The following is a 144,179-nucleotide window of genomic DNA, read 5'->3' on the forward strand; positions in this document are numbered from 1 at the left end:
TCCACATGATTGCTGTTCTTTTGACTTGTATACCACCCCATAGTGCTAGAGCATTCTCTGGGTGGTTTCCAGTATAATTATGCAAACAAAACTTTGCCCCCTGCCCCAGCAAGCTGGGTACTCATTTTACCAACCTCAGAAAGATGAAAGGCTTCAGCCAGCTATCTGAACGTATTGGGATTAAACTCAGGTTGTGGGCAGAGGCTTGACTGCAGTACTGCAGTTTAACCACTGTGCCATGGAGCTCTTAGGAAGGTTCAGGAAGGTACTTCACATGGTTACTGATTTAAAAGGAAATCAAGTAAGAGCTATTAGCTGTAACAAATGAAAGTGTCACACCTGCTTTGTCTTGGATTCCTGCACTGAGCAGGGGGTTGGACTCAATGGTCTTATTGACCATTGAGTCAGCTCAAATATTCTGATTCTATGTAACCTTAATCTGATCTAACAAAACGTACCTTAACACATATACAGCTATAATACCACAATGTGCCTAACAGACAGAAGCCGCTATGACTCCTTAGTAATCGCTGGTGCAAATTTGTTAGCTGGAAAAAACACCCTCAAGCAATATTTAAATATTGTTTATTAAAATATCTATTTTATAGACAGGTAGAAGATTACAAAAGATTTCCATTAATGCATATAGTTATAAGTTAATCATCTGATTCTATAGCACTGTACATAATGCAGTCACAAGTATAATGTGAATTTTGAAAATAAGAAGCTTTTTGCTGAAAATGACATAGCTACTGAACAGATTTAGGCTACCATCTTGCAAGACAACTGAGGCCTGTGCAATTAGGCCTGCATTATAGAATATTGGCAGGGCAAGGAAGGAGAAATGATGTATTATTTCTCCATATTTGTTAAATAAAACTGATCATCAAAGAATGCTTGGTCCCGATTTTAGGAATTTCCAACTAAAATCAATCCCTTACACTTTAGACAATTTGCTAGCTTACTATTTGGCAAAAACAATGTCCCTGCTTTAGAAATCAACTTTTGAACTAGGCACTCATCTTGTACGGGGGAGGGAGGAACAAAAAATATTCCACATGAAATCCCACGTTAAGTTCCTGTGATACTTTTTGGTCCCTAAAGATCCATACAGACATCTTGATCTCTTCTACCCATGCTACTACCAATCAAGTGATCAATGTCATCAGCAGCTTGGATCTCAGTAGTCTTATGAAGGTGCTTCATAAAAAGTCATGTCTTTTTGATGAAGGGGAAGCACTTGTATTTTACCACTGTTCCAATACAAAGTTAACGGGTTGGAATTAAAGAACAAGACAGAAAAATTGAAATGAAATAGCATACAGCTGCCATAGCCTCAGTGTCATATCTAGTTCCACCCTGCAGCCTCCATTTTCCAGTTTCTAAAATGTTTCTCCATTTCATTTCTTAATTTCCAATTGCCCACATTTACAGTAGGGATAATTTTCTGAGGCTTCAGCCACTGGACAAATCGTTTCATTTCAAGGAAGCTGCTGTGCTCACTGTAAGGTATCCCTGCAGATGAAACAGCATAAAAGAAATTTAATCAAGGTCCATAGCCAGAACTCTTTACAAGATATTTGAAACAAATATTTGAATTAAATAATGTCTTGATCTTCATGTGAAGCATCAAATTAAACATGGTGGAGAGAAGTCTCTAGCATTTATCTTTACTGTTACTCCTTTTAATCTTGCTGAAACTGAACTCTGTGAGTGGACTCTATCAAGCCTGTATCCACCAGTATCCACATATATACCTAGCTGTAATGGAGAAACCTTTCTGAAAAGCAACATCCTAGTGAATGTGTAAACATCTGAACATATAGCTGCCTTAAACATGGTGAATTACACTTCAGGAAGTCTTATTCTTACATCAATCACATAACCCTCCCTATATGTCTTGCTTTGCTAAGAAAAATGTCAAAACTTCACAAGCAATGGGTTTTCAGAATGCAAAATTATCCTAGTAATTCCAGTGATGACCAATGATCATCCCTACATTATGTGAAAAGCTGTCATGGGAGAACTATACATATTGAACTATTTGAAATTACTGTACCATATATGGTGATTTTTCCTCTGGTCTGAGGTTGGATATCATTCAGAGAGCAACACCCTTCTGAATAAGTCCATCCAGTGGGTTTAAAAGCCAGAATCTGATCAAATCTTTCACCGAATTTATTCAAGTGACTCTGCAAATTCTGTTGACAGAAAGGGACACCAGGTTATTGAGAATCTGCAAAAAGGCTTCCAATAAAAATGACATACACAAAATGATGGTGATCAGCTTTGTGGGTATGGGAATGGGTCCTCAGACCTTTTAAGAATATACAGCACCTGCTGCAGTTTTATGCATTCTCATTGTCTGTGCTCTTTACACAGAATTCCAAGGACTCCCTACTGTTGATCATATTCTTTTTCTCAATTTACACTGTCCCAAAGCCTGTTGCTTAGCATAATGAACTGCATTAGCATAGGCCCAGTGAGTCAGTTGGCATTTTGTGAGTCAACTCCTTCATAGCACTGTAAGTCTCAGTTAAAGAAGGATTGTTTGAATCAATGGAACTTACAGACGAGTTGACTTACTAAATTCCTGCTGATTTAATGGACCTACTCTAGTATGACTTACTACACTAAGCAACAGGATTTTGGCCAATGAAAGTTATGGAAGAGTTTAACTCACCAAATGCCCATTGATTCAATGAGCCTACTCTATCGCAATTTACTATGCTGAGCAACAGCATGTTGGCTACTGATTCTTTAATCTTTATAATGCACGGTCAACAGAAGATTTTTGTAGGATCTGTTTTTAAAAAATAATTTGGTTTAGAATTTTAAGAGATCTTACTGTTGTTGCCAGAGGATCAGCAGATGCCTTCTGTTAGTATTACCACTAAACAGTTTTTTGTGAAACAGTTTCTAAACAGTTTGCAGACTTTGCTCTACTATGAGATTAATATAAATGTTGTTAAGGTACAAGCCTGTTCCTATTTTCCTTCTGATGCACAAAAAACATTCATTTGTAAACACGACAAGAGTACAATGTTCTCTATTGAAATAGAAGCTGGGGTATTAATATTAAAAATAACAGAGGGAGCAGGAAAGGGAGAGCACTGATATTATTAGGTGGTTTGTCCTTTACAACAGAACCATTAGGTGCTGAAAATATGAAGCAAAGAAAGCGGGGGGGGGGGGCGGGGAGCATTAGTGACACAGACAAATCGACCAGTATAAGCTATTATGTCAGAAGCAGCTATAAAAAGAACAAATGGAAAAATGGAAAATGTAAGCTCTTTAGCAAAGCAACAGAAATTACAGCCACTTGAAAGACCCTTTCTGCAGTTGGATGGCTCTGTTCATTACCTTAATTGCACAATTTGCTTTTACTATATGATCTTATGTAACACTATAACCTGTGGGTGTAACTGTATGACCAATAATTCTAGCTATATCAATGGCAACCCTCAAAAAGTAAGGAGCCTTGTGGCATAGTGGTTAAACTGCAGAACTGCAGTCAAAACTCTGCTCACAACCCAGGTTCAATCTCCAGTTGATGTTGACTTAGCCTTCCATTCTCCCAAGGTTGGTAAATTAAGTATCCAACTCGTGGGGGGGGCAATGTGCAGTCAGTATAATTAAATTGTAAACTGTTTAGAGAGTGCTTTATGTACTATGGGGCAATATATAAGCATAGCAGCATGATTTGCTTTTTTCTTTTTGCTTTTATACTGCCCAAATAGATAAAGGTGAACTATTATATAAACATATCTGGGAATCTTCACATATTAACAAGGCTTTGTGTAAGGAAAAGTGATTACAGGGTACCAGTTCTGAAGAGATGTGTAAATACTTAAATGGAACCATTAGCAAAAGCATCATACCAGCATTGTCATTGTTTCTGACAAGGATCTTTCTGGTAATTTTTTGTCAATTACACTGGACCACAAGAAATGTCTGAAAGCAAAATGTCAATTCTCTGCACAGCACAGAAGCAAGATTAGATAAATTCTCTTTCTTGGCTCAAACCCAAACACGAACTAAAGATACTAGTCCAAAACTGATGCAAGTGAGTTTTCTTTCTGAACAATTTTGGAAATGACGTTTTATCCAATTCTAAAACAGTTCATAAGTACATATTTGTAATCACTACCTTCACTGTGTCCAGGGAGGTCTGGTTTGTACTCTAAATGTTTTGGAAACACAGCACCTAGATTGGCCTCAAAACCATTCTCTGGGACTATTTTGAGCTGAAATCACTGCATTTTGGCTCTTTTATTAGGTTTAGGCCAACAACTAAACTTCCCCCAACCCAAATTAAGTTTTAAAACTTTGAACTAATTGATATGACAAAAGAAAAGAAGAATGAGCATTGCATTTGAAAATCTGAATAGTTTAGAACTGTAAGAGAAATGTTTTGTTTCATGAACCTGCATTAAAGAGAAAATCTGTACATTCTGTGAATTAGATTGTTGGATATCAATTTTCAATTGTTTGTTGTCCTGGAAAAATGGCTAGTTATTGAAAAAAATCACTAAATGTGAAGAACAAGGCACTAAGCTTCTGTCGCTCTTCGCAAGCTATATAAGATTAGCTGGAAAAGGACAAATGATAACTTTTACACACTTACCCTAAAATTAATTTGCATCATAGGTAGAAGATGAAGCAAAGTATTATTCCAGTCCAAGGTGATGAGGGAATTAATTGCAGCTGATTCCAGGCACTGCAATGTTTTGTATTTTTCTTTGGACATGCTCACTTTTGAGCCTAGAACATCAGCAATGGCTGCAAAATCAATGAGAGGTGGGAGGTTATGGCATGATGAAAATGCAACTGGACAAGTAAAATACAGTAAAAATTGCTTCAGGTATATGTTTCATTGACAATGTCATCCCAGGTACACTTCTGATTTGGGGAGGCAAAGTCCTTACTGAACTTTGTCCATGACAGACTAAAAGCTGCAAGAGACAAGCCAAGCCAACAGCCTTGTTTTAGATAAAGAGGATTCAGATGGTGTTGACCTCAGATGGCAGAACATGCCTCCAACTGTACCATTCTCTTCCATTCAAGTCATCTGTGTGAGGACCTGGAGCAAGATCTCTAATTAAACATCAACCAAATTTGATTTCTTTAGTGCTTAGGACTAACAATTTATGTTCAGGTTTTCTCTAGCTGAAATAACAGCCACAGTGAAACAATTTTTCCACTCCAGGAAGCAAATGAAAATGAAGAGACTAGCAGCTTGCATGGGTTATTTTAGAGGAATGTGGTCGAGGTTTCCTAATGGCCCTACTGCAGAGTGACCTGCAGTGGTACTGACTAATAACATCTTGAAAAACCTATTTAAAAACTTATCTCCTTGCATGATTGAAAGAAACATTCAGTAGACAGGACTGCTGCATTCAGCAGTGCAGTGGTTTAAATTTAGGCCACAAAAGCTTTCAAGAAGCATCTGAAAGATTCATTTAGTTAGAAAATAATTTTCAGAAAACACTGACATACACATTTCAGCTGTTTCCAACTTGGCATAGAAATAAATTACATGCCATTTGGAAACTTAACGTGCATACCAAGAAGCTGAGGTTAAATGTTAAAAAATGTGTTACATTTGCAGGGCTATTAATACCATGAGTGTTTTTAAATTGTGGCATTACTAAAAGAGGGCAACAATGAGCAATCAGTTAACGTCACCCACTTTTTCATCTCTGCACCCAGCACCAAGGAGACTAAGTACTTTCCATTTTTAAGTACTTTTACAAAAATGCTGTCTAAAAAAAGTTAAGTGAAAGCGTTTTGAATGTTTGCGCATAGAAATGTATGGCATGAATTATGTTAACACTTCAGATGCAGTGTTGCTATAAGTTTTACTCAAAGACTCACTTACATACCTAAAAAGACCTTTTCTTTTCCAACGGAATACGTGCCACAAACAACTAAAGTTCGGGGATTTAAGGTTACTGTCTCAAAGGCAGTATTGACAGCAAACTGGATGACTTCTTGCTGGGAGGGGAAAGTGTATTCAGGGTTACAGTACCTAAGAAGCGAGAATGGAAAAGATATTAAAAGGACTGCTTTAAAGTTACAAACTAGCGCTGTCAAAGATTCAACAAAAAACAATATACAGTATTGAAGTTGCAACCACATGCTAAAACAGCAGCATCTAGGCCAGTGGAGGCGAACCTTTTTGGGCCCAATTGCCCAAACTGAAAAAGAAAAGAACCAAGTGGCAGAACCAGAAGTGGTGGTAGAAGGGGGAATCCCGGGCACGGAGGTGCCTCAAGAACCCACTGTGGATCCGCCACCAGCACTAGTTACTCTGGATCCTGGTCTGCCGCCCATCGAAGTGCCAGCACAGCAGCTGCAGCCGCCTCCTGCGGTTTGGCTGCAGTGGGGGGAGTAGCGATCTGGTGACTTACGGCTCACGTGCCTGCAAAAAGAGCTCTGCGTGCCAGTTGTGGCATGCATGCCATAGGCTCGCTATTTTCTGATTCTAGACTATGTAACACAGCACAGTGTAAAGAGTAATTATTAGATTTGTTCCAAATGTGAGAACCCAGCTCTCAATAGAACAGAATACACAAAGTAGAATAGTCATACTGTAGCAGAAAACAGGATTAGGAAAAAGAGTGGAAGTCCTTTGCAATCTTCTTCTGTTCTACTGTATTCCATTTTATATCCTTGTGAGTAAAAATGAGTGTTCAAGGCTAGTGCAAAGGTGTTCATCTCTTCAGGTTAGGTGTGGTGACTCTAGTAGGGCTGAGAGTCTGTTAAGAAGGAGTCAAGCTTTTGTGTTGTAGAAAGTGATCTGTCTGTGTGTGTGTGTATGTGTGTGTGTGTGTGTGTGTGTGTGTGTGTGTGTGTGTGGTGTGAAGGAATAATAAAGTTTATTTCTGATCCAAATAGCATGTCCAGAAACGTACCTTTACCTTCTCTTTACTTTCTTGTTATCTCAAAATAAATCCTTTTCATCTTGTCCAAAATAAACACTCTTCTTCTTGTCATTTCTAATTACCATATTTTTCTGTGTATAAAACAACACCTTTTCCTTAAATAATTTCCTTAAATAAGGAAAAATTGAGGGTTGTTCTATACTCGGAAGCAATGGGGGGAGGGATCAAAGTGCTTTGATCCCTGTTTCCCCCTCCACGCTTTGCAAAGAAAATCGAGGTGGAAAGCAATTCCTACTTTCCCTCTACATTTTCATTGCAAAAAGCAGCTTTCCCTCCACGTTTTGCGAAGAAAATGGAGGGGGAAAGCAATTCCTACTTTCCACCTGCATTTTCTTTGCAAAATGTGTAGGGGAAAGTTGCTTTTTGCAACGAAAATATAGGGGGAAAGCAGAAATCACTTTCCACTTCCACTTTCTTGCAAAGAAAGAAATTTTGATTTAGAAAAGTGGGTGTCTTATACATGGAAAAATATGGTAGTTCTGATTTGAATCACAGTGGTCAATCAAGGCATTGCACCAATGTGATAGCAGGCAATGCTGTAGTTTCATCAAGATGGTTCTTTTCATTCACAAAATATCAACTCAATCCATGGTTAAGAGATTTTATAGTATTTTAAAGAAAACCAGCAGGGTCAAGGTCACACTGGCTGGAAGGCAGAATTAATAAAGGTAAAGGTTCCCCTTGACAATTTTTGTCCAGTCGTGTTCGACTCTAGGGGGCGGTGCTCATCCCCGTTTCCAAGCCGTAGAGCCAGCGTTTTTGTCCGAAGACAATCTTCCGTGGTCACATGGCTAGTGCGACTTAGACACGGAACGCTGTTACCTTCCCACCGAGGTGGTCCCTATTTATCTGCTTGCATTTGCATGCTTTCGAACCGCTAGGTTGGCGGGAGAATTAATAAAGGCAACTGCAAATGCTGGAAAAGGTTTGAAGATGGTTGTCTCTGGTAGCACAACAGAACCAGCAACACAAGTATAGGTGGTTCGGTGTGTGGTGGTTGTGCAAAGTGTGATTGACAAACTGGGGGAAAGCAGAAGAAGTGAGTCTCCCTAAAGTGTAATAGCAAGTAGGGATGCCTCATGTACATTAGGAAACAACCACTGAGCACTTACTTGAACTTTAATGGAAGTGACATAAAGCTACTTCTTTCAATGCTGGCTGTAAAATCAGTCCACAGGATAAAGCTAGTAATCTTTTGAAAATTATCGCAGATTTTTTTTGTGCTGATTACAGTGAAACACAGTAGTACATTACTATATAAAGTATGATAAAGTAAGCAGATTTTTTTAAAAAGGATACTGATCAAGGACAAGAATGTTTTACTAACAGAATCAACTTACGTTGTATCCAAATATAGACTATGAACCTTCTGATCAGTGAGAAAAGTATAGCGTTCCATAGAAGGATCTGCTCTGAAGTCTCCTGTGTGTAATATAACTGTTCCATTTGGAAGGGAAAAAAGAATCATTGCAGCACCAGGACAACTGCCAAAAGCAGAGAACAAAGAATAAAATGGCAAGAGGTCTGTATTTAAGAACATCATTTAGCTATGATGCATTGAATCTTTGGTTTAGCACTATCTACTGATACTTACTGATTAGCATCAAGTAACACCACTTTGATGCCATTTATTATGCATTCTGTATCCATTGGCAGAATGTGGATGTATTGCTCTGGCACCTGTAGTTTGCACTTCACCAGATTTCCAGTAATCTGAAAAACAGCAAGTTGTTTAGCATCAATATACACTGTACCCATTTAATCAATTTGACTAGTTCTTTATGATTTCACTTGCAGCTGATGCCAAAAATACTAGGCAAACCATGCAATATTTTAGGGATGATTTTAAAAAATCTTTCCTATGTTCTAATAATGGGTTTTTTAATCATCTCCTTGTTGATGGAGAGAGTTTGATGCAAGACAAAGATTATATTAATCAAACTTTGAAAGAACAGTAAAAGAACAGTATAGAAACACTGTTATCAGAATTCAGTTGAGATCAGAAATCTTAAGATTTCTTCTAGTTCTTTTATAGATGTCCTGCAAGATTAGCACAAACCTGATTACCCAAGCACTTTTGTGATGTACTTATCAGACAATCAGCTAAATCTATACATTTATATTTGTTGAAGGCATATTTGGGTCTCACTTAAATATCTTTTCCAATTTAGAAGCAGCTCCATATGGTTAAATCATTGCGCAGACTAGAATTTCTCTACTTCACTGATGTCTCACAAATAAGTCAGGCAATGCCATTATTAATATAGAAAAGCTTCACTTTAAAACATTTTAACAATACATATTTATTATAACATGTTACATTTAAAGGATAGATGCATTCGAAAAATTATATTTTATCATAAAGCTGAAGTGGCAGGTACTGCTTTCTTAAATCTAAAGCTATGTACAACTATGGAACCTGAATTTTATTTCTTTAATTATTTTCTATCTCTCTTACAGGGACTCAAGGCAGCTTATGATGAAAGCAAGCCACAAAGGATTCTACTTTTACAGTTGGAAGTTGAGTGCAGGTATAGACATTCAAAGCTGACTTTAAAAAAAGTGGTCATACTAATCAACAGAAACGAGTGCCCAAAGAGAATGTTCATAACAGAGCTCTATAGAGCTTTTATTCCCCCATTATATTACAAATAACTAAGAAATTTCATCTATTTGTGAACCTGGAAGCACTCGGTAGAAACATAGGAACTTAATGCTTTCAAAGCAAATTCTGGGTATAGGCTTACACTGAAGCAGATAATTCCTACTGATTCATAAGATCTATAGGTAAAAAAAGAGACCTTTTAGATCTCATATCTCATCAAAAAGTATTTTTTTAATGAAAAGGAAAGAAGATAGGTCTCAGAATCCCTGAATTTTTGTTTTACTTTGCTTTTACATAGCATCCCACTACACTGTGGTTTCTTTCATCTGCTTATCTTGCCCTTTTTCCCTTCATTATCTTTATATACTCTGAGAGTAGGCAAACAAGTGTATGTATAAGCCAGAATGGAAAATCTTTATTATATCATTTTCAAGACAGAGAACATAGAACACATTGGTGATTTGGGAAAAGGGACAAGGATGTCACTGTGGGAAATGCAGAGTTATTTGGAATTGTTATCCAGTTCAGTTTTGTAATTCGGAGGATTTTTTTGGTAAAATCCTTAAAAATCTTTCAGCAAATAATAATTAACAATGAAATTCCAATTATGTGTCCCAAGGGCTTGCTGCATTTATATTAACCTGCTTTTTGCCACTCAAGAATAACATTAACAAATAAACAGACAAGGCCTAAGTAATGTATGAAATTCTAATATCTCCTAGCCCCCCACTTTGAATTGACTCAGTTACAAAAATCAATAGGACACAAAATCAGTTATCCAGTTCAATTTTGTGCACCGTTTATATTGCAGTATAACATGGACAAATGGTATAAATCTCATTTGCTTTATACCTTTCACATGACTGCACAACACACATACCTGATTGCAATATATTGGGAATGTAAACTTTTTAGTTAGGCCACCATAATGGTCAGAATGGAAATGTGTGAGGAAATAAGCTTTGCATCCTTCAATTTCTCCGTACTGGAATGCATCTACTACAAAATCTGTTCCTATAACAAAACATTAAAGAACAGCCAGTCAGCTAACAAGCAGTAGAACTGCCAGCAGTAATTTGTTGTACATCACAGCAGAGGAAAAGACAATAAATATGGCTTTCTGAGACTCAAAGGGAAACAGCAGTAGCAAATACAATCTGCTACCAGCTTTCTCACTCTGCAAGACCAACAGGAGCAATGCTTCTGTGGAGACCTTTCTGTATTTATTTATTTATTTATTTATTTATTTATTTGATTGATTGATTGATTGATTGATTGATTGATTGATTGATTGATTGATTGATTGATTTATATCCCGCCCATCTGGTATATTCTACCACTCTGTGAGGCCTACAGAATGTCAAAACAATTAAAAAACATAAAAACATTAGCATACAACAATAACAAATAATGCAGGAATAAATAAATAATAAATAGCAAAGCAAAAGAAATCAGTAGCTGACAGGAGGGAAGGCCTGGATGTACATCCATGTTTTCAGCTGGCATTTGAAAGTACCCAACGTAGGGGCCTCGCGAATCTCTGGAGGAAGGTTGTTCCAAAGGCGAGGAGCCACTGCCAAGAAGGCCCAGCTTCGAGTCTTTTCCCTCTGGGCCTCCCTTGGCCTCAGGCTCCTCAGCCTCACCTCCTGACTCGTGCGGGTGATCCGAGTAGACCTTGATGGGAGTAGGTGCTCCGCCAAGTTTCGAGGTCCTAAACTGTTTAGGGCCTTATAGGTAAGCATTAGAACTTCGAATTCAATGCAGAAACAGATGGGCAGCCAGTGCAGCATGGCCAGAACAGGAGAAATATGTTGGTGTTTTCTCACTCCAGTAAGGAGTCTGGCCGCTGCATTCTGCACCACTTGAAGTTTCCACATCAGCCTCAAAGGCAGCCCCACCTAGAGCACGTTACAGTGGTCTACTCTTGAGATTACGAGTGCATGTACCAAGGTAGTGAGCGCCCCCATGTCAAGGTAGGGTCGCAGCCGGGCAATCCGCCAAAGGTGGAAAAAGGCGGTGAGAACTACCGACGCCACCTGGGTTTCCATGGTGAGCGTCGGGTCCAAGTGTACCCCCAGGCTGCGAACCCCACTCTTAGCAGCCAGGGTCACACACACCCCAAATGTGAGAGAGCCACCCAGGCCACCAACCCCAAGGGCATCCACCCTCAGAACATCCATCTTGTCCGGGTTCAGCCTCAGCCCATTTTCCTGCATCCACTGCAGTACGGCCCCTAGGCAGTGCTGGAGGGACAGGACGGCATCACCTGCAGTTGGTGAAAAGGAGATGTGGAGCTGGGTGTCATCAGCATACTGATGACACGAGGCTCCACAACCCCTCATGACCCAACCCAGCTGTCTCATATAGATGTTAAACAGCATTGGGGAGATAATCAACCCCTGTGGGACCCCACAACTGAGATTCCATGGGGCCGAGACATTCTCCCCAAGCTGTACTCTCTGGGGTCGGTCCTCCAGGAAGGAATGGAGCCAAGCTAACGCCAAGCCACCTATTCCCAACTCGGAGAGCCTCCCCAGGAGGATACCGCGGTCGACGGTATCAAAGGCCGCCGAGATGTCGAGAAGAACCAACAGAGACACTTTGCCCCCGTCAGCCTCCCTCAACAGGTCATCGTACAGGGCAACCAATGCCATCTCTGTACCGTGGTACGGCCTGAAGCCCAACTGGAATGGATCCAGAGCATCTGTCTCATCCAAGTGGGCCTGAAGCTGGTCGGTCACCACCCTCTCGATCACTTTGCTCATGAAAGGAACATTGGCGACGGGCCTATAATTGCCAATCTCATCCGCTGCCATATTAAGTTTCTTTCTAATGGGCCTAATGAGTGTCTCCTTAAGGGCAGATGGAAACCTGCCCTCAAGGAAAGACCCATTTATTATTGCTGTGGCCCATTCTGTTGTTTTCGGCCTGGCTGCTTTGATTAGCCAGGCCGGGCAAGGGAGGAGGTGATGGCTCGACAGCGATCAAGCACCTTGTCCACAGAGTCAGGCGTTACAGACTGAAAGGAGTCAAAAATCACCGGGCAAGACGGAGCGCTGGACATCTCTGTTCGACTCATTGTATTTAAAAGATAGAGTAGTCCACCACGACTAGATAGGCGGGATATAAATTAAATAAATAATAATAAATAATAATAAAAGAGAGTTCCCGGCGGATGGCTTCCACTTTAGATTTTTAAAAGGCTGCTAACTGGTCAGGTGAGAAACTAGGGGGAGGCCTATCATCTGAACCAGTTCCGGATAGGTCGCACACTATACGGAATAACTCCGCCTGCTGGTTGGACGCTTCGCTTATCTGGTTAGCGAAGAATGATCGACATGCAGCCTTTACCTTATTCAGGTAAAGGTTAGTTGCGACCTTAACAGCTATCCAGTTATGGTCTGTCGGGTTCTTCCTCCATCTACGCTCTAGCCTTCTCCTTATTCGCTTCATCACTCGAAGCTCCTGGTTAAACCAGGGCGCCGGGCTGGCCGAGCTCTACGACGGAGAGGGCGTTTAGGCGTGATCGTGTCTACGGCAGCGGCAGACCAGTTGTCAACCAGAGCGTCGACAGGAGCGCTAGCCAGGTCAGCCGTCACCCCTCTCATGACGTCCTGGAATCCGAACGGATCCAGTAGTCTTCAACATAAATACTGTATGCTGTTAGCAATCCGTTTTAGCTTCTTTTACTTCCCTGGAAATCCTCAACTCTCTTTGCTATCCACCCACAAAATTCCACAATTTAAAGTGGAAAGAATATTGTTAAACAAATGCATTAAACCCAGCAAAATTAGAAACACTCTTTAAGACACCGGGATTTTTAGCACAGTCTTAGACTCCCTTTTCCATGGAGCTCAAAAGCCAGAGAGGATTTCCTGCATAATGGATAGTGGATATCAGTTTACAAGAATGTGAAAGGAAAGGAAAAGAACTCTCCTGACTTATGCAGAGATGGGAGATTGTTTCCAATTATGGGAACAGTTCTCAAGATATGTTTGTATGGCTCAATATGAAACATATCTGATATAGTTCAAGTGAGTGATAATAAACTTCTGAGTTGTTACATTCTTTTATAAATCTATGCAATTCAGTATCCCTAAGAGTACAATAATATGCATGATTTATGCATTTTCTGATACATGCAGAAGAAAATGCATTCCAATAAAATGTATTGCATCATCTACAGCAACCACCTGCAAAACTTTGTAAGACTCCAATCCTATGCACACTTACTTGTGAACAAGTCCCACTGCATTCTGCAGGGCTTATTTTTTTTAGCATTTATGTCTAAGATTATACTGTAAAGCTGCATATCATGAATGGGTACAGTAAGGCCCTCCTGCTGTATTGCAACTCCCACCAGCCCAGGACAGCATAAGAGAAGGCAAGGAATGCCCAAAATTGCAATCCAACAACATCTTAGAGGGCCACATTTTGCCCAGCCTTACTGTAGATCAGTGGTTCTTAACCATGGGTTACTCAGGTGTTTTTGGACTGCAACTCCCAGAAGCCTTCACCACCAGCTGTGCTGGCCGGGGTTTCTGGGAGTTGCAGTTCAAAAACACCTGAGTAACCCAAGGTTAAGAACCACTGCTGTAGATGATGACTAAGAATAACTCCTTGAGAGCTTACAGTCCTGTGCTGTGTAAGTATGTCTGCTCACAAATAAGTCATACTAATTTACGTGGGGCTTAATCACATTTAAATGTATGTAGGAATGCATAGTTAGGGTGCTTTCTAATAAAAGCATAATGTAATTTTATAGCACTCTAAATCCTTTTATATTCCCTTTAGTTCTACTGTTTCAGAAAATAAAATAACTGCTCTTAGATCTTACTATAAAACTACACATCTCTATAAAATTTGATTTACACTGGACTGTCATTAATTAAAAACTGAAACACCATCACACACTTTAATTGCTGATTAATACAGAAGAGCTATGTGCTTTAGTGGGGACAAAGAATACAGGAGGCAGCACTTCAGAAAGGCATTTCACAGTGCAAATGGAAACATCCTTTTCAGTTACGAGGAAAATTTAGCTGCACAAGAATGAGATCACTCTATACAGAACTAAATTAAGATATTAAGAAAACCTGCTACCTGGAATCTTCTTATAGAAGGGACACAGTTTTTTCCTCGTTTCTTCCTCACCAGGACATGATTCTTTAAATCTCTTTCTCCACCTTCTTTGTGGACCTGATGCTGGATATGCAGGCATGGTATTATTACTTGAACTTTCGGTGACCACATCTGAGTCTTCCACAGATCCTTTAGCTTTCCTTTTCTGAGATCTGGGCCTCCTTCCTGTTGTAGCTGTTGGACCTAGCAGCTTTGTACTTCCCTGAAGATTTTTCTTTTGGTCATCCTCCAGTTTTGCTTTCGCTTGTAACCCAAAGAAAACACCAATGTCCATTTGTTTCAGTTCCTTGGCAGAAGTGCTTTGGACTTGAGGGTTTGCACCAGAAACACAAGGTAGCATTTCAGAATCTGGACTGTGAGTAATCGGCATAGTAGTGTTATTAGAAAACCCTCCTTCTTTTTCTGTTAATGAGCAGAAACTGTTAAAAGCCAAACTATTTTTATATGTGCCAGTAACAGTTTTATCTTCACTGTTTAAGCAACTACTTGACTTCTTTAGAATATCACGTTGGCAGGGTAAAAAAGGTTTAACACCTTCTTTCAATTCTGAAGTTATCAAGGCGAATATAGCAGCTGAATCTGCAGAGTCCAAATTACAATCATTACTGCTGCCCCACCCACATTCACCTATATTAAGGCTAGAAGAGCTCAATTTAAGGCTCTCAAACGCCTCCTTGGGGCTTTTATATTTAACAGGGAAAGAGTGTTTTTCTGTGGACTCTTTCAATGGATCAAAAATGTTTGTTAAATTGAGAATTCTAGCCTCAGTATCTTGGGAGACAGAATTAGAAATTCCATCTGCACTTTCAATTGTATGTAGTGTCTTACATGATTCATTGTTTATTGTGCAAGTTTGCATTTTTTTAACATTCCCAGGCTCAAACTGATTTGGTTTTGAGGCACCAAGTGGCTTATGAGATAAGAAACTTAGAACTTCTCTACTCTTGTCCTCTGTGTTTCTAATATCAAATAGCTTTTTCTTCAACTGGTTTGTTTTCCCTGCTACCAACTCCTCCTCTTTTACTACCACATCTTCCTCTTCTTCCCTTACTATAGTCTCTTCCCCATCTGTGTTAAGTGGAGAATAAGAAATGTAAGAGTCACTTAAGTCATTTTCTGATACAAGTGCATTCAGTTGATAAGAGTCTTGCTGACTCTTTAGATTCCGAAGAGGGCTATGACACCATAATTGCCCTGCACCATTCACAGAATGTATTCTGAGTTCAGTTTCTTCAGTATTTTCTAAACAGTAGGCTTCTTTACTGGTTACATCTAAAGCACTTGCAACTGTTGAACTCTGTTTTGGAAACAGAAGACACTCTTTTGGAAGTTTTCCCATGTTCTGTGAATCATTCGGATCCTGTGACACTCCAAAATTGTAAGCACTACAACTGATTGATGGACTAGCACCATGTTTGAAGAAATTGTTATCTGTGTTAGCTGGGGAAAATTCAGGGAGATTTTCCCCTGCTCTGCTTGTTGCCAGAAGGAAATGACTGTATCGTTTGTAATGAGAAGGAATGATAGAAGTACAGAGAAGACCATCAAGGCACTCTAAAGACAACAAAGAAAAAAAAAGGGGGGGGAAGTGTTAGTAGGCAAGGGGGAAATACAACTTTACACCTACAGAATATCAACATTTTTGAAAGGTTTATATAAACATTATGTGAAAGTCCTAGAAGCACCAGTAATTATATACAATTAATCATGCAAAAATGTATGACATCATCTTTCAGTACCATGTGGCCTTACATACTCAGGCTGAACATGTTTCGAAGTAAGCTTCAGTGGTTTCAGTCTATGCTTCATCGAAGCCTCAAAATACAACTTGTAAGAAGACAACATCCAATTCTGTACAGAACTATACAACATGTGTAAATATGCACAAGGAAATCATGTTTACTATGCAAAAGACAAAGCTGCTTCCTAATTCTCTTATCGGGGAAATATCAGTTGCATACAAGTATCTGTTATTTAGACCAGGGTTATTACACTTTTAACTGGCAGGTAGGATGCACAATAACATTTTCATCCGAAGCCTTCCAATGGTCCCTCAAGAATAAAAGGTCACTCTGCAGCTTGGCAGTCCTTTCTTTTAGACAAAAATAAGTGCGACGTATGCCTTTAACGGACTTCAGGGGAACTGGATTACATTTTAGCTTCACAGTTAAACAGGTAGAATTCGGCAAATAAAGCATTCTGGCTTAAATTCTGTTCAACCTGGTATAACGTAAAGTTAAATCCACAGAAGAATGTCAGGCCTTAAGCCAAGGCAGCCAGTATCGCGCAACTGATTGGTAGGTTCATATTGTTGTTGCACAGTTGATTGTGTGGTTAACATTGTGGCTGCACATGTCTGTGAAAGCACTTTGTGGACATAATTTCTGTCCTGCCCCAGTTTTCTCCACCAATTCTACAGCTTCACATTATGCACAAACAACTGTACAACTGGATTTCCGGCAATATTTGAGACTTGGTTTGCAATTTGCAATTAAGGCCTACCTCTTGTCATGAGTCCAGAACTGCAGAATTTTGTGTTCTGAAATCTGATAGACATTTATATTTTATACATTAATCTTCCAGTTCTGGTTTTTAGGTTGCTCCAAGTTTCTGAAAACTATTCTAAGAAAATTTAAATAATTTCTTTACAAGTAGGGCTACCACATCTTTTTCACTGATCAAGATCCCATGTTTCATCAGCTGCCTGACACAGATATTTAACAGGTGAATGTTATCCTGTTATGGAAACAGTGAAGGAAGAAGCACTGCCTTATCAGCCTCTTACTGTGGAGCTGCTATTAAAGATACAAGAACACAGCCTCTTTGGAAAGAAAGGAAAATAGTGTACAGAATTTGAAAGAGCCCCTCTCTCTCCCTCTCATCACTGTACCTTGTTCAGCAGTCTTTGAGCTTTCCAAACATTCAGTAACATGCCACTGAGGTGTCTCAATTAATAATAAAGAGAATGGCATCTGGCAACTTGGGCAGTATCCTTCATAAACCGGCCGTGGTTTTGAAGGGCTTTGCATCTTCTTGTTTTTCTTTTGTTTTGCAGAAGATGGCAATAAGCTTTCTTGTGAGGACACCACAGGGTCATCACTGGAAACACTGTAGCACTGCTCGGATTTTAAGGGTGTTTGGCTACCTCTACGTCTGGATCCCTGCTTTGCCTTAGGGGTCTCTTTTTCTTTGGGTGGTTTCCTATTGCCACTTTGTGACTTCCCCTTTTCATCATTTGTTTTCTGTACATTTTCTGAAATGGATTCTGAGTAGTGGTTTACTGATATCAACTTCCTTATAGATTTGTACTCCCAAATGTCTTCCTCCAATGGGCTGTCTTCCGACATAATAATCCAACAAAAAGTAAAATACTCTTTTCAGGCGTAGCAGTCTGAGATTTTCAAATGTATGTATTGATGCCTTTTTTCCTTTACTGGTTTCTATTTCCTTGAAGTGTATGATAAAGATAACCAAATGCCATTTTAAAAATCAGATTGGGTCTTGAACATAAATACTATGAGCACATATATAGCTCATACATCATAATATATATTTATATTTTTAGTTCAATAAATTACATTTTAAAAAAGATAAGGTGCATGCAGAAGGGATACATCTTCTTTATGTGCTCTTCTGCCCATGAGTTAGCTATTTATAATGGCAGCATACAGGACATTTGGATGGAGCATGTTAGAAATGCTCCACTGACTCCTTCGATTTGTTGATGCTCCTGAAATATAAAATAATAAAAAGCATAATTAATTTTTTACCAATTAAATCTTAGTTAACTGTTATTTTAATCTTGTACTTAGACACATCATAAAATATCAAGAGGAATATCATTGTTCTATCTGGAACTGCAAAAACACCGTGCCTAAAAGGCTATACAATGTACATTTCACACATGTATACGCACATCTGTTGGACAACCAAAGATAATGTTTCATGCATCTAATGAAATATTACATCATAATTTTAAAATAAAATATTATTAAATGAGCAACTCCATATGTACATTGCTGCACTGGTACAGTGGTGCCTCGCTTAACGAGTGCATCGTTTAACGACAAATCCGTATAGCGACGTGTTTTTTGTGATCGCATTGCGGTTTTAGGTGGCAAAACCTTTGCATTGCGATGTTTAGGAAACAGCTGTTCAGCGGTTCCAAAATGGCCACCGGATCAAGAAAGTGGCCGCCCGCAGCGTTTTCGCGCCGATTCCTCGCTTACCGAGGCGGCGAAAATGGCGGCCCTATGGAGGATTCCCGCTTAGCGGTGAGTTATCCCCCAATAGGAACGCATTAAACAGAGTTTAATGCGTTCCTACGGGCTCCCCCCCGCATAGCGACGAATCCGGATAGCGACGTTAATCCTGGAATGGATTAACGTCGCTATGCGGGGCACCACTGTATTTGTAATATTTGTGTTTTCAAAAAGAATAGCAGAAACTTAATCAGATACAGTACTTAAATCACCTAATGGCATATATCTGAATGGGCTTGCATGCCATTAAATCATAATGATTGCTGACATTAGCCTCCATATAATCCATCAATTCAGGCTAATTGAAGTTCATAACATTCATACTGATCAACCTCAAACAGGTATAAGACTAATTTAAAGCACACTTTCTGCAGGAATTTACTCATTCATTACAATAAACCTTCATCTAAAATGATAAGCTATGGATGTAAATTTAATTGAACTAAAATAATCCCTTATCTTGGGCAGCATGTTTATAAATACAACGGTTCAGAAAACAGTTCAGGGATTAATTTATGAAGTACAAAAAAGAAAACAAAAATACTGTTGTACTTTTAAGACTGACAGATTTATTTCAGTGTGACATTTAGGCACCCCAATACACTTCCATAAACAGGCCAGAATCCTATTGAAAACTTACATTTGTGTAAGTGAAATGGTGTTAAGTTGTAGCAGCAAATTTCTGCCAAATAAGGAAGTGCTAATAGTTTCCTGTGCCCAATCATGCAAGCAGGAACATGACTGGCATCTCATTAATAGTAATTAGCTGCTGAAACATTTAGCTTAAACATGTGTAAATCTCCAACAAGATGCAGGTCATGGAGTACAATGTTTAAGCTGCTGGTTTACATAATGATGTACAGCCTTGGGTCTTTTTTAGGAGAAAGGCAGGGTAAAAATATTTTTAAAAAATGAATCATGTATAGGAAGGGAAAAAAGGTTGAATACAGAAAATGACAACTGCACAAAATTATCATTACAGTAATAAAGTATCACTATAATACCCTGTTTCCCCGGGAATTATATAAGACAGGGTGTTGTATTAATTTTTGCTCCAAAAAACGCATTATGGCTTATTTTCAGGGGATTTTTTTTCATGTACAGTGGTACCTCGCTAGACAGTTACCCCGCATGACAGTTTTTTCGCTAGACACTGGCTTTTTGCAATCGCTATAGGGGAATTCCTATGGGGGAATTTTGCTGGACAATGTTTGGTCCCTGCTTTGCAAACCGATTTTCGCTAGACGATGATTTTGACAGCTCCCTCAACACTCGCAAGCAGGTGTTTTCGGGACCTAAGCTTCGCAAGACAGCGATTTAAACAGCTGATTGGCGGTTCGCAAAGCGGCTTTCCTATGGCCGATCTTCGCTAGACAACGACGATTCTGCCCCATTGGAACGCTTTAAACAGGTTCCAATGCATTCCAATGGGGAAATGCTTTTCGCTAGACAATGATTTCGCTAAACAGCGATTTCAGTGGAATGGATTATCATCGTCTAGCGAGGCACTACTGTACACCAATCTATGTTTATTGAAATACAATCATGTCATCTTATTCTGCATAGTGGTAGAGGGCGGGGTTTCACTTAACTGAGACTTATTTTTGGGGTAGGGCTTATATTACGAGCATCCTGAAAAATCACACTAGGACTTACTTTCAGGCTAGGTCTTATTTTGGGAGAAATGATATAATATTAATTATAGCTATAATTATATTAATTTTAATTAATTATTAATTTAGGATGTGTGTTCATTTATGCAATTTTGGGAGAAATGATATAATATTAATTATAGTTATAATTATATTAATTTTAATTAATTATTAATTTGGGATGTGTGTTCATTTATGCAATGTGTACAATCAAGAGATATTTTCTACCCCTCTGGGTAGAAGCCCATAGCCAAATCTATATCCATGCCAATTTCTAAGTATTGGTATGTTCACATTCTACCGGATTTTGGAGGCAGAAGCTTGTTTTAAGTATAGCTTGCTAATTTGGAGGGAAGGGCTTATTTACACTTTTTAACATCTAACTCCATGGCTAAAATCATGTGGTTTTGCACAGTACATTACATTAGAATAGGCCCAGTGAGTCAGCTCCTCTATATCATTAATTCACATGAACCCACAAATAAAATAGGCCTATTTAAATCAATGGCACTCAGAGGTGTTGACTCACTAAATCCACAACGGGCCTACTCTAGTGTAATTTTCTATGCAAAGCAACAGGTCTTCAGCCCACAACTCCCTGCTCAACACCAAAGTTGGTGTCTGTATCAAATAAGTAGATAAGCTAGCAGCCAACAGAAAATACGATTCTTCCCCTTTCCAGCTGCGTCTCCTGTTCTCCGGTTGCATAATCTCTCGCTAAGAGTAATGCCATATATTAAGAATGGCACGGCAGCATAATTAGGAAAGAAGAAAAACCAAGTCTCTTTTGTGTGGCAGCCTGCCAATTCTGTGCTTCTTTGGGAGCAAGTCCCACTGAGTTCATGTCAAAGCTTACTTCCAAGCAAAAGTGGAAAGAATTGTAGGCTGAAGACGAAACCGGGAGATTGCAAGACGCAGTCAATTCCCGGCCACTTGCCATTCTGGCGAGGTCTGCAGGAGGAGGAAACCTGCTGCAACCCGCGGCCACGTGCTGTCAGATTAGTTTCCGTCAATGGCTATGGGAGTTGTAGTTATGGGGGCGGGCGGGGAAGGGGACATCCATACAGTACCCTCACAGGCATCAACTTAGTAGAAGGTAGCAGAAAGAGTGTGCGTTGTTGCCACCCCACCCTTTCCGACAGACAAGAAGCAAACCCTGGCTCAGCTTTCACTCACAATCTTAACATTAGCAGCCATTCCAAGTCTTCCGTCCTCTTCCCGGCAGATGTTCCCTCCCTTCTCCTGTAACACCTTAAAACGCTCTGCGCTTTCGCTACTACCCATCTCCTCATTCTCCTTAGATTTGAAAAGAACCCAAAAATGCATTCTTAATTTTTATATAATTATAAGTTCATTTTCAATGCCTTTTCAATTTATTTTGCCAAATATGGCTAAATTTGTTTCTTCCGAAACTGCTGAGTTCAAATCGTTACTATTTGTTGTCGAATGTGCGATCCGGGTGTAATTAGAAAATCCTCTTCTGTTCGAACAATACGAATTGCAGAGCCCAAAACTCGTTTTGTTTTAAAAGTAAACAATATCGTACGATATTGCTGCGAGGGTGGGACTATTTTCAACTTTAAAAAAAACTAGATGGTACAGTTTCATCTGTCGAATGTGCTGAACTCGAAATAGCAGAGCGATCAACAGAGTCCGAACTAGAATTTCCTCACAGAAGGGGAGAAAAAATGGCGGCAACTGGCGGGTTGGGCAGCCTTTCCCAGGCGCAGAGCCAGTTGGACTATGCGCTTGAGGATGCGATGACGCCTCAGGAGAAGGAGAATCTGGTATATCAACACCTGCAAAAGGTGGATAGCTGGGAGCGGGATTTGAAAGTCCCTGAATTTGGAGCAGGTGAGCTGAGCTGCGAGTAGGGAGTCGGCTAAACCGCCGGGAGGAAAATTGGAAGCAACAGAAGCTGACATTAAAATCCACTCCTTTCCTTCTGCGCGTCCTGAGACGCGCTGAGCCGTTTTCTCTTTATCCTTATCAGGACGACGAAGCCTGTAAAAGGATGTTCGCGCGGCTGATACTTGAATAGGTTTTTGAGTTTGTATTAGCAATTCGAGTTCAGAATCGACTTCACAGAAGGTGCTTTAAACATGTAGAAGTCGCGATAGAACAGTATCCGTGATCACGGACTAAAACTCATATACAAAACAGTCACTTTTGAGATAACTTAGTTTGTTCTAATACTGTAAATCATGTTACCTTATATTTTAGCTCTTGTCCAGACAAGTTGCCTTTGCACGTTTGGGATCCACCTTTAATTTCAAACTGCAATGCAGGATCCTGTCACAATTGTCTCTGTATATGCCTGTTTTTCTTCTCTCTTTAGACTGACCAAATCTAGAAAGCACTGGTTTCCAACAACTTTAATAGTTGTATAGAAAAAAAGAGCCAAAGGGGGATTTGAGCTCAAATCCTCATTGACCCATGGAAACACACAGGGCAATTTAAGCCATTCCGGGCACATTCATATTTCAAAAACTTTTAGGAAGGGAGAACTGCATACAGGAGTGGGATAGTTATATTTAAAATATCTTAGTGTATACAACTATCACAGTTCTGCATACTCTGCCCTCTCTTGTGTGCTATATCATCCCATCCCTTCAATAGAAGAGTATCTTTTCCCAGAGACTGGCTCTCATTGTTGGACATCAGCTGTCATCTCCCCATAATAACTGCTGGCTGAAGAGTATGGAACTCCTGTCTAACGGCAGGGTAACTGAATATTTCTGTCTGTGGAGGCAGAGGTTGGGAGTTCTATTCCTCACCATGCTTCCTCAGAGAAGAGCAAGCTGCAAAGTAAAGGGTACCACCAGAAGAAGGGAATGGTGAACTATTGTATTCTCTACCTAGATAATCCTGGAAAGGGTCACCATCAAAGTTCCTTCTAAGGTGTGTGCACGACTATATTAGCCTGGCTGAAGCTAAGAATCACATTGCAACTGCAGTTGATAAACATCTGAGATGATCTTAGAACTGCAAAGCTGGAAGGGACCTTGTGGATCATCAAGTCCAGCCCCTGTCAAGGAGGCACAGTGGGAAATTGAACTCCCTACCTCTGCAGCCAGATACCTAAACAACTGAGCTGCAGCCTTAGAGCACAATCCTGGACGGCCAAGGAGTAGCTGGTAGGGATGTGCAGTTTCGACTATCTGGGGTACCACTCCCAAAATTCTTCAAGAATATTTGAGGCAGATTTCTCAAAGTTCCAGGCCACAGACCAGACCTACAGACACATTTTCCTCATGTGAATGGGACATAATTCTTCCAGATTGCTTGGCTTTTGGGGGCCTACTTCTTGTTGTCAATACAGTCAACCCTCAACTTACAAATGGCCCTTGTTACAGACATTTCGACTTACAAACCGTTCTGATAGAAAAATATTGACTTGACTTGAGTTATGAACAAAAAAAATGTGTGTGGGGTGGGGAAAGCGCGAAATTTGAACTTTCAGTTAACCGTTGGCCAGTGAAGAGGGTGCTTGTCTGCTTCCTCGCTCTTCCCAGTGTTTTGAGAGTGGATTTGGAGACAGTCTTCAGACTGCCTGGTATAGCCTGGTACAGTGCTGTACAGACTGTATTTTTATTTTTTTGCTTTTTAAAATTTTTGATCATTGGATTTTTAAAAAGTGTTCCCTCCCTCCTTTGCTGCCCCCCTTTCTCCCAAAAGGTGCTTGTATTGGCTTGCCTTGATTGAAAAGGTGCTTTTCAAGGTGATCTGTTGTCTGGAAGGTGCTTGGTTTTTCCCAGAAGGTGCTTGTCTTGGCTGAAAAGGTGCTTTTCAAGGTGTTCTGTTGAAAAGGTGTCTGTTTCCTCCTTCCCTCCCTCTTTTCTTTCCTTTTTTTTAACCTAAGTTATCTTAGGTTAAAAGGAGAAAAGAAAAAAAATTCTGCCCCTAGTGGTAGGAACGGATTAACTGGCTTTGCATTAGTTCCTATGGGAACTAATGATTCAAATTACAAACCACCCCTTGATCTAAGAACCAAAAACAGCTGGAACGGATTAATTGGTTTTCAGTACATTCCTATGGGAAATGCTGATTTGACTTACAAACTTTTTGACTTACAAACTTCCTTCCGGAACGGATTAAGTTTGTAAGTCGAGGGTTGACTGTATTTTTAAAAAGTGGTGGGGAGAGCTTCCACAGTGCTTTCTGGGAGTTGTTATCTCGTTGGCTTTTAAGCTATATAGGGAGTGTATCCCAAAGAACTGCAGTCTTGAGGAAGCATCGCAGCAGCTTCTTTTTTGTATATTTACAACAGGAAGTAGGCCTGAGGCAGCTGTGGAGCCTCCAAGATAAACTGTCCTCGACAAAGAACGTTGGAAATTCTTAGGACTACTCTTGTCCTGATATGATCTCTGCCAATATGTTGCCACGTCCAAGGGCTGAAAGAAGTTTGGTTTAAGTCAGATTTTCTTTCACCTGACTCACCCTTTCAATAGATTTTAGATAGCAGATCAGTTCTGCCAGCATATCAACTGGTGAAAGAAGGTTCCCATGAGGAAAAGAGAATTTTGCCTAATCTTATTGCTTGAACCTAGAAAATTTCTGTGTTAAAATTACATTATCCACTGGCGAGCTGTTACTGACTACCATTACAGACCCAGATAGTGTGGCTGCTGACCTTGAGCCAACCATTCTAGAGAGTGAAGGGGGCCTTAGAAAGCATGGCTAAGAACAAGGCCAGTGGAGGTGATGGCATTCCATTGGAATTATTTAAAATCTTAAAAGATGACGCTATTAAGGTGCTACACTCAATATGCCAGCAAGTTTGGAAAACTCAACAGTGGCCAGAGGATTGCAAGAAGAGAAGACTCCCTGGGAATGCCCCTGATGTTAGGAAAGTGTGAGGGCAAGAGGAGAAGGGGACGACAGCGGACGAGATGGCTGGACAGTGTCATCGAAGCTACCAACATGAATATGACCCAACACTGGGAGGCAGTGGAAGACAGGGGGGCCTGGTGTGCTCTGGTCCATGGGTTCACGAAGAGTCAGACACGACTTAACAACTAAACAACAACATACAGTGGTGCCTCGCATTACAATGTTAATTCGTTCCAGCGAAATTGCTGTAGAATGAAGACATCGATTTTTAAAAGCCCATACAAACGCATTAAAACCCGATTAATGCGTTCCTATGGGCTTGGAACTCACCGTCAAGTGAAGATCCTCCATAGTGCGGCCATTTTTGCTGCCCGTGCAGCGAGGAATCCGTCCCAGCAAACAGCGGGCAGCCATTTTGAAACCGCCGATCAGCTGTGCGAAAATCGTTGTGCGATGATCGGTTAGCGAAGCAGGGAAAATACCACATAGGAAACATTGTTTTGCGATCGCAAAAATCATTATGCAATTTTGACGTAAAACAAAGCGCTCGTCTTGCGAGGCACCACTGTACATATTTGCCATGTAGTCCCAATCTTATGTCGGAGGAAGTGGTCTTGTCCACAAAATCTCACATTAAAATATAGCAGTTAGTCTTTAAGGTGCCACAATGTTTTTGTTTTCTTTATTTTCTATTTTTCTTTTGTTTTTGTCTTTTTTGTTTTGTCTGATATGTTTCCACACTTTGATTCTGGTTATTTAACTATTGCCATTTAAAAATTATATTTATTTAATCATAAAACATTCTGATTTTTAAAATTTAAATTGTGATTTAAATCAAATCCAACCTGATCTTGGTGATGGTATTGTTTAATCTTAACAGTATTTGTTATGGTTCATTCAGATCAAGTTTTGCAGTGGATATACATTTCTGAGGATAGCTAAATAATGTGCTCTTTTAGAAAACAAATTTACTGTCCCCCAAACTCTGTACAGAAATGTACTTTTTTATTGGTCTAACTGTTTTTAAATTTGTAATGCCACCCAGGGTAGACCTTTGGTCTAGATGGGCGGGGTAAAAATCTAATAAAATAAAATGAATACTAATAAATAAATCTAATAAAATAAAATGCCTCCATTATTGTCCCAGCAGGGTAACTAACCTTCCCTCTTGTGGGATACAAGAGGGAGGGTTAGATAAACCATGGGTTATAGTAATATTGACTGTCACTTGTCTGTTTGATTAATTATACTGGCAGATCCTACTTGCCGGGTAGGTGGGGCTCGTCAGCCTTGGGAGGCAGCCCATTAGGAGAAGGAAAACTCTGATTTCAAACCTCCACTGCCTTGTGGCTGTATCCACTGATGGAAAAGGCTTCAGGAGTTAACCTTGAGGCAAAATCCGGAGCCGGAGTCCCAGAGGCAGTTCGTGTTGTTCTGCCAACTCCTGCAACGTCACTGGAACCAATTGTATTGGCTATTGCCTTTCCATTGGACTACTTCAGCGACGTGGAGAGGGGGGATTTGCTGATTGGGTTACAGCCTGTCCTCCATATTACCCAAGCTTCGTGCTCTGGAGAGGACACTCCAGCTTCACATACAGCGTCAAAACAACACGGAAAGGGATTGCCACTCTTGAATTGATTGGCCTTCTCAGCCACACTAGACGCTGTTCCAAGTCCTCCATACAGAGCATGTTGCCATAGTCTCTCTAGACTGAAGGATGCCTAACAACAACAACAGATCCTACTTAAAGCGATCATACAGTTTTGTTTTATCCTTTATTCTCAAGTGAATTCTTTAATAGAAAGGAAAATGGTTCCAATGATTTTAACTGATAGCCCTCATAGAGAAAATTTTAATGCTTTATAGTTATCAACCATTATTTCAGTATTAGTTTAGTTCTTTCATTTTTGGTTGTTGAAACTAAAATACTAATGTGCTCTCTGATTTCAGATTTACAGTGGTTGAATACTGAAGGTTCCCTTTCTCTCTACAAAGAACTTTGTGGGAAAATAGTAGTGTTAGATTTTTTCACGTACTGCTGCATCAATTGCATCCACCTGCTACCTGATCTCCATGAATTAGAGGAGAAGCACTCTATTAAAGGTATCAACCGTTCTGTTCCTTTTCTTAGAATATAATTTTTTTTAAGTTACCACTGGTAGAATTTTTGAGGGTTACAATTAAGTATTTGGCACAATATGTCTGAACATTTTTTAAATTAAATATGATGACTCAAGGATTACTGTATCTTAATCGTTATGTCTGAGGGTCCTTATTAGAGATGGGACCAAATTAATTTGGTCCCCCATAATGAAATTTGGAGAATGAATGCCCATCTTGCCTCCTTGTTGGAGTGGGTGGCTGCAGGAGGCAGGCCCGGGCTCCTGCCCAGATTAGAGCACCACCAGAGACAAAGGACCCTGGCAGTGTGTGACAAAAAATGAGTGGCTCAGCTGGCCCAGGGAAGTGATGGTGGGGAAAAGGGTATGAGCAGCACAAATTTCATCACTGGGGACTGAATTAATTCAATCTCATCTCTAGTCCTTATCTTAGTAAATGTAAAGGTTCCCCTTGACAATTTGTCCAGTTGTGTCCGACTCTAGGGGGCAGTGCTCATCTCCGTTTCCAACCCATAGAGCTAGCACTTGTCCGAAGACACTCGTGGTCACGTGGCCAGCATGACTAGACATGGAATGCCGTTACCATCTCATCATGGTGGTACCTATTTATCTACTCGCATTTTTGCATTTAGCATGTTTTTGAACCGCTAGGTTGGAGGGAGCTGGGACAAGCGACGGGGGGTCAGTCCTTATCTTAGGAAAGCATTTAATAGTAAAAGACTAGAATCTGCAATAGTTCAAGATTTTTTGCAGTAAATTTATTTAATGTAAGTATCAAAGTAAATCTTCATGTTAAATGTGGCCAGAATCCTGCTGTAGGATACCTTGGACATTCAGAATATAGTACAAGTGGTTGTTGCAGTTTTCTGGCTGGCTATCATGTGCCCAGGTGTGCTATCAAGGGTGTGACCTAGATATATCTGTGTGTAGCAGACATGCAAAATGATTGCACACATGAGTTGTGTAGTTTTGAATTTATACTGTGCTGACATGGAACCAATATTAACTCTTTTAAAAAGTGATAACCTGCTAGTTTTTTATTCTGTCCTTCCAAAGAACTCAGGCAGCATACATAGCTTCCTATTTATTCAGGACATAGATGCATGAAACAACCCTCCTACATATTTACATGTTCAAACATGTTCAAGCCAACCTTCATGTAATGAGTAACTATGCTTCTTATAGCTTCAAAACTATTTATAGCTTCTGTCCTAGTTTATGAAGGTGTCTTTGTTTTTATAACAATTAAAGCATTTCTTTATTAAGCATTTTAAGTCTATATAGGTTTCAGAAAGGAGTGCATTATCAGCATAAAGTAGTACTCTTGTGTCTGTGGTGTATAAAATTCAGATGGGATAAGTGAAGGAGCAAGATAATTAGTATATTCTAAAAATATATCCTTTATTGCTGAGGCATGTGTATCAGAGTTCCAGCCTAAACTCCATTACTATTCTGACAAAGATATTTTATATTCCTGTGTGTCGTCTTAATATATAATTGGTTCATATCAAAATTCCCTCATTATGTGAGCATGAAAAGAGATAGTTGAACAACAACAAAAATGTTACATTACAATGCAAAGGTCACTGTGTATTCTTTCATTAAACCATGAACATCTGGAATTTTGTAGGTGTACCTTAGAACAGGCATCAGTGTCCACAGTAACAAATTCCTTCTAGCATATTTAGCTGATATGTTCTTCTTATCATTGCTAGTGCTATTTCTGCTTTCAGAGTGGTGTGCACAAGGTTATTTTAAACCCTAATGCATTCATTCCACATCAAGAGTCAAGAAATGGCCAGTTGGATGACTGTATGAGGAAGTGTTTCTTGATAGAAATACTTTGGGACGGAGCTAGTTTACTGTTGTTGTATGATCTTTTCAGCACACAGTTGAATCCAGCTTTGTTCTCACAGTCTAGAATGTAACCTCTGAGATTTCTATTTGTCACTGAAAACAGTGGACATTTACTTTGTTTTTATTTACTTTCTCCTTAAAATACCAAGATTGTCATTTTAATCAAGTTGATTTGGAAATATAGCCATTGTAAATAAATGAAACTCAGATGATGATGATGACCTTGATATAAGCTGCCCAGAGACCTTTGGGTAGAGTGGGCGGCATATAAATTAAATAAATAAATAAAATAAGTAAATAAGGATGCTGCTGTATGTTTCTGCTTTGACCCCTATAGTATGTGAAGAAGATAATATGAAAATAAAGAAAATATGAAAGTGCATGACAAACATCTCAGGATGCCTAGTAACCAAAGCTCTTAGCACATTTTTACTTTGTGTTTTCAGACATGAACAATACAGTCTGCATGCCATCCTGAACAGGAACCTGTTTTTCCATTACTGTTTGATTGGTCTTAGTTACAGCTGCATCTAATCTTTTGTTCAAGTACTGTATGTTGTAGTTTCATTCATAGGATCCCTCTTAGATGTTTCTACTGCAGCTTTTTGCTGCATACTTTCTTTCTTTTATAAAATAAATCTGATGTATGAATACTGAGAACAAAGTCACATGGATCAGCATGCATGGCATTGCTGTCTTTTGTCTACTTAATAAAAAGGAGACAAATTAACTATAAAATATATCTCACTAGTATACTATATCCTTATATAGATTAGTTGGACTTTATTAAGGTCGAGCCACTGTGATATTACTCATCTGAGAAATCCATCTTCTACTTCCAAATTTACTCCCAATCCTGACTTCAGTGATGAATTGCAGCATATTATGCTTTTCATGCTGAATTATATGCACAGGATATGAGCATATGCGTTTCTGAATAATCATCTCTATTTCTTTTTGTTTTCCTATATGATGAAGTATCTCTCATTCTTTATCGGTCCATGGGATGCAAAGGATTTTTCTGTATATCTGCATTTCAAAAGCACTTATTCAAAAATACTGTGGAGCATGATTTAAATAAGTTTTTTTAAGCATATATACTGTGTGAGGGAAGATGCTTGAAACCAAATAGCTATCAACTTCCACAGTTCCTTGGATCTATTAACAAAGCAGAATGCTAGAATCTTATTTATGATAATGTTCTGGCAATAACAGAAGGGCAGAGAAGATTCCTGTGTGTTTTCTTTTTGTTTGTTTGTTTTAGGTGCTGGAAGTATAAGACTGCACATTTTCTTTTTATGAAAAAACATAAAAGTCGTGATAAAAATTGTATGTGTTCTTTGGGCTTTTTTTGCAATGGTTAATTGGTCTTTGCAACCATTGGCCGGAATCTTGTTGCATAAATTATACCTGCATAAGAGTGATTATGTCCAAGACAGGGCAGATTTTTTATAATTAGAGAGTTTCTACTTCTGCCCGTGTCTTGTCTGATTCACATATAAGCATTCTCATGGCATGCGAGCTGTGAGAGCCTTGAACAGACAGAGGAACTCTTTAATTACTGAAAATCTCCCTTGCTGATGACATCATCACCGTTCTGCAGGCCTAACATAAAACAGGGCCTTTCATATATTTGTATGTGCTTGTTCTGGCTGTTGTTTAAGTTTGCACTGCTATTTGCTGAACTGATTAGAAAACATTTATTGGTTCAATAATCTTTAGCAAGACAAATTGTTCCATACCATTGCCCAGTACTTGTGGGATTTGATGTTGGTAATTATAAATGGTAATGCTAATAAAATTACAGTATGTAAGATTTATAATAATGCATTTGACTCTGTAGTGTATATTTAGCCTGATCCATTTGTCTATCTTTAATAAGAAAAACTGTTATTGTAGTCTTTTGGTGCATGTGTGCATTACCTGTCACTTGGTATATTGCTGTGGTGTTTCAAATGCTGCCTGTCAGTGAGCATGGTGAGATGGAAGTAAAAGATTAATATGACAGAGCTGGAAAGTGATGACAGAACCAGGGCACTGTTCATTTTAAACCAGTGCTCATGGTGGTAACAGGTAGTACATATGCCTCAGCACTAGCTCATTACAGTCAGATCCCTCATTCAGGACTAGAGAATATAGGTCCCTGAAGGCTGAAGTCCTACCATTTTGAAATGTGATACTACAGTACTAAGTAGAGGATAGTTTTTGGTACATGAGGAGGTGGAGAAGCAGGGGACATTGAAGAAATATGGCCACAAGTTTGGGTATGAATCAATTGTAAGGTTGTGCTAAGGAAAAAATGTTACTCTCATAAGAGGATTGTGTGAGTCAGATAGCCCAGGGAATGAATAACAGAGGTGACAGGGAGAGCAAAGAAGGATGTCTGTATTTTATGTATTGACTTTGTATTGCAAGTGACAGGTTTTTAGTGATTTTTCCTCCCTAGGTTTTCGTGAATACATTTGTTGTCTTATCTTTATTTGTTTGTTCATGGTTTAATTAACAAAAAAAAATTCCATCAATGATTGCTAGGCACCCTGTGGAACAAATATTCTTTCATAAAGAATGCTTAGTGTTATTTGGAATATCTGGAAAGATCCCAAGCATTTGCTTGCCAGGATGAGAAATAAGTGTAGTCATGAAACTGAAATAGTAGAATATGTGTGTTTTGTTTCTTGGTTTTTAGACTTCCCTAAAAAATGCTAAGAAAACAATTTTTCAGGTTTTGCTTTTAAAAGGGCTGTGTGTATGTGCTGAACCACAGGACCCTGTTGACACCTAACCTTTCAAAAATTTACCTTTGAGATGGGGGAAAGGAGTAATAAATTGGGAGATAACAGTGCCTTGTGCAGTGATAATTCAGATAAGGAAAAGGCTTCCACAGAATTAAACCAGTTGCAACAAAACACAAAATGCAGTTGTGATGCATGGTTTTTTTGCTTCCTACAAGAGAAGGGGAGGGTATGTACAATCATTTGCTGTCTATCAGACTGCAAGCTCTACATTCTCTCTACCTCATAGAACAAACTCGTAACAGTCACTTAGAAGTGGTTTTGGAAAAAGGAAATAGTGCAGTAGGAAAGGATTAATCAGGAAATCATTTACATAATTATGATTTTCCCCCATCTTATTTTAAAAATTGCTGATATTTATCCATCCTGCTGAGAAATTTGCATTGGTATTAGATATTGGCATGATGTTATTTAACTCATAATATTTCAGTGTTATGAAATGGCAGTTTCAGGAAATGGATCTACATGTCGTGAATTCACCCCATGCTTTGAAAATATTCAGTGGGGCATTGACGTATGATGATAATGTACAGTTACTATAAACTTTGGCTGAGAACTTAACATTAATGTCAGGAGCAGAAGTAACATTTTGAGAGAGACCATCTGGACTTGAATTAGTAAACTTTATAATATATTCACAAAGGCTTTCACGGCCAAGATCTAATGGTTGTTGTGGGTTTTTCGGGCTCTTTGGACGTGTTCTGAAAGTTGTTCTTCCTAAAGTTTCACCAGTCTTTGTGGCCGGCATCTTCAGAGGATAGGAGTAGCTACTCCTGTCCTCCGAAGATGCCAGCCACAGAGACTGGCGAAACTTTAGGAAGAACAACCTTCAGAACACGTCCAAAGAGCCCGAAAAACCCACAACAAACTTTATACAGTAATATTGATTGTATAATCCTGCATGTATCCTATGAACTAAGTAAAATGGTGTTCTGTGGCATCTACTTCTAGATGCATAGAAGTGTAATCAGCCTTTGAAATGTTTCAGTTCTGTTTGTAAGAACAAAATATTTTAGAGATTGTTTCATGAGCATTTTTTTAAAATGACAATGAGTGGTTTTCATTGTTTCTTTTCTTCTCTTTTAAATCTGGGCTTTCAGATGGTCTCCTTGTTGTTGGTGTTCACTCAGCAAAATTTCCAAATGAAAAGGTTCTGGATAACATAAAAAGTGCTGTTCTTAGATATAACATCACTCATCCTGTGGTGAACGATGCTGATGCAACTCTTTGGCATGAACTAGAAGTATCCTGCTGGCCAACCTTGGTCATTGTTGGACCCCGTGGGAATATGCTGTTCACCCTGGTTGGTGAAGGACACAAGGACAAATTATTTCTATTTGTATCTATAGCACTGAAGTATTACAGGGAACAAGGGCAAATCAATGCTAATCCAATTAGAACCAAGCTCTATAGAGACTCTTTGCCACCATCACCATTGCTGTTTCCTGGCAAAGTTACAGCGGACTGCTCTGGGGACAGACTGGTAATAGCAGATACTGGGCACCATAGGATTTTGGTGGTCAGAAAAAATGGTCAGATTCTGCACACTGTTGGAGGTAAGGACCTTGCATTTTAAAATTTGTGTTGTTCACATAGCTCCTAGTGTTATACAGTACAAGGTGTTAAGAACTAATTTCCACACCTAGAAAATGTTGCTTTGGTTATTTTTAGCTGCCCATGATATTGGACAGACTTTCAAAGACGTGGTTTATTGTCAAACACCATGAGATACTTAATAGACGCAGTATAGACAAACCGCGAAAATGAAGTGACTGCAAACAAAAAGATGGATTAAGGAAGGTTTTTCAACTCAATCTGATATAATTAGTGCCACAGTATTTTTATTATAATTGGGCACTTAGTTATCAGCAATTCAAAACATTCTCTGATAAACACTATTTGTTTTTGAATATTCATTTTTCCAGAAGTCCTTCATCACAGTTACAGTGGACCCTCGACTTACAGACGGCTCGACTTACAGACTTTTCGAGTTACAGACTTCTCTAGCTGCAAAATTTAGGTTCGACTTGCAGCCAGAGAATTGACCTACAGACCAGAAAAAAACAAACAAAATGGGAAAAAAATGGCCGGTTACAGAATTAATCGGTTTTCAATGGAGACTCAACCTACAGACTTTTCAACCTGCAGCCACGTTCCAATACAGATTAATTCTGTAAGTAGAGGGTCCACTGTATTTTAGTTTGATCATATCTCAAAGCATATACAGTGGTGCCTTGACTTAAGAACTTAATCCATATTGGAACGGTGGCTATAAGTCAAAACGTTCGTAAGTCAAAGCACCATTTCCCATAGGAATGCATTGAAAACCGATTAATCCGTTCCGGCTGTTTTTTGTCCTTATGTCAAAGCATTAGTTCCCATAGGAACTAATGCAAAACCGGTTAAGCCATATTCTACCACTAGAGGGAGAATTTTTTCTTTTTTCTTCTTTTGACATAAGATGAACTTAGTTGGAAAAAAAGGGCAGGAAAGTTTTTTTTTTCTGTTCATAAGTCAAGACACTGTTCATAACGCAAAGCAATATTTCGCATCCAGAGCTGTTCGTAACTCAAAACGTTTGTATGTCAGATCATTCGTAAGTCAAGGCACCATTGTACCTTGTACATAGTTCAAACCTTATTGTGGAAATATAACTTACAATGCTAGTATCTTCTCCCTGTTCCACTTAACTTCATAAGAGATGTTTCCACAATAGTGATTATGCTTTTCTCTAATGTTGCCATCTTGTTGAGCTAGATGGCTCCTGCTGTTCCACCTTTATAGATTGTTATCATTCATCACTAGAAGCATTGAAATAATTATAAGTTAAGAAAAGTCTAAATTCCATATCAAGGTATAGCTCACATTAGGATAGCAAAGGCTTATGCACAGTTTTTTTGCCCTTTCAATAAATGTTGCACAGTTTTTGTCCTTTTAGTTAATATAGCTTAATTTTGTAATTTAAAATATTTTTACCCCATCTTTCTCCTAAAATGGACCCATGGTAGCTTACATCATTTAAAGATAATATTTAAAGCTAAGAACAATGAATATAAAAAGGCAGTTTACATCATTAAAATATGATATTAAAGCTAAAAACAATGTATACAAATATGAAAAAGGAACAAATACCACTCTGAGAAATGATAAACACAAGTAGTACTAAAAACACAATCAAAGCAATAAGAAGCATTGGAGCAATGGCTCCAATGTTGTGGAATCAGCTTCTGGAGGAGCTTTGCTTGGCCCTCTCCCTGTGGACATTCAGGAGGCAACTGAAGATGTGGCTTTTTAGGGAGGATTTCCACACCAACCTAAGTTGACCACTTTTTGCCGCTTTTTCACTTTATTGTTTTAGCTCCATTGTTTTTTATTGGTGCACTGTTACACTGGTTTTAAATAGTTTTAGCATTATTTCAGGTTTGTTTTGTTTTGTTTAGTATTGTAAACTGCCCAGGGTAGTGCCTTGGCACTAATGAGAAACAATAAACACATTTAAGTAGCAAAAGAAATGAATAAAAATTCCTATCAGGTAGCCAGTCACTGAGAGAAAGATCTTTGCCTGCTTGCAGAAGGACAGCAAAGATGGGGCTAGTCTGGCCTCTCGTGGAAGAGAATTCCATAGTTTGGTAGCACCAACAGAGAAGACCCTCTTTTGTGTCCCATCAAACACACTTGTAAATAACATTAACCTAAAAGGATTTTGGTATTTTTCTTATGGCCAACAGAATTACATCTGTGTATAAAAGTCAGAATCATTGTGTGCTAATTGTGGTATACTGGGGTAGCATATTGTTTTCTGGAAGACATTGGATTTTCTTTTATGTTTGCTGAATTGATGAGGGGAATTTTTGCTGAATCAAGGTGAATTTAAGTGCTATGCAATTCCCCTGAAATAAAACTGGATTTTACTTTGATCACCAGTATGTAAGTCTTGGAGATTTCCTAACAACCAAATCTAGTTGTTAGTCCCAGAAATGAACTGCTGGATGGCTCTGTGGTTTAGATATCTAGCTGCAGAGCCAGAGGTTGGAATTTCAATTCCTCACTGTGCCTCCCTGACAGGAGCTGGTCTTGATGATCCACAGGGTCCCTTCCAGTTCTGGAATTCTAAAATTATGACAGTGGTGCCTCGTATAACGAGTGCCCCGTTTAACGATGAATCCGCATAGCGAAGGGTTTTTTGTGATCGCTTTTGCGATCGCATTGCGATTTTTCCCCCATAGGCCCCATTTTCCCCCAGCTGAGCAGCGGGAGCCTCCGAAGGACCGCTCCCGCCGCTCAGCTGGGGGAAAATGCTGGCAGTAGCCACCGCCGGGATTCCCCTTCGCAGGGGGCATTTTCCCCGAGCTGAGCGGGAGCGCCGCTGCTCAGCTGGGGGGAAATGCCGGCGGTAGCCTCCGAAGGACCCTGGGGGAGCTGGGGGAGAAGGCAGGAGCCGATCTGTCATTTCTCCTCCACCGGGCACCTCTTCCGCTGCTGTAAGCAACATCAGGACAGCCCTTTGGGAGGAGCCGGGCTGTGGAGAAGGAAGGCTGAAGCCGATCCAATCCTTCCCCCCCCCCATCGGGCGCAGCTCTTTCGGAGAAGCCTCCCGGTGGGGGGGAAAGATTGGATCGGCTTCAGCCTTCTTTCCCCACAGCCCGGCTTCTCCCAAAGGGCTGCCCCGATTGTGCTTACAGCAGCGGAAGAGGTGCCCAGTGGGGGAGAGGGCAGGAGTCGATCTGTTATTTCTCCTCCACCGGGCACCTCTTCCGCTGCTGTAAGCACCATCGGGACAGCCCTTTGGGAGAAGCCGGGTGGTGGGGGAGAAGGCAGGAGCTGATCCCATCTTCCCCCCCCCCCCGAGGCTTCTCCCAAAGCGCTGCGCTCGATGGTGGGGGAGAAAACCGGATAATCCGTTCCTATTGGAACGGATTATCCGGTTTTCAATGCATCTCTATGGGAAAACGCGTTTCACTTAGCGATGTTTTCCCATAGCGATGTTTTTTTGGAACCAATTAAACTCGTTAAGCGAGGCACCACTGTATTACAGTATAAAGTAGATCCATTGTACTGAATTCTGTTGCACAGCTATGCATGCAGAAGGCACACTTGAGAATTCCATCAGGGAGTCTTTAATTGCCTGCTAAAAACAGGTGATTGTAATGCCATCTGTCTTCATCTTGTGTAAACAGGATTTCAGCCATTGAGACTTACATAAAAGTCCAGTTCATTGAATTGTCCCATTCATTCAACAGTTGTATATAACAATTGGTTTAGTTTCTTGTGAAAGTAGTTGCAAGGAGATTTTTTAAAAAAAACAAAATTAGAGAATATAAAAATAATATTCCAAGACCATACACATAGTGTAGTTTAAATATTGTGAAAGAGAAAATCTCTAATTTTCTGTGAAGAATATCATATACATTGAGGAGTATAATACAGATAAGCTTTTCTGAATTAGGCTACAAACTGATTTCTAAAACAGACACTTAAAAAGCTACAGCCCTCACAATGTTGTATATCTAATAAATCTATATATAGAAAACAAAAGTCCTGCTGCCCAGTTCTGAATCAGCTGCATATCTGTTATTGGTCTTTGATGTATTCTTATTCTGCTGATTCCATTGTTATTGTTTTGTTCTTCAAGGACCAAACAGTGGAAGAAGAGATGGAACATTTTCAGAGGCATTATTCAGTTCACCACAGGGGGTGGCCATAAAGAACAACGTTATTTACGTAGCAGATACAGAAAACCATCTGATTAGGAAGGTACATTTTTTAAATTTAAAAATATAGGATAATATTTCTTCTCCGACATGGAGAGAAAATTTTGTCAAAACAGTAATTTCAGAACTGTGCAGTGTAACTGAAAGTAGAGTATTGGCAAATATTTATAAATATATTTTAAATTTATAGATATATTTTAATATATCTGGAACAGACTCATTTTTCTCTTCCCATACGTTTTTAAGGCAAGTTATTAGATACAACAATGTAACACTTTCCTAAAGAGAAAGGAATGCAATAATAATATTGTTTGCTATGATTTCTATATTCCATTAAAAAAAATTTGAAAAATGGTATTTTGGCTCTACAGGATCATGTGTTTTGTCTCCCTGGGATACATCTAGGAATATAAACCAGATGACATCCAATTTATATTCATTTCTCATATTATAAGCCTAGCTGATCTTTGTGGAGTCAGTACATAACATATCCAATGTAAAGAATGCCAAACTACAAATCAATAAAGGTATAGTGTCATGAAGAAGAACTGCAACTGATAATCTAGCCCATCTCATATAATCATAGAATAATTGAGTTGGAACGGACCTATAAGGTCATCAAGTCCAATGCCCTTCTAAATGCATCTCACTTGGATGCCAGTATATAATGTAGTCCAGTTAACTGTAATGACAGATTTTTTGTATATGAAACCATATATAAATATTTCAAAGTTAAATCATTCAGCATGTAAAGAAAGGTAATAGTTCTCCAACAGATGCCTCTTCCTCTGCCATGAAGAATCGTAGAGAATAGCTTTCCTTTCCTATTTTTCATAGTATATTTAAAACGTTAATAAATGGAAGAGATTCTACCGAGCATGGTGCACAACTTAAAAAACACACACACCTGTGTCAATATTATGTATATATGATTGCAATAAATAAATAAATAAATCTTCATTTAATTCTAGATTGACCTACAGTCGAAAACAGTGAGTAGTGTTGCAGGAGTTGGAATACAAGGCACAGATAAAGAAGGAGGAGCCCAAGGCGATCAACAGTCTATTAGCTCTCCATGGGATATAACGTTTGGAACTTCAGGTATTTTAATAAATGTTGTACTTTAATCATTTTCTTTGAAACATTTTACAGCAGGCAAGAGCAGAACGATGAGCTGCAGATGTTAAATTTCAAATCCCAGTATTCCTCACAGTTGGCAATGGTGGCTGTTCCTGACAGAAATCACCCAGTTGTTGATTTCTTGAGTTAATTAATTCAACTTTTTAGAAGTAAACAGTGACCATATTAGTAGGTTCAAGCCATGATGTGGTTGAAGTTTTGTTGTGAAGTGCACACCTGCCTCTGTTAAGAAACCCAGGCACAAACTGTGATCTGAACATGTGGCTTCTTGTTGGCTTATGGACTCTGGCTTACTTAACGTGGATTGTCTTGGTGTCCAGACTTGCAATTATAGCTTATCTGCAGTTTGTCTCCCCAGCTGCCCAGCCTGAAAAAGGAAGTGATGAAAGGACAGGAGAGAAACAAACCAGAAATGGAAAAGATAAGCCAGCATATATTTGCTGTCCCACTAGTAGCTTAAACAAGCCACAACACGAACTATGACATATTCTGATGTAAAAACACACTCAGTGGCCATAATTCTGTTGCATAATGTAGTAAATTGCACTAGAGTAGGTCCATTGACTCAGTAGACATTTGATGAATCAAGTCCTCTGTAAATTCCGTTGATTCAAATGTGCCTACTCTAACTACTCCCTGTTCCAGGACTCCCTGGAAAAGACCTTAATGTTGGGAAAGTGTGAAGGCAAGAGGAGAAGGGGACGACAGAGGATGAGATGGTTAGACAGTGTCACCGAAGCAACCAACATGAATCTGACCCAACTCCGGGAGGCAGTGGAAGCTAGGAGGGCCTGGCGTACTCTGGTCCATGGGGTCACGAAGAGTCGGACATGACTAAACGACTAAACGAACGAACGAACGAACTCTAACTACAGTTTACTTTAGCATTAGTGGAACTTATGGAGGAGTTGACTGTCCAAATTCCTGTTGGTTCAGTGGGCCTACTATAGTGCTATTTACTGTGCAAGAGGATTTGGGCCATTGTGTTCTTTTACTTCTGTGTTTGATCATATGTGAGTAGTTTTGCTTGCACTTAGAACTCTCCCAAACTGCCAGATTAACTTTTTATGGGTACTAAAAATTCAGTGGACCTATGGGTTAGATATGTATGCCAAAACCATAAATCCTTTGCATACTGAAAAGGTATGTTTTTGTCTTATGCTGGCAGCATTGCAGAATTTATTATGAAGCATAGAAATATAACACAAGAAATATTCTTAAAATACTATTCCCTGACTTTTTAGTGCTGAGTATTCAAGACCAATTGTTCCACCTATATGTTTGGGACAGATATTCAATTAAGTTTTCTATGCTAGTTGTCTATATTTTTCAGTCTTCTTTTTTATGTCAGTTCTAAACAACCAGATATTTAGGCATGACATTAAGATGAAAAAGAGAGTGAAGCTAAAGTTTATACATACTTACCTAGAAGTAAGTTTGTTTAACTCATTGAGATTTACTTCTGAGTACATACATATGGGATTGTACTGGTTAAATGAATAATTCTTAAATGTTCCGTACAGACCACTTAGGCTGTAGTCCATATGAGAGAAACTCCTATATGGAGTTATTGAACTGATTAAAGCATCACACCAGGTGCAGTTGTTCTTAGAATGACAATCCATACATTTTTGTAGCTTCCAGGTGTGTTTTACCTTATTAATGACTATGTACTTTTCAACTTTTTGTAGCTTCCTCTTCTATTTTTGTACATTGTTGTTGAAAGCAAGCAGTGCTAAATGCACTTTGAAATGTGGACCAGGCCACGGACACTTAACTCCTACTTCCCCGCAAGCACCATCGCACACATGCCTGTGAGTGCAATCTGCCCCCGCAAGTGCGTATGCGCAAGCACGTTCCATCCCCTGCAAGTGTGGTGTGCACATGAGTGGGGGCCCCTAAGCACAATGTGCGCATGTGAGCTTTGCCCCCCCCGTGGGCGAGCCACACACACGCAAATGGTCTGTGGCTGGGAAAATGTTGGGGACCACTGACATAGAGCAACTGTTTGACGTGGTATACTGATTCCTATATTTCTTGGTATCTATGTCCTGTGGTTGATTCACTGTTGTTGCTGGTACAGCATTCTGACGGAGCTTTTAAAACATGATAATCTTTTGGATCCAGCTCTGGGGTTGTTCACCTTTGCTTAGGATCAGTATGAATAAGTGATTTTGAATTCACTGTTATTTTGTTAATCTTATTGTCCTCATTTACATGACTCCTGATTGTGCCAGTGCTTTCTGCTCTGCCTTTCTGCACTGTACAGTATCCTTAGACGGAAGGCTTATGTATGCCCAGAATGCAGTAGTTACATTTCTAATACCTCATGGGGGGGGGGGGGAAGAGTTATTATTTAACTGAAAGTCAGTGTGAGCCTCAAAACTAAAAGGATGTCTTTTGTGTTTTATCCTGATAGCAGAGTTGGAACAGTGTAGTGGTAAAAAGCAAGTAGAGCAGCCAGGAATAGTTTCTGTTTTGGAAAGATTTTGCAGTAAATGATTATCTTTACCATAAGTATATTGTCAGAAGTATATTGTAATAATTTTGCACTTTAACTAGTTTTTGTTAAAAAAATCACAAAGATGAGGCTGCATAAACATTGAAGGGAGATTTCCTGTAACTATTTTACCAGCATTTCTTATTATTACTCTTCTGTGATATGTTCTAATAATTCCTAAAAAGGCATATTCCTGGTATCTGTCATACAGAGGAAAAGTTAAGGCATAGATCATTAAACAACATATTACCATTGGCATATTATCTTCAGGCTTAAGATGAGAAGTGACTGCATTTTATATGATTTTTTATAGAAAAAAAATATAAGAATTTATACTCTGACCTTCAGTAAAATTCCTGGGGCAGCTTACAAAATATCAGAACTCAAAACAAATTAAGAACATAGAACAGCAAAATGCTATAAAAGCAGCATAGAAACAAAACGTCAACCACAATAAAATGATCAAGTTATATTAGATGAGCATGTAAGCTACTGAGTACTATGTGTACAGTGTGGGCATTTGCGTATAAATAAACACATCTAAAGTTTAAGTAGTTCTTTGGGTGCACTGCACTGCCCTCTGTGAGGAGGGTTCGAGCGCCCTCTCAGCAGTGTTGTCATGACATGGGAGAGCAATTCAAGCAGCAACTAAACAATCTTTGAGGCTGTCCATGCTGGCATATAGATTGATATATGGATCATTTTTGGTATAGTTTGTATTAGACCAAAGTACAGCATCCACACATGCTTCCTTTTGGAGCGATTCATCCTTCTCTTTCAAAAGCTGTTCCACATCTTTTTAGTGTAGCTGTCAAGAAAAAGAGTTCAGATGCTAGACCTTGGGGAGTCTACCCCATACCAGCAACATCCCCAGCATACTGAATGACAGCACCCCTATAACTCCTACCAGAAGTTCCATCAGGAACCTCAAAGGCAAACTTCTTATACAACTTACTTCAAACAGCAATCTTATTGGGACAAACCGCATCAAAAAATCACGACTAGGCGCAATGATTGCAAGGCTAAGCATCATGTTTGACATCCAACCAGCCAGGATCACAACATACCACATCAGGTGAAGAAACCCTCAACTAGGAGAGCTTATCATTATAAGTGGAAGAAATTCCATTCCTTTAATGAAGCCTCTACACTATCTTCAGTTAATCCCTCTGTCTCTACCATCCTTCATTTTCTGCTTCCATCTGAAAACCAAGGGCCTCTCCTTTCTTCTTTGAGGGCTTACCTGTCTGCAGTCGTTTCCTATCAACCATCAACCTCTCCAGCAGTTCAGTTCTTCAGACACCCTACACTGAAGCATTTCCGGAAGGGTTTATCACACATGTATCCAGATGTGCATCCACCTTCACCTCAATGGTCTTTAATGATAGTCTTGCAGCAGCTCACCAAGGCCCCATTTGATCCCTTAACTTTGGTTGATCTTTGAAATTTAAAACAGCGTTCCTTGTTGCTATCACATCCGCTCGTCAAGCCAGTGAACTTGCAGCCTTGCGTCATGATTATCCTTATCTCCAGTCTTATTGAGATAAGGTCAAGTTGTTTGTAGATATTTCCTTTCTCCCCAAAGGTGTTTCCCAGTTTCATATGTCCCAACCGTTGGTTCTCCCATCCTTTTTTCCATTTCCGTCTACTGTTCAATAAAGGATCCTCCAAACTCTGGATGTTAGACGGGCTCTAGCATTTTACTTAGCCCACACACAACCCTTCCGGCGTTCAGCTCAACTTTTCGTCAGCTACCAACTTCCTATGAAGGGTTTTCAGGTGACATCACAAAGAAAATCCAAGTGAGTTGCTTTTACCATCCACCTGGCGTACCAGCTTGCTCGAAGGCCAGCTCCCCAGGTGATTCGCCCTCATTCCACCAGGGCAGTGGCAGCTTCCCCGGTGTTTCTTCATGGCATTCCTCTTCCAGACATCTGCGCCTCTGCCACATGGTCACAGCCATCCACATTCATCAAGCACTGTAGATTGGATGTTCAGCAGAAATCTGATGTGGCCTTTGGATCTGCTGTGCTAGCTTCTACTTTGGTGTGACACCCTGCTCTGGGTAAGACAGCTTGTTAGTCATCCAGGGTGTGATTCACAGATGCCAGGAATAAGAACGACAGGTTACTCACCTATAACTGTAGTTCTTTGAGTGGACCTCTGTGATTCAAACATCTCGACCTGGCCTCCCCACTGTCACTCCATACAGCTCTAATATGCAGCAGTTGACATAACTGAAGGGAGAGCCTTGGCGTCAAAGTACATATATGGAGGGGAAGGGGTCTACACTGTTTTCTTTTGTTTGTTTTTTTGTGTTTTTTGCTACCGCAGAAACTCTAGAATCTTACAATGAATCACAGAGGTCCACTCAAAGAACTACAATTACAGGTGAGTAACCTGTTGTTTTCATGTGATGATGCAATAACAAGTAGACCACCAGACAGAAACTTAATTTATATTTAGATGGGACTGGGGTGAAGAAAAGAGTGGTAGGGTGTTAATAAACTATTTGTGCTAAGCTGGAAATTCATAATAAATAACTGTTTTCCAGGACACCATTATAATAGCTTGTTGGAACAGGGGTTTCTTTATTTTTAATAGGTAAAAACAAGAATAGGAAAGAGAAAAAATGTTTATTCTGTGCATTTGGAATTGGCTTGAAAGCACACAGAACATTTGTGAGATATTTGTGCTGTTTCTTATAGAACAGTTTCTTCCCCAGGAGCTCAGCAGTGATTGAACAATGATGAATATACCGAGTTTTTCAGCCAAGAGGTTCTTTTAGAATCAGTGTGTGTGACATCACAAGTGCAGTATCTAAGAAATCCAGTTTCAAAGTTCTGGTCAGCTATGGCTTTCAACTGGGTTGGCTTCGGACAGTTACTCTTTCTCAGGCTAAACTATGTACATCTTAGTTATGTGATAAAAGTAAATTATGACTGCCACCAAACCAGTTATCCCCCTCTGTATGATCCAGACCATGGGAGAGTGGGAAATTAAATTAGTGTGAATTTCTGGGTAGTTCTCACTGGGATGGCAGTCTTTGTCCCAACTGTACAAGATTTAAGGTGGAGTTCAACCTGCATTCCAACCATACAAGATTTTAGGCAAAGCTCATGTGATAGAATGTGTAGGAAAGGAAGATTTTGACAGATAAAACTAATATGTTGCACAGGCTCTTAGGCCAGAACCATTCTTATACAGATCCAGTTAGCTGTATTACATTTTTTTTGTTTCTTTTTTCTTATATTAAAACATTCCAATATATCTAATTCGTGTCTACAGTATGAACTAGTAAAGCCTAGGGACTGATTTGTTATTACAATGAAATCTAGTCCTCTGTTTCCTTTTATCCAAAATCCATGACCAGTTGCATTGACTCTTCTAGCAGAATGGAGACTGATTCCCTTTCACTAGTAGGTGGGATAGAATATTACCCCATATCACTGTGCAGAAAAGCTAGGATTCTAAGAGCTGAAGGAACAATCTTGCTGGGATGAATGTGACTTGTGAACCTTATACTGTTTACCAAAGTGTATTGTGGTGAAGCAATAATGTATTCCCAGATACAATAAAAAGAACCTTGCTTTTGGGATGGGTAAATAAAATGTGCTTATGAGCACTGATAATACATCAAAAGCTGTGTTTAATGTTAGTACATGTTTATACCATACTATCATTGCAAAGAAAAAAAAATGCTTTGATACTGCAAGCAGCACTGGAAGGAAAATATACATACCCTAATAAGGATAAGTGCATTGGTTTGAAACTACTCCCTAGTTGGAATGTGGAGTTTAATTACATAAAAGTGAAGGAATTTCTTTTTACTGGGGTAGTTAGTAAAAATACTTTAAGTAAATTCTTTCCATAGAAGAATTGTAAAATGTATGTATGCTTTCTAGCATCCTACTAAGAGGCATACATAAGTACAGTGTTTTGGTATTCTGTGGGATTTTTCAATAAGGCTCATCTGCTATATTTTTTTCAGCATTCTATAGTGCCCACTTTAGATTAAAAATGATATTCCTTGTTTGTGGAAACAGTTTTAAAATATAATCTTTCTTATTTAAAGATGTGTAAAATAGTTCCTTGGTAATTTCTTGTTCCGTTTGTATTGGTAGACTCTGAATGAAATCAACTGTTTCCAGCACTCTTCGACTTTAATGGCAATTATACTATACAGTACTAAGTCTTTAGTCATTGGCATGATCTTTAATCTGATAATAGAAAATTGTGCTCAGAATTGTGAAATATGTTAGGTGTATAAAATATTTTTGTAGATATATCTATACATGGCTATTCTTCTGTCATTTCTACTTTTTCTGAATAAAAAGAACTGTTTACCCAGCAGCCAGTTCATCTATTTGGCAGCTATATAAATTTGGCTATCACCATTTCTAATGTATTTATTTATTTATTTTAAAGATTGATTAGATTAACTGTAGTGAAATACATACAGTATTTTGAGCTCTAATAATTGGCTGCTTTCTCTTATTACACAATCCTGTTTCATGGGAAACTGCTGCATTTTCTTTAAAATGCTTTTTAATAAACTGGACACTTGCTGAAATCCCTTTGGTATTCACGTAAGGATTATTTAATTTGCTGCAGCTAGTTGTGGCTAACTGGTGAGGTGTCATGGTACATCTTGGTTGCATTCAAATGCATAATCAGACACACAGTAGATATGTGCCCCCAACACTTCATCAATTATCTGTAATTAGCCCTGACAAATTATGCTATAGCCTTCCATGAACACTAATAAGATTTTGGCCAATAATCCATTAATACTGATTTCCAAATATTTTTAGACTTCATATATGTGAAGTACATTATAATAAAGAAGTTTTCTCCATAATTTAAACTTTTATAGTGAAAAATTCAAAAAGAGAAATTTTAATATATGGAAAATGGATATTGATTTATACTTAAGATAACTTTTGGTAGATATAGACGCTGCAGCAAAGGCACAGTGGCCAGAATCCGGTTTGTCAAGGTCTAACAGTACACTGTTGTAAAAGTTTTTGGACACTCACCACAGGAACAAGGACTTCACAAGGTGATTGTGCATTTGGTCATGCAACTTCGTTTTGATTGATTACACTAATGAATAGCACTTCAACCTTGACACAATGTCATTGTCACCACAGCAGGCTTAACATCAAGTTATATCCCCTTAGCTACTGAACATGATTTTGGCCAATATATTCCTGGCCACTTGCCTGTTTCAAAATATATCTATTGTACATAGTACCGTTAACTATTTACATGGGTTTTAATGGTAGCCCCAAGCTGATTACACTGCAGTCACACATTTCCGGTTTGTAGATACTGATTGTCTGCCTGGATTGAATTTTAATGAAAAGGTATAGATGGTGTACACACATACAGTCTTTTGTTTGCATGTATGTGCAGTATATCGAGATTTCAAGTAAGGGGGAAAAACAGGAGAAAACACTACATATTCTGATTTTTTTATTTCAGAAGGAATGATACCGCAAGTCTTTCTATTGATAAAATATTGAATGACCAAACTATATCCAGTATTTTAACAATAGAATGATTTGCTCAAGAGGAAAAAAGTGTAATATACAGAAACCACATAAAGATGTGGAAAGGTTTTAGAAGAATTCACTATTCACATTTAGAAACCCCCATTTAAATATTTCAAACATTAAATTAAAGCATTCCATATTGTCAGTTATCATATAGTTATCAAGTCTAACATGGGTCCTTTTTATTGCCTAAATATACATGTTCTCTGGATTATTTTAAGTCAGAATATGGTACCTAGTAAACCAGTCAATCCCAGAACAATTAAAAAGGAAAGAGTTATATATTGGGTAGCTGCCAAGAATTCACAACCAAAAAAGAGCTTTTTAAATCTCTGGAGCAACCAGACAAACATGTTCCCATAATGATTTTTGCTAGCATCTGTTTGTGCTTCTTTCGAGATGACACATCATTTGAGGTAATCTAGTTGAAACTTTGATCAGCTGATGTCACTTTAAGCCTGATTAAGTGATAACTGAAGAAGAGAAAAGCATGTACAGCCGTGCCCCGCTTAACGATTACCCCGCATTATGACAAATCCACTTTACGACGATGTTTTAGTGATCGCAAAACAATGGTCTAAATGGGGGAATTTCGCTTTGCGATGATCGGTTCCCTGCTTTGGGAACCGATTTTCGCTTTACGACAATCAAAAACAGCTGATCGTCGGGTTTTCAAAATAGCCACCGGGTGCTTAAAATGGCTCCCCGCTGTGCTTAGGGATGGATTCCTTGCTATACAGGCACCGAAAATGGCCGCCATATGGAGGATCTTCGCTGGACGGTGAGTTTTTAGCCCATTGGAACGCATTGAACGGTTTTCAGTGTGTTTCAGTGGGCTTTTTAATTTCGCTTTACAATGTTTTCGCTTAACAGTGATTTTCCTGGAACGGATTGTCGTTGTTAAGCGAGGCACCACTGTATTTGATAGCATTACTGGTTATCAGAGAATAAAAGTATTGCTGCCCCCCTTTGGTTACATTTAGAAAGTTTCAGTCATCTGTATTTATAGAAAGTCCACTATCTACTTCCATGTTAGTGACAACACTAGATGAAATTCTCTTAGCATTTTTTACCATCAGAAGGCTTCTGTCAGCCCAACAGGGAGGACATGATTTTCCCCTTGCCCTCCCGCATGTACCTTACAGTCTGTTTTGGAGGGTCTGTCCAAACCGTGTGTGTTGAAGAGGAAAAAGTTTTAATTGTTTGTTGGAGTAATTGCTTAAACAACATTAGATGTCATCCAGACACTCAAGCTGAAAGAAAAATTAGCATGTAAGATTGTTGCTAAGAAACAAGGAAAAATACAATATATTGTCAGGCCAGTCACACACATTTTTAATTCCAGAGAAATTCTATTGATTTTAAATAAGATATATTTGCCAGTAAGAATGTGTATAAATGGCGTCATTTGAGTTATCAGACCCAAAAGTCAGTTCCTTTCAGTGCCCACCAGAATGCACTCTGTTTTCAAAGACTTTTCTTATTATGAATACATCTGTTAATCATTTTTGTGGGGAAATGATATGCTATTTTTCAGGAAAGGAAGAGTCCTTTGGGGAATACTGAATCTGTGTTTGATTGTTTTTAAGACCTGCTCATTATATAATACAGGTAAATATCAAAAGAGGAATAAATGCCTTCCTTTATACTTTTAGCTTATACATTTCACTTATATTATCCTGTTTTTCATTCAGGTTTTTACTATTTATTCATTTAAAGAGGTGAGGGAACCTTACCTCTTGATGAACAAGAAACTTTCAAGTGAACTATGATAGAACTAGCCTAGTACTAAGTATCTTTGTCATATACCTGATAACATGTTTCTGGCTCTGTCACAGTTTTCCTAGGCAACAGAGGTTATGGCAGTTCAGACCACTTCCATTGCGGAAATTATAATGACTTTCTCTCCCTTCCTTTTCCTGTACTTTGCACATGGGAAAAAGAAAGAGGAAATTGTGGTTTTAAGAAATGGAACATTTGCTTAGTTGTACTACTACTGAATGACACATAACTTCATCCTTGTTGTAAAAGCCAGGACTGATTTAATCTGGCATTGACAGATGGTTCAGTTTCAGTGTCAAACAGTGTTTGTTGTACTGTTTCTGAATCTTTCAGCCATGGTTAAATCTTTAGTTCTTAATAATAATAATTATTAAATAATAATTATTAGCAAAGGCTAATAGAGTTTTGTCAAGAGAACAAGCTGGTCATCACACTCTTTTCCAACAACACAAGAAACTACTCTATGCATGGAACTCACCAGATGGGCAATACCGAAATCAGATTGATTATGTTCTCTGCAGCCAAAGATGGAGAAGCTCTATACAGTCAGCAAAAACAAGACCTGGAGCTGATTGTGCCTCTGATCATCAGCTTCTCATAGCAGAATTCAAGCTTAAACTGAAGATAATAGGAAAAACCACTGGGCTAGTCAGGTATACTGTAATCTAAACCAAATTCCTTATGAATACACAGTGAAAGTGAAGAACAGATTTAAGGAACTAGATTTGGTGGACAGAGTGCCTGAAGAACTTTGGATAGAGGCTCGTAACATTGTACAGGAGGCAGCAACAAAAACCATCCCAAAGAAAAGGAAATGCAAGAAAGCAAAGTGGCTGTCCAACGAGGCCTTAGAAATAGCAGAGAGGAGAAGGGAAACAAAATGCAGGGGAATAGGGAAGGTTACGGAAAATTGAATGCAGACTTCCAAAGAATAGCAAGGAGAGACAAGAGGGCCTTCTTAAATGAACAATGCAAAGAAATAGAGGAAAATAACACAAAGGGAAAAACCAGAGATCTGTTCAGGAAAATTGGAGATATTAGAGGAACATTTTGTGCAAAGATGGACATGATAAAGGACAAAAATGGAAGGGACCTAACAGAGGCAGAAGACATCAAGAAGAGGTGGCAAGAATACACAGAGGAATTATACTAGAAAGATTTGGATATCCTGGACAACCCAGACAATGTAGTTGCTGACCTAGAGCCAGACATCCTGGAGAGTGAAGTCAAGTGGGCCTTAGAAAGCCTGGCTAACAACAAGGCCAGTGGAGCTGATGGCATTCCAGTTGAAGTATTTAAAAACTTGAAAGATGATGCTGTTAAGGTGCTACATTCAATATGCCAGCAAGTTTGGAAAACTCAACAGTAGCCAGAGGATTGGAAAAGATCAGTCTACATCCCAATCCCAAAGAAGGGCAGTGCCAAAGAATGCTCCAACTACTGTACAATTGCACTCATTTCACACGCTAGCAAGGTTATGCTCAAAATCCTACAAGGTAGGCTTCAGCAGTATGGAACTCCCAGAAGCACAAGCTGGATTCCAAACAGGAAGAGGAACTAGAGACCAAATTGCTAACATGCACTGGATTATGTAGAAAGCCAGAGAGTTCCAGAAAAATATCTACCTTTGCTTCATTGACTATGCAAAAGCCTTTGACTGTGTGGACCACAGCAAACTATGGCAAGTCCTTAAAGAAATGGGAGTGCCTGATCATCTTATCCCTGTCCTGAGAAATTTATATGTGGGACAGGAAGCAACAGTTAGAACTGGATATGGAACAACTGATTGGTTCAAAATTGGGAAAGGAGTATGACAAGGCTGTATATTGTCCCCCGGCTTATCATGCGGAAGGCTGGACTGGAGGAATCCCAAGCCAGAATTAAGATTGCCGGAAGAAATATCAACAACCTCCGATATGCAGATGATACTACTCTGATGACAGAAAGTGAGGAGGAACTAAAGAAACTTGTAATGAGGGTGAAAGAGGAGAGTGCAAAAAATGGTCTGAAACTCAACATCAAAAAAACTAAGATCATGGCCACTGGTCATCACCTCCTGGCAAATAGAAGAGGAAGATATGGAGGCAGTGACAGATTTTACTCTCTTGGGCTCCATGATCACTGCAGATGGTGACAGCAGCCCCGAAATTAAAAGACGCCTGCTTCTTGGGAGGAAAGCGATGACAAACCTCGACAGCATCTTAAAAAGCAGAGACATCACCTTGCCAACAAAAGTCCGAATAGTCAAAGCTATGGTTTTTCCTGTAGTGATGTATGGAAGTGAGAGCTGGACCATAAAGAAAGCTGACCGCCGAAGAATTGATGCCTTTGAATTGTGGTGTTGGAGGAGGCTCTTGAGAGTCCCCTGGACTGCAAGGAGAACAAACCTATCCATTCTAAAGGAAATCAACTCTGAGTGCTCACTGGAAGGACAGATCCTGAAGCTGAGGCTCTAGTACTTTGGCCATCTCATGAGAAGAGAAGACCCGTTGGAAAAGACTTTGGTGTTGGGAAAGTGTGAAGGCAAAAGGAGAAGGGGACAACAGAGGATGAGATGGTTGGACAATGTCATCGAAGCAACCAACATGAATTTGACCCAACTCTGGGAGGCAGTTGAAGATAGGGGGGCCTGGCGTGCTCTGGTCCATGGGGTCACGAAGAATCGGACACGACTAAACGACAACGATTATTAAATTATTATTATTTGTGCTTTTTAGGGTTTTCTAGGTAGAGAATACTCAGAGTGGTTTATTGTTCCCTTCTTCTTGGGGCATCTTGCCTGAGGCCACATAGGCTGGCTCTACTCACAGGAGGCTCATTGGAGAATTGAACTCCCAACCTCTGACTCTGCAGTCAGATGCCTATCCCACTGAGCTATCCAACTAGCTTAATTTTTAATGAGGTAAAATATGCTGGATGATTTCTGAAAAGGCACAGTGTTAATTGAATGCCACAGAAGTTTACAGATACATATATTTGGCAGAGGGAGGACAGCTGTAGGAAATACAGTATGGACACAGGTGGAAGAGGCAAAATCTGCCATTCATTTCAAATGCTGGTATTGCTAAAGGAAATGGGCAGGTTATCTTTCCCTATATCTGTAAAAAGTAATATGCTCCACTTGCAGACTATTGCTGGATGGCTCACCTTCTACTGTCAGGGATTCCATGTGCCTCTCTAGCACCCCACATTCTGAAAACAGTGCCAGGGTAGTTACTGCAAGGGATAACTTCCCCACACATACACTGGTAAGGAGCTGTTCTTTAAAAAGTTAGAGAAATCAAGGCATGGAAGATGTGGCTGCTTCTGTGGGACCTCGCCCCATCTCGGAAATATACCTTATCCTGTTCTTGTTCTTTCAATGATAACAGCAACATTGTTTATCTGCCATTGAAACCATCCTCATTTGGGACATTAGGAAAGTCCTATATATATTCAAATCTGCTTTTTGTTAGTTATGTTGAGTAGAGGAAGATGCATTAAAAGGAAAATTACTAAGAGTACTCATTATTTTCTATTTATTTAAATCTTGACAGTCTTTTAATCAAATATTATCAGTTGTCTACAGGAATTTTAAAAAAATAGCTTGGCTTTCTCACTGGCCAAGCCTCTTATTTATTCTCAATACTATTTCCATTCTCAACCCTCTAGCATGCAAAACTTCGGAACTGGCCAGGTTTCTTTAATGCAGCTATTCTCAACCTTTTTTCGGCTATGCCCCACCCCAGGAGCTCTTCTCAGGTACCAGGGGTGTCCTGTCAAACAAGGATACAGCATGAACAGATAAACAAAATCATTTATTCTTGAACATCAAGAAAACATGAGCATCCCAACATAGTTTACAATACCTTTAAAAAGAATGTGTGAAATTTAAATGTTAGACCTAATGAGATTCTTGAGTTTGGTGCTTTTCTGCAAGTTTCATGATATCAGGCTCCAAATTAGACAATGACAGTTGGAGGTCACCTCTTGTTGCAATATCAATTCTGTTCCTGGATGTTGTCAAGGAAACTACCTTGGTGAATCTCCACTCAACCAAATACATTGGGGGAAAGGCAATAAAAATAGTTGGGCTTTCTCCCACAGTGTTGGAAATGTATTCAACAGATCACTCTTGATGCCAAAATCTTTTTGAATCTGTACAAACCATTTTGAAGATCAATCAAACTCTCTTGAATTTCTACCTCAGCTTGAGTGAGTTGTACTTCAGCTGGATTCAGAGTTCAATCTGGAATACTCAGGTTTAACATGTCATTAATTTTTTCTTGCATTCCCTTGTGTATTTGCTTGAGATGCTTCATATAAATGGTAAGGTCATTGTCCTTCAGTGCCTCTGCGATCATCTTCAGGTATGGAAATTGTAAAAATCCTAACGTCCTATATTGTGCCAAAAGACTGAGCTTCTTAAGGAAAGAAATGATGGCTTCCTTACTGTGTACAAGGTTACTGTTTTTGCCCTGTAAGGTCTTGTTTTTAAGTTTGTGAAAAATATACGCCAGATAAAATATGTCTGCCTTAACATGAGCAAGCTTTCTCTGTACTCTTTGTTAGACACAAAGGAAACTTAGATGTAGCAAAACATTGAAGGCAGTTTCCCTTGGAAAGCCACCTCACCTGGGTATGCAGCACAAGCATCTGGGAGTGTTTGTTATATTCTTCACATGGCTGCCAGAAAAGATGATCCTGAAGAATGTGGGTTTTGATTAAGTTTACTGCCTTTGACAACTGAAAGCAAAATATTGAGGCTTATTCCCAAGTTCTTAGATACTAGGTGCTCCCTGGGAATGATGCAATGAATAGTAAAGACATTTACTTTTTTTAAATGGGCAACGAATCCTCTGTATCAGCCAACCATAGAAGCAGCACTATCAGTTGCACGAACAATTATATTCTCAATTGGAATACAGTGGGGTCTCGATTACGAACTTAATCCGTATTGGAAGGTGGTTCGCAGGTCGAAAAGTTCGTAGGTCGAATCTGCATTTCCCATAGGAATGTATTGAAAACCATTTAATCCGTATCTGCTCTTTTCCGTCCATAGAAACTAATGGGAAGCTGCTATTCCGCCTTCTGCCACTAGAGGGGGATATTTTTTCTTTTTTCCTTTTAACCTAAGATGCCTTAGATTTTCAAAAAAGAAAAAAGTTCGTAACTCGAATCTAAGTTCGCAAGTCGAGTCCATGTATTTCCTATGAGAGTGGTTCGTAAGTCAAAACGTTCGTATGTAGAACCGTTCGTAAGTCGAGACCCCACTATATTGTTCTCTCTTAAGTAACTTTTGACTTGTTCAAAAATAGACAGTCTCTTAGTCTTAGTTTTAACCCTCCTGGCAAACATCTCTTCCATCAGTTTGTTACTGTTCCTGAATATCACATAAGCCATGAGAACAGCGTTGTTATCTTATAAAGCAATATCAATAACTGTAAAGAATTTCTTGGATTGGACTGAACTGACCAATCTCTCTTCATTGTTATGTGCCATCTCATTGATTCTTCTGACAGCAGTAGAGTTACTCAAAGGAATTGGCTGAATTGTTTTTTTGGCACTCAAATTCATGACATCATATATTATTATGGACCCTGAGGACAGGATAAGCGACTGAGCAATGCTGTGAGCATTTCAGGTTTTAGCGATCGGTTTAATAATTTTGTATGATGCAGCAAGACCCGTGTCTAATTTTTGTGATATTTGAGTAAGAATTGTTGTCAGTGTTGGCCTTCTCTCAAAATTCTCTCAAAGGTTTTTGAAGAAACCCAAGGGTTTATCTTTCTTCTGTGGATGCAGGGTATCCAAATTTGCTTCGTCTCATGCTTTCATTTGACAATGTAGTCATGCAGTTCAAACACATAGGCAAAAATGGGTTTTGTCGAGATGCAGTGAAACCGTATGATAAGTATTCCACAGAATACTGCTACATTTTTCTTTTGCCAATGAACTCATGGGTAGAATTATTTCTGGAATTAATTTAAAAATAGAAAAATAATGAACAAATACGGTATACTGTCTACCTGTGTAGAAGTAAAGAAATAATTTAGGTCTTAAAATTGATCACTGCACTCTTGGCTGGCTACCAATAAAAACAGGCAGGGTACTGCATTCTCAGTTGCTATGGAGGCTGCCAGCAGAACTGCCTGAGCAGGTTAGGCTGCAATCACAGCTGGCTTACGATGAAAATCAAGCAGGGTGCCTGTGTCAGCAATTGCTGGGAGGCAGCAAGCAGAGATGCCTCAGATTGTAATCATGCCTGGCTTCCAATCAAAAACAAGCAGGTGACTGGCTTCCAAAGGGGGGGAAGGGTAGTGTGGTGCCCTGCATGACGATGATAATCCATCCCACTGAAATCGCTGTTTGGTGCAATCATCGTCTTGTGAAAACCATTTCCCCATTGGAATGCATTGAAACCCATTTAATGCGTTCCAATGGGGAAAAATCGTTATAATTTTGCGAAGATCGCCCATAGGGCAGCCATTTTGCGAAGCACCGATCAACTGTTAAAATGGCACTCCTGCAAAGCATCGGTCTCGAAAACATAGGGAAGCCATTTTGCGAAGCCGCTGATCAGCAGTAAAAATTGTTATCTTGCGAAAAAACGGTCCGCGAAGCACGGACCAAATCATCATCCAGCAAAAATCGCCCATTGGAATCACTGTTTTGCGAATCGCTATAACAATTGCAAAACCTCATCGTCATGCGGATTTGTCATTTTGTGAGGTCATCATCTAGCGAGGTACCACTGTATAGGCATCAGCAATAACTGGGCAGGTGGCATGCAGGATTGCCTTTTATTCTGTTCTAAGAAAGCCATGAGAACAGCAGGGAATCTGTGCAATGGGCCAGGCTCATGCTGCCTGGGTATTTCATTGATTCAATTACCAGGGCCCACCACAAACTCTTAGGGCTCTCCTTCTCACAGACTTCAGTCAATGGCACCCTTCAGATATGCCAACCCCTCTCCTGGAGGCCCAAGAGCCCCTGTTGTGAATGGCAGTTTTAATGTATGTAGCAGTATGGAATACAGTGGTGCCTCGCTTAGCGATCGCTCCATTTTATGACGAAATCGCTTAGTGACACATTTTTTGCAATCGCAAAAGCGATCGCTTTGCGATGTTTCTTATGAGGTTTTTTCGCTTTGCAATGATCGCAAGAAAGCGATCATCGCAAAGCCCCCATTTTCGCACAGCTGATCGGCAGTTTCAAAATGGCCGGCAGGTAAACAAAATGGCCACCCGCTGTTTTTTGGGACGGATTCCTCACTTTAGAGGCATTGAAAATGGTGGCGCTATGGAGGATCTTCACTCTACGGTGAGTTTTAAGCCCATAGGAACGCATTGAAGGAGTTTCAATGCGTTTCTATGGGCTTTTTAATATCGCATAGCGACGTTTTCATTCTGCAGCGATTTCTGCAGAATGGATTAACGTCGCTATGTGAGGCACCACTGTATCTAAAACTGTAAGTGATACAACTTTCTTTCAAGACCTTACCAAGTCAGAGGTCTTGGTAATAAGATAGAGTTCGGCTTGACTTGCATAGAGATGTAGGTAAGACTAAGAAATCCAGTGATTTTGTTTTGTTTTTGTTGTTTGGTTAGTCAAACAACCAGCTTACCATATTTGCTGAGGCAAAAGATTCAATCTTTTCACATTTGTAGAAACCACTGATAAGAAAGAATAAACAGTAGCTCTCTTGTTGCTCCCTTTCTCCTCCAAGTGAGATGATTTCTATCTTAGCTTCCAACCATCATTAAGCACAGAAAATTTAGAGGAGGAATGGGACTTTTCCTTGAATTGCAGGAAACTTTTGGGAAGGAAATAAATAGCTGGAGAGACGTCTGCTGTTCCTTTCTGTTGCAAAGCTTCCTGAAAGTTAAGCCAGATTCCACCCTTAATTTACTGTCATTTGTTTGTTAGAGGGTTTAAAAGGACAGACAGGTCACCTGTGGAAATCTTTGGCAAAGGAAATACATTAGTATTTCTTCTGTTTCTTTCTTTTCCTAAAGCTTCTGCAAGAGAAAAAAAAAGACACTGTCTACTGGACACAGCAACTGTCTAGGTCTATCCAGGCTTCCTGTGGGTGGTCACCCCTGGAGAGGCCCAGGAAACTACCACCAGGAACTGGGCTTTCTCAGTGGTGGCTGCAGTGGTATGGAATGCCCTGCCTGTTGATCTCTAGGCTCCCTTCTGACCTTCAGGAAATGGGTGAAATCTGAATTTTTCAAATAAGCCTTTGGTAATATCTTCCTGTCACACCCCCCACAGTTCCCCTGTTTGTTCTTCTACACATCCAGGTTCCTTTTTGGGCATGACATTTAATGTTCACACTTTTTCGCTGCCACCAGTGAATTTCTTTTACCCACAATGTAAATTATTTCACTCAAACACTGGCTACCAACAATTGAAAGTTTTTATTAAAGTTACAGATGTTCTTTATTTATTTACTCAGAATCACAATCATTGAAATGTCTTCTTTTGTTTACTTATTTACCATTTAAACAACTTGTGTATTTACTTGTTACTATTATCACTTCTAACTTTCACTATCTAGCTCTTTCTCTAACTCCTGGTTAACTGACATCCTAACTCTAACTCTTTAACTCATCTCTAACTAAAATCCCTAACTCTAACACAATCCTGGTCTTAACTCTAACTGATTCTTAACTGTCTTCCATTCTCTTCTTATATTCCCTCCTGCTCAACCATTGGTTGCAAAATCAGTGTTCCATTGTGATGGACAGGTGTGGTTCCTGGCCTGTCCGTTACATTTCCTCTTTTCATATTTTTGCAGACCTGTATGTTTTTAATTTGAATTTTGTCTACCATTGCGTCTAGAGGTTTTTCCCCATCTGGTTTTCTTAATTGGGTGTTTGTGTTTGCTGGGTGGGTTATTATTTCTTGTATTGCCCAGAATAGTGCTCTGTCACTACATGAGTAAGACAGGAAAGAAAGAAACATTTGCAGCATTTCATGTTTAGATGTGCAGTTACAGTAACAGTTTATATCTTAATCCATTTTTAAAAAAAAAACAGTGTTGTGTATATTTAGCAATAGTAACCACTCAGAGTGGTGCTTGCTGCAGTATTTCTAATTGCAAAGAGTGGTGTTGCTGAAAGATGTGGTATTCTAAAAACCTATTGTCATTTTTGCTGATTTTAATGTTCTTTGTAGTTTCAGGCACACATGATGATGACATTTTGTGGATTGCTATGGCAGGTATACATCAAATCTGGGCACTCATGCTGGAATGTGGAAAACTGCCAAAAGGGAGGTAAGCCAGAATGTTTGATCTGCCCTAGTCAAGGTTAATAGCTGATAAGTAGCATATTAAATCCTATTAAGCATCACTTCCTCCTATACATTTCTGTGTTTTCATTTCTGAGGAAGAAATCAAAGCTGGCCATTAATCAGCATGTGAATCATATCTGCTTCCATCACAGGAAGCATAGTTCTTAGTGTTGTTTTGCTTCTTATAATTTGAAAAGCAGGGTTGAAGAAAAGAGAGGACAAAACCTGCTTGTGTTTTTCCTGAAGTTGGTCTTCGGGGATAGAATTTGGATTATTCCTCAATTAAGGAAAAAGTAAAAAAGAAGAGTCCTTTTCAAGTTATATAATATGATTGTATGAAAAAACTGTATATAGGTTCAGATAATTAGGTAGGACCCATGGAAATACCTCCTTTTCCCCTTAGTGACTTAAAGAAAGGAACCTGCCTTCGGTTTGCTGGGAGTGGAAATGAGGAGAATCGAAACAATGCATATCCCCATAAAGCAGGTTTTGCCCAGCCTTCCGGTCTGTCTGTTGCTGCTGAAGAGCCATGGAACTGTCTTTTTGTAGCAGACAGCGAGAGCAGTACTGTGCGAACAATATCTCTGAAAGATGGAGCTGTGAAGCACCTTGTGGGAGGAGAGAGAGATCCAATGGTAAAATGCTTTTTTTGCATCAGACATAATTAGACATTCTGATAGGGATATGGGATAGAACCATATTTTGCACACCATTGATGCATTTTATTTATTGACTAGATATATTTCCCAGTTAATATAGTAATTGTTCATATAAATCTTAGTCACTCAGAGGGCATCCACACTGGCAACCTGTTTAGCAGGAGATAGCAGATTCCAGCAGCTTAGGTTTCCTACTGCCAAGGGAGAGAGAGAAAGTGGGAGAAAAATGGATGAAGGGAAGCAAGAAGGAAGGGAGAAAATGGAATGACTTTCACAGAGGGAGATAGGAGTAATGTAAAAAAAAAATTCACTTCCCCTGGTCCTTTGCAGATGATCAATGGAAGCACTTAATTGATAGCTGATCAGGCTACAAGGGGTTGTTTGCTCTTTGGGAGAAACACAACAGATGGCACATTGCTCCTCCGTCTGACTTCAAGAAACCCTTTGTAGCCCAGTCCACCCCACATCCAAAATGGCCAGTCTAAACAGGCCCTCACTCTAAAGTGCTGGTTCAGTTTTCCTGATTATTAAAAAAAATCTTAGCTTCCTCTCTCGTGGGCCTATAGATGTTAACAAAATCACGTACCCATGATGTTTGTGCAGTTTCTTTCAAAGCTACTGTGAAGAGTCAGAAAATGAGGATTTTTTTTCTCCATCCAGTTTAAAATTAGGAAAAGTGGCTGAATGTGTTAATGTACTAACTGATAAACTCATGGTCTATGGTGGTATAACAATATGCTTATTCCTAATTTAGTAGTGTAATAGACTATGTGTTTTGACAGGATTGATTTATTTTCTGATATCAAAGTTCTGGTAAGAGAGGACAGTGATCACCAACCTATTACAGTCCACTTTCCAGGTAGAACTGATACCAGAGCATACACATCATATGATAAAATGTTCACATCAAATGTTGAAGTGAAGCAGAATAAAAAGCTTAATTGGGCCAAGGTGGATACTAAGGCCTTAGCCAACTTTTAAAATTCAGAACAGGCTCAGGAATTCCAGCTTTGGAATTTTGCAATTTCATCCAGGTCTCAAAATACAGATACAACTCTGACTCTTTATACTGAATTATGCCATGCCCTAAAAGAACTGTTTTTAATAGCTAACTTACATACTAAAAACCCTAAGCTACAAAGGTCATACTGGTTTGATTCAGAGTGTTTATATAAAAGAAAACATTTGAGAGCAGCTATGCATCAGACCCTAGGACATTCTTCCCCAATTAAACAAGCTGAAATGTTAATTATTAGACGTGAATATAAGCTAATTACTCCAAAAAAAAAAGTGTTTTACAATGCCAAAATATGGGCGGATTTGGAGTCTTCAGCAAAGGGAACAAATTCAGTTTTTGTCTGGAATATTGTATCTGGACTTCTGAAGAAATGCATATTTCAACAGGATGCCCCTATCCCTGCTCCAGTCTGGGAGGACTTCTATAAAAAATTATTTTCTGTATCTAAGCAGGAGTGTATCCATAAACCTTTCCAGCATACAGTATCCTTAAATGGGCTTCCCTTTTGGCCACCTGTTATGGCTATGGAGATTGAATCAGAATCAGCCAAATAAAGCATCTGGAATAGATTTCCTACCCCCTGAACTCTTTAAATCTCATAGTGGCTGGTGGGCACTTCTTTTAGCAGGGTTGTTTATTTACATAAACAATACAGGCTGTATTCCAGCCAGATGGGCAGTTGCTATTATTGTCCCTTTGCATAAGAAAAGAGACAAAGACAATCCAAATAACTATAGGCCGATAAGTCTTACTCGAATTGTGGCTAAAATGTATGCTAAAGATTTGCTGAGCAAAATAGAAGATTGGATTTTTGAGAGAAATCTGCTAGTGGAAGAACAAGCAGGCTTCAGGCCTGAGAGATCCACAATAGATAAGTGTTTTGTCTTATATCATCTTATAACTAAACAATTATCTAATGGCAAGAAATTGTGTACTGCTTTTGTTGACCTCAGTGCGGCCTTTGACTCCATAAATAGAGAGATACTATGGAAAAAACTGACCACCCTAGGTATTGAACTCAGGCTCGTAACTCTGATCAAGATTCTCTACTCAGATATGCATCTTAAAGTCCATATAGGTGCAAATGGTTCACTTAGCAAGAAAATACCTACCCATAAGTGTTAGGGTTGTATTCTGGCCCCTATGCTTTTCAATCTCTATGTTAACAATTTGCCAGGATATCTGTTTGACAGCAATTCTCACATGCTTAAAATACATGAAAAATATCTGAATATCCTTCTATATGCTGATGACATGGTGTTGATGGCACACTCACAAATAAGTCTCAGAAAACTGGTACAAAAACTTAACAACTATTGCCCTAACAATTTTCTAAACATCAATAAAGCCAAATCCAAAGTGTTGGTTCTTATTTGTGGCCTCTGTGAATGCACACAAATAGGTTAGACTGCACCTGCGCAGGACTTCTCGGAAACCTCTAGAGCTTAAAAACATGTGATTAGTAGAACATTTCCCTGTGGTGCACATGCTGCACCCGCCCGTAATACCTCAGTTCCTTCTTGTCGCCGATGAGATCGGACTCTTTCGTGATGTCTAGAGCTGTTTTGAATTGTTACTTATTTCACAGTTTTTTGATTTTGGTCTGGCTTCCTGACTACCATTTGGGCTTCTGGAGTATTTTGTGGACTGGCTTTGTTTACAATTATGATTGTCGGATTTGGATTAACTACCTTTTTGTGATTTCTGGATTACTGACCTTTGGACTGATTACCATTTCTGATTTGGTTTACAGATTTTATCGTGATTTTCTGCTTCTAATCTATTTTCCCTTTAAGTGCTGTACATCGTGTGCTAATAAGTTCCCCTTCATGGACGGCCACAACTGCTGCTTATTTTGTTTAGTGGAGAGGCATCAGATCCACTCTTGTCCTTAGTATAAGAAGTTAACTAAGCCTCCCCTTAAGCTGTGCTTACAGCGTCTCCATTTATACTTGTGGGAGAAGACTTTAACACCCTCAAGCCCAGCAGACTTGGAGGCTACCTTGACTCCTGCTCCTCCTACTCCTTGTTCCGAGCCTGCTGCTTCGTTGACTTCTTTGAAAGCGCCTAAACAGAAAAAGTCTTCAGCATCAATATCAAGCTCGATACTGAAATCACCCACGGTAAAGGATCCTAAAAAAAAAGAAAGAGGTGGTTAAGCAGAAGAAGCCTAAACAATCTGCTAAATCTACTCATCCGTGGGAGCTCCCTCCAGTTCGAGTTTCTCTTCCATCACCAATACTCGAGGAATCATCCAGAGAGTTACCAGACTCTTTCTGAAGCGGGTGATTCTGCACCTCCACCACAGGCTCAGGCTTCAATATCGATACAGAGCCTATCTCCCACTCATTCTGAGGCTGATGCAATACCCAGCCTGACCTCGGCCCATTTGAGTCCTATGTCAATTCGGCAGGCGACACTAATTCAACTGTCGAACTCAGAGGTGTCGCCACAGCAGTCTCATCCTGGTAAACGGCTGGCTAAATGTCGACACATCTCTCCAGCACGACAGGATCCTCAGCATTGGGAGGTTATAGTTCTTCCTTATTTGTCTCAACATCGGGTGTTCTCGGATTATGAAGAGCCTTTGTATGTAGAGGTCAATCGAAGGGGTGATCGACATCGATATCATGGGGATGACCCCGACCTCGAGGCTGGGGCGCGCACTGTGGCACTCATGAGATCCTTGCACTTTGGCCCAGCACGCAGAAGTCATTGCACACCAACTATCTAGAGATGTTGGCGTTTATCAAGGCTTTCTGTGCTTTCTTTCCTCTCGTAGTTAGTTGCGGAGTACAGGTGGCCATGGACAACATGACCACTCTGTATTACATTAACAAACGGTGGCACACTCCTTGTCTCTTCTGTATTTAGCAATCCACCTTTGGGAATGGTGCTACGATCACCAGATTTTTTCCAGTCACCATCCATGTCTCTACAGAGGACAACAATGTGGCCAATTGTCTGAGTCATCTTACCACTCAGACTCACAAGTGGGTTCTTGACAACTCAGTATTCTCCCATATCTGCGATTGGTGAGGAACGCCAGCCATGGACATGTTTGCCACCCAGGCCAATTCGAAGTGCAGCAGGTATTGTTCTCGAGCAGGGAGAGGCACGGACTCTTTGGGCGATGGCTTCATGATGAGTTGGGATAATGTCCTCCTTTATCTTTTCCCTCCCACTCTGCTCATTCAATGAACAGTCGTCAGGATTCGTCAGTTACGAGCCAGTGCCATCTTGGTAGCTCCATGGTGGCCTCGTCAACTGTGGTTCACCACCCTCAGAACCATCGCCTCCGAGTTTTTGAGGCTACCATTCCAACCATTCCTCCTAACTCAGGACGGAAGCAATATCTGTCATCCTGACCTGCAGTCACTTCATCTGACGATGTGGAGGATTCTCCCAGCATAAAAGAAGTATTGGACAGTGCTAGAAAACCTTCTACAAAATTGCTATACTCACTCATAAATGGTCTGTTCTGACCAAATGTACTGATTCCAGAGGTCTTCTGGCTGTTCGGGTTTCGTTGGATACACTTCTCACTTTACTCCATTATCTGTTTGATCAAGGTCTGGCCCACGACTTTATATTTCTCCTGTTGTTTCTTATCAGCCTGTAGGTTCAGAAGCTTCCTGCTTATTTTCACACCCGACTTTAAAGAGGTTCCTGAGGGGTTTGAGTAACATTCGCCCAAGTGTCCGACCTCCACTCCCTCAGTGGTCTCTCCATGTCGTTTTACGGGCTCTTGCTCTCCCACAGTTTGAGCCTGTGGCTTCTGCTCATCTTAAACTTCTCTCAATTAAGACTTTGTTTCTCATAGCTATTACTTCTGCACGGAGAGCCAGCAAGTTGGCTGCCCTTCGGGCTGATGCCCCTTATATACAATTTCACCTGGACAAAGTTGTCTTATATCCTGATGTGTCTTTTCTCCCTAAAGTGATTTTGAGTTTCTATGTTAATCAACCTCTGATTCTCCCAACATTGTTTCCTAATCCTTCTTCTGATGTTGAACACATGCTCCATTTCTGGGATGTTTCACGTGCCTTGGCTTTTTACATTTCCAGAACTAAGGACTTCCATACTTCTTATAAACTATTTGTCTGCTTCCATGGCCCATGAAAAGGCGATCCGGTCTCTCCACACACTGTTTCCAAGTGGATCGTTTCTGCTATCACCTTGGCCTATGAACTGGCTGGCAAGGTGCCACCAGAGGCGTTGCAGGCACACTCTATGACAGCTATGGCTACTTCGACTGCCTGGTCACGTGGCATTGAAGTCCCTGACATTTGTTAAGCAGCCATATGGTCTACACCATCGACCTTTGTGATGCATTACCATCTGGACGTCAGGGGCAAAAAGGAAGCAAGTTTTGGAAGGGCTGTGCTGACTTCAATGTTGGCGTGACAGCCCTCCTTCCTTTCTAGTCACCCATTTGTATGCATTCACAGAGGCCACGAAGAAGAAACAGAGGTTGCTTACCTGTGACCATAGTTCTTTGAGTGGTCCTTGTGAATCCACACATCCTGCCCATCCTTCCCGCTGTCCACCACTTGGTGTCTTAAGCTTGATTACAATTAGAGCCTTGACAGCAGCAGACATTTTGGAACTGAGGTATTACAGGCAGGCGGAGCATGCGCACCATGCGGAAACGTCCTACTAATGACATGATTTTAAGCTCTAGAAGATTCCGAGGAGTCCTGTGCAGGTGCAGTCTAACCCATTTGTGTGGATTCACAGAGGACCACTTGAAGAACTACGGTTACAGGTAAGTAACCTCGCTTTTTCAGCAAGCGAAATAGGACACGTAATTGGCAAATAAATGGCAACCCCACTGAACACTGAACCTTTAATTACTTAGGAGTAGTTTTCAACTATACAGGGTCATGGGTAAATCACTATCATAAAGGCTGAATTGAGTACGAAACAGCTATACAAGTTATTTAATTACAATTATCCTGGTGCTTTACTCCCAATAATGAAAGTATTCATGGCCAAAATTATTCCAGTGCTGACCTACAGGGCAGAATTATGGTGTCTAAGTAAAGTTACCCCTTTGGAACAAGTTCAGACTCATTTTGTGAGAAGTATCTGAGGGACTGATAAAAATACTGTCACGTGTGCAGTTAGGTCAGAAACAGGTTCTCACTCTCTCTATAGTTACTCAGTGACTAAGGTTATCACCTATTGGATGAGAGTTCAGAGAATGGGTTCATATAGACTTCCCAAGCTCTGCTTAATAGAACAGATGGGTTTGGCTTTGACTAATTCTTGGGTTTGTCAAATTACCAAACTAATTGATCCATATGGATTCTCCACTCAATATTTATTTTCAAAAAGCCCTCAGGAAAAAGAACAATTCAGACAGAGAGTCCGGGATATTAGTGCTCAAATGGATATAGAACTGCTTTCTAAGAACAAGTCCTTGTTCTTAGAAATTGTTTTTCAAGCGAAGAAATATTTAGAAATAAACCTGTCTCAATCTCTTAGAAAGGCTTTTACCAGACTCAGATTCAAACTGCTGGACTCCATGACCAAACATGATCGCTTCCTTCAATTGCCTTACCATGAAAGAATGTGTATCTGTGGTGCCTCTGCTAGTGAAGATATTACACATATTTTATTTGATTTTGAGCTATATTCCACTGCTAGGCAAAACTATCCGTCGTGTTGGGGAAAACAGCCCACTGGAATGTGAACTCTAGACATTCATATTTTCTTCAAAGTGCCAATATGAAAGTTGTCTGCAATACAGCAAAATTCATATCTAAGGCAATGGGCGTAAGATCTCACTACATTGATCAAATAGGGGTCCCCTCTTGTTTTATGTTTTGCTATTGAAGTGTATTTTATCTCTTTTTAGCTGTTTACTTTGGATCTGTGTGATTTGTATGCTTTTTCATATGGTCGAAATGACTAATCAAATAAATAAATACTACAGTGCTGCCTCGCATAGCAATCGCTCCGTTTAGCAATGAAATCGCTTTGCGATGGACTTTTTGTGATCGCTTTGCGATGTTCCCTATGGGGTATTTTTGCTCCCCATTTTCGCATAGCTGATTGGCGGTTTCAAAATGGTCAGCGGGTAAACAAAATGGCCACCCACTGTTTTTTGGGACGGATTCCTTGTTTTAGAGGCATCGAAAATGGCAGCGCTATGGAGGATCTTCGCTCAGCTGTGAGTTTTAAGCCCATAGGAACGCATTGAAGGGGTTTCAATGCGTTTCTATGGGCTTTTTAATATCGCATAGCGATGTTTTCGTTCCGCAGCGATTTTTGCGGAATGAATTAACATCACTAAGCGAGGCACCACTGTATACTTATTCCTATCATTAGGCTTTCCATCACTTTTATTTTTAAGTAATTTTGATCATTTTTAATCAGGAAGGCATGCAGAAATAAGGGAGGGATGAAGAACCATCATCTCTTGTGATTGGAAACAGGTTTACGATGCTAATTCTATTTGGGTGCTAGAAAGGAGTATAGGATAAACATCCTTGGAACTATCATGGCTGCCTCCCTTCCCAAAAATCCTTGCAGTACTGCTTTACCTTTTTCATGCAGGTGAAAGAACTTTCACATGGCATTTAGGATTTATGGCTAAATTGGAACATTTCCTGATGCCCCAGCTTTCAAGCATTGGAAGATATTCCTGATGCCCCAGTTTTCAAACACTGGTAGATACATGGTACATGGAACAGTATTCCCACAGTTTCCCCACATAAACAAACCTATATGTTTAATTATTGATATGAAGTGGATATGAAAAGTGTTTCCCTAGTTAGGGGGAAGAGGTAACTTCAACAATGTGCCATCAAGTCATTTCCAGTTTTGTAATACCAATATTCAGAAATGTTTTACCAGTCCCTCCTTGTGGTAGCATTCGGGGACTGTACGGCTTGTCCAAGGTTGCATAGATAGTATGGCAAATAACTCCATCGGCCACACGTCTTGAATGATTTTGGCTGGCCCCTATCCTAGAAGGCACAGTGGATTAGAATTCCCAGTCTGTGGCTTCACAGTCAGGTGCTAAAACCCAGCTCTAAATGAGTATTGATTGATTTGGGATTACCAAATATTCATGTACGTATTGGCAACAGTTGTTCTATATGCAATGTGGATTCATGTTGATTGTTCAGTGATGGAACTGCTATATTTGATCCTATTTAATTGTGATTTTAGTAATTGAGCTAGAGGTGCAGCCACATTGTGCTGAATCACAATAATTTTAGTGGATATATAGTGCAATCCCATAATACCTGCTTAAAACACTTCCTATTCAGTGGGCCTTACTCCCTGGTAAGTGGATATATGGTTGCAGCTGAAATCATTGTACAATGCTTTAATTATTATTTTTTCTTTTGGGAAAAAAAGAATTTATTTGCTTTTGGTGATGTTGATGGATCTGGCATAAACGCAAAACTGCAGCATCCTTTAGGAGTAGCCTGGGACAAGAAACGAAACATCCTTTATGTTGCAGATTCCTATAACCATAAAGTGAGTTTCTATGTTGCATTATTTCAACCTATTTAGGCTTAGTGTTTTATTACTGCTACTACAATGTAAGAGTTTAAATGTTCAGTCATGTTTAATTATGTTTGAGGGGGTTAAGAAATAAATAACCCCTCTTTTGTACATTGTCACATTTGTTTGTTACTTTTATACATGGTTTGTGAAAGATAGCTTTCATTATGTATGTGATTACAGTAAAGTTACTAAGATTAAATTTCTACATGTGACACAGGGAGACTGACTACATGGTGCTACACAAGCTACCCCAGCCTAGATGCTCTGAGGTTTGATGTATCACATTTAAACATAGTACAGTGGTGCCTCGACTTACGACCATAATCCATTCCAGAAGATGGATGTAACTCAAAATGGTTGTAAGTTGAAGCACAATTTCCCATACGAATGCATTGAAATGCAATCAATCCATTCTGTCCGAAGAAAAAAATTACAAAAAAATTCACTGCAAGACTCATTGGAAACGTGAGTAATCCCTTCTGGCCGAAGGGGGGGGGGAGAAAAGCAATCAAGCATGCAAGACCCATTGGAAATGCACAGAAAACAAAGGGGGCATGTCAGAAATGCAAAGAAAACAAAGGAAAAAGCAAGGGAAGCATGCAGGACCCATCAGAAATTGAGGGGGGACCCAAAAAGCAACCAAACCCCAAGACCCATCGAAAATGGAGGGGGAAAGCCAAAAAACAAATAAACCCCCCAAGACCCATCGGAAATGGGGGAGCCAAAAAACAAAGCCCCCAACACCCACCGGAAATGGGGAAAAAACCAAAAAGCAGCCAAACCCTCCAAGACCCATCAGAAATGGGGGGAATCCCCAAAAACAAAGCCCCCAAGACCTATCAGAAATGGGGAAAACACTCCAAAAAGCAACAAAACCCCACAAGACCCATCGGAAATAGGGAGAAAAAACCAAAAAACAAACCCCCCAAGACCCATCACAGCACAGAAACGTAACCCCTCCATATCAAAACCACACTGCAAAAATACTCAGAACAGTTTATAAAAAGCAGAAAACAGCACCTTACCTTACAAGGCAGCCCAAAGCATCCCTGCAAACACACACACATACTCTCTCAGAAGCAGAAGGAGGCAGTCCCAAGCCTCCTCCTATGCACACTTGCACACTCTCTAACTGCTGGGGTGAAAGAGCTACAAAGTAGCAGCCTCATCACCACCTACAGTTAGAAATTTGAATTTCCTGCCTTTTTCCCTGCCTTTTTATGTTCATAAGTGGAAGCTCTGGTCGCAAGTAGAAGCAAAGTTTTGCAGCCAGAGTTGCTTGTAACCCGAAATGGTTGTAAGTACGGACGTTTGTAAGTCGAGGTATCACTGTAGAAATGGGGACAAAGTGGTAAAATGACAATAGTTAGTGGATCATTTTCTTTTTTATGTGCCCTAAGCATGCATTAATCCTTCCCTAAGTCTTTCTGATTTATGTAATACCTACTTTAATGGCTATGTACCAGCCATTTCCATAAATGGGAATCAGTTTGAATATGGGACAGTTATAGAGAACTTATAGATAAAAGAAGCATTTGAAGGTCCAATTAGGGAATGGAGATATTAGTTACTATAGTAATTCTGGTAAAACCTGTTAAGTTGTTCTTTTTTGTTATCTTTGTATTCTAGTATAATTGTATAAGTGGATGTAAAAGTACCCTCTTGCTCTCTGTAATTTTACCCTCCCCCTACCCATGTCCACTCCCCCAGCCCCCTATCCCTAATCCTATTGAAAATGAATTTTTAAAAATGGGACGATTATATATAGCTTGTAGAGTAATTGAAACTCTATATCACTGGTTCTTAACCTTGGGTTACTCAGGAGTTTTGGACTGCAACTCCCAGAAGCCTTCACCACCAACTGTGCTGACTGGGGTTTCTGGGAGTTGCAGTTCAAAAGCATCTGAGTAACAAAGGTTAAGAACCACTGCTCTATATGACTTGTTGATCAGAATCCTCTTGGTTACTTATGCTGATATAAGTGTGGTCACATAAATTGCACTGGCAAATTGCTACCAGTTAATGAGTCATAACTTGTATTGCTCATTGTGCAACAGTCATCTCACTGAGGCATGACATGGGATAATTTACACCATTGTACTTTAGAACAAATACACACAAATAGATTACAAAACATAAATAACCAGTAGAATTATCCATTAAGATACAGCAGGTATCTCTGTATTCATTGTGACACAAATAGACACCTATTTCTAAGTATAGAAGTGTTTTTATGAAACAACACGCCAATCCTTTCACTATTTCTTTCCCTGCAGAAATTTAGTCAGCCACTTGAAATTTATAACTCTATCTAAAATATTCAAGAAAATGACTTTCTTCTTTTCTTTAACAATCATTTATGTCACTGAAAGATGGACTGTTTAGACAACTCTTCTCAGTGTTTTTCTCAATGTTTCCTTATTTATTTTCTGTCAGTAAAATGTATTTATTGTTCATTTGTAAGATATCATTTATTATGGGGAAAGGTGCTAGAAATACATGATAATCCTCTTTGTGAGAGACATTTTCTCAATCATATCAGTACCCAAATGCTTACCTTATTCATAGTACAGTGGGGTCTTGACTTGAGAACTTAATCCGTATTGGAAGGCGGTTCTCAAATCAAAAAGTCTGTAAGTCAAGTCTCCATTGACCTACAGTGCATTGAAACCGATTAATCCCGTAACAGGCCGTTTTTGTTCCATTTTGGTTTTTTTTCTGGTCTATAAGTCAAATCTCAGTCTGCAAGTCAAACCTAAATTTTGCGGCCAGAGGAGTCTGTAACTCAAAAAGTCTGTAGGTCAAGCCGTCTGTAAGTCAAGGGTCCACTGTAGTTAATGGCTATCATTAATTTATACAGTAGGGGGAAAGGGGTTTACATACCAAAGCACTGAGAATAGAGCTGTTTGTCACTGAACAATGGTAGCAATCTGAAAATATAATACAAACCACACTCCTATGGCTGTTTTCAACCAGAAAAGTCTTTAAAACAACGACACAAATGGGAAATGATTGGCTAAATCAGTTCCTGTTATCAAAAAGGCCTTTTCTAGTGGAAAACAAGCCAGAGAAATCCCCCAAATTACACAGAAATCACAGAAGCTTCTAGGGGATGCCATCTACCATTTGGATGTCTAAAATTGAGGAGGCAAGACTAGAGTGAATGGGGTGGGGGGAACGATTGCTGGTCCTTCAGAATTTGCCTATAGACCCACTGATTCCTTTGTTGTCATTATGTGCTGCCAAGTCACTTTGATCTTATAGCGATCCAATAAATGGGTTGATCTCCAAAATGTCTTGTTAGCAATCCTACTCACAGCTGTTGTAAACTCAGGGCTGTGGTTTAATTTATGGAGTCTATACATTGTATATTTGGTCTTTTCCTGGCGTCATAATTTTTTCCAAACATGATTGTCTTGTACAGTGAGCCTTACCTTCTCATTATATGCCCCAGATATAACAGTTTCAGTTTCATCATTTTTGCTTCCAGAGAAAGATCTGATCTAAAACCTGCTTGTTTGTTTTTCTGTTAGTCCAAGGCATCCACAAAGCTTTCCTTCAATACAATATTTCAAATGAACCATTTTTTCCTGTCAGCTTTCTTCACTTGTCCAACTTTCTCATCCATGCATAATAACCTGGAATACAATGGTGTGAATGATCTTGGCCTTTGTCTCCAGTGACACATCCTTACATCTATTTTTAGTTCCGTCATTGTTGTCCTTCCTGGGCCCTGTCTCCTCCTGATTTCATTACTTCAAACTCTTAATTCTGGTTGTTGATCCTGCCAGTGTAAATATATACAATATAAAGTGTAAATGTAAATAATATTAAGCATATGATTAGCTCTTGAGTGCTATCCTTTTATTTTAGTCATAATCTTATATTTCACCTTTCTTCCAGGGAAGGAGCACAGAGTAGTTTACAAATATTAATAAGGCAAATCAAATGACAGGAAAACTATATTGCTATAATCACCAGTTAATTACAATAATAATTCTGCCAGAGAACTGCAGAATGAAGAAATTAGGAGTCAAATAATTGTAAAAAGCAGCTTGCATTTCAAAATATTCAAGTTAATTGGGGGACACAAGTGTGCTTATCATTCCATGAAGCAGGGAGTTTCCCCCATTTAATGTTGGGGGATCTACACATACCAGGCCTTTTGCTGGATGCACTGAAAATTTAGATGTTCTGTCTCATTTTAGTGATTCTTAAACTATAAACTCAAACTCAACTATTCCTTCTGAACACTCTTAATGGTAAGATTGTATAATAAAAACAACTGCAATATTCAGTTTTATGATTCACAGAATTATCTTTCTTTTTGTCTCCTCCAGATTAAATTTGTAGACCCTAAAATGAAGAATTGTGCTACTTTGGCAGGTACAGGAGAAGCAAGTAATGTCATAGGCTCCAGCTTCACCACCTCAACTTTTAATGAACCAGGAGGTCTGTGTGTTGAAGAGGGAGGGCGTTTGCTCTATGTTGCAGATACAAACAATCATCAAATTAAAGTGCTAGACATAGAAACCAAAATTGTTTCTCAGGTAAGGTACCTTTATAAAACTTAGTATAACACTGTGAATAGCATTTTCTACTCAGGATAAGTTATTGTAGTAGGGTCATATTTCATCAGATATCCTTAGCTGTTACCTAAATAGCATGAAACAGGGTAATACATTCTCATAGTGTTTTGTAATGATCTGGCAAACAGGCCAGCTTTTGTGTTAAGGATATCCTGTTAGGCTTAAAATAAATGTTCCATCTGTTTTAAGAGCCTGGAAAGGACACTAGTACAGTTAGTGTAGGCCAAGATACAAAAATCCTAGCTTTCAGGATGTCATTAAAGGTGGATGCAGGAGGTGTGATTTAAGTCTTCTATGAGTCTAATGAGTGTCGTTGGACACCATGCCGGAATCCTGTTGCAGTGCAGGTAGATGATAGTATGTTCTATGATGGTTGGTTTACTGTTATAAGAGTTGAGTGATTATCCAATTTAAACAAATGTGGTTTGCACTTGCACAAAGAGGTATGGAATATCTCCTTACTTAAGTTCTCGAAGAGTAGAACCTCTCAGGCAATGGACAGATCCATGAACACAGCAACAGGATCCATGTGTTCTGTGTGTCCTTCTTATCTTAAAATGAATCCTACCTTATGAGATCTTGTTAAAGCAGAAGTATTAACATACTATAAAGCACTTTGCATGTCACTTTAAAAAGTTTTATTAGATAAGAAGCTTTGCTCAACATGGTCTTTACTGATTTAACCAACTATTGCAGCTGAAGCACTTTTTCCAGACACTGTTATCTGTGTCATCATTACCTTTAAACCACAGGGAATCATCTGCTCTTTTTTTTAACCTTAGCTAGCTAGAGATTACACCTAGTCTAAGCCAAAGAATATGTACACTAGTCCATTCAGTGTGAACATCCACAGTTGGTAAGACTAGAATGAAATATGTTATGTTCAAGTGCAGGTGATGGGTTTTTTAAAAATTAATAGTTGCATAACATCAGAAACATTTTCATTATAACAAATAGTAGATCTCTCTCCTAAGCAGCTGCAGTTAACAACTGTTGGAGCTGAGTATCCCTTTAGACTAAAGCATGCACATCTTAAGAAAAAACTGCCAAGAGAAGTACGGTAATATTTATCTACCCTTTTGTTAAATGAGTGAATGACCGAATAAAATACTTAGCCTTACGGAATCTAAAATATGTTGTTCTGCATTTGTGTTTTTGTACCCATGTGTTATTCAGCTATTTTAGAACTTTTCCCCACAAAATATGATTACCTAATTATAGTGTTCACTAAATAAACAAAGAGCCTGATTTCTGTTAAACTCCCTTTGAATTTGGAGCTCCTATATTCACAAGACCTTTGCAATGCCTGTAGTGTTAGGAATCATAACTCTGCAGATGCATCTGTGCTGTGCATAGCAAGCTATTCTGATAATCCTGACGGGAGATTGTGTGTTTGGCTTGAATTCTTTGTCAACAGAGGAAGGTTTGAGAAAGGCAGGACTGGAAATCTTCATTCTCATATACATCCTGTGTTTCTGTGAATAGAAAATACTTTTATGTTCTCAAGTATACTAACTTTGTAAAATGCAGTTTTGCTATCCAGTAGGAGGCTGACTATAGATTGTGTAAGCAAAAGGAATCTAACGTGATTAAAATTGCAATCTTACACATATCTGCCTGAAAGTAAATGCCACTGAACTCAGTGGATCTTCTTTCTGAACAGAAATCTGTCAGATTGTGCTCTTTTGGCTTCCTTCTGCGTTATTCCAAAAGACAGTGCAGCAAATAGTGTTCAGACTGAGAAGATGTGATTTACAGTATATATAGTACAGTGGTGCCCCGCTTGACGCTTACCCCACATGACATTGAAATCGCTTAACGATGAGTTTTTCGCAATCGCTATTGCGATCGCAAAACGATGGTTCCAATGTTTTTTTCCGCTTGACGTTGATTAGGAGCCTGCTTCGTGAACCGTTTGTTCGCAATATGATGTTTTTTCCGGTTCCGCAAAATGGCTTCCCTCTGCAAAATGGCTTCCCTCCCTTCTCAAAATGTCTGCTTTCCAGACCCTTGCTTCGGAAGACAGCGTTTTTAAACAGCTGATTGGCGGTTCTCTATGGGCAATCTTTGCTGGATGATTAGGTATTGACCAGTTTTCAGTGCATTCCAATGGTTTTTTTTTTCACTTGACGACAATTTCACTTAACAGCGATTTTCCTGGAATGGATTATCGTTGTCAAGTGGGGCACCACTGTAATAGTATCAAGGTGATCACAGCTACTTGCTTTCCCAAATATTATAATATGAACTTACGTTCTGAAATAACTAAATATTTCTTTCTGTGCTTTTGATAGCTACCTCTTCTAATTGAAGACACAATGGATGCTATCGATAGTGGTACAACAAAAATACCAAAACTGCCTAAATCATCTCCAAAGCTTCAGTTACCATCCCTTACTGTCAGTCCCGGTCAAGCAGTTCAGTTCACACTGAAACTTAGCCTCCCTTCAAATACCAAAATGACTGAAGAAGCACCTAGTTCATGGTTTCTCATGTCAGAAGGTAAAGGGCTCAGCTCCTGTTTCCAGTGAATATTTGCTGACTTTTGTAAAGTTCTGTTACAAACAATGACTGCCACGATACATTTATTTTGCTAGATATAAATTGTGTTCAGAAATACATGAATTAGCATTATACTCATGTATATATTCTATATGAGTTCTCCTAATTACTTCAGAATGTTTGCATTTAAACCTAGCAATTACATAAATTTAAACTCTGATCTTAAAAGTGACCAGTGGTTGGAGGCAGATTCTGATCAGACCTGAGTGATTAAATTTAATTATCATTGCTGCCATTTTGTCATCTGAATCTATATGGATGTAAATATTTCTTCTAATCATTCAGATAAATTGGAGACACAGGATGGGATCCAGTAGTTCTCTGCTATTAGCAGAAAGTCCCCCCCCCCTTACAAAAGAGCTGGTTAGGACTTAGAAGAAGGGAACTAAGGGGGGGAATGTACCCAAAAATCTAGGTAGTTTTGCATTTGAGTATTAAATTTGGTGTGCTAGTTCTGTCAATCATCATATAATTTTTAGGAAAAAGATGTTGGTGGACACTTATGATGAAAGATGATGAGAATTTCAGTCTGGTGACATCTGGAAGGTTTCTCTTCCATGTTTATACACTTCCGCTTGTATCCCGCACATTCCCTTTATACACAGTCTCATAGTGTTACACTGAAAGATGTCTTCCATGAGCTCTTGTCCAAGAGATCATGGAACAGCACTAAATCATTTTCTCTTTCATCTCACAGATCTTTGAATCCAGGCCAGTATATCTCATTTACCAAAACACTGTTTGTGGTTTGGCATGCTAACATAATAAAATGCTAAAATGATGATGGTATGTCTTTTCTTTTCTAGGCAGTGAGTGGCTGTTTCATGAACAAAATACATTTGGAGAAATTGAGGACATTTCTAAACAGCCTGTAATCCCATTTCAGATACCAGTAAACAGTCTGTCAACTGAAGTTGTACTGTCAATTCAAGTGTGCCTCTATTACTGTAGCAAAGAAAATAGTGCCTGTATGATGAAAGGAGTTTCATTCAACCAGCCTTTCCACATAAGTAATGGCAAACCAGGTAGCACAATTGTAGTTGAGCTTTTACATGCGTTTTAACTAAACCAAACCAAAAGAAGATAATTTACGCTCTCAATTTTTACTGCCTAATATATATTTTTTCACTGAAGAAGAGATGTTTGTCATTTTATGAGTTCCTACATTTTTGTTGATTCTGGTCTTCTAGCAGAGCACAACAAATTTGGTATTGTATTTCAGTTTCGGGTTAATAATGGAAGTTTGTGGAAAGTATCTCAAGAATGTTTGATCAGATACAGTAAAATGATAGAGGCTCAATCATGAAATACTTTCAAAACATTGTTGTCCTTTATGCCTTTATAAGTATTGAGGTGGATTCTGTTCACTTTAAAAGTAGTGTGATAGCCTTGAACAAAGTTCACCAGTCACAACATATGTTCTCTGTTTGGGAGTGAACAAAAACTAATGCTGCAATTTTATACATACACGTCTTTTTCAGAAGTGTGCACTATAGGATTTTCTTACTCTCAGATAAGTGAGTATAGAATTGTTGCTTAAGTGTAATTTTCCTTTTGAAGAAATTATTGATGCAAGATTTTTTTTTGACCCAGGGATAAACATTATTTTCTCATCTTCACATGACGTATTTAAGAAATATACTATGTGTCTCCTGTAATTATACCAAAATTTATTAAGCTTTTTATGCAAACACTATTCTATAAAATTAATATTTATGCGTTATATTTACGAGAGAACAGTTTTAATTACTTGTATTAATTGAGACGGCTTATTGCTTAATAAAGTAGAAAACTACTAACAAGTGGCATTTTGTATTTTTTTTCCTAACTATGACTATATTCTGTATTTTTTTCTAACTGACATGTCCATTCACATATAATGGTGAAATTTCAGAATTAAGTAGATTTAGGCCAGTGTTTATTATGTTTTGATATTAATATTTCTTGTTGAAATGTTTGGCAGTACTGTGATAAAACCAAAAGGTCATTAACAGCACTTTGCATCTCTGCCGGGTAATATTAGTCTGAAAAAAAAATATTTCCATTAGCTGTGTAATGTTTTACAAATGGCATTTGAGTTTGATAGTAGTGCTTAGATGAATATTTTGCCTTGAAGTTCTTAGGCATCATTATCATCAATTTGTTAATAATACATAAGTTCTTCCAAGTGCCATTAAACCTGTTCCAAGTAACTTACTAGTTGCTGGAATCCATGATGTATTTGATATAATGGTCACAGTAATTCTATTCTCTGTAGATCCAATTGCCAAGACTAGACCCTTTTTAGAGGAAAACTGAAATAATGTTTAAGTTGAAAAATGCATTTTTAAAAAATACAGTTTGATAAGATTTTTAGCTAATAAAATGTTTTTAAAATACAGTTTGATTAGTTTTTTGAGAGAAGGTTTATATTAAATGTGTAGATTAAATTTTAAGAAATAGACCACATACACATTTGCACATGATTTGTATCAAAGTGACTTACCTTTCTGTGTAAGCTAAGTGAATTTAAAGTACTGCTGGTGAATTGTCATATATTCTTGTTTGAAAGGAAGCCATATGGTGTGATACGACTTTTCTTTCCTCTTCAAGATCACTTGCTAGCATAGCTGAGAGTTAAAAGGTCACTTGAATACCAAAAATAAGATTTTTCTCTGCAGCACTGTCTGGAATTTGAAATTTTCAATAGCCTTCTGACCTATATCATTCAGCTCAGGTTTTGTAGCCTTTTAAAGTAAGTTCCTGCATGTGACAAATAATACACATGGAATTTTCTTCGCTGTTTTGAAGGGTGTTTTTTTTAATGTAGCAAGTGTTTTATCAGCTAAGAGAGATGAGTGTTGTGTCCCCATCGGTGCAACAGACTAGTGTCAAGTGAACCCTGTGTCTTTTCGAATAATGTAAGGATCCTTACTTTTTGTGCTGTTTTTTTTAATGCTAGCTTGGCTAATATGTAGGAATTGGTCTGCTTTCAGTGACTAAGTTTTTAAAATGCTGTTGTTCTACATAGAACAGTTCCACTGTTTTTTTTTCAAATCAGGAAGTTAATGCACCTTCTGTATTGCCATTGGACATGATGAAAAAAAGTTTCCCTTTGTGGTCAGTAGAACTGGAGTATTGAAAAATAACAGTTTTTAAAATTCTGAATGCAGATGTTTCTGTTTGAGCTCTTTGTGAGATTGACCCAATATGTTCTGAACCCTTTTAAATGTTTACAACTTTTAAAATCTTATACATTGAGAAAAACTAATACAGCATAGTAGCCTTGAGTATAAAAATTTTAAATATTGTAATCTTACTTTTTGATGTTAGTTTTTAAAAAGTTATTAATCAATAACAGAGTATAAAATAACTTTTCTTTGGCTCTAGTGTTTCGCTACCATCAGTTAATCAGTAAAAGTATACATATTACTTTTATATAAACGGCAATAAATACGGAAGATAATTTGTAACAGCAGTTGTAACCCATAAAATGTCACACATTATTTCATCCTCTTAGTTCTTTATATTTAGTGTCTTGTAAGGTTGTTGGAAAGTTTGGAGGTTGTTGAACTGTGGTTTAGCATTTTGTTTAAACATTACCAATTAATAGCCACTTAGGTGTTCAAAAATGCAGTGGTCACTTCAAATCAATTTTTTTTATTGATATATCCTCTTTCCTTAGATGTTTGCTATTTGTCTACTTAATTTGCAAGCATAATGTATAATGATTGATTATTAAAGGAATAGTTTGAAGGAAGTGGCTTTCTTTTTGTTTACTTGTGTAATGTTAACATTTCTTAAAAGTAAGCACAAATCTCTTTCAAGGTATCTTGACTTTGCCATGTATTGACTTTACAATTAAATTGTAGTTTTGGTGCTATAGTGGAGAAATGCTTTAATCTGTCTGATTTTCCAGTAATCCAGAATAAACTGAATCAAAATGTACTCATTGGGATCCTCGAGTACAGTAGCTCTATGTTATGATTTTGTTACTTTTTAAAATAGCATATGTACTACTGGGAAAGCTCAAATTTAAAGTGATACTTTGGAAGCCAGCAAATAAAAAAATAGCATGGTTGCATCTCACAGTAATTAGCATGAACTGTGTTTTTGCTATAATTGATTTGTTTACCCCTAGTGCTCCTTTTGGTTTTTTTCCACTTGCTTCTCCTGATGCACAATAGAATATTCTCGTTTCCTCTTAACAGAATCACATACAAAATGACTAGAATTCGGCCATTACACCAACATAGGTACAGTGACATAACATGCATCAGTAAATCACTGCTAGTTATTGAGTCGGCCCTTGTTTTCCTTGTTACAGACCAAGTCATATGTCAAGTGATGACTCATTAACTAGTGGCAATTCATTGCTGTGATTTTATTGTACTTATGCCACCATCAATATCCAATAAGAGTCTGGCAATGGAAGTTTGAAATGCATTTTCTTCTGTGATAGGTTGAATTAAATGTTTTTGTCACCCTGCTTCACATTTACCTTTGGTGCTGAGAATTTTAGGATCCTTGGACAAATATGCCTTTTGCCAAAGTGATTTTGTTTTGTACACAGATATGTTCTGCATTGTGTTGTCTGCAACAAATGTTGCAGCTAGTACTCCTGAGACCCTGATAGCCTAACCCACTTTCCTCTGTATCTACAGAGTTTGTCTTCCATGTTGTTAGTTCTCCTTGTAATTTAAATACACATAAATTTAAGTGATCATTTAAAAATGTTCTTCTCTTAAAGTCAGATATAGCATCAACAGTAGAGACGGGATGTTCGTATTTGTATACAAATATCCCAGACCAAGGTGGATAGTTCCGCCTTCCCAAACTGACCCATCCACTTATGGGTCACCATGCAGCAGGTGGGGTCACTATGCAGCGTCCTGCTCATCACACCAATCTTACACTTAGCCTGACTAGCGTTCCTCCGGCTCCCTGCACTGCTGGTTAAGGGGTGACATCTGCCATTGCCAAAAAGTCTAGAATGTACTTGGTGACTTTGCAGTTGTCCTGGATTTCCAGTTTTGCAGAATTATGCATTTAACTGCCAGTGTAGGTCTTACAAATCATTTCTTTTATCCAGCTACTTAGTCTCAGCTATCGGGTCTACGGACCACCAGTGCACACATATCTAATTATTTATTTGGGACCATATTGATTTTTACCTTTTGACATTTCTGTATGTGTGTTGAGTATGTGTGTGGTAAATCTATTATTGCCTTGTGCCTCTAGCACCAGTCGTTTAGAATCATGCTTAAACTGTCAGAAATGGACTGGGCTCCCATATGCACTGTATATAATTTTTGTGTGTATGTTAATCTCAGCCTAATACCCAAACTGGATTATTGGATTACTTGAAAAGACCTCTAATAAAAAAAAGGTTTAGCAGTATTGTTAGTTCTATGTTCTGTTTGTCTTTTACAGTCTAGGCTGGGGAGTAAGGTTTTTTCAATAGCATTGCACAAGAATCTGCTAGTTATACATAAGGTAGAGGCAGCCTGTGGTGGTCTGTTGGATCTATAATACTTAATATATCAAAGAACAATTTTTATTATGTGGGGTCACCATGACTTAACAGCCGTAGTGGGCCATGTGCTTTTGCCCAGCACTCCCTGGAACACCTCCTAAACACAGAGACTTCCAGACCTCAGACAAGCACTGGGATCAGTTGGCCTGCCCAGGGGCAATCAGCTGCAGAGGATAAAGGCCAGCATTCAAGCCAGTTGGACGGCGCTAGGCTATGTGAGCAGCTGGGAGCTATAGAGGAGGTGGAGTTAGTGGAAGAGGAAAATCTAGAGTGGATAAATCAGGGCAGAGGATTCAGGAAAGCAGGAATGATGATGATGCTGGGGAAGACCCAGTGCCTGCCTAACTGGCAGAGGACCTGGTTGACTATGCCCTCAGGAAGCACTCTTGGACTGAGGTCCTGGTGGAGCTGTGGGTCTCTAAGGGTATAGCAAGGGCCCACATTGTCCTGAGACATTGAAGACCTTGGCCAAGCACTCAGACCGCAGTCAGCAAGTTCCTCCACTGCCGCCACCCCCACCGACGTTAATCCCCATTTAGAAGAGCCATTGGAGGTGCCAGTGCCAAAGATAATGTGTGTAGTGTCTGCAAGTGGCATTTGTCAGAACCTTGACAAGGGTCCAGGAAGGGTTATAAGCCTTCTCTGAAAGAGGCCTTGGACTTGATAATGTCGTGGCCATCTTTTGCCCTATTTGTCATTACATTTATTTACATTTTTCCTTGTATCAAATACAGTATTCAAAGTTCATTTATCATCCTATGTTTTTGGAATTTGTTCCTATAGTATTCATAAGTTTACTATCCTTTTTAAAACATTAGCGCATGTCCTACTGTATGTAATAGGAATGTATTAGACCCCTCTGGTGTATTCTGTTGGTTATCTGTAGAGAGAGGCGCAAGTAGCAATATTCTGATCTATGTCTTTCAGATGATTCTTTGTATAATCTATTTATCATTTTCAGATTTAGTGAATATTTTCCCTTCCCCATAGAAATCTTGGAGGTTTACCTATGATTGTGAATTGATTGACATAACATTATTCAGATTTCACATTTATAGTTGTGTGTACTTTAATTTTCACTATAATTCTTTGAATAAAAGGAAGAGGTGCAATTAATAAATAGTATGATACAGCATCCTACCACATCTAGTAGAGATAGTTTGCTCCTGGCTCTACAGCCTTTGTTCACTTATAACATAACCCTAGGCATGTCTACCCAGCAGTACATTTAATTCATTTAATTGGGACTTAATCAGAAAATATGTATCAGGTTGCATTACTAAGAAAAATGCAGACATAAATATATTTATTTATGATGAGTAAGCTAGAAACCCACGATCTTGCTTTACATAGACACAATTTCACTGGATGGCCTTCATCAAACCATTCTCTCAGCCTGCTGCCTTCCACATGGGACTTATCTTACTGAATTATCTTATTGTTGTAAGGATCTCTAAGATAAAGATACATTAAACTGAATATATATCCAATCTTAGCATTTGTAAAGCTTTGCATCAACAATTCCACTTAGGATCACTCATGTTTCAAGAGAGTATATTTAGAACCCTCTGTTCTTATCATAGTTCCTTAATCTGGCAAACTGATAAAGAGAAGCAAATGGGAAAAAATTAACTGCCATTTCTGTGTCTTGGAAATCTGCATCTCTATTTCTAGACAGTTCCCACAAATAAACAAGATGGTATATCCTGAAGTGGTGGGATTAAGTCATTAGTTTAGGAATTTCAGAAGCAGTTTAGGAATTTCAGAAGCAGTTCGGAATTCAGATGAATAAATATCTTTCCACGTTTAAACCCCCAAAGGATCTAGAGAAATTTGTCTCTGACAAATTGTAATTAGTTATTTAATTGGTTTAATCTTGTTTTGGAAAAGGTTGCAGTTCAGAAATGCAGGACTACTGGCAATATTCAAATTAAGATCACAGGCAGTGCATGGACTGACCAGTGCGTGCAACGTGCCCCCCAAATTTTGGGTGTTTGTGTTTTCGGCCACAAGCCACCTATGTTGTCACGTGTCATCAGGTCACTTTCAGATAATTGTAATCTTAAGAATGATTGCTCTCCAAAAATTCCTATAATTAACAGCCCCGCTCAGGTCTTGTTTCTAGTAAGAGAGTTCAGGCGTAAATTGATCTAGAAGCCACTTATTTGTTTTTCTAGTGGTCCATATTATTTATAAAGCTCTCCTCGAACCAACACGAGCACTCTGCAGTTAACATTTAAAAGCAGCTTGTTGCTTAGAGACCAGTTGACACACAAACAACACTGCAAAGCCTAATTGGCTACCACTGTGTCCATTTGGTGACAGGTTTATCATAATGAACTGCATATGAAGTTTAGACGCCACTTTTTAATTTTCAGTGATACAGAATTGCAACTGTGATGTTTCATAAAATGGTTATATTTTTGAACCCATAAAAGGGAGTGAGCGGTCAATCACAAGGTTCACTGGTGAAACAATTTTTCACTGCTATGTTGAACATCTCGGCTGTCTCCAGATCAGAATTAATATTTTAAGTTATGGCTAAGAAGTAAAAGTACATAGGGCAGAAAGGAAAAGCAGGTAAGAACTGATTTGGGAAGAAATTATTTCACTGGCTTTGTGTTCCAGAATATCAAGCAATGGATGTGTCAAATCAAAGAAACCTGTGATAAAATTGGGAACTTAAAGAGCATTTAGCATGACTCTGTTTTCACAACTCTATTGTAATGGAATAAATCTTCAAACACCGTTCTTACTGCACATGATGCTTTGTGAAGATACTTCTATTAGTGCTGTTCCACTGTAGACAGAATAACTTCTGCATCTCAAGAGTTTTCTCAGCATGATAGGTTACTTCCAAGGACAACTACAAGAAGATAATATTCACAAGAAACCCACATTGAGATGAAAAACCAGGTTTTTGCCTACATACTTTGGTTTATGAACAGATGGGTGTGTGATACAGTGTGTGTGTGTGTTTAGTCGTTTAGTCGTGTCCGACTCTTCGTGACCCCATGGACCAGAGCACGCCAGGCCCTCCTGTCTTCTACTGCCTCCCGGAGTTGTGTCAGGTTCATGTTGGTTGCTTCGCAGACACTGTCCAGCCATCTCATCCTCGGTCGTCCCCTTCTCCTCTTGCCATCACACCTTCCTAACATCAAGGTTTTTTCCAAGGACTCTTTTCTTCTCATGAGATGGCCAAAGTACTGGAGCCTCAGCTTCAGGATCTGTCCTTCCAGTGAGCACTCAGGGTTGATTTCCTTTAGAAGGATACAGTAAAGGGAACTTATTTATTAACCTGAGATGAGTGCATATGACAACAGTCCAGGATTTATTTTTAAAAGAGTAAGATCTTTGAATATTGTCATTTGGAAAAAAATAGAAATCACAATTTTTTCTACAAGGATAATTGCCCTCAAAACTTGCATAAGCATGGTGAAAGAAAATGGTAATATCACTAGTGGAACAAATCTCTTTTTTGTCCTAGAGTTTGGAACTTCATGTTGAGAAAAAATGTGAGCTATCTCTGGCATTTAAATAGTCTGGTAGCTATTACAATACAAATGTTATGTAGAGTGCAGAAGTCCTTACTGAGAGAGAGTTTGCTATTTTATTTTACGATTTCCTTGGACTGTTGATGTGTAATTATTTAATCTTAAAGAATTTGTCCACAGTATCTTGAACTTAATTCTTCTTTTTATTGGATGCAATTTACAAACCTTCATTCCAGGGTGTGTGGGATCCACAAGGACTACATTTTAATATATTTTTCCTTAAATGTTTTTAAGCTGTCTTTTCCAGGTTGACTGACTACAGTGCTGTAGTCAGTGAGTTCGGTGGGAGTCTTGCCCAGGTGCAATGGGGCTGCAATCTTAATATATGCTTACAAAGGAAAATGTCTCACTGAACAGTGAGGCTTAGGGCTGCATGTAAGATCTGACTGCAAAGCAACACTATTAAACATTGTTTTAGTATTTCATTTCTCAGTAGTAGCCCAAATTTAAGCCAAATTTACTGCATTTCAGGACCATTTCCCTTCTATGGGTTCTTAATGAAACAGCCAATTAATTGATGAAATCAAATTAGAAAACTAAATCTATTATGTTTTGTTAGTGTTACTGAGAGTGCTGTTTTTGTTCATATTGTGTGTATCATTTTTTATTTCAAGAACATTGCATAACATTGCTTATGCAAGGCAGAAGTACTATCAATTTCTAATCATGATCTAGCACCATGTGGAAGTCACTCTAGCAGGTTCCACTAGAATCTGGAGTAATAACTTTTGAGAAACTGTAAATCACTGAATCTCTGAGCTACCATGGCAGTGATGGGTGGGGAATTCTGCAACTTGAAATCCAAAAGCATAGCTTTTCCAAGCTCTGCTGGAAATACTTTAGAATACTCTCCATGTATTGTTAATGATGGCTGAATTGGCTGCAATTTATTATGTGCTGTCAAATCAATTCCAGTTTATAATGAACCTTTCTGGGGCTTTCTAGGTAGAAAGTATTGAGAAGTGGTTTACCATTCCCATCCTCTAGGGGCATCCTGGGGTTGTGCAGCTTGCCGGTGGCTACACAGGCAGGCTCTTCTGGGAAGCACAGTGGGGAACCATACTCCTAACCCCTGGTTCTACAGCCAAACACCTACGTAGCAATAAAATCAGCAATAATAATGCAAGAAAACTATACTTCCAATAACCTGTTAACAATTATATTAAAATAATTGTTATTATATGCTCTGTGGAAACCATCTTTCTTGTACTGCATTCTGTTGTAGTATTCTGTGTGGCTAAATCGTGCAGAATTAACTATTCAGGTGCAATATAGTAATAATATCAGTTTATTATATATTTGTCCAATGGGGAGCCCTTGGAGTACTGTAGTGGCTTTCACAACTGTTAATACTGGACAAATGTTATTCCATCCTTGCAGGCAAGAAATGACTGGCTGCTGATTTTACTCAGTAGAAGATACCTCACCTATTTTCAACAACCTCTTTGTACTTCAAAGCAGTCCTTTAGAAGAAGCTGTGACAAACCCAGACCTACTGGGATATGCCACAGTTTCACTAAGCTGCCACCAACCATTCCCTATAAGAAGTCACACAGACCAGGGATGGATTTTCAACAAATAAAAGAATAAGGTTTATTTAAAACACCACACAGGCAAAATAAAATGATCAGGTGAATAAGACATAGTAACGTGGCTTAGTCTCATTCATACATGCACACAGTTTGGTTCACACAGAACACTTAACTTGAAGCACAGACCCTGAACCTATCAGTTCTGGCTAACCAACAGACACCTGAACCTATCAGGTTGGTACTGACTGACACACAGTAGTACCCTGTCTGACACACAGACTCCCACACCAGCTTCTTCTTCCCAGCTGCTGCTTCTTCTTCTAACTTCTCCACACACGCTCCACATATATATACAGTACAGCCCCTCCTCCTGATGTCCCGCCTTCCACTCCCCATAGGATGGAACTTTCCCTCCAAACCCATGACAGACAGGTAACATCAGTGCTGTATGTAACACCTCCCCTCTTTATAAGTTGTTTTGTAGGGGGAAAGCTAACGTGCTTTTTCCCAAAAAACAACCTGAATCCAAAACATACGAAAACATTTATACATACAATATCATACTTACTTATACTTACATTCTAAGTTAACCATATCAATTAGGCATTTAAACATTTACCATATACATTACATCAAGTTACCTTTATTCATACAAACCAAGTTCAAAAAACAGGTGCATTTAACTTTTTGTCATCAATATATATACATAGTCCATGTTTCTTTCGCCGTCTTCATTCTTCAGGTCTTCTTGACAAGGCGTCAGCAACACAGTTCACTGACCCTCTGACCACCTTCACTTCAAAGTCATAGTCCTGCGGGTTTAAAGCCCACCTCATAAGTTTGCTATTGTGGGTTTTCATTGTCTTTAACCATTGCAGTGGTGAATGGTCAGTGCACAGAGTAAAATGTCTTCCCCAGATGTAAGGCTTGGCCTTCTGGATCGCGTAGACTATGGCCAGACACTCCTTCTCCACGGTTGCCAAATGTCTCTCACCTTTCTGGAGTTTCCTACTCAGGTAGGACACTGGATGCTGGTCACCATTCTCATCCTCCTGGCAAAGAACCGCTCCTACCCCGCTGTTAGACGCATCGGTGTAGATGATGAACTCCCGGTCGAAGTCTGGAGCACGTAGCACTGGATAGTTGATGAGCGCCTGCTTCAACCTCTGGAACGCCTCCTCACAGTCGCTGGTCCACGGGATGCGGTCATCAGCCTTCTTCCTCGTCAGATCGGTCAGCGGAGCCGCAATCTCGCTAAACCTCGGGATGAACTTTCTGTAGTAGCCCACCAACCCAAGAAATGATTTGACTTTTTTCTTGCTGTTGGGTCTGGGCCAATCACGAACAGCTTCTATTTTGGCCTCCAGGGGTTTTATCACTCCTCCCCCTACCATGTGACCCAAGTATTTTATTTCTGGGCTACCCAGCTGACACTTGCTGGCCTTTACTGTTAGCCCTGCTGCACTTAACCTCTGCAGCACTAACTCCAGGTGTTTCAGGTGATCTTCCCAGGTATTACTGAAGATCCCTATGTCGTCAATGTAGGCCACAGTAAAGTCACTGAGCCCTGCCAAGGTCTGGTCCATCAGCCTTTGGAATGTGGCTGGTGCATTTCTGAGACCAAAGCTCAGGACTCGAAACTCATAGAGACCAAAAGGGCTGCAAAAGGCAGTCTTTTCTTGATCCCTGGGATCAATTCTTAATTGCCAATATCCCTTTACCAGGTCCAATGATGAGATGAACCGACAACCCCCTATGGTTTCAATCAGGTTGTCTAGCCTGGGCATTGGGTAGGCATCAGGAGTGGTTACGCGGTTTAATTTCCTGTAATCAACACAAAACCTAATGCTCCCATCAGGCTTGTCCACAAGGACTATCGGAGAGGACCAAGGACTAGAAGAGGGGACGATTATGTTCTCCCTAAGCATCTCGTCCAGCTCCTTCCGCACCTTGTCCCTATAGGGTCCCGTTACTCGGTATGGGGATACTACCTGCGGGGGTGCATCCCCTGTGTGGATCCGATGCATCACTCCCTTCACTATCCCCGGCTTGTTGGAAAACACCTGTTGATATTTAATGAGCAGCATTTTTAGTTCTTGCTGCTGGTCTTGGGTGAGTGCAGGACTGATCTTTACCTCCTCTGGGTTGTATTTTACTTCCCCTCTACCCTCACAGAAGGGTAATTCAGCTTCCTCACTCTCAGCTGCTTTTATCGCAAATAAAACCCTCTGTTCCCCTCTGTAGTAGGGTTTTAGGGCATTCACATGAACCACCCTCCTTGCTTGGTTCTCCTCCTGCTCTATAAGGTAGTTCAGGTCTGACATCTTGGAAATGACCCTATATGGTCCTGCCCATTTGAGCTGCAGTTTGTTCTCTCTGCAGGGCCTAAGCCAAAGCACTTCCTCCCCTGGGTCAAAGTGCCTCTCTCTAGCTTTGTGGTCATACCATGTTTTCTGTCTGACCTTCTGAGCTTGCAGGTTTTCTGCTGCCAGTTCTAGGTTTCTCTGTAGGTCATTCATCAAGGTGTCTATGTATGTCACAACGTCTTGTGGGTCATCCTGGGTGATCTGCTCCCAATTTTGTTTGATCAAATCAAGGGGCCCTTTCACCCTTCTCCCAAATAAAAGTTCAAATGGACTGAACCCGGTACTGGCTTGTGGCACTGATCGATAAGCAAACAAAAGGGATTGCAGCTTCTGGTCCCAATTGTTTGGATTCTCTGCCAAGTAAGCCCTAATCATGTGCATTAGAGTCCCATTGAACTTCTCAGTTAACCCATTACTTTCAGGGTGATAAGCAGTGGTTTCCTTGTGCTTAATTCCACAGATTTGCCATAAGCGTTTCATGAGCTTCGATGTAAACGATGCTCCCAAATCTGTGATTATTTCTGAGGCAAATCCCATCCTGGACATATACCCCACCAAGGCATCTGCCACTGTGTTAGTTTCAATGTTAGTCAAGGGTATGGCTTCAGGGTAACTCGTGGCATGGTCCACAATGGTGAGAATGAACCTGTTCCCCCTCTTTGTGGCCTTGGGCAAAGGTCCCACAATATCCACCCCTATGCATTTGAACGGAGTGTCAATCACAGGCAAAGGGCACAACTTTGCTTTGGTCCTGTCGCGGCTATTCCCCTGCCTTTGACACACATCACATTGTTTACAGAACTCCCTGATCTGCTTCCCTATGGTGGCTTGTGAACGTGTAATCACTAGCACCCGTTTCACATGTTCAGCCAGGTCATTTCCCACGAGCACGGCTCCTGGCAGAGTCGATGAAATTGCTAGCCGCCAAACTCCCCTCCAGCCTTGAAAGTTCACAGGTACCTCCGCTACTGGCAGTGAGATCACCTGCCCCTCAATCCCTGCCACCTTCATGCTCTCATTTGGGATTACATACTCCCTAGGAATAATATCTGGATGGCACAGGGTCACCTGGGAACAAGTGTCCCGCAGCCCCTATACTGATGGTCAAGTATTCCCACGTCCACCCCTGCTGTTTCAAACAACTGAGAATCTGTTCTCACCAGTAGGCAGCGCCTGACCTCTACAAGAGGACCATTTTCCTCAGCCTGATCAGCAGAGGTAGCTGTTCCAGATTGAGTAGCCATGGCAACAGGCTCCCTCAGTGACAATGAGCCTTGCTCTTTCTGGACACAGAACACAGCTTTTGGCTTGGTTCCACTCGAATCCTGAGGCACAATTCCTTTTAGCTGCTTTAATTTCTCACACTCTGAGATTAGATGGCCCTTTCCCTGACAGAAATAACATTTTCTGCTATATTTTGAGTCTTTCTCATCTTGTTTTGGTTTTCCCTCCAAAATCTGAGGTCTTGGTTTCATGTCTGAGGGCTTCCCTTCACCATGGGCCCCTCCCCCTTGCTGGCTTTTCCCTGGTCCCTGAGAGTACTTGCTGTAGGTTTCTTTAGGTTTCCCCATCGCTTTCCCCTCACCCAAGGGCTTTCTTATTTGGGAAATAAAATCTGCGATCTCGGCTGCCTCTGCCACAGATTTCGGTTTCCTTTCCCTCACCTGGAATTTCAGTTCCCCATGCAGGACTGAATAGAACTGTTCCAGCGCTATCAAGTCTTTGAGCTGCTGAAAGGTCTCTGTCCCCTCCTGAGATAGCCATTTCTCTAGCAGCCTCACCAATTGGGCCCCCACTTGGGTAAAAGTCTGCTCTGGTTTCTTGGTGATTGACCTGAATCTTTGCCTCAGCTGTTCCGCATTTATCCCATGTCTTGCAAACACCAGTTTTTTAAACTCTGCAAAATCTTTCATCAGTTCCTCTGGCATCTCTGAATAAACTTCAGCAAGGCTGCCACTGATTAAAGATCGCATGATGGTCATCTTCTCAGTTTCCCTTACTGAGAAGTCCACAAACGCTCTTTCCACTAGGGAAAAGAACACCTCAGGACAATCTCCCTTGTGGTACACAGGGAATTTCTTCAGGTCAGCTTTAGACAATTGGCCTCCCTCAGAATCCCTATTGTTATTATTGTTCTGGTTCATCATTTCCAATTTTCTTAACTCATACGCCATCCTTTCTTTTTCCAGAGCAATTTTCTCTCTCTCTAATCTTTCTTCTCTTTCCCTTTCCTCCATTTCAAATTGCCTCATCCTCAGTTCATGCTGTTGGACTATGAGCATTTTTCTGAGTTCTGGGTTCTGTTCTCCCGTGCTGTCACCTTGCACTGAGCCAAATTCATCCTCAGAACCTTGGTCAACCTGGGGGTCTTTCACTTCACCCATTTCTGCCATTTGGCTTCGAGTCAAGGGCATAATCCCCCCCCCCCAGAACAGGCTGCTTTCAAAAGTCAAGCCTCAAAATAAAGCGACCACTTTTTTTTTTTCCTCTTTTGCCTCAGAACCAGCTTTCTCTATAGATTGCTGCTGTCCTTCAGCACTAACTTGCAACAGTTGCGAGCTAGAGTCTACCCCCCTCGGCTAGGCCTCTCAGCAGACAAGCTAGCTCACTGCTATTTCACAGTTTTGCCTCAGCTTTTTTCCCGCCAAAACCAGGTTGCCTCAGAGCTCCCTAATCTAGCCCCCAATCTGAGGTTACACGTTCTTCTACTAGCTTACCCCCCCGTGAGGTAAGCCTAGAAGATTACCTACGCGCTCTCAGATTGTCCCTGACTAGACCCCCCTTGCTCTGGGCACACTTGCCAAGGCTTTGCTGGACCGCTGGACAACTGGACCAGTCGTATCCCACACGCTGGACACCAATCAATGTGACAAACCCAGACCTACTGGGATATGCCACAGTTTCACTAAGCTGCCACCAACCATTCCCTATAAGAAGTCACACAGACCAGGGATGGATTTTCAACAAATAAAAGAATAAGGTTTATTTAAAACACCACACAGGCAAAATAAAATGATCAGGTGAATAAGATATAGTAACGTGGCTTAGTCTCATTCATACATGCACACAGTTTGGTTCACACAGAACACTTAACTTGAAGCACAGACCCTGAACCTATCAGTTCTGGCTAACCAACAGACACCTGAACCTATCAGGTTGGTACTGACTGACACACAGTAGTACCCTGTCTGACACACAGACTCCCACACCAGCTTCTTCTTCCCAGCTGCTGCTTCTTCTTCTAACTTCTCCACACACGCTCCACATATATATACAGTACAGCCCCTCCTCCTGATGTCCCGCCTTCCACTCCCCATAGGATGGAACTTTCCCTCCAAACCCATGACAGACAGGTAACATCAGTGCTGTATGTAACAGAAGCTGGTCAAAATGATGTTGCTATTTGGTAGATCTTTAGCTGGCTGATAGGTCATGCCCAAAGAGTGATCACCAGTGGTCCCTCATAATTCTGGGGAGAAGCAACAAGAGAGATGCCAAAGGATTCTGTCTTGGACCCAGATTTATGAATTATTTAGATGAAAGTATGGGCGGGATAGAAGGCTGCCTGCCGAAGAATTGATGCTTTTGAAGTGTGGTGCTGGAGGAGATGATTGAGAGTTCCCTGGACTGCAAGGAGATCAAACCTATCCATTCTGAAGGAAATCAACCCTGAGTGCTCACTGGAAGGACAAATCCTGAAGCTGAGGCTTCAATATTTTGGCCATCTCATGGGAAGAGACCCTGGAAAAGACCCTGATGTTACCGAGCCGCAGCGGATTACCACCGACCTGTCGCTGGGCTGTTCGGGAGCCGGGAGCCCCTCCCGTTTCTAGCGGGTGGATCCGATTTGGGGAGCGGCTGGAGCGAGCGAGGCACGGCGGACCAGACGGAGGCCAGTGCGGTTTGAGCTTTGGGGTGCGGGGTCTGCCGCGGCCGGAGGTTCCTGCCTGGTTTTGCTTGGCCCCGGGGATTTGGTGGAGCCCCTGTGAGCGATCGGAGGCCGGCGGGATCCCAGAGGAGTGGAGGAGAAGGGGGATCGGAGCTGGCCGGAATTGGGAGTGTGTGGCGTTGTCCTGGGGACCAGGGAGAACTGGCGGGTCCGCTGGATCGCTGGGGCTTTTGCGAACCGGCGCCATGTTGGCGGCTCCCTTTCTTGTACCTGGCCTCTTTGCTCGTTATTTTATTCTTAACAAAGGCGCTCACCAGACTAACTTCCAAGAGCTGGGAACGGCAGGGACTAAACTTTTACCACCTTGGCTTCAGGCGCTACTGGTGCTTCAGTCCAGGCCTGGAAACATCATCAATCTGGGCCCAGAACTAATACTTAAAAACTGCAAGTCTCACCCCATGCATAAGAACAATAAATTAGCTCCACCAACGAGACCAACGATAAGACCACAGGTTGGAAGATTGAAAAACTTGAACATATGGACAACTATTATGATCCTCTGTTATTAATATTTTTTTTCTTTTTTACTGACTATTTAATTTTATTTATTATTAAGTTTCATATTGTTGGTTTATATGTTCTTTATTGTTAAATTTATTTTAGTATTGTATTGTATATTTTTTTTTTAGTATATTTGTATTAAGTTATTAGTTTCTTTTTTTTTTCTTTTTATTTAATTTATTATTTTTCTCTCTCTCTTTTTCTCTCTTTTTTCTTTTCTCCCCTTCGTCATGGAATGGGGGGCCTGCCTTCCCAGCGAGGGGCCACAAAACATCCCTGTGATAACGGGTAGAGGGCGATATGGCGTTGACTCCATCCCTACACGTGTCAGAAGAACTACGAACAGATGTTTAAAGGCTGTTCCTTGTTCTGAGATGGAGATCAACCCCCAGTATCGAGGTAGCCAGACCAGCCAGCCCTCCACTCTACGCCTGGTGTTGTTGAACGCCAGGTCTGTATCAAATAAAACCCAACTGATTTATGACCTCATTCAGGAGGAAGATGCAGACCTGGCCTGTATAACCGAAACATGGATTGGCGGAGAGGGGGGTCCCCCCCTAGCTCTCATCTGTCCGCCCGGTTATGCTGTTCAACACCAGGGTAGACTGGAGGGACGGGGGGGGAGTTGCCATTGTTTATAAGTCCACCTTAGAGGTAATTAGGCGCTCCTCGGTGGTAAGACCGGGACTTGAGGCTCTCCACGTGTGGATTGGGGCTAGGGACGGTATTGGGATCTTGCTGGGTTACCGTGCTCCCCGCGACCCAGCCACCTCCCTACCGGAGCTGGTGGACTTTGTCTCCGCGGCACTGTTGGGCTCCTCGAGGCTATTGGTACTGGGGGACTTCAACGTGCGTGCGGGGGCAGAGTCTTCTGGTCCAGCTCTTGAGTTCTTGGAGACCATGGCCTTCTTGAACATGTCCCAGCATGTTAACGGCCCTACACACGTGGGCGGCCATACACTAGACCTGGTCTTTTCTACCAATGGGAGCGAGAGTGGTCCGATGGTGACTGACCTTGAGTCGGTACCCTTGTCATGGTCGGATCACCACCTAATAAGATGTACCACCAAGATGGCTCTCCCCCCTCGCAGGGAGCCCGGACCTATTGTTATGGTCCGCCCTCGAAGGCTACTGGATCCGACTGGATTCCAGGATGCCATGAGAGGGATTACGGCTGACCTGGCTGGCGCTCCTGTCGAGGCTCTGGTCGAGGCTTGGTCCACTGCCGCGACTAGTGCCGTTGACATGATCGCACCTAAACGCCCTCTCCGCCGCAGAGATCGCCCGGCGCCCTGGTTTACCCAGGACCTCCGGACGTCGAAGCGGGTCAGGAGACGGCTAGAGCGCAAATGGAGAAAGGACCCGACGGTTTTTAATCGTATAGCTGTTAAGGTCGCTACTAACCTTTACCAGGCCAAGGTAAAGGCTGCCAATCGAACATACCTCGCTAACCGGATAAGCGAGGCGTCCAATCAGCAGGCGGAATTATTCCGTATAGTACGTGACCTATCCGGAGTTGGCCCGGGAGATAGGCCTCCCCCTAGTTTTACACCGGACCAATTTGCAGCATTTTTAAAATCTAAAGTGGAGGCCATCCGCCGGGACCTCTCCCCTTTTTTGAACACAGTGAGTCGAGCTGAGATGTCCAGCGCTCCGTCTTGTCCGGTGACTTTTGATTCTTTTCAGCCCATTTCGCCCGACACTGTGGCCAGGACGCTTGATCGCTGTCGTGCCACCACCTCCTCTTTAGACCCTTGCCCGGCCTGGCTAATCAAGGCAGCCAGGTCGTCAACAACGGAATGGGCCACTGTAATAATTAATGGGTCTTTCCTTGAGGGCAGATTTCCCTCTGCCCTCAAGGACACACTCATTAGGCCCATAAGAAAGAAACCGAGCTTGGCGGCGGACGAAATTGGCAATTATAGGCCCGTCGCCAATGTTTCTTTCTTAAGCAAGGTAGTTGAGAGGGTGGTGGCCGATCAGCTTCAGGCGTTCCTGGATGAAACAGATGCCCTGGATCCATTCCAGTCAGGATTCAGGCCGCGCCATGGAACAGAAACGGCATTGGTCGCCCTGTGCGATGACCTGTTGAGGGAGGCCGACAGGGGCAAAATGTCTCTGCTGGTCCTCCTCGACATCTCAGCGGCCTTCGATACCATTGACCATGGTATCCTCCTGGGGAGGCTCACCGAGTTAGGAATAGGCGGCCGGGCATTTGCCTGGCTCCGTTCCTTCTTGGAGGACCGACCCCAGAGAGTTCAGCTTGGGGAGAATGTCTCGGCCCCGTGGAGCCTCAACTGTGGGGTTCCACAGGGGTCGATCATCTCCCCAATGCTGTTTAACATCTACATGAGGCCGCTGGGGAGGGTCATCAGGGGGTGTGGAGCTCGGTGCCACCAATATGCTGATGACACGCACCTCTACATCTCCTTTTTTCCAACTGCAGGAGATGCCGTTCTGTCCCTTCAGCGTTGCCTGGAGACTGTACGGGAATGGATGCAGGAGAACGGGCTGAGGCTGAACCCGGACAAGACGGAGGTACTGAGGGTGGGCGCTCCCACAGCTGGGGATTTGGGTGATTCCCTCATTTTTGGGGGCGTGACCCTGCCTGTCAGCGATGGGGTTCGCAGCTTGGGTATCCATCTGGACCTGGCACTCACTATGGAAAACCAGGTGGCGTCTGTGGTCCGTACCGCATTTTTCCATCTTAGGCGGATAGCCCAGCTGCGACCCTACCTTGACGTGGGGGCCCTCACTACTTTGGTACATGCGCTTGTAATCTCAAGATTAGACCACTGTAATGCGCTCTACGTGGGGCTACCTTTGAGGCTGCTGCGGAAACTTCAGGTGGTGCAGAATGCTGCGGCCAGGCTACTCAGTGGAGTGAGAAGATACCAACATATCTCCCCCACTCTGGCCGCATTGCATTGGCTGCCCATCCGATTCCGCATCGACTTCAAAGTACTGATGCTTACTTATAAAGCCCTAAACGGTTTAGGACCTCAATATCTGGCGGAACGCCTCCTCCCACCAAGATCTACCCGTGTCACCCGCGCAAGCCAGGAGGTAAGGCTGAGGAGCCTGACCCCGAGAGAGGCCCGGAAGGAAAAGACCAGAAATCGGGCCTTCTCGGCGGTGGCTCCTCGCCTATGGAACAACTTGCCTCCTGAGATACGTGCGGCCCCCTCGCTGGGCACTTTTAAAAAACAACTAAAAACATTTATGTATAAGCAGGCCTTCCCAACAGCTAATTCCAACAGTTAATTCCTGACGACCTTTTCTTTTGTACTCCTATGATCTCTATTTTCGTGTATTTGTAATGGTTTTAATATTTACTATTGTTGATTGTAAGCCGCCTAGAGTGGTCGAATTTGGCCAGATAGGCAGGATAGAAATGAAATAAATAAATAAATAAATAAATAAAGTGTGCAGGCAAGAGGAGAAGGAGATGAAAGAGGGTGAGATGGTTGGATAGTGTCACTGAAGCTACCAACATGAATTTGACCCAACTCTAGGAGACAGTGGAAGACAGGAGGGCCTGGCGTGCTCTGGTCCATGGGGTCACGAAGAGTCAGACACGACTTAACGACTAAACAAGAACAACAACATGGGAGGGATGTTCATCAAATTTGCAGATGACACCAAACTGGGAAGTGTAGCTAATGCTCCAGAAGACAGAATCATGGAGCAAGCTTTTTATTAGTAGCTCAACAGTAGAAATAAATGACTTCAAATTTTGAGAAGAGATTTTGCCTATATGTTAGAAAGAATTTCTTGACCACAAGAACTATCCAGCAGTGAAATTGACTGCCTTAGGAATAGTGGACTTGCTAGATTTCTTCAACAGAGGTTAAATGGTTGCCTGTCAGATGCTTTAATTGGATTTCCTGCTTTGGCAGGAGGTTGAACTGGATAACCCTTGATAACCTTCAGATGCCTTCAATGACTAAGAAATATGCCATTTATGGAATTTACCACAAAATATAATTATGATTGATAACTAAACTGTCTTCAAAACGGGTTAGACAAATTCATGGAAGATATCAGTAGCTACTAACTATGATGAACATATGCAGAGTCTGAAAAAGTTACATTTTAGAATCCTCTCCAGCTAGCATGGTCACTGGAAGTTATAATCTCATGTTTCATGCATATATTCCATGTTCTGTGTATACAAAACTATATATTATGCTTCTGAAAAGGAACAACACAATGGTTATTGCCTTCATTACTATTTTCTAGGATTCCTGAAGGCAGATGATTGGCTACAATTAGAAACGGGATCCTGCACTAGATGGGCCTTTTCTCGTGTTGCTGGCCAGAGAATTGATATTTTGAAATGTCATCTCCTTCCCATTTAGTAGTTCAGATCCATTATTGCCATGATTCTTAAGCAGGGATGAGCACAAGCTGCAAAACTGAGTTTGAATTCTGTTTTGGCACTGACTTGTATGGATTCACTGCCTAAATTCTACAGCACACAGCAGGCATAGGGTGCAGATTTATTTCAGGTAACCAAGGGAAGGCATTGACTGCTTAAGCTTTCCTGTGTTCATAACTATACTTGGTGCTTATCTGGCCTTATTGAGCCATGTTTTGGAATCTAGACCAGTTAATCTAAGGGGCAATGGGGAAAATAAATCAGGTTTACATATCCAAAGTAACAACAATTGTTATTAATAATGACCACATTTTCTTCCACAAAGGTTTACGTTAAGCTGACCTGTTGTATTCAATCTTTGTTCCATACATTTTTCCTACACAAGATGGCATAGCTGCACCTGGCACAGCTACATCTGGCAAGATTTCATGACAGTCCATTTTGACTGAAGTAACTGTTCCATAATTATGCTGAATGAAGAAGTACAGATGCCATATAGGGCCCTTGCAGTTGGTGAAATTACCTATTATAATAAGTAGAAGTTGCAGCACACTAGCTGACTATACAATGGATTATTTATGTTGTCTTGCCTTCTCATTACACCCATGTTATATTGTTGAGCAATTTGGCAAAAGGAAGGCATGCAAAACAATGAGGGGCTCAGACAGGGAGTAATGTCTTTTTTTCTGTTTGAGTAAGAATGCACCCATACCATTCAGTCAATGGCTACAAGGCTTCTAAAACTGAGCTTTTATGGTGCTTAACCAATAATAATAAATGTCAGTCATAATGAACTCCATTGTTTAAAAAGTGAATCTTTTCTATTTAAAGCTGTTGCTTAAGAAAAAGACTTGCCTGCAGAGCTGTGCTTCTCTAGAAGAGCTGAAGTCATTATAAGCAGTCAGATTTGTTGACAGATATAGGGTTATATTTAGATAGACTTGTCAAAAGATCTGTGTCACCTAAAGTATGGGAAAATATAGAATGATTGATGATTTACCTTTTAAATGTTTCATACTACCACTACCGCCCCCAGTATGTGCACAAATGCCAAACTACACTCCTGGATATTTGTACTCAGAAGCAGCATTTTGAAAAGTTAAGTCTGGATTTCAGTTCTCAGAACCTTCAGTTCTCGGGACAGTCCCAAAACCTGACTCACAATTATATTCACTGCGAAAGAGGCATGTGGACGTATTATAATTTTCTGAACTACAGAAAGGAGGTGGTGTTGAAGCTGTTGTAAGTTTTTGTTGGTTATTGAGAAACATTTTTTTCTCAATCCATTCTCTCACACTTCTGTTTTCTGTTCTTTTGGGCAACTTTGCCTCTTTGGTGCCATCATTTTTGGCGGAAAAGAGAATGGTACAGAAATGGTTCAACTATCCATGTTTTTGCATGCAGCTGCTCCCACCAGCTCTTTGTTGCAGTCAGCTGTGGAGCTGCTTTTCTCATTCTAGTTCCTCCTTTCCAGTACTGTGGTAGTACTGTACTGAAGTGTTTTTCATCTGTAGCCTTGCTCTTTTCAACAGCAGTTGATAATGAATGGAAACCATCCAAGACAGCATCCGTCATACTTAACATCAGCAACAGGATTAATATCAAATGCCAACACTATTGTACATTTTCTTTTTCAACTGTGCCCTTTATTCCACTAGTTGCTAGATGCTAGTAGAACCCCAGGCATCTAGTCACCTAAAATTGTGTTGTGTTGGCTATATGTATTATAATTACTAGATACATATACTATCTTTGGACAAATGTGCAAAACTGGACCAAGTCGGGTATTTAATTTTCAAGTGTGTGGCAAGCAACCTCAGCAAACAACAGGATGCTCATTGTTCTACAGAGAGCAACAGGAGAGTGTGCACACTTTCTCCTCTTCCTAGAGTAGTAGCTACTGCTACTACTGCAGCCAGCTGTTCTGTCAGCATCACAGCCATATCAGATGTTGTTTGTGGTGACAAAACCATCTTATGGGGGAAACAGTGGACCATGAAGGCTAGAGTGGACACACAGACCACAATGATGCTGCCACCGAAGTCACCTGTTAGGTCTCTAACGGGAGGCACCTTTACCAGCTCTTGGGAGTTCCAGGCATCTCTCAGCTGCACCTACTCAGGTATGCTTTGGGTGGTAAAAGGGGAAAAATTATTGCCTAATATTCTCTATTGTCCTTGTCAACAGCTCTGCCTGCAAAGGATCCTGTGACAAGTCCCAGCCAAGCCTTCATTCATTGTGGGGAGAGGATTCCTGAAAGGGTGGAAACTAGGAAACAGTGCCTGGTTTTCAGTGTGTTTGTGCGTGTATGTGTGTGTTTGACAGTGAGCAGTCTCCTTAGCTTTATTTAAAGCTGGAGTGAGGATCCTGTAGCCTTCCAAATGCTGCTGGACTTCAGCTTCCATCAGTCTTAACCAGTCTATTCAGTGATGACACCGTATGGGAACTGTAGTTCAGCAACATCTGGAGGGGCACATGTTTCCCATCTCTGCTATGGATACCTTCAGCTTCAGAATGGTGGTGAATAACTAGAAATGCACCAAGTGAGTCTAGGAAAAGCAGGTGTTCTTTTTCTGCTCAGTGTTCATGTTTCAGTGCCCATGTTGGCTCTACAGAAGTCATGCCACATAGGTATGCCTTTTGAAAATGGATATCCTGCAGAACTTTGCCCTAGAGTCCCTTCCTAGAACACTTTGGATAAAGAGCTTTTAGGGACCGGTCAGATGGGAGGTAAAAGCACAGCATATCAGATTTGTTAATATTTTGAGAAGTTCTAGGGATCCAATTTTGGGCCACATCTTGTATGTCGCATCTTTTAAAAAAAAGCAGTAGAGCCCTCACCAATGTTAATATGGACCATCTAAACAAGCTGCAGCCATCAGCACTTCGTCAAGATCTTTATGGTCACTAGTAATCATGAATATTACCTGGGCAGAGATGGGATAATACTGATACTACTTCCAGAAGACAGTTGAATAAAATTTTTCAAGATTGAAATACTTGAATATTTGGAGAAAATGATCATTCACTTCTTCCTAAAAAGTTTATTTTCCATTTGGCATTTACAAGGACAGGCAATATTTTTCTTCATATATAGCTTGCACTTTCTGTCAGACATCCCCTGTGGGGAATGCACAATTTCCAGATGCACACATCGAATCCCTAAATTCCTGTGTAAACATCCAGTTCTGGCTGCAAAATAAGAATCCTCCCAGTGTTCATGCAGTGTGATACTAAATTTATTTTCCTGGATTATCAGAGATCAAGTTTCCAAACAAATTCTTTCTCATTTAGGAAACCACTACATATTCTTGTTGATCCTTCTAGATATATACTATGTAATATTATATACTGAGAACTAAGTAGCACTGAATTCAGTAGAACCTATTTTGAAGTATGTGTAAGACTGTATTTTTACACTCAGGGCTGGCCCTACTGTTAGGCAAAGTAAGGCAGTGGCATTCAGTAATACACACCTCCTGACTAATCGTCATGAATTCTGTTTTCTTAGGAGTAGAGAGCTGAGTATACCACATATTCTGTCCTGAACAAACTACAATCATACATATGGCCACTCAGAAGCAGAACGTTTTGGACCACATTTCACAGATTCTCCCAGCCAGTATTTACTCTCTGAACTAGCCTCCTGCCTTAGGTGTCTCCTTCTAGGGAACTAACTAGAAAGAAATGTAGCTTTCTTTGATGGATATATAAACTGGTGGTGCCCAAGATTTTATTATGTTGCCTTTCTGTTAACATGTTAAAAAACTGAGCACAACAGAAGTTTACACAGGTTTTATGCACTACTTTGTACATAAGGTCCTCCCCCCCCCCCCCATTTTTAATGTTTAGGAGAAAATTATACAGAGGCACATGCACAGACGTGCACGTACACACAACTTTTTCTAGAAATTCAAGGTTATCACTTTTAGAAAACCAGATTGCTGGGATTCAACCAGCCTCTGGCATAACGTGGGAAAGGCATGTAAAAAAACAACACATTTGTATTTGCATTTAAATTTTAATTAAATTTTGTTGCTGGCCTAGGCCCAAATGCCATCTCAGACAATCCTATCAATTATCAGCTATTGCACGGATCCCTCTTTAATCTCTTTGAGCTCCCTGGCAACCATGCCATATTTTGACAAGGTGTTTGGGTTGGTATGTGCTAAGGAAACAGTGTGAAGCCCAGTGCCGGTCCATGGGCTTCCTTGAACTAGGCAGCGAACACGGATCTCCCCTCCCCCACGCTAGCACAACAGGCATGTCGCTCTTGTGGGTGGGCATGTCACACTTGTGGAGGGGTGTGTCACGTTTGCGGGGTGGGTGTATTGTGCTCGAAGGTGGGTGTGACAGCCTCCTCACACGTCACAAAGGAGGTGCCACGTCACTCTCACACACTCACTCTATTAATGCTGCCACCAACCATTCCCTCAAATGACTCTTCAGACTAATAAATGATTTTGAAACTAAAAACTTGTGTTTATTGGTTACAACAAAAGGAATGGTAAATCACTTTAATAACTCAAATAATAAGGCAATCAATGTAATAAAGTATCACTCACTCACACACTCTCTCACAGACCCTCACTATATAGCATAGTTCTTCACAATAGGAACAAACCCTAACCGGTCCCTAACCAGTCCCTATCTAGTCCCTATCTAAAGCACTCACACCCATTCACTCCCCTTATATACACTGGCTCCACCCCTTATGTCCCACCTTCCGTCACACTATTGGCGGATGACATGCCTCTAAAGCAATGATGGACAGGTGGCTTCCAAGCTACTGTAACAGTGGGCATGTTGCACTTGCGGGCATGCGCATGAGACAGCCCTTCCGCAAGTGCAACATGCCCACCCTGCAACGCGCCCCTCTGCAAGTGTGATATGCCCACTCGTGAGCATGACATGCCCACCCACAAGCGTGGGGATGCCCCTGCCCCCTCCCGCACACAGCGCTTGCACCCCTCAGCCGGTCCGCAGTCTGAAAAAGGTTGGAGATCGCTGGTATAGTGAGTAAGATCGCCATTGTGTGGTTCTCCAAACATTTATTGTCTGAAGCTGTATACTATAGAACTCATGAGCAAATATCTTCAGTTGTGTTGTGGTTATCTGAGTGATAGCAAACAAACCTCAAAGGCTATCTTTGTATGCATGGTGGTGGGACAGCCAGATGATAAATAAAAGGAGAAGGCAACAGAGAGCTTGTGCTTTAAAGATGCATCATTCTATAAGAAACAGCTGTCAGGTAAGTGTATGTATAGGATACATGTAGGATCATTGTTTCTTTGGGGAGGGGAGGATCTACTGATAAGCACAGCTGCGAAGACTGAAGTGCTGAGGGAGACATCTGGGGAAAAGGCATTTAAGGAGGTGAATCAGAGCGCTGCCAGACAAAAATGAGTTGTGGAAACCCTGGTAGCTGAAATTCAGTTAGATATGCTGGTATTTAACTGAATCCCCAAGACCCTAATATACCCTACCCAGAAATAGTTTTTAAATATATAATCTAGACTTAAGACAGCTCACTGAAAGATTATACAAACGCCAGCTCTCCTGCTGATTTCCTCTGTTTGTATTCCTCTGAGATTAATGCAGCTTTGTGGAGCTTTTGGCCAGTCATTTTAGACCACCTGCTGTACAATCTGAATGCATGTTTACTGAGGCACAAGCTATTGAATTAAACAGGTAAGTCGGCACAATACAATTACAGCCAAAAAGTCTTTTAATTCCTCCTCTTCAAAACTGAAGAGTTTTCGGATAAGGCTCTGTTCTTTATATCTTTTACACGGCCACACTGTATCAGCAAAACTCAAGGAATTTTTTCCTTTTGGGACAACCACTTCCAAAATCCCTACCAGCCATCATGATCAGTGGCTGTGCTGGCAGAGATTCTGTGAGTTATAGTCCAAAACAGGAATTTTTCCAAGCTCTAAATTTTGGATACTAAATAAATAATCAATGGTGTATTTCCCATATAACTCTATAAATAATAGTGAATGTCAAGATTAGGCTGGATCAGTACAACCCAAACAAACTTTCCTGATGTGACTAAGCTCCAATGGGGCCAGATGTGCTGATGGCAGGGGAAAATCTTCCTGCCTGATACCCTTCCCAACACCTTGAGTCACTCTGCTTACTCGGTGCTCAATAAAGTTACCAAAAATTCAGAAGGGTTTTGCAGCTTTATGCCAACCCTGCAAATAGGAATGCCAAAATATTCCCAAAATTTAAGGGCACCCAGCAGGTGATCAAGGCAAGGCCTTTCTTTAGTACCAACAACCCTCTTTTTCAAAAATAACCAAACAGCTGTAAAATTTTATATTTTATTAAAGATACTGAAAGAAAAAGGCAAAATAGTAAAGTTCCCAAGGACTTTAAAAAAATCATTAAACAGTAAAAAAAACGAGCACGGAAGCATTCGAAAGGTTTGAGGAAAGAACACTTCCAGCGCAGTTCCCACAAGAAGATAAGAAAGCTAGGCTAGTACTTACATATTGACAAAATGCCTGTATAGTTCCAGAGCATGCACAGAATGTAAGTCAAACAGCACGGCAACAAATAAGCATAGCATTCTCCTTAAATATGCTAGGTTAAAACTAAATAACTTCTCTCATTTTTATACTCATCCTCCCACCTTCTAGACTCTTTGAGGGGATGCTCTAATCAGGCATCAAATTACTCTGAACCTTCTTAATTTCTCAAGAGTAACTTCTCTCCATCTCCCTTCTCCTCCGCTGAAACCATTCTTTGCTAATTAGCTCTGTACTGAGCTGTGACTACCGAGATTCTTTTCCCATCAGTGATAAGACCAGATCGTATGGCTTCCCAATTAATAGTCCTCTCCTCCCCCAACCCTATTTCTGAGCCTGCTCATCAACTATCAGGCCTGTATTTCAAATGTGCAACCAAAACCACAATCTCCTATTTTCTCATTTCTTGACAGGTAATCAAGGTCAACTGCAGCAATTTTTCCATAAGCAGGAGAAGCATAGATTGTGTTAGTGTAATTTGACACTAGCCTTTTGAAAACAAAGTGAAGCAATTTATATGTCAAATGTACACGTACCATAGGAGAAGCTCCACTATACTCGCACCACAGGAGAAGTTCCTTCATCAACACATTCATGGGAAGCACCAATGGTAGTAGTAACTTGATGGAAAACCCAACCAAGATGTTTCAGTGCTTAATAAAATATCTGTCAGTCAGAATGTGATACTTTTTTTTATTTATTTATTCATTTATTTAATTTATGCCCTGCCCATCTAGACCGAGGTCTACTCTGGGTGGCTAACAACACTCCAAATAATGATAAAATAAAATAAAACAATAACGTTAATACAATTGAAGATGGTGAAATAAATTAGGTGTTGACAGGAGGGAGGTCTTGAGTTTGCTCTTAAAAATACCCAGCAAGGGAGCCAGACAAATTTCTGGGGGGAGATTATTCCAGAGGCGAGGGGCTACTGCTGAGAAGGCCCACTTTCTTGTTCTTTCTCTTAGAGACCTAGGAGCTGTTTTTTCTCAAAACGTCTGTCAGTAGCAAAGTGCTTAACAAGGCAGTTAACAAGTCTCTTTTTCCTCATCCTCATCCTTTTTTTAAAGGTCGCATTATATCCAGTGGCCTCCTTTGCTTCTACCATTAGATTCCCAAGTCAAAACTGAACTACATATTACAAATACACATTTCAAATGCAAATGCTGCATCAACCACCCTCTATGTGGCCATCGCTCCCTTTTGTAACCTTGCTGGGTCAAGAGGCTTGCCATGTATGATGCACTTTATCATGGTATAAAATACTGATCTTGGTCTTACGTAGATGACAGGATTCATTTTGACTGAAACGACAGAGTCTCTGCACTTTTCTCAAATTACGATTTCTAGATTGCCTTGGAAGGCAACTATACAAATGTCAGTTTGTAGCATAGAGATTCAACCCACTAGGTTGCATCCAGACTTAGAATAGATCCCTTGATTGATTTGGTAAACAGTCCTTCTAGACTAGGCACGTAAAGAATGCTTGCTAAACTAAATAGCCCGTCCCCATAGATCACTCCCCCCTTCTTCAAAGAAGATTGTTCATTTTATTCCTTCATCTGCAGTGAAAGGTCAGCTGTGACAATACCTCCATATTGGCCTTCAACACACTTGAGCATATAAAAGATTTGAGGCTCTGCACTCAAATCTACATTCTCTGCACTCAAATCTACAAATCTACATTCTATCTTGTGTTAACTCCAAATAGATTTCTTGGAATAATAAGTTCTTCCTTTTACCTTAACTTTGAGTTTCATGGGTGATTCCTACAAATTCCTACCAAATGACCATGGCCATCAACATTCCCTCGTTTAATGGCATGATAAATGCACACAGAAAGTTTGAATGTTATAATCAGGTTTAGACAGATACCAAAAAAGAAAGACATTATTTCTGTAAGTAATTTAACCCATTAGAATATTTGCCCCAAAGAAGACCCTGTTCTATACAGGTGTTCTGTATTGTGTAGGTGTATAGAAGTGTTCTATACACTTCCGTCCTTAGTGCCTCCCTTTTTTGCAGGGGGAGGTGAGGCTGAAGGATATATCAGTCACCTTTATTAGTTATACTTAGATCTACTGCTTAGAAAGACTGAGTCTTCATACAACTTACCTATATGAAAGAATAATATAAATGCATGGGCTAAACTGATGGTTTTGTGTTTGTTTTGACACACTTCCAATTCCAAAACAAAACAATTCGTGCAGGAACTTATTTCTATGTGCAATCCATTCGGTGATTGTTACAGTCAATTCTCACTCTGGAAATATCCTTCAAGGACTTTGTGTTCTATAAAACTTCATTTTCTTTGCATAATTCACATAATTCCCTATAAAATAAATGGCAGGTAGTTCATTCAAAATACAAAGTATAGCTGTTTATACTACATAGTCTATAAAGTATAATTACTTCAGCACCTTGCAGTATTACTTGGCTGGAATACCCCTATGAGAGCTGGGGATGAGTTGCCACCTCCTAAACCCTGCTAGGCAAGGAAGGTGGGATATTTCTGTCACATTTTGCTTTTCATGTCTGGTTCCAATGTAAGCAAAAAATAACTATCAGTTGGCATAATTTTCAGCTCCAAGGGAAGATCTGGGAAAGGAGAGGATGTTGGATCCGGCACATTCACAGCTGCTCCCCTTTCACCCTTGACATGCCCTGGAATATCTTCTTTTTTACAGAACACCACTTTCTTCCCTCTGACAGAAAGCTCCACACCCATCCAAACAGGATCCCTGCTAGTCCCAAGAAACGCAGGTTCTCACTGGAAGCGTTCTGTGGAACCGAGCCACATTCTGCTTCCCGTTGGTGGCAAAGAAGCAATGCTTAGACAGCACTAAAAAAAGCCCTAGTGTGGAAGAAACTTGTCACATATTCAAAGTTTTTTAAAACTCCACTCCCCTTTTGACATTTTATTTTATTTTTACTTTTGGAACAATCAATCATCTGTAGTCCAATAAACTGAGATATGAAAGTAGAAATAAAAACTGGAAGCAAAACATAGCTTCGCAAAGAAAAGAGGTGGACTTGATTCCCGTATATAAAAAGATAACAATGGAAAAGTATTGCCAATTTTACTGCATTCTGTCTAGATGCCATTAACATATAAAGTGTTCCTGTTCAAATTTAGAACAATTAATTGTGCTGTGTATCCTGTGTTGAACCCAGAGCTCCCACTGCTTAAACCCAAAATTAATTAACCACACCATTCTGAGGTTTGTCATTTTAGATTATCACAGTTGCATCATGATAGAGTGGACTACAGTGGTGCCCCGCATAGCGACATTAATCCGTTCCAGGATTAACGTTGCTATCCAGATTCGTCGCTATGCGGGGGGGGGGAACCCATTAAACTCCGTTTAATGCATTCCTATTGGGGAAAAACTCCATCCGGCCGCCATTTTCGCCACCTGGTAAGCGAGGGCACGGCGCGAAAACGCTGCGGGCGGCCATTTTCTGCACCCGGTGGCCATTTTGGAACCGCTGATCAGCTGTTCCCAAAACACCGCAATGCGAAGATCGGTAAGCGAAATGCTTACCGATCATCGCAATGCGATTTTTGGCCATATAAACCATCGCAATGTGATCGCATTAGCGATCACAAAAAACGCATCGCTATGCGCATTCGTCATTAATTGAAGGCTCCACTGTACTTTTCCTAGCCTTGTTCCTCTCTCTGACACATCCCTGTCACTGGTATCATTGCCCTCCATATATTACCAGGGAGTGACCTATGAAAGTCTTCCACACATAGTTATAATGATACCAACTGATATAACTACATAGTACAGTGGGGTCTCGACCAACGGAATTAATCCATATTGGAACGGGGTCCATAGGTCGAAAATCCGCAGGTCGAAAATGCATTCCCCATAGGAATGCATTGAAAATCAATTAATCCGTAAACCACCCAAGAAACACTCCACACACACACAGAAAATTAAAATAATTTTTTTAAAATTAACCTTACCTTTTCTTAGTCTTCCAGGGGTCCCCCGCCGCCGCTTTTGCCACTACCGGAGGCCTCTCGGAGCTCCCCGCCACCACCATCGCCGCTGCCGGAGGACTCTGAGGGCTTCGGCGCCACTGCTGGAGGCCTCTCAGAGGTCTCCCAACACAGGCTTTCCAGGGTGGACCAGGCCTACCAGGGGAGGGCTTCCCCCGGTAGGCCCGGTCTACTGCCTGGGAAAGCCTGGTGGACCGGGCCTACCAGGGGAGGTCTTCCCCCTGTAGGCCCAGTCTACTCCCCAGGCTTTCCCAGGGAGTAGACCGAGCCTACCGGAGGAAGTCCTCCCCCGGTAGGCCCAGTCTACTGCCTGGGAGAGCCTGGTAGGCCCGGTCCACGCCTGCATCGGCAGGGGTGGGAACCTACGGAGGCCTTCCCCGACACCATGGGAGGCATTTCAGAGGACCACCACCACCAATAGTGCTTCCGAGGCACTATCGGCAGCCAGGGAGACCTCCAAGAGGCCTCCCATGGCGGCAGGGAAGGCATCCAGAAGTCCGCCACCGCCACCGCCGCTGCTGCGGCTGGGAGCTGAGCTGTGCCGGGCGATCCTGGCCATGCTTGGACTCCTGGACTTCCCTCACCGGGCAGGGGAAGTCCACGAGTCCGAGCATGGCTGGGATCACCCGGCGTGGCTCGGCTCCCAGCAGTGGTGGCAGTGGCAGGGGACCTCCGGATGCCTTCCAGGGCTTCTCCACCACCATGAGAGGCATCTCGGAGTTCCCCGCCACCACCGATAGTGCCTCTGAAGCACTATCGGTGGTGGGGAGGGACCTCCGATATACCTCCCATGGTGGCGGAGAAGCCCTGGAAGGCACCCGGAGGCACGACCTGCAGCCTACGGACTGGAAGGGGGAGGCAGGGAAAGCGGCAAATTTGAATTTGGCGCTTTCCCCACCTCCCCCTTCTGGTCCGTAAGTCGATTCTCTAGCCACAAGTCAAAGTGAAACTTTGCGGCCGGAGAAGTCCGTAGGTCGAAAAGTTCGTAAGTGGAGCCGCACGTAAGTCAAGACTCCACTATACAGTATAAATACACTTTAAATTGCTCAGGAGCCTACATAAGCAGAGCAGACCCTCCACTCCAGAGAACATGGAAAGGTTAACTTGTTAAAAGTACAACTCCTAGAATCCCTCAGACTCTATAACCAGCATCTATGCTGGCTGGAGCATTCTAAGTGTAGTGAGTCAAGTGTGATATTTGCATGGGGCATTAGACATGCAAGTCTGTTACATGTGGCATCTTAAAAGCTAATATATTTTATTTGGGATAGAGCTTTCATGGGCTGTAGCCCACTTCTTCAGAAGCAATCCAAAGAATAACTGTCTCCAGCTCTGTTGGCTGGAGTATTTGAGGACCAGGAGTCCAGAAACAGTAACTCTTCCAAGAGCTGCTGCAGATCTTCCCCATCAACTCATGCAGGGAAGTCAATAGGAATCAGCAGTGGGATTGCAGTGGAGGGGCTGCAGGCCGGCAAAGATGAGTTTGGTATTTCTATATCTCCCAACACAAGTATAAGTGCATGAAGCAGGACACCCAAGTACAGCTCTTCTTTGGGGGGGGGGGGCTTGCTTCATTCATTCATTCACTGAATATATATATTCCATTTTCCCCAAAAGGATGTCAGTCAAAGGAGATCACAATGAAAACATTAAACAAATAAAGTTAAATCATAAACAGATTTAAACAAAATTTAAAAGACAACAGTAAAAAAAGCACTCTCCCAGCTAAAAGTCCCTCCGATTTTTAAAAAATATATATATTTTTTTGTGATGGTGGCAGGATAAGAAGACAGAAACTGCCCTAGCCTCCTTTGGCAGAGAGTTCCAGAGCTTGGAAGTTACTACTTGTCTCATATCTTCAACGAAAAATGACAAGTGGGACCAAGAGAAGGGCCTACCCTGAAGATCTCTAAGCACAGATAGAGTTGGGTGAGAGAATCCCATCTTTCAAATAGCCTGGACTCAAGTTGTCTAGTACTTAAAAATACAATACCTAAGATGCTACACTGAAATTAAAGTGTAAGATGGATACATAAATAAATAAATAAATAACAAAATAAGATGGTTACACCTTTCAAAATGTAAAAATAAAAAGCCCCCCCCCAAGATCCAAGGTTAATTTCGATAAGAATATTATTGATCATCTTTAATATCTTTTTGCTTAATCCAAAAAGAATTACATCAAAGAGAATAGAATTATTTTTAAAAGATTGGTTTTAAATGATTTTAAACTTTATTAAGCACGTATTTGTTTCAGTCGGATAACTTATTTAAGACTCATTTACTATTGCAAGGTACTGTGGTTTTAGATATGTTGTTTTTTAAACATACATTGTAAACTGCCCTTGGGTTCCTCAGGGGAGAAGTAAAGAAATAAATAAAAATCCCTGGTTTGGCACCCTGCTTCCACTAATTGAAGGAAACGAATGCTCTAAAGCAAATCTAGTACCTTCTCCACTATCTTTTGAATGTTTTTAGCAAGTTACCTTGTCGAAATGTAAATACCGCAAAGATAATATGTTGATATTGCGGCTGTTAAGTTGAGCTTTGGATAATGAGGTCAAATCTTATATCCATTTCCAGTCTGAGGTCATTGAGCAAAAGAAATACAGAGCTGGGTTGTTTTTATTCATTTTCTGTTCACCCTGATATCCAAAACAATGTAATAAATCAGATGAAGCTGTCATCTGAAATTCAGCTTGGCTGAAACTTGGCCTAACACTTTGCCAGCTTCCTCTTAGGACTGTCATGACTGACTGACTGACGACTCCGTTCTGAAGCCTTGAGGAAACTCTTCACCCTGCTTGCCTCTGAGGTGGGGTTTTTTTAAAGTCACAAACCTTTAATGTATTCCCTTTCCTTTTAAAAAAAAAATTCAGTGCACCTTATTAACAGCTTCTCATAAGCACTCCTGTGTCTTAAATATTTCTACCCTATGATCAGTTTCCCATTTCGGTGCCATTGTTTGTTTTAGACAATGCAAACACATTTTCTTTTGACACATTGCATGGTAAGTGGGCAGAGAGTTTGCATAATATTTGTGTTTCAAACCAAAGTTAGCAGAATAGGAACAGATGTTACGGCACCAAACAATCCTGAATAGACTTGGTGATTCTGAAATAACAAAGGCCAAGGCTACCTCCAATCTGTCGTTGGTGGCAAGGAAAAACTGTCTTTGATTTCCTGGTCAGGTAGTACTTAGAATGTATTAATCCCCATAAAGTTTGGGGTCAGGCTTGGCCCAGTTAGGGTGGCCAAGAACTGCAACCAGTACGCAATGATGGTAAAATACAAAGAACAATCAGGAGCCTGTGGTTCAAATCCCTGCTTGGCTATGGAAACTTGCTGGGGGGGGGGTAGGGGTGGTGCTGGTAAAACCACTCCTTAAATATTTCAGTTACCTTGAAAACCCTGTTGGGGTTCCTCTAAGTTGTATGCAAGGACGGGACATGGACCTACCAGGTCCTGTGTTGAGGCCGGGGTGGCGACTGGGATCCCACCAAAAGCGTCCAGAGAAAAAAGATGGAGGCCACCACGTGGCGAGCGGCGAAGAGGGGTCTGGGAAAGCCAGTGCTGGGGCTGGCAGCACAACCCCCTTCAAGGATTGGCCGGGCAGGGCAAGGGGCGTGGAGCTGCCTGTCGGTGGACTTGAAGGACAGTGTTTTCAGTCTGGTCCGCCAGCATGTTTTAAAGGTGGGCGCGCTGAGGAACAGAGCCTCAGTTGGCTGAGATTCAAGCTCCCAACAGGGCCCGCAATCAGCAATCAGAGCTCCGACAACAACTCTACCGACCGGCAGCAGCAAAAACAAACCAACAAGCAAAAGAAAAAAAGAAACAAAAGGACAACGGCATGAGGGACAGCGCCCAGCACCTCAACACATTTTGGCTGACAGCAGGAAAAAGGAGGGAATCGCCCACACAAGCAGCGCCGGGATGAAAAGAGTAAATAGCAGTTGCAGCTGCAGCAGCAGAGGAGGAGGAAGGAAGATGGCGGTATGGAAGAGAGGCTTTGATGCTGCAGCAGCAGCACCACCTTGCATGTACACACATGCAAAAAAGTGCTGAGGGTAGAGATAGGCAAGGAGCAGCCTGCCCTACACCTCCAAAAACAAACAAACAAAAAAGGAGCCAAAATGAATTGCAGGGGGAAGAAGAGAGGCTTCATCTGGGGAAGCACATCCTCCTTCTCCCCAACCCCAGCCCACATACTCTCATTCATCCAGCCTCTAGGACCACACCATGTCGCCCAAGAAGCGAACAGGGGACACCCAGCCAGCTCCTGATCAGCCATCAGGCCCATGTAACATGCACACTCAGGCAGGCCGCCCAAGGCACTCCTGGGCTCCCACGCACAAGGAGGCCGCCACTACCACGCAGCGCCCACAAAACGAGGTGGCCTCAAGTGGGCTGCACAGGCTCAGTGGCAGCCCCGGCGGAGGCAAGGTAGTATCAAAAATATTTCAGAGGTCCTGGTACAAATCACACAGCCGCTGGGGAGCATTGCAGAGAACCAGGCCAGTGGAGATGGGAGCTTTGAATGTGGACCATCCAGCCTTCACCAAGAGGAGCAAGCACCGCTTCAGGCCTCCAGCAACTCCAGCAGCCCCAGCCCTGAAAGGAGAAACAAGCGGCTTCAAAAAAAGAAGAGATGTGGGTCAAAAAAGAGGGAATGGCCCGCCACCCAAGACATGAGCTCCTCTTCAGAGTCATCATTGGGGGAGTCCTCCTCTGACGGGGAGATGCACGCGAGAGGTCAGTATTGGAAAGAGGCAGCCCACGTCCCGGGAATCCCTTGGTGGGCTGCTTGTAAGCGATTGCCAACATGACATGCGACATGGTGCAGGAGGCATGGGGGATGGGTACCACTTACTCTGGAGACCCTGCCCCATCCTTTACGCACAACGAGGACCCACCTAGCATACATCTACCTAGGAAAGTTAGGAGAGATATACCAGAAGGATATTATGTTGATGTTTTTTCCCTCCTCAACCCAGAAGGGGAGGAGGGTCATACAAGGAATAGGGATAGAAGGGGAAAAAAAGAGCAAGGAGGGATGGGGTTAGCTGGATATGCGGAGTTCGTGGGAATAGTCCAGATGGTTTACACAGAGAGAGGGTGGCATCTAAACAACCACTATAAAAATGTTCTCCAGGCCAGGAAGTTGGCTGGGGATGAGGCTGCTATAGCGTACGATACTGCCTTTAGGAAGAGAGCATCCCAGACTGCTACTGCAAGATGGGGCCTCATTAACCAGGCGCTGTGGCTCGAGGAGGTGGGCCCGCATATGAAAGGGAAGGCAGATGGAACCACGTTCTTGCGCTGGGGGCAAAAAGACAATGTAAAATGTATCGGTTGGGAATACAATGCTGGGAAGTGTGTGCAGGCACGCTGTAAATTTGATCATGATTGTGATCAGTACTTCGGCCCACACCCAAGGGTGGCATGTACCAGGCAAAGAAGTAGACAGGCCTCCTTTTGAGGCACAGGGCCCCCCTCCAAACCCAACATCCAAAAGGATGGGGAAAGTGGAGGAACAGGGACAGCCGTGCTTGGAAATGCCCGCAAATGACCTCCTCACCCTAGCTCCGACCCCCATCAGGCCCCCAGTTTTAAGTACTTTTCTTATGACATACCCAAACCTTAATTGGCACCTTAATTTTGCCTACAGGGTAGTAACCTCTGGACATGCCTTTTGTGCCAGGCTGGGAAAAGGCCTCATCACTTCATTAGAATTGCAGAAGGGATGAAGGAGGATCTAAGGGTACGGTTAACCTTTTTGCAAAACTTTAATGGAGTAACGTTATGGCAAACACCAGGGAAGCTGGGAACCACCCTCCAAGTGCAATCTCATGCAGCAGGAAGCCTAGGCTTCAGTATCTATTTTAATGGAAGTGGTGTGCCCAAAAGTGGCCAGTAGAGTGGAGGGAGACAGAGATCTTGTGCAATCTCACTTTCCTAGAACCGTTTCCTATAGTGGTTGCAGTGACCATTTGGTGGCAAGAGTTCCAAAATAGGTGGGTAAGATTTTGGCGCACTAACCAGGCAGTGGTGGCAGTCATCAACCCCCAGTCATCAAAATCTGACAGGGTCATGTGGCTTGTCAGGAGATTGGTGCTTCTATGTCTCTCTGCTAACATCGGTTTCACAGCCAGGTATGTTCCTGGCCTCGATAACAAAATCACAGATGCCTTATCTGGTTTCCAGGAGAACAGGTTCCACCAGCTGGCTCCTGGGGAGAACAACAATCCGGATCTATTCCCGGAGGAGATGTGGACCCTTGGAAACAGGACGTGATAGATGGAGTCTTTAATTCCATTGCTCCGACTATATTCAGAGCTTACAGCTTAGTCATGGATTCGTTTCGGGCCTTTTTGACGCATGTCGGGCATGACCCTCGTCCCCCCGGCTTCACAACCTGCCATTTTAAAGTACCTCTCCTTCCTTTGCTCCAAGGGAAAGAGAACCGAAACCCTGCATATTCATGTGGCTGCAATTTCCTTTTTCAGCCAGGTGCAGGGCTTCAGGGATCCATGCAGAACATTTCTAATCAGAAGAGCTTTGAGGGGCTGGGATAGCGCACAACCCAGGGAACCAGACTATAGGAGACCAGTTACTTTCAATATTCTCTCATCTATGTTACAACAACTATGGGAGGTTTGCTGGTCAAAATATGAGAGAGCTTTATTTAGGGCAGCATATACACTGGAATTTTTTGGAGCTTTCCAGGTCGGTGAACTGGTTCTCACCTCTCGAAGTGCACAAAATGGCAGGGCAATCCAGAGGCGGGATGTAGCAATTCAGAGCAGGTCCCTGCATTTATTTCTCTGATCCTCAAAGATGGACCAAAAGGGTCGAGGGACGCGGATCCTACTAGGCTCTGGGCAGGGGGGCAGTTCCCTGCCCGGTAAGAGCTGTGGAGCATTTTCTACAACACCGCCCAGCTGTTCATAAGGACACCAGCCCCCTCACCTGCTATCAATGTGCAGGGGTCATGCTCAAGGCCTTGAAAAATGCTGGAATTTACATCACACTCTTTCAGGTTACGTGGCTTGGGCAGAGGGGCATGCTCTGGGACACCCTCATCCCTGCATTATGGCAACGGATCAAAGCAAGCAGCCCACCAGATGTGCTGCTGCTCCAGCTGGAGAAGAATGACCTCACAATACAGAAGAGCTTCAACCTTCTACTCTATATAAAAGGAAGTCTACAGGTTATCCATGATTGCTTCCCAAATATTCACATCATGTGGTCAGATTTATTGGAAAGGCAGATCTGGCGTGGAGCTCGCAATCTGAGATGTTTGGATATTTCCTGACAAAAAATTGACCAGGGCAGTTGGTCTTTTGGTAACAAATTGGGGAGGGACATGGATCAGACATCCAACCATTTCACATAAGGTACAAGCCTTGTACTGGCCGATGGAGTCCATTTTTTTAGACATGGGGCAGGAAAGATTGCTGGGGAACATGTCAAGGACCATCAGAAATTGGTTCCAGCTGAAGTTGTGTGGCAGGAGCTGATCAGGGAATCAGCTGTGGTGGCATATTCAGGAATTGCAAAACATCCATCCATGGACTGGACAGCAGCTGGTGATCTGCAGGTCTGATTGAGAGAGAAATCTCTACGCAGGAACCTGGGGTGGGGCTGGGAATTGCCCCAGCTCGGGGGGGGGAATTTGCCCCCATCCCAGGACTCCGTGGCTGACGTCCGTGTGGCCTCCCGAGGAAACTGCCCTCCCAGAGGTCTCTTAAGGAGACAGTGGTCTGCATCAGGTGGGCATGCGGGTCCCCCGATGAGGTGGATCCAATGCAATGCCTGGCCAGGACGACTGCTGCTGGGATCAATAAAAGTTGTGGCTTTTTTCTTCCAATTACATTGTGTGTGTTGGTGTCTGTTAATCCAGGCCCCATCAGCTCATCTTGGCACATGTCACACAAATTGAAACTAGGTCTTGAAGAAAAAGGAAAACAAAACATAGCACGAAACAAACACTCAGGAACTTATTTCAGAAAATGGTTTTCACCTCATCAGGCTTAAAGGGAAAGCTGTTTTGTTCTTCTTTTAGATGGAATGTTATGATGCCCACATACAAGTTAACCTATTCCTGAGTCATAATGACAGCAGCTCTTTGTATCTGCACATTCTCTTCTTGGGCAATGAAAAACTCACAAGACAAAAATATCTTGCGAGTTTTTTGGTGCCCCGCAAGATGAAGATATTTTCGTCTTGCGAGGTATATTTTCCCATAGGAATGCATTGAAATTTAATTAATGCGTTCCTATGGGGAATTGTTTTTTAAAAAATCACTTAACAGGTAGGGAGCTGGGGAAGCACCATCAGAGGACTGGCAGGGGTCCCCTGCAACCATGATCACCACTTTCAGAAGTCCCCCGGCAGTCCTCCAATGGTGCTGGGCAAGCCTTCCCCAGCACCATTTTTGAACTTCCCGCCCTTTTCTCCGATCTTTTTCCATTTGGAGACTTGCCGAGCATCATCAGAGGCAAGCCTCCAAAAGGAGAAAGGCAGGGGAAGAGGGCGGGAAGTTCAAATATGGTGCTGGGAAAATCTTCAGAGGCTTACCCAGCTCCATCAGAGGACTGCCGGGGGACCTCTGAAAGCAACGATTGGGGTTGCAGGGTACCCCCGCCTGTCCTCCGCCAGCTCCGTACTGGGTACGTGACTTTTTAAAAAACAAATTCCCATAGGAACACATTAATTATATTTCAGTGTATTCCGATGGGAAAACTCACTTCGCAAGACGAAAATTTTGCAAGACGGCAGGTCTCGCGGAACAAATTATTTTTGTCTTGGGAGGCACCACTGTATATATATATATATATATATATACATACACATAGATAGATACATAGATAGATACATAGATAGATACATACAGACACACACACACACACACACACACACACACATATATATACACACACACACACACACATATATGTGCATACATACACACACACACACTGTGTGTGTGTTTGTGTGTGTGTATGTATGTGGAGAGAGAGAGATGTATATATCTTTCCCATCAAAAGTGGCAGGGTGGGAGGGAGAGAAGAAACACCAGGCCAAAGTGCATAAGAAGGGCAAGTGTAGGATTATATGAATACAAAAACCTGTTGCATGAAAACGACTGATTTATGTTCAAATGACTGATTTATGACTTTCCAGATCTCCTTGGACCACATGTCCCATCATCCTAACTTCTTACAGTGGATGACAAGGTATGACAGGAGTTATCTACAACCTGCACATCCTCTATACTTGTAAGGAAAGAAGTGGCACCTACATCAGCCCTCATCAGGACTGTTCTGTTTCAGTACAAAACAGTCCTGATGAGGGCTCCAGCAAACCAACAAAGCCACCTCTGCTCTTTTCAGAAAGTCATGTTAACTTTTCCATTTCCCATTCCATTTCTCCTTTTGGCCCTGCCAAGCTGACACACAGCACTCTATATATATCCATTGTACTCACTCTGTTCTGGGGCAAGGAATCTTTGCGCCCACTAGTTATTTTGTCCAACAATCTTTAGTCTTAACATTGTTCTTAAAATTAACATTTACAATTTTTAAAATCTGTTTCAATCTGTTTTTTATGTATATCACACGGGAACCATGATGGGTAGGGAAAGCAAAAATCCATATTCTCATCATCTATAATCTATCAGCCCCACCCAGTATGGCCAGGGGATTGGGTTTTTCAGAGAGGTCACCATGATGTTGTGGCACCTTGAAGTCTAAAGCTTTATTTCCATGTAAGCTTTTTCAAGGTTTGTCTGAAGCCAAAATAAATTTGCTAGTTCTAAAGATGCAACAGTACTTTTGGTTTGGTTTTGGCTTTCATATTAAACCGTTTTGAGGTTTTCCTCCCTCCTGAGAGTTTGTCCCTCAGAGCGTATTTTCATATTCCTGAAAAGTGTTTTTTAAAATACTTTTACAAATCTCGTTCCCCTCAGCCTGCCTCCTGATCTATCCTCCTTTTATGTGGATGATTCCAGTTTAGCTTCATAAATGTCAGTGCTTAGTGAACTAAAGGTGCAATTGGACAATGAAGCTGCCCAGGGTTGAATCAGTTCAAAAGGGTCAATTTTCTGGGTTTGATCGATGACATTTAAATTAATCTCATTCAGACACAAAAGTTTACTTTTCCCAGGAAAAGAAGCCACATCACACCTCAGATCACTGCAGTTCACATTGCGATCACTAGTCACCCATCCTTCTCTGTCATTAAGGACAGGACCCAGACTTACCCATGGTCCTGCATTGATGCCGGAGCAGCAGGTGGATCCCTTCTGTGGTGGCCAGGATATAAGATAGAGGCCGCTGCATGGTGATGCACCTAGGGGACCATGGGGGGCCCACACTCAGCCCAATGGCGGTAGCCGCCCTGGATTAGCTGGCATAAAGGGAGGGGGGTAAGACTTTCTGTCAGCAGATGTGTGGGGCGAGGTTTCCACTCTGGTCCACTGGCACAGGTTTAACAGGGCAAGCTGAGGCCAGGAACCTCAGTTTCACAAGAGCACTGTTACCCAACCCGCCTGCCCTAGGTGGTTGCACTAATTCCCAGGGGGATGCAGGGTGGTGTGGAGTCAGTTTGATTTTATTTTATTTCAGTTTGGTTTTATTCTTTTTTTCCCCTATTATCACAACTTGGTGGGTGCTTCCAGGCATTGGGATAGATCCAACCAGTTGTTGGGCAGCTGCTGGGGACCTACATGTCCTGGTGGGGGAGAAATCCCTGCATAGGAAACAGGGGATGGGTGCCTTGGTCTGCCCCAGCTTGGGGGTGGGGGCAGAGAGATTAGCCCCTGCCTCTGGGTGGCAAAGGATCCACGGAGTGGCATATGTCCACATGGTCTCCAGAGGAAACTGCCACCCAAATGGTCTCTCAGGGAGATGGTGGTCTGCATCAGAGAGGCACTCAGGTATCCCAATGAGCTGCAGCCAATCTAATGCTTGGCCAGGATAACCGCGGCTGTGATCAATAAAGTTGTGGCCCCTTTTAAATCCCAATTACAGTGTGTGTGTTAGTTATTCATAGGTGCAACCAGCTTAGCAGTAAGCCATCAACACTGCCCTTTTCCCCACTCTTCCTTTGTTTGTCTGTTGTCAAAAATGTAAGTGACATAGCACTGCATTGATATAAGAAGCAAATGCAGTGCTTATTTGACATAATGCTAACTGGACACAAATCTTTGTTTCTCACTGTAAAAGCTCACCTGAGAAGTTGCAGCCATCTTCAGAGTTGGGGGGAATACTGGGAGATAGGAATGAAGGGCTGCAGCACAACTTTCCCTGGTACAAGCTGGGAAAGTTGAGGGGAAGCTGAGATTGAAGCATCCAGGGCTGGTAGATGAGGCCTGTAGAGCAAAGAGGCAAGTAACCAAACTCAACCAAGTTGGTGGCTGAATGTAGGCAGGAAGAATGGCTGGCTGGCTGTGTATTTTGGCAGCTTTCTGTTTAAGATGTACAGTAATTGGCAAAGTCACACCAGGACATACCTGTCACTGCTGATTTGGAATGATATAGACCAGGCTTGTCCAACCTGCGGCCCGAGGGCTGCATGTGGCCCAGGTCGGTTCATAATGCGGTCCAGTGCAATTTTTTTATTTTTAAAGAAATTCCAAAGTTCCAAGTTACACTGCCGGTGCTTGCGGCCGGAATTAGGGTTGCCAGATACACGGGTACTAAAAGGAGGACATAGAAAGACAAAAAGGAGGACAAAGGAGGACATATTGAATATTTCATTTGAATCATTCCAGATTAAACCCACAATCAATACAATTTTATTACAATAGCTGCCAATAAATGTCTCTTAGTGAACCGACCAAGAAAGAGTAATGTTAAAAATTAAAAATAAATTCAATGGAGGCTTTTTTTCAAATTACCGGGGGTGGGCGGGCAGGTGGGGGTGGGGAAAGCCAGGGGAAGGGGGTCCTTCCACCCCCTCCCATCCAAAATTATAAAATATACAAAAGCCTGACATTTTAAAGGTTTTTATCTTTGCCTGCCTGAGGGAGGAAATTAGGCTAAAAGGGAGGACATGTCCTCCTTTTGCCTGACATCTGGCAACCCTAGCCGGAATGCGGCTGGGGCACATCACAACAGTGGGGGGAGACAGAGGGAAGGAAGGAAGGAGCGGGAAGGGAGGGGAGAGGGGGGCTGTGTGACTGCATTGCGCCATCCCTGTCAATAGGTGGACCCCCTCCAGGCCCCATAAAGTCACCGGAGTTGAAGCTGGCAGCCTCTGCTGTCTGAGATCGTAGATGCCGGTAAGTGCGCTTGGAGCGGGGCTGCGGAGGATGGCTAGGGCTGCCCCCCCATGCGGCCCAAATCAAATCTATGTGTGGCCCAAACCAAATTTTCATCTTCTAATGTGACCCAGGGAAGGTGAAAGGTTGGACACCCCTGATATAGACTCTATATCATTCCAAATCAGCTGTGGCAGACATGTCCTATCACACAAGCTGGAAACTGAAATGAAACATTGCAGTCTCAATCACTCCCCCAAAAAGTAGCCTCTGGCAGTGAACCAAAGAGGAAAAAGGCAAGGCTGGTTTGTAATGGTCATTTGAAAATGCATTGAATTTAACTGTCCCAACATCAGGACAAAATGGCGAATCAATAGTAATGTACAGTAATCAAACTCTGAGTTTGCTATTAACATGAACAATCCTGAATTCACATGGAAGGACATGATCAGGTACTACGGTCCTGGCTGGTTGCCTGCATGAATGGATTGTGTGTCCCAGATCCTTCTGCAGCTCACAAGTCTCATCAAGGATCAGAGCCTCAGATTCCAGACAAACACATAATGGAGTAAGCGCATTTCCACAAATCATGTATCTCCCACATACCTGTTAGTCATGCTCCCAAAAAGCCATCTATTCTGCTTCACTGTGAAAAACTGTGATATGTAAAGCAGGTTTGTAAACAGCCATTTTGCTAATCACCTATGGGAACCAAGTATAGGCTACAAGTGAGCAGATTTTCCTGAAAAACTGAAGTTTGAGAAATTGAAACACCGCCACCCCCTGCAACTAACTTCTGAGCCACAAGAAGTCTTCAAAGGACAAATGAAGGGATGCATGAACAAATGGGATAGCAAGAGTTGCCACTGGCTAGTGACTTTTATTATCAGCTCATTACAACTGATTGGTTCAAAATTGGGAAAGGAGTATGACAAGGCTGTATATTGTCTTATTTAACTTATATGCAGAATACATCATGTGAAAGGCTGGATGGGAGGACTCCCAAGCCAGAATTAAGATTGCTGGAAGAAATATCAACAACCTCCAATATGCAAATGATACCACTCTGATGGCAGAAAGTGAGGACAAATTAAAGAACCTCGTAATGAGGGGTGAAAGAGAGTGCAAAAAAGGTCCGAAGCTCAATAGCAAGCAAACAAGCAAACAAGCAAACAAGCAAACAAGCAAACTAACTAACTAACTAACTAACTAACTAACTAACTAACTAACTAACTAACTAACTAACTAACTAACTAAGATCATGGCCACTGGTCCCATCACCTCCTGGGAAATAGAAGGGGAAGATATGGAGGCAGTGACAGATTTCACTTTCTTGGGCCTTTGGAAAATGCTCAGAAACTTCAGAGGGTCCAAAATGCGGCAGACAGATTGCTGACTGGGGCTGGTTACAGGGATCACATAATACTCCCATTACAGCAGGTCCACTGGTTGCCATTTCCTTTATGGGTACAATTCAAAGTGCTGATTTTAACCTATAAAGCCCTAAATGGCTTGAGGCCAAGCTGACTCAAGGGCGATGTCTCCCCTTATGAGCCTAATGAGGAAAGGCCTTTTTCTCACCACCCTCACAGGCGTGCTAAGGAGGGACATGGGAGAGGGTCTTCTCTATCACTGCTCTTAAACTTAGGAACTCCCTCCCACAAGAGGACAGGCTGGCCCTGCCTTTGCCTTCCTTCTGCAAGCAGGCAAAGACCTTTTGCTTCAGGCAGTCTTTTCCTTCCTTCCTTCCTTCCTTCCTTCCTTCCTTCCTTCCTTCCTTCCTTCCTTCCTTCCTTCCTTCCTTCCTTCCTTCCTTCCTTCCTTCCTTCCTTTATTTATTTATTTATTTCCCATCTGGCAGCCAAGGCCACTCTGGGTGGTTTATCTGTTTTTCCTAATGCTTTTACGTAACATTTTAAATATAATTCTATTAATTCTTTATTATTTGAATAATTTACTATTTTTAGCTTTTAATATTGTGTTTTTAATTTGTAAGCCACCCAGGGTCCCTTTTTTTAAGGAGAAAGGCGGGGGGAATGGTTCAAATAAAATTAATTCATTAATTATCTAATTAAAGTGGCAGAGACAAGTCCATACTTCTGAGTTCCATGCCAATCTGCTCATCATACCACACAACATCCTGCAGCCTCACAGTGTGACCTTCTTCCCACTTCTGTCAACTCACTAAATCGATCTATATTTATGCTGTGAAAGTTCCTCTCTTTTTTTTATTGCATATGCTGAGACAGAAGAAGGTTATATTCAGCAATGTCTTCCTGCTGTCTTTTCTTATTCGCTTAAACATCCACAGATGACATAATTCAGATCAAACGTCAGATATAACTATGCAGATTTTAAAATGGGAAATTAAAAGGTACCCCTTTTCATTAACCTTTATGCCATCGATTTCAAAATTAATGATAATAATTATAGTTGCTTCCATGCTATGAGCAGTATAACTTGTTTTATAGCCTTTGAGTGCTGGGAGCCCTTGTCACTTACTTACAGTAAAAGTCATGTGTGCTCAATATTCTCTCAGGCCATTTTAATACTGTTCAAGCACACCCACATGCACTAAGCAAGACAATGCAGTCAGTAAAGAACAAATGTCAACCCATTGTGTCAACTAGGTATATTCATGCCTAATAGCTGTGCTACAACCCTGACACTCAAGAAGTTGAAAAGAAAGGTGACATTTGAACTGATTGTGGTTTAATTCTAAGAAAAAATAAAGTGAATCCTGATTTTCCCACTTCCTCCTTCTTAATTAATTTTTCAGATTTCCTTGAATGTTGGAGCAGTAAGTTGGGCTGTAAACTGTGAAAGACACACTAAGATCAAACAAGGAGAATGTCCCTGTGCACATTCAGTCCCTGTTGGACTGAAAGATACTAGATCAATTAGACAACGAGCACTTTCCTATTATTTTACAGAAGTTAATCAACTGGGACTTGTCTGATGCCATCTTGTCCAGGGCTGGATCATTTCCATGGCTCCTTTGGCTGAAAAACCACATCTAAGTCACACAGCTGCACACAATTTCCTTGAAATTTTTGTTGATCTGGCTGACATCAGATTGCGTTTGATGGATGCACTGTACTTCAACAATCTGGAATGGTTATCGATCAGATGGAGAGAAAAGCAATTTCTTGGAACTAGCTCTATTTTTAGGACAGAAATGGAGGAACACTCATTCAGCCAGGCCATGGGTTCTTGGCTTGAGGGGTTCAGGCTGGAGACTTCTTCCAACACTTCTGAAGATGTCAGGAATTGAAGTGGAAACTTTCTGGATGTAAAACATGTAGTCTATAGCTGACCTAAGGAGCTAGAGTAGAAACCTACTGCACCTTCTAATTTGTTTCTTGATTTCATTATATGTCTATCCCATTTTCACTAAGCATTATGCTATGGGCACAAGCATATATCAATAAAGACAAATTAAATGGAAATTAAAACAAATCAGACAATGCAACCATCAAAGCCCCAAACACACTATCATTGTAACTATGGAAATCATCACAATAACCAGTAATCAATCCCTTTTAAAAGGTCAGGGACATGTCTTTAAAAGCAATGGGAACTGATCATAGCTCTGAGAAGAGCATGAGCCACAGTATGGGAACCACAGAGGACAAAGTCATCTCCCCTGTGCCTGTCAAACAGATCTCCTCAAGTGATGGTATTCTCCAGAGGGCCTCTCTTGAAGACAGGTAAGCTCTAGATGGTTACTGCTTCTGAGTATTTTAAAAGGGAAAAACCGTTATTTAAACAACCATGTGCTGCTTGTCACTGGTATCATATTCTTATATTTGAACTCATGTCGCTGCAGTGACTATAAGTTGTATATTTACCTAGTTACAAAGAATAGTGTGAGGATGTCTCGCCTAGTGGCTTGTTATTAAACTAACATAGCTATCAGAGGATTTACAAAAAGTCGATGTCACAGCCAGAGATAGTTCCACCAGGAGCCAATGGCTCATCTCTCTGTTATTCTCCATCAAGCTTTCTTAACCTAGATATATCAGAGGTGGTAAACACACACATACAAGGAGCAGACACAATGGAATTCAAGCTTGCCCCGTATCCTGGCAATGAAGGTTAGAGGTAGGAAAGTGAGTGGTCCTCCCACTCACTGGTTTTCAAGATTTGGTCACTGTCTTCATTGAAGAAGTCAACAGGTTGGAATGAGCTCCTTTGGTCTGGATGAAGAAAGAGGAACACTGTGCTTCCAGAACATGCCAATTGGCGTTTCTGCAGACACAACTACAGGGTAGGGAGGTTGCATTATGTTTCCCATGGAATTCTACAACCCAGTGGAACAGTTCAGAAATGAAGACCTGATTTATTGCTTTTTGAAACCTGGTACAGGATCATACAGGGGGTTTTACAGTTACAATTGAATTTAATGATTTTATTTCATTTAATAATGATAATTAATATTGTAATTTTACTCTTAATACATAATCTGTATGTGGTCACTCAAAATGTTCAGTCTTCTACCTCAAGAGTAGGTAAAAAACAGAACATAATAGGACATAGTGAAGACTTTTCCATAAAAATTGATGCCAAAAATAATAAGATGCAATGGACAAACATTTGGCCAATACTTTCAAACTCAAAACTAAACAGTATTACTATTTCATCAACCCTTTATTGCCTTCAACCGTGGTAGAACACAACACGAACCAAATTCATGACACGTGTTGATTAGATGAGACAGATGCAACAAGCCCCAAATCATCCACAGGAACAACATTATAGTACTAGTTTCAAGCAGATAATCAATATTGTGAAAACCAGCCCAAAATTGTGACTTCCAAGTAGGGCATCCTGATGAAATTCACCCACCCTAGCTGACTAGAGGAGTCTGTTGCAACCAGCCACAAAACTCCTGCAGGAACCATATTCCAGTATCTACTCCAGTGAGAAGATCAGTATTATGGGAGGAAAAGCCTAGGACAACAACTTGGGAGCAGGATAGACCAATGCAATTCACCCATCCCACTTGATGAGAGGGAATTTATGGAGAAAACCACAAAGCAGGCCCAGTGACCACATTCTGGCAACCGTTCCAGTCAGAAAATCCATATTGCACAGGGGAGAAGGGAATGATGCAACAATGTACAAAATATCATCGGAAAGTACGATCCAGTAACCATTACAGGCAGGAAACCAACATTATTCAAGACAATCCAGTCTGGCAATTTCCAAGGAGGGCAGCATGTCCAAATTCACCTGTCTCATTGAAGCAGAGGCAACAGATGCAACCAGCCACAATATAGCTTCAAGAATCATGTGCCGGAATCTGTTCTGGGTTTAAGTTTCACATTTTTTGAACAGCAGTTTCTGAGATGGAGACAGCAATCAATTCAGAAGTCATACAGGACTGGATGGGAGTAATACGTCAAACCACTGACTTTCCACAGGTAACCATGGTCCACACATAGAAAAAGAGATTGTGGCTCTATGCTTTTCTGTCAGCTTTCCCAGACCCATCACTTTGGCCTAGTCTGGAGAAGAAGAGACTGAGAGGGAGTAACCTGCTGTCCTGTGCCTTCATGTTGTTTATGCACTGTTTTATTTTTATTTTCTGCTGCAATGGGTGATTTTCATTCAGCTGTCCTACTCAGAAGTCAGCATTTCAGGCTGTTTCTCACAATATAGATTTTCTGCCTAGAACGGGTTGTTTCTGAGGATGATTTGTGACTTGCTCCATCTGTCTCATCTAGTCACACATGTGAATTTGATTTGACTATCCTACTTGGAAGTTGCTGTTCTGGGCCACTGTGTTTTGTTCCAGTGGGATTTTGGATGAGAAAAGGTTAATGAAAGAGTAATATTGTTTCAATTTGAGGTCTAAAATACTGTTTTTAAGTTTGTCCTTTGCATCCCACTATTTTTGGCATCATTTTTATTAATAACTCCCCGTTCCTTCCTGTTCCTTTATGGTTTTCGCCTAGGTCCTTCAATATCTCTTAGTGCCTTTCATGATTACAGCTAAACAAGGGTTCAGGAAAGTGAAGGCCCACATTAAGACTGAAAGGAAGAAATATTCAGCTGTGTAACCTTTCTGGGAGCAACTTATCATTTTAATCATGCCATCTCAAATAGCTCTTTTTTATTATTATTATTGTATTCATTAGCTGCTGTAAAGCAAGAGATTGGCTCACAGCATGCTGTCATCCTTTAATCTTTATTTAAAAGGTAATATAATAAGGAAAATAATGAGGTGCTGCCTTACTTATGTTCCAGTCATGAGGCCATCTCTCATCTCCTTTGGCCTGTACATGAAGTCTCAGACACTATTTCTTACAGTACAGTCTGAGTTGATAAAACAGAGCAGAGATCCTTGGAACAAATTTATGTAATGAAAGAACCATCCATTTTCAAAAAAAAACTTTTTAAAAAATTACTGGATGTTATATCTTGTGCTTTGTTAGTCATCCAAGTATGTAAGAGTCATCCTGCACAGAAGATGGAAGGTGAACTGTATCTTAGGGGTGAGAAGGTCATAGCTTTAATGAAAACAAAATTTTATTAGTTTTTTTCAGAATCAGCCAACATTATAAGAGCACTGAGCATACTTTCCCTGTTAAAGTTCCTGCTCCACAGGATTAAATGTTCCATGGACATTTTAGACTCAAATATTGATTCCCAAGTGCTGTCTGGAGGCCCAGCAAAGCAATGCATAGCAAACTGATCTATTTTAGGCAGTATGTGTCGTTAGGTTGCCAGCATAGTGCGGCCAATTACATGTGGATTGACTGAAGCAATGGCAGTCAAAACTACTCTTACTACATGAGCAGATGGTCTAAGCCACTGGTTCTTAACTTTGGGTTACTCAGGAGTTTTGGACTGCAACTCCCAGAAGCCTTCACCACCAGCTGTCCTGACTGGGGTTTCTGGGAGTTGCAGTTCAAAAGCATCCGAGTAACAAAGGTTAAGAACCACTGGTCTAAGCAAGAAGGATACTGAGAACAAGAGAGGAAGAGCAGACAGGTCCAAATGGGTTACTTGGGTGGAACTAGTGGGCAAATGTTAAAAACAACAACAGCAACAACAAAACAACAAAAACCCACAACCCTTCCAAAGGTTGGAACAGGTTGTGAAATGAACAGAAATAATTCTGTTCCATTGTTTATTTGATGCTCAAAGTGGGTTTTGGCACTGAAGAAGCTTTGATTCGCCAACCCCTGATACAAAACAGACAAACAGACAATTAGACAGAGAGACACTGCTTCTGGATGCCTCCAGGAGTAGAAAAATGCTTCCCACATTTTTTTCTTTGAATGTCATAGAAGGGTTGGAAGTCTCAAAAATGGCCCTGGGAGTAATATTTGTCTGATGAACCACACTTTACCACCTGTCACCTATCCTAAAGAAATGAAAAAGTAGGCAATCCCTTTATTAAACCACTAAAAATGAACAGCTAGCTTTCATTGGCAAAATCTACAATATTTTATAGATAGTGGAGAAAAATGTAAACAAGAGTCCCAAAAATTTATGACAGATGTCTGTTCCAGGTCTGCTTGCGAGAGGTGAGTTCAGTACCAAAAATTTAGAAGTGTGAATATAGTATCACTAATATCAGCATCCACTCTTGTTGTAGTTACATTGTCCTCTGGAATTTTCCACCCAGCTCTTCAAATTATAATTGCCCGAGAGAGAGAAAGAGAGAGAGAGCTTTTGAAACACAAAGTTCCTTTTTGGCTGTGGGGCAGAGGAGAAGGCAACACAGAAACATAGCAGCCTCAATCAGAAGCTGAGGTTAGAATTAGTTGTGCTCACCAGGCGTAACTGAAGCCAATTAAAACCAAATTAATGGTTTTACCTGGTGAGTGTAGGCAGATGTTTTCTTCAGTTTACAGTCCCATTTGGCTTATGTCAAGAGTTCATGTTGTCCTACAGGTGGTGCTATGGGCATCCGTTGATGGTCTCTTAGATTGATGATATCTTATATACATTCTAAAGGAATGTATTGTAATTATCCTCAGGCCAATCAAGAGTAAGTTCCAGTGGTTTTGCCTCTGACCAGAGCTTGAAAAAGTAACTTTTCCAGAGAATGACAATCAGATTTCTCTAGTCTGTATGGCCAATATAGTAGAATTTTCCAAGCCCTCAAAATATTAAAATAATAAATAGCTAGGTACCTCTCAACTCATTTTGTCGTATGTTTTCTTATCTTCATCATCCATCTCCACTGCCAGGACTGGAAATTCTGATTTTGCGTCATGTCAGTTGAGAGAGGAATCACAGCAGAGTGTACAGAAATGGGACTGGAGGTTCCTCAGCGTTAGCCTAATGCTTTGCCTCACAGCATTTAAAGCAGTGGGAGGCAACTTCAATGGATCCAGAAGCTGCTTTCACCCAGTTCTACCCAAAGCGGTGCTGCACATTCAGTGTTGTAGTGGTGGCCAAAAGATTTATTTTTTTTATAAAAACACTTCGACTCTTTCAAAAGTTACCAGTGGAATATCAGCCTTATTTGAAAGGATAATTGTGTTTCTGGAAGCTTCCAGAGGACAACATAACTAGAGTAAGAGTAAGGTAAAGGTTCCCCTTGACATTTAGTCCAGTCATGTCTGACTCTAAGGTGTGGTGCTCATCCCTGTCTCCCCACTCCTCACACCCTCGTCTCCCTGCACCACCACCACATCCCTTCAGAGTAAGAGTACATATTGGTATTTGTGCTATTGCTATTCATGCTTCTGAATTTTGATACTGAATTCAATGGGACACAAGCCACACACACATCAAAAGCAAGAGATGATTTCAAGATGCAGGTATGGGCTTTGTGGGAATAGTAGGAGGAAAGCCTTGCTCCCACACCCGGTTTCTTATCTTCCACTTCAGCAAAATAAAAGTTTGACCTTGACTGTAAAAGCTGGAAGTGCTTTTCATGAGCCTTAAGAAGACATATTTAAAATGCAAAGTACAGATTATGCACATAGCTTACTTTGTATGGGTACAAGCTCTTTCTAGAACTTCAAATCAATAGCTTTATAGAGCTTCGGATCAATATGTGGAGGACACAGTGTGGGGGCATTAGGCACCTACCACTCTCCTACATGTTGATATACTTACATTTGTCAAGCAAAGTCAAAGCAGATAATGAAGGGAGATGTATTCCTATGATTGAACAAGTATTCCCCCATGAAATTTCCTCAGAGATATGTGACTCAGAATTCAAACTTGCCAAGTTAAGCCTGTATTTGCCTTCCAATGACTAGCTATAAGTTCCATATAAAGCAGTACTGCTTCTAAATAAATGCTAACCAGTTTGACCCCAGGTACATTGATAAATGAGAGTTGTGGTGGTGTAGCGGACAGCAGGGTGACAGACTAGGACTCAGGAGACCCAGGCTGAATCCCCACTCAACCATGGAAACTCACATGGAGCGAAGCACTGGTAATGGTAACAAGAATCCTTATATATTTCACATACCTTCAAAACCTTTTTATAGTTGCTGAAGTTGGATGTGACTTGATGGCACAGATGGGCTATATCTGAATGGATAGCTATCTTTTCCTGAACCTTATTTCAAAATATTATATATAAAAAAAGAAATGAATAAATTTAAAATATTTTTGTAGAAAATCTGTTTTAATTCCCCGATAATGTATGTTCGTTTTTACTATACATGTGAAAAGTTTATAAAAGCCTAGTTTCCATATTATTATTTTTTGTAAGGATTTGATTAGTGTACATATTGTACACTTGGGTACATTATATGTAGGTAAGTTCATCATGCTCATGTTTGACAATGTTTTCCCCAAATTATGAAGTATTGGGGTTCCCTATCCACTCCCAACATGCTAACTATATGAGCACAGTGGCCAGCAAACTTGTATGCTAAGTCTTTGAATACCGCTATTTCAGCTCAAGATTTTAAGCATGGACTCCAATTCAAATATGACGAATAAAAAATTGCAACAGTTACACTTTAGTTGCATATGTAACTACCTGGAAACTACCACTGGGGAACAGAAATTGTGGGTCACGAACAGCTGTGAATCACTATATATATATTTAAAAAGTTGGTGTCTTGCTAGTTCTAAAAATGTATGGCTATAATAATGGATTAGACAACACCAATTTCCAGCCTTCCCTAAGGTGTGAATAAGCTTAAAATTTTATTTTTCCCAACAGTATCTCTAGGCTACAGCTGGAGACTGGTGCAAGAGATTGAAAAATGTGGTCTGGGAATAAACTGAGGATTTCATTCCCTGGAGCTTCTCTCTCACATTCCATCTGCATTCGATTTATTTAAAATTAATCCTGTTATTCATTCTGCAAGGAATTGAAAAGTGTTACTTTATTACTTTATCCCCAAAACTACCATAGGAGGAGATTTCAGCTGCATACAATTCTTTCTTTCTTTCTTTCTTTCTTTCTTTCTTTCTTTCTTTCTTTCTTTCTTTCTTTCTTTCTTTCTTTCCTTCCTTCCTTCCTTCCTTCCTTCCTTCCTTCCTTCCTTCCTTCCTTCCTTCCTTCCTTCCTTCCTTCCTTCCTTCCTTCCTTCCTTCCTTCCTTCCTTCCTTCCTTCCTTCCTTCCTTCCTTTGTAGCTTGGCCCTTCTTAGTCTTTTAGCAATACTGTCTTTTTAGCAACCTCACCAGAAATCTTTGGTTGTATGTTTTGGAACAACACTGTTTATGCCTCATTCAGATGGGACCTATCAAGGAACCAATTGCTTGAGACTGCGGAGTGACTATAAAATAAACACAAAGTCAAAGAACTAGTAGATTCTAAAAATAATGTGATCATTGGTCATACCTGGGTAGTCTGTTTGAATTAGCTGTACACCGTAAAGAAAACCAACAACATTTCTAGTTTATGTCTGAGTGAGGTCTTGGAATCCCCATGGCCTCGAAGAGAAAATTGCCATTCCTGGTACAAAAGAAAAATAGGTACTATTGGTCATTTCCCCCCTTTTCTTTATCCATTTCAAATTTGGCCTACAGGCTGCAAAGCCTGCCATATGATATACACAGCTCTGACTTCCAATATCTCATTGTCACTCTTGACCACATCGGTGATATGTTGCCATAGGCAGCAGGTTGATTTTGGCTAATGGTAGGGCCAGCTGTGATGATGAGTCTCCAGTCTTCGTAACTTGAATTGTAACCTGAACAGGATGTTCAAATGTTAATATGTGCCCTCCTAAGCAGTACAAAGTGTTTGCTGCTCATGTTTTACAGAGAGGGAGCTGAGGAGATAACCATCCTTTTCTCACTGTCAGTTCTTGTTATCTTTCTCCTTTAGCCCACTACTTGCCTTCCTTCATCAATATTAAACTGCTTGCTCTTGGAATTTAATTTTCATGGTATTCGTAGCTAACATGGCTGTTTGTATGGCTAGTAAAATATGATTGTAATGAGTTTAGCTTTGCAATTGTGATTTTAAGATATGAAAATATTAAACAACCATAATAAGTAATTTTAAACTGTACTGTATTAGTAAATACTGAGGTAGCTACACAAAAAGAGAGAAAGAGAAGATTTTAAAAACATAGGGAACAGTTTCTTTTCAAGAAGAAGAAATCCACATTGTCTTTAAGACAAATGTCTTCCCATTGTTTTGCTCAAAAAACTAGTATCAGCATATTGGCTTTTGTCTGTATTATTTCAAATATTTTGTTCAGTAACATCCTATCAGGAACTGGCTTGCAACAAAAACGGCAGTGAATATGAATAAATCACACTGGAAAATATGACGCTACAGCAGAATCCAGTGAAATTTTAAAAATGCAGCAGAATTACATGGGAAGCAAACTTCCCCCTATATGGGATACTTTCATGTTTATACAGTATTTTGAAGGGTAATCCTGATTGTCATTCCATGGTTGGCAGATTCTAGCTTGTTTGTGATGCAGAAGACGGCTTTCTGCAGTATAGCTCCCACAGTTTAGGAAAGGTTTTGTTCCCCACAACCACAACTTCTAAAATACCCTAGTCAACATTTACCAGTGTTCAAGTTCAAGATGGCGACCCGATAGCTGGAGGTTGCGTTTTTCCTCCTGTTAGGTCAGCTTTTTCTTTTTGGTCTCTTTCCTTTTGCTTTCTTTGTTTATTCTTTGTTTCTTACTTCCCTCCTCTGATGCAGCTGCTTTTTATTCTCTTATCTCTGCTGCAACAGCAACAAACATTACAATTACAATTGTTGCTGCTTCCACCACTATCACCAGAGAATAGCTCTCTCTGCTGCCGCCCTTGGGGAAACAGGCAGGACGGTTGGAATACAGTGTGCTGGAGTTCTCCGAGGGGAAAAGAAAAGGGAAGGAAGAAATAGGACGCATTGAGGAGGTGTGGGACTGTTTGGCTGCCCAACCCTCTCCCCACCCTTGCCTATGACATCCGCCCACTCCTGAGCCTCCGTATGCCCTGCTTGGTGTTGTGCTTACCTGGGCTTAATGTACTGTCTGCCTCGGTGGTCTTCTGTGTCATCCTGCAGGGTTTTTTCCGTTTAGCTTGCAGCTTTACTCACATGAGCTTCCCGGCATGGACCCGTGCTCAAGCGACCTGGCTGGGCGGTGGTGCTCCGCCAGGGTTGTCTTAATGCCCAATGCGCTGGGGGTGTCTCAGCGCCAGCTTCCTGACCTCCATTGCCACCACTGCGAGGTGCAGACCAAGCTCTACTGGTGTTTGGGAGCTGTACTTCATCTGGGAGCGTGTGCTGGCCTCACATTGCCACTGAGGCCCTGTGCTCCTCAGCAAGGAGGACCACCACCTGGCACCTAACATCTGCATGTGCTACAGCGAATGTGGACACACTGGGATAGTGATTATCCAGTCTGCCAAGTGCTCCCACTGGACATCTACATGCTTGTGCATGGATGCTCAGTCAGCCGCGACGACAGGGTGGCCCTTAAGATCTGGAAGTTGAGCGAACTCAACATGAGCCTGGCTTTTGGCCACAACTATTCTAAGCAGCTGCTGGCCTATGACAATTACAATTGGGTCTGGACCTTGCAGTACAGTGGTGCCCCGCTTGACAATTACCTCGTTAGATGAGGAAATTGCTTAACGACGAGTATTTTGCGATCACTATAGCAATTGCAAAATGATGTTTTAATAGGAAAAATCACTTGACGATGATTGGTTCCCTGCTGCGGGAACTGATTTTTCGCTTTACGACGATCAAAACAGCTGATCGTCGGGTTTCAAAATGGCCACCTGCTATTTCAAAATGGCTCCCCGCTGTGTTTAGGAAGGCTTTTTCGCTGTACAGGCACTGGATAATGGCCGCCCTATGGAGGATCTTCACTGGATGCTGAGGTATTTCACCCATTGGAATGCATTGAACCGGTTTTCAATGCATTTCAATGGGTTTTTTACTTTCTCTTGATGACTATTTTGTTCTACAATGATTTTGCTGGAACGGATTATCCTTGTCAAGCGAGGCACCACTGTACCTAACACCTAGGCATGGTTTGGGAGTGGTTTGTGCAGGGGGAGAAATTTTGTATGTGTGCGTGCGTGTGTGTGTGTGTGTGTGTGTGTGCGTGTGCGTATTGTTTTGTTTTTTGTTTTTTCTTTCTCCATTGCTTTATTTTTTCCTTATTTACATTTTTCTTTGTCTGGTTGTGATGGGGGAGTGGTTACTTGTTTTTCTTCCTTTTCTTTTTAAAGTTTTAATTTTTAAGTTGTTTAATTTGATTATTGCTTAATTTAAATGTGTATTTTTATGTTATGGTTTAGATTAATTTTGTTAACCTTGTTATTACTGTATTGTTTACTCTTATTAATTTGGTATAATTTTGGTCTTTTTTTTCTTTTCTTTTGTTTGACATGGAGTGGAAGGCTTGCCCCCCCCCCCGTGGGGGTCCTTTGAACATCCGAGTGATTACGGGTAGAGGGAGATATGGCGATGGCACAGTTCCCACTCGTTATAGAAGAACAGTGAACAGATGCCTGAAGGCTTTTCACTGTTCTGGCACTGTGACCAACCATCAGTCTCGAGGCAGTCAGATCAGCCGTCCCTCCACCCTAAATCTGGTGCTGTTGAATGCCAGGTCTGTATCCAACAAATCCCAGATTATCCAAGACCTTATTCTGGAGGAGGATGAAAACCTGGCATGCATAACCGAAACCTGGATGGGTGGGAAAGGGGGTGTTCCCCTGACTCTTGCCTGTCCTCCCTGTTATGCAGTCCAGCACCAGGGTAGACTGGAGGGGCGGGGTGGAGGGAGTAGCCATTTTTTATAGAAACAATGTGGAAGTTGTTAGGCACTGGTGAAGCCAGGTCTGGAGGCCCTCCACATGTCAGTTGGGGCCAGGGTTGGTATTGGGATCTTGCTGGGTTACCACGCTCTCCACGACCCAGCCATTTCCTTTGTCTCCACGGCACTGTTGGAATTCCTGAGGCTTCTGGTCTTGGGTGATTTCAACATCCATGCGGAGGTGGAGATTTCTGGTCCGGCTCTTGAGTTCTTGGAAACCATGGCTTCCTTGGTCATGTCCCTGCATGTTAGTGACCCCACCCACATGGGTGGTCACACGCTAGACCTGGTGTTCTCCACTGAGTGGAGTGAGTGTGGTCTGATGGTAACTGGCCTTGTGTCAGTTCCCTTGTCATGGTTGGATCACCACCTAATAAAATGTAACCTCTTAGTGGCTCTCCCTCCCCACAGGGAGCAAAGACCTATTTTAATGGCCCACCCTCGAAGGTTACTGGATCCTATAGGATTCCAGGACTCCATGAGAGGGATTCTGGCTGATCTGACTGGCGCTCCTGTCAAGGCTCTGGTTGATGGCTGGCTTGCTGCTGCTACCAGGGCTATTGATACAATCACTCCTAAATGTCCTCTCCATTGCAGAGCTCGATCAGGGTCCTGGTTTAACCAGGAGCTGTGAGCTATGAAGCAAAACAGGAGAAGGCTAGAGTGCATTTGGAGATGGAACCCAGCACATTATAATCAGAAAGCTGTCAGGATCGTGACTAACCATTACCTACTAAGGTGAGGGCTGCAAGTCAAGATCACTTCGCTGTCTGGGTAAGTGAAGCTTCAAATCAGCAGGCAGAACTAAGTGATAGGCCTCCTACTAGTATTTCACCTGCCCAATTTGCAGCATTTTTAAAATCTAAAGTGGAGGACACCCGCCGGAAACCCTTTCCTTTTTTGAACACAGTAGCGTGAGCAGAGATGTTCAGCGCTCCACCTTGCCTGATGAGACTCGATCTCTTTCAGCCTGTGATGCTAGATATCATGGCCAAAGCGCTTGACTGCTGTCATGCCACCACCTCCTCCCTTGACTCTTGCCCCTGGCTAATCAAAGCAGCCAGGCCTATAGCATCTGAATGGGCTACGCAAATAATTAATGGGCCTCTCCTGAAGGAGACACTCATTAGGCCCATAAGGAAGAAACAAGTTTGGCGGCAGACAACATTGGCAATTATAGGCCCGTCACCAATTTTTCTCTTCTCAGTAAAGTGGTAGAGAGGGTGGTGGCTGACCAGCTCCAGGCTCTTTGGATGAAACCAATGCCCTGGATCCATTCCAGTTGGGCTTCAGGGCACGCCACAGTACGGAAATGGCATTGGTCATCCTGTTTGATGACCTTCTGAGGGAGGCCGACAGGGGCAAAATGTCTTTGTTGGTCCTCCTTGACATCTCAGCTGCCTTTGATACCGTCGACCACAATATCCTCCTGGGGAGGCTCTCCAAGCCAGGAATTGGTGGTACGGTGCTTGCCTGGCTCCGATCCTTCTTGGAGGACTGTCCTCAGAGAGTACAGCTTGGGCAGAGTGTTTTAGCCCCGTGGAGTCTCAACTGTGGAATTCCGCAGGGCTCGATCATCTCTCCAATGCTGTTTAATATCTACATGAGGCCGCTGGGTGGGGTCATCAGGGGGCGTGGGGCTTCGTGCCATCAGTACGCTGATGACACTCACCTCTACATCTCCTTTTCTCCAACCACAGTGGATGTTGTTCCATCCCTTCAGCGCTACCTGGAGGCTGTACTGCAGTGGATGCAGGAGAATGGACTGTTGCTGAACCCAGACAAGATGGAGGTCCTGAGGGTGGGTGGCCCCTCCATCGGTGGTTTGGGAGACTCCCTCTCTTTTGGGGGAGTGACTTTCACTGTGAAGAGTGAGGTTTGCAGCTTGGGGATCCATATGGATCCAGTGCACACAATGGAAACCCAGGTGGTGTCAGTGGTCCACTCTGCCTATTTCCATCTGTGGTAGATTTTTTAAATTTTATTTATTTATTTATTTATTTATCTATTTATCTATTTATTTATTTATTTATTTATTTATTTATTTATTTGTTTGTTTGTTTGTTTGTTTGTTTATTTATTTTACCCCACCTATCTGGTCAAACGACCACTCTAGGCGGCTAGAGATTGCCCAGCTGTGTCCCTATCTTGATGTTGGGGTGCTCACCACTCTGGTCCATGCGCTTCTGGTCTTGAGATTAGACTATTGTAACACGCTCTATGTGGGGCTACCTTTGGGACTGATGCAGAAGCTTCAAATGGTGCAGAATGTGTTGGGCAGACTTCTCAGTGGGATGAGAAAATATCAACATACTTCCCCCACTTTGGCTGCTTTGCATTGACTGCCCATTCATTTCCCCATTGATTTCAAAGTGTTAATGATGACATACTGTATAAAGCTCTAAACAGTTTAGGTCCTTGATATCTAGTGGAACGCCTCCTCCCACCTAGATCTACCTGAATCACTGATTCTAGCTGGGAAGGGCAGCTGAGGGATCTAACCCCGAGGAAGGCCCGGAGAGAAAGAACAAGAAACCGGGCCTTCTTGACATTGGCCCCTCCTCACCTTTGAAACAGTCTGCCCCCAGAGATCTGTCTGGCTCCCTCACCAGGTGCTTTTAAGAGCAAACTCAAGACCTGGCTCTTTAGGCAGGCTTTCCCCTCCTGCCATCACTTGATTATTTTTTCACCATCTTGAGCTATATTACTACTGTTCTTATGTTGTTTTTATTCTATTATTGTTAGCCGCCCAGAGTAGACTTGTGTCTAGATGGGCGAGGTATAAATTTAATAAATAAATACCATCATATGGAATGACTATTCCATTGAGGCCTGATGGGTCCCTAGTAGAGATGGGGGCGACTCACCATTTTGGTGAGCTGTCCTGCTTGGTGAGTCATCAAAAGTTGATGACTCACGAAGCATGAAGTTGCCCCCATGAACCAATGAATAATGAATTTATTTGTTGATTCATGGGAGGTAACTAAAAAAACCACACACACTGCGCCCACCCCACCCCGCTGCCACCCCCACCGCCATGTCATTGACATCCCACCCCACCCCTGCCACCCCCGCCAACACCCCCTTACCATAATTGTTGCCACCGCTGCTGAGGTCTCTATCAGGCCTCCTCAGCCATGGCTTATAGAAAGGGAACCTGGCTGCCCTTTGCAAAGATGGCAGCTGTGGCTTCATTTAGGGTAGGGAAGATGCAGCTGCCATCTTTGCAAAGGGCAGCCAGGTTCCCTTTCGACAGCTGTGGAGGCCTGATGGAGACCTCAGCAGCGGCACGACAATTATGGTAAGAGGATGTCGGTGGAGGTGGCGGCAGGGGGCTAAGGTAAGGAGAGGAAGGGGATGGGGGTAGGCTGTGGGGGTGGGTGGGGGTGGGTGGCTGCATATTGGCCCGCTGATCAGTGGGCCGGTAGACAGAATGGAAAGACCATAGGATGGCTTTCCCCCCCTTCATATGGGGATGATTAAGAATGGGGAAATATTCATCAGGCTGTATTCATTGGGACTTAAAATTTGAGGAAAACGGATCAACAAATATATGATGAATTAGGTATATTCGTTGAAAAAAACAGTCCTCTCCTAACAGTTTAAGACACTGACCTAAATCCAATTCTGTATTGGATTGTATTAAATACAATATAATTCTGTATTGGATACAATACAACTGTATTATAATTGTACACTTATGCAAATCCCATTGAGTCCAGTGAGCCTACTCTTGTTGGGACTAGAAATTCAATCTAGCTTCTATTTGTTTGCCTACTGGCATTACAAACCAAATGAAATCTTTTTGATCTTTTCTTGTTAATTCTTGATTGATTTTATTGTATACTATGATTTTATTTCCTCATCATTTGAGATGCATCTTTAACAAAAGAGCTGCATAATTTTTCCAAAAATAAATAAATAAGAAAGCAGCAATGTAAAATGACGTATGAGAGGAGACTATTTTCAAAGTAGCTTTGAATCTGCATTTCATCCAAATACCACATTTTTTCATAAATATTGTGCTTTGTGACGAGAAATATGAGTTCATATATCAAAACTGTGGTTTTGGTTATGAAACATTAATACACTTTTCAACTACTCAACAATCAAAAGTTGAATAATGTGGTTTCTTGGTTAGCTTTGTGCAATCATTAAAAAACAAAACACAAAAATGACAGCACGAAAGCATCTTTATTTTTATCACTAAGACATTGAGGGGAACAATCTGATCATGAAGTGCTAATCAGGGCTGGTCATATCCTTAGACTCAACAAAATGATCACCTTAGATGTCGGGTCACTAGGAATGGTGACTCATACTGCCTTCTTCAGAGGACTCTACTGTCACCTCCTGAAATCCTGTGCTTTAACTTGCAGGCGCTACTTTACTCTCCCTTGTCTCCCCTCTCCTCTTCCCATGCTGCTTGCTTTCATGTCCTGGGTGCATTGCTGCTAGGGAGGTACCAGCTGGACAAAGCAGCTGCAGTTGGCACTTCTTTGGGAAAAGGCTTATGAGGAGTGCTTGTATACCACTTTCTTTGTCAGCTGTGGCTGTCCTGCCCCTCTCTTCCATTGCTAATGCTCACAGAAAAAACAATAGCAACAGCATCATGGCTGGCAGTTTATTTTCCATGTCCAGCTCCAGAGGCTATCTTCACCTATCTCCAGCATGCCCTTTTCAGATCCTATAGCCCTTAGAGCCCCACCCGTGGAAGAGGTTTCTGCCACCCAGATGACGAAGCATCCAGCAGCATGATACCACCTCTGCCCCCAAATCTTCCTTTTGCCCTCAGACAGAAAAAGGTGGCATTATCTTCTGGCTCCCAGAAATCTCTGCAAAGAACCCTAAGTCTACACCTTTTTTGTTGTTGTTCTTTTTGCAGGTCCTGCCCTTTGTTTTGCTTCCTGATGGCTGCAGCTGATGGAGGCGTTAGGATTGAGAAGTCTATTGGCGGGGCTTTGTTGCGGTGCTGCCAGCAACTCCAGAGAAGAGCTCTCTGGAAAAAACTGGAACCCTCCGGCCCGGGATCCCCCTTTTGAAATGGGGATCGAAGGAGAGTCTAGAAGAAGTCTCTCTGAAGCAGATGGTGAGCAGCAGAAGGAGAAGAAAGGGAGGCAGACCCGGATTTTTTTCTTCTGAAGAAATCACCGTGCACGGACTGGAGCGGGCGCCATTTTTTGGCACTGAGCCGCGAGGAACCCTTTACCGGGGGAGAGGAGAGCAATCAATATAAACTAATAATATAAAACAAGTAAGTAAGCCGAAGCCTCTGATTTATGAAACAGCCTCATTAAGCTGAAATAAGAATGAAAATATTTGGCTGAAAGAATAAATGCAGCGGCAGGTTTATCTTATCAGTCTGACTCAAAAGCGAAACTAAGCTTCTCCAAGTGAACTCTTAAAATACCAGGCTGATTCTAAAGCCGAGACTCTGAGATGGAAAAATAAATCTTATGTTTCTGGAGAAGAATCCCAGACAGCAACACCGTCTGACTGGATTTAAGAGACTTCGGTGGATGCAGTGTGCCTGGGATACGTTACTCTTTGCCTTCTCTGGACTTTGGGAACTATAAACAATAGAATCTGGTGGTTTTCGGGAGAAGGAGCTGACGTGGCCGACTGGACTAAGGAGCATTAAGGGGTTAATGAAGATCACAAGACGAGCTCCAAGGACAATCTACTGGACAGTTTGAGACTTTATGATTGTTGTTTTGTTTGTCGGACTGCAGACCACGTGTGTCTAATAACAGAAGCTTGCTGAACCCAGGAGAAGAAGAAATAACTGCGTCACGGTTCTATTTGATATTGTATTTGCTGGGCTAAAAGTTGATTTTTATATTGGATAAAGATTGGAGGGAGATCTAAGGGGAGGATTATGATGAGGGGTTTGAATTGTTGATAAAATTGTGGAAACTGTGGAAGGATTTCTAGGGGGTGATTATTGTGGTATTTATACAAACCCCAAAGCCTGAGATGGACCCCAAAAATTCAAAAGAACAAATGGAGACTTGGTCTGTTCAATCCCAAAGTTCTGGAATAGTGGTGCAAGAAATAGAAAAGGAATGGCAGATTAATATACAAAGGCTAATATTAACAGGGTTCCAGCGAGTGAATGCAGGTCTTAGCAAAATAGAAGATTTGATGAAAGGGACGAAAGAGGGGACAGTAGATGCCAAACAAAACTTAAATGAAGTTGTACAAACTTTAGAATTGTCTGTATTAGACATGACACCAGGTAATATGAATGCAGTAGAGAGTTATCCAGTGACCCATGCAGCTTCCAAAATTAAAAAGCATTATGACAAAAATCTTAAGGAGGCAGAGATACTGAAACCAGACAATCTTATGGTGAAAATATGGGAAGTGAAAAAAATGGATATTCTGTCAGATGGGCTGAAAGACTGTTCAATTCAAAAAGAAACTGAACGATGGGATGTATTGTATAAATGGCAGCAGCTACCAGACAATGTTGGAATAACATAGAATAAAATTAAAATTAAATGATAAGATAAAAGCAGGAGGGTAATCAAACTGTGAAAAAGCAAAAAGTTGATATGTATTAGTAATATGAATTGATTGGATGATGTTATACTTTATGCTCTCCTATCCCCCAAAACCATTTTTCCTTCTCTATCCCCTCTTTCTTTTTGTACCCTTTATCCCTGTTCCTAAATAAATATATTAAAAAAAAAAAAGGATTGAGAAGTCTATTAACTACCCTTTGAATTGTGACAGTGTCAGCCCCTATTCCCATCAAGGAAGAAATACGTTGTTTTCTGTTTTCTTTACATTATTTCTTAATTGTCATAATTTTTAATTTTAGTGAACTGTCGCAATTTCATTATGGAAATAGGAGTGGAAAAAACATGCAAGGAAAGTAATAATTAAAACGTCACATCTCTTTGGAGCAGAACCAGGCATTATCTGTTCAAAGGGCAGGGAAGAAGCCAATCACCGAGAATCCTCCAGCTGTCAACAACAAGAAGCAATAAAACAAGTAGGACCTGCAAATAGCAAACATGTCATTAGCACTGAGAGGGACCTTTGCTAAATAAAATTGCAATAAATGGCATGAAAGGATCCTGGGCATAGGAAAGGCTAAAGTGCTTTAAAGTGGAAGCACCTAGAAAGCACTCAAGTTGACATTTGTTGTTCTGTCCTGTTAGGTCTCCATTACAGGTTTTGCCAGAGAGAGTCGGAGATGAAAGCATGGTACTTCGATAACTGCTTTCATTTTTTTTCATTGATTCATAGATGCAGTAAAGCAGAGTGAAATACTAAGATGAGAACTAGAAACCCAAAAGACAATACAGGTACTCCATTAGTATATCAAACAAGAAACAAAACAAAGCAAAAACCTTAAAGAGTAACTGCTATATAGTAATGTGAGTTTTTGTGTCTCAAGTCCACTTCCACATAAGAGTGAGACATATATATATATATATATATATATATATATATATATATATATATATATATATATATATATATATATATATATATATATATATATATATATATATATATATATATATATATATATATATATATATATATATATATATATATATATATATATATATATATATATATATATATATATATATATATATATATATATATATATATATATATATATATATAAAATTAAATATCACACTAATACACCACATTGATTCACACAGTTTTCACCAACCACTGTCTCTTTTTTCTTGGGGCCATATATATATGTATGTGTATATATATATATACACATACATATATACACTGTCTCGTTTTTCTTGGGGCCATATAAATTAAGGGCACATGGGGAAATTACTAAATACCACCAGTTGAGTGAACAATATCTGAGCATAATGATACTGCACCTCATTAAACTCCAGGCTGAATGGCTATATATATATGGCCCCAAGAAAAACGAGACAGTGGTTGGTGAAAACTGTGTGAGTCACTGTGGTGATATTTAATAACATTATTAGGATTTCAACAGCTAAATCCATAATCATTGCCTGTAATTTCCCCATGTGCCCTTAATTTAAACAAAACTCTCCCTTGGGGTACGGAATCTCTACATCCAAGCTGCAGCAAAAAATCTCTCCCAGTACAATTATCTTTCAAAATTATTGTTTTCCCTTTTATTCAAAGACAATGAGTTTCCATTAGCATTTTTCACAGCATATTTTCCAAGCTTTCTGGACCAGTTGAGAAAATGGAATGCTGCCCATTTCATAATAAATCTGAACAAGTTGCTTTCCATCTGTTTGCAGCTGGGGACTCTTTTTTGGATTTTCAAAGTTGTATCAGTTTGGCTTTGATGGTGCATGCTCCAAAAGTAACAAAATGGTGAAGGGGAGCCACACTGTTGTGTAGTTCACAGAGGCTGGGAAGGCACTAAATGCTTTGTTCCTTAGTATGCAGGATAGCTTCTGAAGTGTTTTCTAGCACTTTGGCTGGATTAAGACAAACTGAAGCCTTCGGCTAAGATGTGTAAGAGGCCTCATCGTATTACTAGAGAACTGAGTATCATTCTAACAGAAACAACAATGTGAATAAGAATAATCTTACATAAACGGAAATGACAACAAAAATAAGAATGAAAAACCTTTTGCAGTGCTCCCAAGAAGGCCTCAGACAATCTTCTAGCTATAGAGCCAGTTTAGGTGGAGCATGTGGGAAGCTACAGTGGGAACAGGAGATCACCCTCTCCCATTTCTGCTAGAATCTGTCATTGCAATGGAAGTCCACTGCTGGACTTGCATATACATATAACACTATGTCAGGGGTCTCAAATATGCGGCCCAGGGGCCATTTACGGCCCACTGGATGATAGTTTGCGGCCCCCGCCTTGCCTGTACCCCCTGAAGCGCCCACGCGTCCTCTGCTGTCAAGAGTCAAAAAAAGCCTTGCCTCGCTTGCTGCCTCTCCCCCAGAACAGTGCCTCTTGCACCCTCCATTCAGAACTGCAGCCTGCCAGCCAGCCCACCTGAGTGTGCCTTTTTTTGAGGGGGGCCCTCAGAGGAAGGTTGCTGGACCTCCATGTGCATGTGTGCGTGCGTGCACCTGTGGGCCCCCCGCCCCCCAACCTGTTCTGTTTAATTTCGCAGGTATCGATGGGGGCTTTTCTCCTTTGGCAATTCTCTGAGGCTTTAAAAATATGTCATGCCCTCCTCCCCCCCTGCTAGGCGGTCGCCGGAGCTCCCTCCCTTCTCTGCTTCTTCGGCCTGCTGCTGGTGGTGGTGGTAGTGAAGAAGGAGCCGGAGGGGGTCGTGACCGGCGACGAGGGCTCTCACCACCCCTCCTCGGAGCCCCAGCCAGGCTAAGGAAAATCCTGGGCGGCTTCCTCGGGCTCTTGCTCCGCTTGGCGCAAAATCTGATGTGGCCCAGCTTCACCCAGACTCTGCCTCCAGCGGCCCCCAGGTAAATTGAGTTTGAAACCCCTGCACTATGTGATCAGAGACACAATATGATTAACACTGTGTAGCCATTACAAACCTTTTTGTCCTGCCACAGCAATTATGTTTGTATCCCATTCTTGTTGTGTACCCCCTTAAGTGAAACACAGAGGTTAGTTGTTGCAGGAATAAGAATAAGGGCCCCTTCTTAATCTGAGGATCTAAACTGTTGTGAGCTTAGTTTGTGTGTAAATCAAGCATAGTATGGCAAACTCATGGAAGTAAAAGTTTGATTAAAAGTCGCACTGCTTCATGAAATACATTCAAGTGTTTCCATACCAGTCAGGGTCTTTAGGCCTCCCTAGAAAAATACATGAAACTTCTGGAAGATCCACAGGACCTCTGTGACAACAAGATTTTAGGAGCCCATTTTGGATGGCCACAGATTCTGGTGGCACAGTCCTCTTGGAACTGCACCAGTTCAGAATTCATAAGGGTGAATGCTTGGGAGCTTGTAGATTGCAAATTAAATGTTAAGCATTACCTTCATTTGACAAAACCAACCCTATGAAAATTGGATTCAGATGCAATCAAAACCAGGCACTGACATTTGTCATCCTTGTGACATTTAGAAACAGAAGGCCTAGGAAGGAAAGCTTCTGTATATTATATGATGGTTGCTATTTGTTCCAGAAATCATGTTTATAGTAATGTACCATGTGTAGTTCATAGCATTTGACAGCAGATATAGAATGGTTTTAAGTGTACGAATGCATTTGATTTAAAAAACATGCAATAGTATGCAGTGTTTGTTTATTTGAGGGAGGATGGCAATTGGGTGGCAGTATGAGACAGACAGCTAAGTCTACTCATGCTTGTGATTCCATTCATTCATTCATTCATTCATTCATTCATTCATTCATTCATTCATTCATTCACAGAGTGGCACAGGAGTCTTGTGTGGGAAAGAAGCTATTACAGATTAGACACTGAGAAGTGTGGGATCATAGTACAGGGAAATCTCCTGTATCAGTGACATGTGAATGGAGCCTCCACAATGCTGAAAAACAGCAAGGAGAATTTTATCATGCTAACACCTAATTAGAAATCTGTGCAGGCAGAGAAATCACCACATTCTAAATTAGCACAGACTAACACAACTACCTCTTCTAAAACTACCACATTCTCATTACTTGGCACAAGAGTGTAGGCAATCAGCTTTCCCACTTGGCACCTGAAGACTAAGCACACAGACACACACTCACACACCCAAATTCTTTTGTTGCCATCTGCCATGTGGAAATAGAGAAAACCACACTGCATCCTAATTGTTTTCTAGTTAAAGCCCTCTGGTGGCCAACTGGGAGATGAGTATCTGAGCATAATGAAATCACAGATCATTAAACTGTGC

The 144,179-nt window shown here is 41.1% G+C and overlaps 2 protein-coding genes across 5 annotated transcripts; one reads left to right on the forward strand and one right to left on the reverse strand.

Annotated features, from left to right (window-relative positions):
* Window positions 1-568: 568 nt before the first annotated feature.
* DCLRE1A (DNA cross-link repair 1A) lies at window positions 569-21,897 on the reverse strand. Of its 3 annotated transcripts, XM_020779908.3 has the most exons (10): window positions 21,785-21,897; window positions 17,585-18,424; window positions 14,656-16,248; window positions 10,433-10,566; window positions 8,542-8,660; window positions 8,288-8,431; window positions 5,886-6,031; window positions 4,628-4,782; window positions 2,060-2,201; window positions 569-1,515 (listed from the first exon to the last, which is right to left on the reverse strand). In XM_020779908.3, exons 2-10 carry the CDS (start codon window positions 18,039-18,041, stop codon window positions 1,349-1,351), a joined length of 3,057 nt encoding a protein of 1,018 aa, XP_020635567.3. In that variant the 5' UTR covers window positions 18,042-18,424; window positions 21,785-21,897; the 3' UTR covers window positions 569-1,348. The 3 variants fall into 3 exon arrangements, with proteins under 3 accessions (XP_020635567.3, XP_072851625.2, XP_020635569.3); XM_072995524.2 differs by lacking the exon at window positions 8,288-8,431; XM_020779910.3 differs by lacking the exons at window positions 569-1,515; window positions 2,060-2,201; window positions 4,628-4,782; window positions 5,886-6,031 and adding an exon at window positions 6,625-6,753 and having other exon boundaries at window positions 8,247-8,431.
* Window positions 21,898-22,069: 172 nt separating this feature from the next.
* On the forward strand, window positions 22,070-78,277 carry NHLRC2 (NHL repeat containing 2). Of its 2 annotated transcripts, XM_020779912.3 has the most exons (11): window positions 22,070-22,462; window positions 27,395-27,547; window positions 33,314-33,769; window positions 37,846-37,967; window positions 38,896-39,025; window positions 58,067-58,166; window positions 58,587-58,818; window positions 67,235-67,357; window positions 71,728-71,937; window positions 74,271-74,478; window positions 75,345-78,277. In XM_020779912.3, the coding sequence occupies exons 1-11, from the start codon at window positions 22,297-22,299 to the stop codon at window positions 75,599-75,601; spliced, it is 2,157 nt and encodes a 718-aa protein (XP_020635571.3). In that variant the 5' UTR covers window positions 22,070-22,296; the 3' UTR covers window positions 75,602-78,277. The 2 variants fall into 2 exon arrangements, with proteins under 2 accessions (XP_020635571.3, XP_078245691.1); XM_078389565.1 differs by lacking the exon at window positions 67,235-67,357.
* The last annotated feature ends 65,902 nt before the right edge of the window (window positions 78,278-144,179 follow it).

Source organism: Pogona vitticeps, chromosome 3, assembly GCF_051106095.1.
Source record: "Pogona vitticeps strain Pit_001003342236 chromosome 3, PviZW2.1, whole genome shotgun sequence".
Classification (NCBI taxonomy): Eukaryota; Metazoa; Chordata; class Lepidosauria; order Squamata; family Agamidae; genus Pogona; species Pogona vitticeps.

Bases quoted from the DNA above. Each gene is read 5' to 3' on its own strand.
- DCLRE1A (XM_020779908.3), bottom strand. From the start codon at position 18,041: ATGTCGGAAGACAGCCCATTGGAGGAAGACATTTGGGAGTACAAATCT. The intron at 10,567-14,655 runs GTAGCAGGTTTT...GTTTTGTTATAG, and splicing joins CTTCTATAAGAAGATTCCAG to GAACAGATTTTGTAGTAGAT. The intron at 2,202-4,627 runs GTAAGTGTGTAA...TTCTGTCAACAG, and splicing joins TGATGCAAATTAATTTTAGG to AATTTGCAGAGTCACTTGAA.
- NHLRC2 (XM_020779912.3), top strand. From the start codon at position 22,297: ATGGCGGCAACTGGCGGGTTGGGCAGCCTTTCCCAGGCGCAGAGCCAG. The intron at 33,770-37,845 runs GTAAGGACCTTG...TTGTTCTTCAAG, and splicing joins GATTCTGCACACTGTTGGAG to GACCAAACAGTGGAAGAAGA. The intron at 74,479-75,344 runs GTAAAGGGCTCA...TTTCTTTTCTAG, and splicing joins ATGGTTTCTCATGTCAGAAG to GCAGTGAGTGGCTGTTTCAT.